This window comes from Pinus tabuliformis, chromosome J (assembly GCF_031772625.1).
Source record: "Pinus tabuliformis cultivar Carrire ecotype Pingquan chromosome J, CPIR1, whole genome shotgun sequence".
NCBI lineage: Eukaryota > Viridiplantae > Streptophyta > Pinopsida > Pinales > Pinaceae > Pinus > Pinus tabuliformis.
In genome coordinates, this window is record NC_142295.1 from 945,300,501 (window position 1) to 945,444,679 (window position 144,179).

Below are 144,179 nucleotides of genomic sequence, written 5' to 3' on the forward strand. Positions count from 1 at the left end.
GCCTTAAAAATAATAATTGTAAATTGCATACTAAGAAAATCAATAAATGGTAAAGGCATGAGAAAGGCTTCTCACACAAAAGGGTGATGTAAGCCACTTCATAAAGGCTATGAACACTTGTTGGCATCAAAGAAATGCTTGTATTCCTTGAGTGACTCTGTAGAGGCTATGTATACTCACTGGCAATGGAGAAACACTATAGACTCATATTATTCATTTAATTCCAAGAATTTTAAACTCACTTGCATAATATCTCTATTTCCCATCAAATCTTTTGGTGTTTAACTTTTGTTGAAATCAGTGTGTTATGTTCCAAGACCAATATTGTTTGCAGATAGATGAAAAATATCTAACCAAGATCAAACAAGTAAACAAATGGTACCCATACAATCAAATCAATACTTCCCAAAACGTGTTAATCTCTATCATAAATAAAGACTAAACCAAAGATGCTAAGGTTCTACCAGTGGTTCTCCAATTGTTGTAGCAACTACAACAACACTAAATTTTGGTTACAAACCCAATTCAAGGTACCCTCATTGCAAAATCTGAGACATCTATGCAACCTATAACCTAAGAACATTCTTCATACCCTTGAACTATAATAGATGGAAATTTTTTAAGTTAGGAAACTTGAAAATTTGAAGGGCACATCACAAATGCTTAGTGCATCTCATCCCCGCAGTTCAACACATCACAACTTTTCATGCAATTCCTTTTTCACAATTTTTTTTGCAATGTCACAATAAATGTGCATTCAATGCGCCTCCCATGGTGGAAATTCTGTATATATTCCTCCTCCCCATTTCATTTTTCATTGTGCTACTTATCATAGGCCTCCTTTACTTAATTGCGCTGCGTGATTTCATACTGCATCCTTGTCGTCCGAAATTGCACTCTCCCTCTTGGATTTATAATGCTCACAACATGTTGCATGTATGTATTGCACGTCCTCTACCCGCATTCATTATTTGTTACTAATTTGTGTTTGTTACCCATTTTTCGCACATCCATTTCTCTGCTTGACACTTTGCCATCACATCACATTTCACACCACTCCTATGTATTATTACATTGCATAACCAATTGTTCTTTGATAAAAATCATCACATCTCTCGTCATTGCGTCATGCTTTCATTTAGAAGCCTAAATTTAAGTATTGCGTTGCGACAACAATTCCTTTACACATCATACATTGAAAATTTGCGATGCAATATCTAATCACACCGTAACTGACCTTTGCATTGTATCACATATTGGTTTATTAGAATAAGCTTAAGTGTTGCGCTTTGACACAATTGCTTTACTCAGTATGCGATATTATTTTGTTATACACTGCATATTTGAGTTGCCACACATTTTCACTATCATGCATTACTAAATCATATCATTTCACAATCTTTCTTAGCAGCATAGCCTCTTGCCTTGTGTCACAACGCATCTCCTAGCCTTCGACTGCACTCCTCAATTGCACTGCACACCAAGTCACTTTTTCTTTCTAATCTATCTATCATAATGGATATCTTTGATCTTCGAGGTTTAGTTGATTTGCAATGCTTCAATATATACTCATTTGAAGATATGGCCACTTTAAAGAGAAGGCCTTGAAAATAACAGGTGGAGAAATAATTTGAAGAAAGTCTCGTTGCTTCAGTGCCTACATATGTTGATACAAAGTGCTATATTAATAAATCAATCTCTCTAGAATGGTCGTAGATCTATCATCTGTTCACAAGGAGAGAATAACATGATGGAGAGGAAGAAATCAAAGTGTATTAGAATGTTAGAACACCATGGATGCATAAGGTAGCCTCTCATCTAGTAGTGTTTCATGTGGGGAAGCTATAGAGTCAATAGTTAAATGCATTAATCCTAGAGACATGGCTGTCAGTGACAACCATGGTAATGAACTTGTTACACTCACTTATCCATGGATAGATGAATAGTACATGATTCCTAAACATCAGGTTTCCTTTTCAGTGGGTTGGTATATGAAGTTGAATCTAAACAACAAAGATATCCTAAGGAGTTGGTGGCAAGACTCCAACAACTTTAGAATCTAGGTAGTCAAAATACATAAAATGAAATCCATTAGAAGAGCATACCAACTGGTTTGCTGCAGGTTATATGGCAAGGTAACAATGGAGTTCTTCGAAGAAAGTTGGGTCCCACTGATGCATACATGTGCCCATGATGGAGTCATATTTAAATGGGCTAAAATAATTGCAACATCACTCATATATACACTTCTTAACTTGTTTACATGGGGTGTGCAGCCCCTTGGCCGACCCCCAAACCACATGTAATGCGCCCCCCATGAGGCTCCTTCCAAGTCGGCTTGCACATGATACAAGTCTCCTTTCGCATCGTTATATATATCCAACACTTAGTCACATTTACCCAAGTGTCGTTCCATCGTTTCATGGTATCATCGCATCTGGCTCGCACAAACGTCGCATTGTTGTTTCGTGTGCGCTCGCGTGCCCGCGCGCCCGACCGCGCCTTCGTGCACGGAAAATTTCTGTCGCCCATCGCATCAATAACTCGAAGGCCTTACATCCTCCTCCACTTGAAATCGTTGTCGTCCTCGACAAAATCCCATCCCGGTAGCCATCCACCAAGATCATCATCGTCCATGATGTCGATCTCTCCACATAAGGCAAACATCCCTGCAACATCAGTCATACCTGCTCCAACATGTCTTAAGGACTCACTGCCATGAGCAGCTAACAATGAGCCCCATATTCTCCATCCATCTAAGAAGATGTAGAGGGAGTAGAGCCAAGGTGAAAGAGGCTCAAAATCCAGCAGATGGGAAGCAACCATATTTTTAAATGGCCTCTTACCTACTTGATGGCATATGTGCTAGATGCCAGTCAAGATGATGGAATGGAGATGGAATCTCATTCCAAACATTCAACTATTGCACATTTAATGCAAGGAGTTATGGGATATCCAACATGCAACATAATATACAAGGATAGTGGAGGGCTTCATCTCACCACTATTCCATATTCTATTTGACCATGATTCAGCTTGTATATCATTGGGCTAAAGAAACATTATGAGAAGTTGTTGACTGATTCAATTCACGAGAATCAATGTACATAATTGTTTTTGGGTCATGGAAGCCACTACAACAACTCCCATTTTTCATACCAATAAGGTATTTTTGCAAGAGGTTTCATATTATGCAACCACAAGAGTTGGTGGGATACTAGCACAGTCGAAGAAGGCACCACGACCTACATACCCATTTTATGTAGGCATGTATGATATAAATAATTTCAAAGAGGTAGAGGCAGAAGCTGCAAACCTAGAGCGTTTCAAATTTGGAGAGATAGACTTCCATAGATATGACCCAAGGGATGTGATCATATCACATTGCTCCCAATGCAAGTGAAAGTATATGTACTCGTCACAAACCAAGAAAGATGAGGAAAAATAAAATTCTATAATGTTGTAGACGCCTTGTGAAACATGAATTGATCCAATACTACATTAGGAGAATATTCCAAAGAGAAGGATGCAAAAGATAATAAAGATGCATAGAAAGAGAACGAAAAGAAGATGTTAAGAAAGAAAAGGAAAATAAGTTAAAATAAGATCTAAGGTTAAAGAAAGAGAGAGAAAATAAATAAAAGGAGGAAGAAGGACAAAGGGAAAAGGCTGAGAGAGAAGTTGTAGAAAGTGGACTAAGAGAAGAAAAGACATGCAGAAGAGTGGCTTGAAAGTGAAATATTAGAGAAACAAGCCTAGGATGAGGCAAGGCTGAAAGAGAAACAAGGACAAGAAGCACAAAATGTAGGCAACGATGGTTTTCCTAGCATGGATATTGATCCATCATCATTGGTTTCCGCACCATTAACAGGAGGCCATTTTCCAATTGGGGAAATGAGAATCATTGTGAGTGATGATATTTAGGTGATGAACTTGTCCAATTTTCGTTTTGACAGGAACTCCAATCATATTGTTGAAGAAAGGAAGAAGTATTTGGCCTGAGAACTAGAAAAACCCATCTCGGTGACCACAAAGAGAAACATAGTGTATAATACTTTAGAGAATACATTACCCATAGTCTCAATAGGGACAACCTTCTCCTCAACAATGGAAAACAATATTGAATATTTAATTGAAAATGTGAAAGAAAAAGATAAGAGCGTGAAGAAAGTGCATCAGGAAATCAAGAGGCAGTAGAAGGAAAATCAAGCTTTATTGGCCTCAAGCTCTTACAACAAATATTATCAGAGCACAACATTAGAGCTGAATAAATCATTAGGAGACATTGTGAAATCAACTATACTAGGATCTTGGTAAAATCTAGAAGATGTGTGCAATACTCATATCTATTCAAAATGTGGTTAAAGGGAAAGGTGTGTAGCTCAAGGACACCTTATCAACCATCGATATAATGCATGTATGGAGTACAAAACACCTCGAATCACTAGATAATTTACCAATAAAAGATGAACTAAGTTAGGAAAGAGATAAACCTGAAATCAGAGTTTTCATTTGAGATTAAGAAAATCTCAAAAAATATGTGATGAAAACTATGGGCACCTATCAATAGCACCACATCATGATGGAGAGGCTAATAAAGGCTCATAAGTTAGTCTCCATCAGAGGCCAAGTAGAGGTGAGGCCCAAGTTAAAAATTGAATATGAAGTACAAGAAATGATGCATGCATGACAACTAGTGATCATAGAGAAAGATACAAATCCAACCAAAGATGCATTGGAACAACACTTGGTGGATCCCACTAAGCTACACACAATGCTCAATTCATTATTCCAAAAAATATAGGCTTACCTAAAGACAATGATGTCAACTACATGTGAATAAGAAGTCACTAATGAACGGTTGATCTCTAATAAAGTTTTATTTATTGAAGTAGACTATAAGGCTTAGCACACTCATATGATCTAAGGGTTACAAATCCAAGTGCAAACCTTGTCAATTTTGGAGTTGGGCTCATGATAGGTGTTTATTTCATTAAAATTATTATTTTTTGGATTTTAATGTAATTATGTAAAAAAGAGGATTTTTAAAGGGATAAGCTTGTAACCAACTTAAGGATTAAGTTTCAGATTTATGCACTCCCACTATTGGGATTCTTGAAGATACTTTGTGATTTAACATTTAATGTTCATCTCTAATACTCATAAGCCTAAAGGGTCACGACAAAGATTTTTTATCATGTGATATTGACTACTATAAGACTGTTCTTTATTTTTGTTCATTAGTATTTGGTTATTGCACATTTGTGGTAGGTTAATGAACTATTTTGTTAACTGAAAACTCTCATCTTTCTAAGAATTTATTGTTGATTTTCACATGTGTTTTTGTTGGTTGTTGATTCTAATTTGTTTCACAATTAATAACTAGTATAATTTAGCCATCATGTATCTTAATTAGAGACTGCTATCACTCTTTCCTTGAGGTGAATGTTTATTATAAGTCTACTGTGGCATTCTTTGTATAAAATCATTTAAGGTATTTTCATAAAGTTGATTTCACTTGCATTCCATCAAGGGATGTATTTTGGTTTCCCTTTCATATCTCATTCATCCAAAATCTAACTTTCACAAAAGCATAAGATGGTAGCTAATCCAGAAATTTAGATGGGACTCTCATCTCAAACACTGTGAATCCTAGTTGGGGCATCATACTGGAGAGATCCCCCTCAAACTGTAAGCGGTGCATTTAGCCCCTTCAACACTAACAAATTTGGGAGACCAAACAAGGATGGAAAGATTCAGTCAACAAATGTCAAAACAAAGAAGAATCGTAGTAGAAGATTACTGGGTAGAGGGAGATCAATGTAAGAAATGGTGCAAATGGATACCTCTAGAAAATTGGCATCCAAAAGCATATAGGAAAACATGACAAGAGTTTTGGGGAAACCTACAAAATAGACGTATTCCATATTTAAACGAAGAAGATAAAACTCTAGTGGAGATATCAATTGAAATATATTCTTTTATATCAAGGAAGCCTGCCACCTAGAGGCAGGCCATAAAAAAATGAAAGTAGAAGAGATATGGAAAAAGATACGGAGACAAAAAATTTGTCCAAAAATATCTTCTTTCCTATGGTTCTTGTTTCAGGGGAATCCTTTATCTTGGGAAAACGTTTAGAAAAACAAATTCCAAAGTCCACCCCGATGTGTTCTCTATCTCCTAAATTGAGAGAAACTGGAACATCTATTCCACAACTGAACTTTATCTATGGGATTATGGAATTGATTAGATGAGCGCTTCATGAGATTGGATACAAATCTGCTTAATATATTCATTTCAATGGCCAATTGGAGCTCTCAGTCCTTCTCCAATCCAATTCTAAATCATATCTTGACTTTGGTGTAAGGTTTTCTTCTCTGGGGATATGGAAAGAGTGAAATAGAATAATTTTCAAAGGAACCTCTATTCCCTTAGATTTTATCTAGAACTTCGTTACGTATCATATCAAAGAATATATTCTTGCCCTTCCATGGTCCTCTCACGACAAACAAGCATTAGGTAGTGAGGCAAGGCTTTCAACATATTGGTTTCCTTCCCAACCCCCATGGATGATCTCCTCACCCCCCTTAAATTTTGTTCTCTAGCCTTGTAATTCAGTCCCCTCCTCCACCCACTTTCCTTAAACTAAATTTTTATGGGACCTTGAAAGGACAGATCCAACTAGATATTGTGGAATCATTAGAGATCATAGATGCATTCCTCTCTTCATAAAATCAAGAATGATATGCATTAGCAATAATAATGTATTTGAACTTATGGTACTTTGCATTGGTTTGGAGGGTACGCATGCCCAAGGTTACACCAAGATTATGGTAGAGGGGGACTCACAAATCATTATAAATGTGCCTCGGAAGATCCAAAATGGCACTTAGGTCCACATGGTTTCCTCAATATGGTGTTTGGAATCCCTCTTAACACAGGTAGATTATCTTACCATAGACATTCCAACGCTCATTCCTCTACATGTTCACAAAATAGGAAATAAAATTGCAGACTTGACGGTGAATTATGGATGCCAAGAGTCATCTACCTCTTTGCCATCTACTTGGAGTTAGATGCTACAAGCCCCCTAATAGATGCATGCTGGTTACTAGCTCTAAATGATGGATTAGCCCTATATGGGGTGAATCTCGAGACAAATATGGGAGGGTGAGCTATTTCCATCCCATTTGGTTAAAGAACCGGGGGACGTGGCAACAGGTCAATGGGAATTTTAATGGACATTGATGGTCTTTAGGACCCTATCATTAAATGGGATGTCATATGGTTAAGGAAACTACTATAGAGTGGAGGTGGTGGACGCATCACCTCATTATCGAGTCTTAACTAATGTGAAGGAGGGTGTTAATAAGGCCTTCCTCATGGTGTGTTACATAGACATCATTCTTGCTTGGGGCTTGTCTCCTATCCTCCCGGAGAGCTTGGTGTGGGCAGAGAAGGAGAAATGAGGTGCATTTCTAGTTTGGTAGTGGTACAACTATGTTGGTTTTGGGTTTGAGTACATTAAGGCAAAGGCATACCAACTGATTTTCTAATATAGTGGGTTTGATCTTTCTATGCATAGTCTGAAAATGCACCAATCTATGGGTGATATCCTTTTGATTCTCTATTTCGATTTTGGTATATTACATTTCACTACTCGCAGGTATGTTAGCGTCTATAATGCACAAGGAAGGAAAGTTGTGCCATTGTTGTTTCAAGGCATGTGGAGGCCCTGATATTTGGTCACTCATTGTGGTTTTGATGGTGAATTTGTCATACTCTTTGAAGATTTATTGTAAGCCCCCTGTATGGTGTCTTTGGATGATTTGGAGAGAATGGTGTTTGGAATTTTTTGTCCCATCCTCCAATGTGTTAGCTTATCAAAATCCCTACCTAAGTTACCCCCCACCTAGAAGAAATTGTCTACATGTTTTTAGCGGCAAAGGGAGGAGAGCTATGTTAGGTATTATGTGGTTGCAGGGTGAGTGGTGACACAAGAGTCCTACCATCTATCCTAGTTTTTACGATGGTGTTTAAAAAACCATAGCTTAGTTGTATAATTGTGTCCTCGACTCCCCTTTTTATCCAGTTTGTTTACATCTTGATCCACGTGGAAATTTGTGTCCACCTTCCAAATCCACTTGGACCCCCACCATTGTTTCTCTCAGCATTTTCAGTTTCCTTAATTGTAGCACAACTTACTATTTTTAGCAGTTTTTCGGGTCCTGAACTTCCATAGCTGTTTTGAGGCCCTAAACAATGTTTTTTTGGAAAACTGGGAGCAACATGGTCCATGTCCATGGACCATGTTTCTCTTCCCAAAGTTGTAGTTCTTAGATAGATCTTTCTAACGAGATATTGTGCGCATCAAACGAAGATCATATGCCAAAGTTACGACCTCGGGAAGTTGATGTACCAATTTACCCAAACGGGGCCCACAATTTGGCGTTTCATCTTCTAGGGTTAGGTTTTTGGATGTTTAGGGTTTTCCATTGTTTCTCAACAATAAATAGGCCTTCGAGCCTCATTGTAATAGAGTTCAGAAGCATGTAGCCGCGACATCTCTTCTCAGAGATAAGCTACCATCGCCCTAGTTGGTTTATTTCCATTTATGTTTGTAAGCATATTTCAGTATTTTACATTAATGAAATGAAGTATTATTTTTGCTACATCTCTGTGTTTATGGTTATCTTTGTAATTTGTTGCGTTCATGTTTAAATCCGGATCAGTGATATCAGAGCATGTCCCCAACGAGGTCGGGATATAAGGAGTTAGGGCTTGAACTGGTCGAACCTTTGCAAGACCAGCCTCGCAAATCCCGACGACCTCCCATGGCGGATGAAAAGAAAGATGAGGGGGCAGGAGATCCTTTCAAAATATTTCTTGAGGAAGCCCTCGAGCGACAAAGGAACGCGATGATGGACAACTTTTCCCAAATCCTTCAGCGGCTACTTAGAGGCGACGCATCAGCTTCTAGCAGCTCCTTTAGAAACGCCATGCCCTTTAAGGTACAAGTTAATTTGGAAATTCCCATCTTCGAGGGTTAAATAGATGCAGATGCCGTAGATAAATGGTTAAATCTGCTAGAGGGTTATTTTTTTGTTCATGATTTTTCCAGTCGGGAAAAGATTATTTTCGCTCTTCTCAAAGCAGCCCCCCACGTCAAGGACTGGTGGGAAACCTACTGTGAGCTGAAGGATGAAAGTACAGGCTCACTATTTTCAGCTACACCCACTTGGGATTCATTCCTGGATGCCATCAAGGAGTAGTACTACCCTGTCGGAAGCTATGAGGATTAATACATAAAGTGGACCACACTGCAGCAAGGAAGGGACCAAGACATGCCAGCGTTTACCAATATTTTCCATACCCTTCGCACAAAGTTGGGTATCAAAGATTTGGAGCAGCATTTGGTACTTAAATACTGCGGCTACCTTCACAAGTACATCCAAGAAGAAATAGAATTCCTGAACATCCCCTCACTCGGCACGGCATACCGATATGCCATCAAGGTCGAGGAAGAGTTTAAACAGAAGAAGCGAGCCTTTGGATCTGCGAATTCGAAGCAAGGGAAAGGTGCCCCCAAACTGCAGTACAAAGGAAAAAGCCAAGGCGGGACAGCCCAAGACAACCCTCTAAAGCTACAAGCAAAGAACAACGCTATGAAGTTGAAAAAGGACACGGGAAAGTGGTGTGAGTTCCATAAGAGCTCCACTCACAACATAAGTGAGTGTTGGGCCAAGCAGTCACTGGTGGCCGAGCTAAAGGTTTCAGAATCAGATGCATGTTCTGACTCTAAGTAGGAACCTGACAAGGGGAATGACAAAGGGAAGCAGATTATCGATGTGGAGCCCAATGCCACCAGTGCCAGCACAAAGATACAGAAGGAGGAACCCGAAGATCAAAAGGAGGAGGAGCATCTCTTCCACTCCCAAATGTGGGTAAAGGGCTCCCCGCTATAGTTCATTGTCGACAGCGGGATCCAAAAGAACCTCATTTTGGCAGAGGTCGTGAAGCGGTTGGGCTTACCGACCATAGCACATCCGGAACCATACACCATCAGGTGGCTTCACCAAGGACGAGATCTTCGCGTGAGCCAGCAGTGTTCCATACAACATCAAGCCCTTCACAGATGAGGTATTGTGTGACATTGCTCCCCTTGAAGTTTGTGATATATTATTAGGAAAACCATACTTGTGGAAGTGACATGATGTGTATGAATCAAGGTCCCGTGCTGTTATTGTTACATTGGGAAATAAGTTGTACAGGATACTGGAGGTAGCACCGCCTACCGCCATCTCTTTCGTTACTGCAAAACAATGTAGTAAGCTCATTTACAAAATCGGGAAATTTGTTTTCCAGATGATACACCATCAAGGAAAGAAGAATATGGTGGCCACAACCTCCAGACAGGGCCCCTCCACATGACAACTATAGATGGACAAGGTCGTGTAGGAGTACGAGGACATCTTCACCTCCTCGGCAGGGGTTCCTCTGCACTGTCAGGTCAAGCACTCCACCGATCTGATCCCAGGTGCGCCGCTGCCCAAAGGGCTAATCTATCAGCGCTCTGTTATGGAGAACGATGAAATGAAGAGGTAGATTCAGGAGTTGTTGCGGAAAGGTCACATCCGTCCGAGTTCATCGCCCTGTGGGAGCCCGATCGTGTTGGTACAGAAGAAGGATGGGACTTGGAGACTCTGTATTGACTATTGGGCACTGAACAAGATCACTGTTCGTAATAGGTACCCGATCCCGCGGATTGATAACCTCCTGGACCAACTAAAGGGGGCAAAATATTTCAGCAAGATCGATATGAAGTCAGGATATCACTAGGTACCAATCGAACCCTCTGATGTGTGGAAGACTGCCTTTAAAGCCAAGGAGGGCCTTTTCAAATGGTTGGTTATGCCTTTTGGATTGACGAATTCTCCTGCAACCTTCATCAGGCTAATGGATGACATCTTGCGGCTATTCACCTACTCATTTGTAGTGGTATAATTGGATGACATCTTGATCTTCAGCCAGAGTTGGGAAGAGCACCTCCACCACATCCTGTTAGTGTTAGTGTCTTCACACTGCCATCAGTGATCAAAATTCACTCTTTTGCATTCATATTAGGAGTCCCATTCTCAATGAGTTTCATTCCATTAGGTCATGGATCAGCTAATGGTAGGATACATTCCAGTTTTTTCCCTCATGACACATATCTGCTGACCTCTTTGCATGAGATTCAGTCAATGGTTCAAGTCCAGGTTCATTTTTAGTTTATTTCATTAAATAGGACTTAGGTCTTAGGGTTATAGTCTCATTAGGTATTAGGGTTTCACCATGTCAAATTTTCAGTAACCATTGATTAATAATGGTCAACAGACACATGAGGAAGACAATAATCATTAGGAAACTTTTAATTTCATAATTTGTAAATTTAATAAGTTTTTCACCTCAAAACCAGTTTGAGGTGAAAATAGAGCATTGGTTTTTTTTATTTGTAATTTCATGTAATTTTATCATTTCTCATATGTAATTAATGGTCTCATGCTGCTCCTGGTCACCTGCTGATATTTCCAAATACATGCCACTGCAAAAGCAAAAGATCATCAAGCATCAGTTTACCTATTTCCAACAAAAAGTCAAGCATCCAAAAAACAGAGTATTTGAAAAAGCCAAGAGACATTATAAAGTGGGTTTTGAAAAGTGAAAAATCAAAAGTGCCCAAGCCATATAAAGGTCATTTCTCTCTCAAGTTATTTCATTGCTTGAATTGAGTTTCATGAGCAAAAACACGATTTTAAGGTGTTATTGAGCAAAGGGAGGGGAATCGCTGTGTTTTGGAGAAAATTCCGTGGCGCTACGCACAAGAGTGGCGCTAAACACCTGGGTTTTCTCCACTGTGTTATTTTGAACTGGCGCTATGCATAGGAGCTGTGCTACGCACCTGGGGAAGTTGCTACGCACCTGGCAGTTGGGCTACAAACAGTTGCAAAATTCATCAAATCGCCTCAAAACTCCCAAATTCCTTCATTGCAAGTAAGTAACATCACTACTCTTGCTAAAAAGAATTGTTGCAATGGTTTTGAGTTGTGTTGTCCCTTCAAAACATCAAACCCTAATTGTCACTAAACTATCTCATATATTATAAAAAATACAGTCATTACTGATGTCCCATATTATCTTTTACTGTTTCCCTAAAACTCATCCTCCCATACATAATTCCCTCCCTAAAAATTTTCCCTACATCCCAAACCCTATACATATACCTCAAACCCTACAATACTCCCAAACCCTACGCTATTCACTAACCCTACTCATTCCCTACATCCCTTTCCCATTCTAGTTTATCCTCACCTGTTTTCTTATTTAAATCTCTTCATACTCATCATACCTTCATTCTCCAATCCACCACTCTTAATTTACCATAAAGACAAACAACTGTACAACAATGGAGAGGGACAGTGAGTATGAAACAGAGGAAGAAACACATAGTGACAGTTCCAGGGAGAGAGACACTCAGGGCAGAAGGCCTCATAAGGGAGGAAAACATATCAGAGAGGAGCCCACCATTTGAGGGAGCTGCAAGACTTCCCATTTTCCATTTCTTGTTTCAGACATCAATCATGTTTCAGTTTTTGTGAAATGGTGGAAACTCATCATGAATTAGCAAGGTTGTTTGTGACACACTTGGACAACGATGAGGTAAACCTTGCTGGGGTTACATTCACTTTGTCACCAACTGTCATTTTAGAGGCTACAAGTATTCCAAATGTGGGTGAAAAGTGGAACAAAGGTCAGTACATTGATAGGGAGTACTATGAACCTTACATTAAGGCTAAATATCATAACAAACTCAGCAGAGTATTCCCCTTTAAATTCTTGGAGGACATGTTTGCTCCATTAATGAAGATCATCATCAGGTACTTTACTTTTGAAGGTAGGTTATCCAGACTGTATGCCTACCACATTAGATTGCTGATGCATTTCACTAGGGTGAGAATGATGAATATCCCCTACTTCATATTCAGAAACATTTAGAAGATGGCACTCGTTGTAAAGAAGAAATCATACCCCCAGCATCTACCACTTCTCTGTGATTAAAATCATTGTTTTACATCAGCTGAACATACTTAACATACCATGGGAGACCTTCATTTCTCATGAAATGTTCAAAATCCCTCAAGTATTTTCATTAGTGCCTCAAAAAGAAGGTGGACCTTTAGGACAGAAAAAGTTCCAAGAGATTGAAACTGTGGGAGTGCCAGTGTTTGTGACATATGAGAGAGGCACTAGGAAACTTTTTGTAGCTACCAGGAAGGTATTATCTCCAGAAGGTGTGGAAGGGGTCTCGCCTTCATCTTCAAACCAAAGGCAAATGTTATCTCCATAAAGAGTGGAAGGGGCTTTGCTTCTTATTAAGCTAAACAGGTACAGGTTGGGCAACAACACAAGGGAAAAGCTAAAGACAAGAAAAAGATGCATGAGAAAAATCCTAGTGATGGGCAAGAGAGAGATTTTGTCCTTGTTGATCATGAGGAGGCACAAGGAGTGGATGTCATTGACTTGGATGCTCAAAATCCAAGGATTGTCAAAGACATGATCATTAAGGAACAAGAGGCTAAGATACAAGACTTGTCAGTCAATTTATAGAGGGCTAAATGGGTCATCAATTATCTAGAGCAAAAAAACAAACAATTGACCGACAAGCAAGTCCTCATGGAGTTGCAAATGAACAAGGAGAACCGGCAAAAGGCAAAGGAGGCAAAGGTCAAGATGACCTCCATTGAGCAAGAGATTGAGAATGACCGGGAAACTTGGCTTGAAAGGGTCAACATACACCTTGAAAAGCTACTTGAGAGGGCCAATAGAGACAAGAAGATGCTTCATCACATGGCCTACCACTACATGACCCAGAACAAAATATGTAATATAAGGATGAGGAAGCTTAAGGCTAAGTTGAGGAAGGCCTTAAGGAGAAAAAATGAGCATGACAAGCTAAAAATCTTGGCTGAGGCCTCACTAGCCCATCAAAGCAATTAATGAGAGTGCCTTGTGCCAAATCTGGGCAAGTTTTGGTGAGTTTTTGTCATTTTGAAATTTTGAAATTTTCCAACATAGAAAATTGCATTAGGTGCGTAGAGCCACGGTGCTACGCTTTTTACTGGAGGATTTTTTGGAGAAATGGTTTGCATATTTGGATTCAGCATGATGAGAACATCAATCCCTAAAATTTTCAGCAATTTTGGAGCAAATATTGGTCACCTAAAGGTCAAAAAACCATCAAAAAATGACCTCTCTGCCTCTTTTTGGACTCACAGGAAGAAGCCTTGGGCGATTCCATTTTTGAGGGGGAAAATTGACCTCCAAATGAAGAAATTCAAGATGTTCCAGAAACTAGACAGGAATATCTTTTCGGTGAGCTATCTTGGGCTCAATTTGGCTAAGGGAAAGGCCTCCAAAATCAGCTGAGAAGTGGCGCTACACACCTGGCAGGTGGTGCTATGCATAGAACCAGTTTACTCAAAAATACAAAATTTGCCTAGTTTTTTTACAAGTTTTTTTCTCTCATAGTGGATGAATTTATGATTGTAAATGATGCTATGCTATGTAAATGTAATTGTAAAATGACCTTAAAGGGTAGATTCATCATTTTGAGGTGGTTTGGGGGTGAATGAACCAGTTTCCGTGGTTTTAGAGGCAAGCTGTTCCATTACCTATATTCCTGTTCCTAGTTTAGATATGGTTGAAATAGTCCCTTATCTCTTGGATTCGACCCCTGATGGCTAGCATAAGTGGTTTTCACGTCTATATTATGTATTTTTTCACTCATTAGCAAAGGTTGGACTCTCTTGGATGCTTTGAGCTATATTGTACATTCTACAATAGTTTGGCAAGGAAATAAATCAGGATTTGCAGCTATTTTTGTGGGATTCTTGTGGTAATGTGTTTTTGCATTGTTTCTCCTTCTATCATTAGTTTTTCTCATGTGTTATGTGTGCCAAAATCTAATTCATTCTTCTCAACTAAATTAAATCAAGATAGATAGGTATAATACATTGGTAACAGTGCTCTACCTTGGGAATACATTTAGTTTTTTATGTTTTTAGCTGTTTGAAGAGGACTCATGAGCTTTGCATGCCCTCTTCAGCTCCTCATCAGTATTAGACCTGCCATATCACTCAATTACAGGTGCCAAAACACTTACCTACCTCGCCCCATAGAACACCCTGCATTTTTGATTTGATTTCCCAGACCCAAAGCTGCCTGCTCCATTTGATCCAGCAACAAAATCTTCAAAATCAAACAAAAACCCTAGAGCTACTATACCTAGCCTTAAATCCATATTTAATTAAGTCATCTCAACTGAGATTGACAAGGAGAGAGCCCTCTCCCGACCTAGTAGGGCTAGCTACCAGGTTAAGCTTGGTTTGTGGTTATCCTATTATTGCCTCCCTTCAGCTTGAGGTCAATCTAGGATCTAACATAGTGGCGACCATACTGGGGAAGAAAGACAAATGATCCCAGTACAATTGAGAAGTTGTGAACTTTGGATGATTAGTTTAGAATTCAGTAGGCTGAAAAGTGGAAAGTTGTAAGGCAATATCAAACTTTTGAGAACTTTGAACACACTGGCTTCAAGAAGATACACCAAGTCCAATCCTGATCCCGATCCTCCTCCCATATTTGAAAATCCTAATCTTATCCCTCGGATACTTAGACAAGAAAGTTTATCAAGTCCTAGATCGGTGTTCAGATCTCATTCATGTCCGGTGGAGTGGCTATTCCTTGAAGATCTTCCTTTTGACGAATACTTTGGTCTCTCTCTATTTAGAACCATATCTGATAGTGAATTACTGGATATAGTAGCAGATCCAGAATTCACCAGAGAGCTTGAAATCCAACGAGCCAACTTGATAAGTAATCGAAATCTTCAAAACTCTCCTCAGTCATCCATCACCATTGATCGAATTCCTGAAGTCTCTGATTCAGCTTCAACATCTTTTGCTTCATCATCAATTCCCCATATTCCAGTGAATCATTCGACATCTCCGTTTATACCTTCCCTCCCTCATCAGCCTATCATTACTCCTCAAATACCCATTACTTCTGCTACATCAACAGCTCTTGTTGTCATAAATCCTCCTCTTTCTCCAAGACCAATTTCAAATCCGCCTCGATTCATGGTTGCCAGATATGCACCTCTCGTTCTGCCTCAGAATTTGGATGATATGCCTGCTGATTACCAAAGTAAAATACCTCTGTTCGATGCCACTCAAAGTATCACAACGCAATAGCATGTTGATAGGATGAATGACTTCTTTGATCTTCATGAGGTAGATGCCAAAAATGTGTCCATGAGGTTATTTGTGCAGAGTTTTGGAGGCGAGGTCCGAAAGTGGTTCAGAGCATTACCAGCGGGATCTATCAATACTTTGCCAATTCTTCATAGACAATTCCTGGACCGATGGGAGGTAAAGAAAAATCCTCTCCAAATTCTATCTAAGTATGAAAATATAAAAAGGAATGTAGGTGAAAGTGTCCAAGATTATTGCGTAAGGTTCAATACAATTTATAATGCTATTCCAGCTGACATTAAGCCACCGATGGGGTTAGCATTGATCAAATTTCCCGACAGCTTTGATGCTGATATGGCATATCAGTTGAGAGAAAGAGATCCTACCACACTTGAAGATATGCAGAAGAACGCAGTGAGTGTAGAGGCAAATCTGCTGGCCAAAAGAGCAAGGATGAAAATTGAAAAGAAGGTGACTATAAAGGAAGAAGCATCTTCCTTAGATGTTAAGGCAAATCATATACTCTGGAAAATTGAGAATATGTTTGATCGGTTAACAATTGCAGACAAGCCTAAAAACACAATCAGAAATCCAAACTTCAGAGGACAGTAGCAACCTCAGTTCAAGATTAAACAAAGGGAGCAGAAGGCACAAGATCAATCATCGCAGCAACAAATCAAAACTCCTTTGCAACAAAACTATGTACATGGAATGGAGAGTGAAGATGATGATGATCCGGTAGTGGAGGCAAATCATTTCTTTACTGCTGATGGTTTACCTATCTATCTCATGGAAGATGAAGAATATTCAGAGATCCCTAATGTGCAAAAGGATGAAGATTATATATTGGCAAATGAAGCAGTTTTGGAGGATGAGTCAGATGATTATCAACGTGGATATATGAATGCATTGATAGCACAGCAGAAACAATATTCATTGAGAAGCAGAGATGTACCAGTCAGCCCGGTTCAAAAGAGAAAGGAAGCGCAACCTAAGAATGACTCCTCGAACATTCAGAAGAAAGGGAAGGAGCCTACTGATCCAACTTCCAGCAAAGGATCATCTGCAAATGAGAAGACCAATCAACAAAGTGCGGCAAAGGAAAAGGTCGAAAAGAAGGACCCTCCAGTCAAAGAGGTAGATAAAGTTTCAGCTTTTAGTTTAGAAAATGAGATTGCTAAATTAAAAGTTTCAATTCCTTTGATTGAATTGATGAAGAACAACAATTATAAACACCAAGTGTCCAAAATTTTGAACATAGATCCTTTATCTGATATGGTCAATGTAGAAGATGATCACCTTGAGCTCATCTTTGGCCCTGCTTTAGAAGGTCAGTCTGAGGATAGTGAAGTTCCTATATTCTATATAAGCCTTAGATTGCACGAGTATGTCCTCCACAATTCCATGTTTGATTCTGGAGCTTCCCATAATTTGATGCTAAAAGCCATTATGGAGAAATTGGGCCTTGACATTACTCGGAAATATCATGACCTATATTCTTTTGATTTGAGTAGAGTTCGTTGTATTGGTCTTATTAAAGACTTGGTGGTGTCTTAAGACCAAATTTCGGCAAAGAATGTTCTCATAGATGTGGTTGTTGCAGACATTTTGCCACGGTTTGGTATGCTTTTGTCCAGATCATGGGGTGCAAAGCTTAAAGGGACTTTACAACTAGATTTATCCTATGCTACCATTCCTGTGTTTGGTCAATTGAGAAAATTGTATAGGGAGAAGAAAATGAAGTACATGATCACAAGCAAGGAGAAACCACTTAATCATCCAATTAATGTTGTACATACAGATTTAGAGTCATTTGTATTATATTCCGATAGTGGTTTGAATGATATTGATAGTCAGTTAGTTGAAGTAGAAGATGTGCCAGAGATTTCAGAAAATTTTAGAGCAGTCCTTGATCAAGAAAGACAAAAAATTGCAAGTACCTCTAAGCAGTCCACATTTTGTTAGCAGCAAAAAGGTAATGAACAACAACAAATTGAAGAGATCAGTCAAAGTAAGAAAGAGGATGAAACATAATTTCAGCACTTAGAAGAAGAAGCAGGCCTATGGAGCATGGATTTTGACGGAGCCATGGGTAAGGATGGTGTCGACATAGGGATTTGGATTCACAGCCCTGTTTTCCAGCCAAATAAAGTCCCTAGTAATGTTAGAATTTGTTCATATAAATTGGCCTTTGACTGTTCTAATAATGAAGCCGAATATGAAGCGTTGATTGCAGGTTTGAAAATTCTCAAAAAGCTAAATGCAAAAAGGATATCAGTCTATGGAGATTCAGAGCTGATAATCAAGCAAGTTAAGGGTGAATATCAAGCTAAACATCCTTGGATGAGGGCCTACTGTAATGCAGTTTTAGATATCTTAAGGATGTTTCCAGATTATACCTTGACAACAGTACCTCGTGCTCAAAATGTTATTGTAGATTCACTTGCTACTGCTGCAAGTAATTTGAAAATCTCGATGAATTCCAATAACAAGTTTGAAATCCATGTCAAGCACTGCCCAACTGTTCCAGACAATTTAAGGTATTGGCAAGTGTTTTGGGACGATAAGGAGATCAATAATTTCTTATAGAATGAAGGGAATTACAAGGATGCTTCCATAGATTGTGATCATGATGACGATGAACCGGAAATTGAGGTGAATCAGATGGAAATATTGCAGCTGAAGGACAATATCATTCCTAAAGGTATCATACCTTTAGAAGAAATTTTTGATCAAGATGATGTGGCTAGGAAGCCAAGCTTGGTGCCTACAGAAAAAGGTGTTGAGGATGTGAATCTTGGAACAACCGAGAAGCCCAAGTTTGTGAAATTGTTGAAAAAATTGTCTCCTAAGGTAAAGTCTAAATATTTTAGATTGTTATTTGAATTTGTTGATGTGTTTGCTTGGGATTATTCAGATCTAAAGGTGTATAACAAAGATATAATTCAGCACACTATTCCCATCAAGCCAAATCAGAAACCATTTCGACAGAAGCTGAGAAGAATCAATCCCAAGTTGTTGTCGTCCATTGAAAAAGAGGTAAACAGATTATACAAGGCTGGTATAATTGTCCCAATCAGATTTTTTGATTGGATTTCTAATCTTGTTCCTGTGAGAAAGAAGACCAAAGAGATCAGATTTTGTATCGATTTTCGAAATTTGAATAAAGTGTCATTGAAGGACAATTACCCATTGCTGAAGATGAATCATATCCTCCAGAGAGTGGTTGGAGCATCGCGCATGTCACTGCTCGATGGATATTTCGGGTATAATCAAATTTTAGTGCATGAAGATGATAGAGATAAGAATGCATTCACCACTTGGGGAACATTTCATTATGCTAAAATTCCATTTGGTTTGTGTTGGGTGTGGAGCCTGATTATCTTCTATATTCAAAGTTCTTAGCCGGATGTATACCCCAAGAAGATTGTACACCCCTCCACACGGGGGGGGGGGTGTGGGGGTTTGGGGGGGGCGATTCCCCCAGCTAGGGGGTCCGGGGGCAGCGCCCCCGAAGCTAAAAACAGATGTAAAATTTCCTTGTAAAAGTCTAGTAATTTCTATTCATTCTGGGCCGTTCATTAGGCGAATGATTTGACGGTAGAAGTTATGTTTAATTTATGGTTTTTTGCCCTAGAAGGAAACCCCTCGCTATATATGAGGGAATTGTATTGCGTCTATGTAGATCTATATTCTGAGTGAGGAAAAGAGAGGAGATTGAACGCGAAGAGGGAGTTACAGCGGATCTGCTGTAGGTTGTATCTCTTCAGTTTGCTGGATAATATAATAAAAGAAGGACTGGCTGTTTCTTCGTGGACGTAGCCCAAACTGGGTGAACCAGGTATATCTATGTCTCTCTTGTTTTATGCATTTTCTGTGTTTATATTTCTACAATATTTTATGTGTTCCATTGCTCTGTAATATATAATTTTCTAACAGTTTGAAAAATGTTGGAATCACATTTCAGCATGCAATGGACATCGCTTTTGCCAATGAAAAGGATGTATTTTTGGTTGTGTATTTAGATGATTTGACAGTGTTTTCAAATTCAGATGATGAGCATCTTCACCATTTGAGGATTGTGTTTCAGCGATGTAGGAAATTTGGGATATCGCTCAATTCGAAGAAAAGTCTCTTTGCCATGGATGAGGGGAAGCTGCTTGGCCATATTATCTCAAAGGAAGGAATTCACATTGATCCTTCAAGGGTAGAAGCAATTCAACAGATAGATTTTCCCCGGAATAAGAAGGAGATACAAGCATTCAATGGTAAGATGAATTTCCTATGAAGATTTGTACCCAATCTAGCTGAACATTTGAGAGAAATTACTAATATGTTGAAGAAGGACAACGTGGTAAAATGGATGGACGATGCTATGAAATCATTTAATTTGGTAAAATATGCTTTATCTATAGCCTCGGTTTTGATTAGTCCCGATTATACACAAGATTTCATTTTATTCTCATTTTCATCTGAGCATACCATGGCAACAGTTTTAATGCAAAAGAGAGATTAGCTAGAAAAGCCCATTGCATTCTTCAGTAGAACCATTAGAGATGCAGCTTTGAGGTACAATATAAGTGAGAAGAAGGTTCTTGCTCTTGTCAAAGCTTTGAAGGATTTTCAAGTGTATATTCTGCACTCTCACATCATAGCATACGTTCCTAACGCAGTAGTTAAGGATGTGCTGGTACAAACCAATCCAGAAGGAAGGCGGGGAAAATGGATTGTAGCAATGTTAGAATACGATCTGGAGATCAATCCTACAAATTTTATCAAAGGACAAGTCCTGGCGAGGTTGATGGTGGAATCAAATTTTCATGCATTAGATATAAATCTTATTGCAGCCATGTCCGAAGATGAAGAAGAAAGCTCCCTGATTCAAGTGTCTGAAATGTTCCTTCAGTCACCGTGGTATTCAGATATTGTGTATGTACTTCAGCACCTCTCACCACCTCTGGAAATGTCAAAAAACAAAGGTAGAACTCTCAAACTTAAAGCTGCTAAATTTTGCATTTTGAATAATGCCCTTTATTGGAAGGATCCAGGAGGTGTTTTGCTGAACTGTTTAATTGAAGATGAAGCCCAGCAGGTGATGAGTGACTTTCACAAGGGTGATTATGGTGGTCACTTGTTCTGGAAGACAACAACAAACAAAATATTGAGAGCAGGTTATTACTGGCCAACCTTATTTTCAGATGTCTATAAAACAGTCATGAGCTGTCATGAATGTTAGGTCTTTCAGGGGAAAAGAAAGTTGTTGCCTCTTCCTCTAAAACCGGTTGAAGTCAATGCACCATTTCAGCAGTGGGGACTTGATTTTATCGGGGAGATCCATCCAACATCATCAGCTCAACACAAATGGATCCTAACAGCAACCGACTATTTTACCAAGTGGATTGAAGCAATCCCGACCAGACAGGCAACAGACACGGTAATCATTCAATTTTTGGAATCAAATATTTTATCTCGTTTTGGTTGTCCTAGTAAAATCATCACAGATAACACAGCTGCATTCAAATCCAAGAAGATGATCGACTTTTGCAGCAAGTATAATATTACCTTGGGTCACTACACAACATATTACCCGCAAGGTAATGGTTTGGCTGAATCATCTAATAAGTCATTGGTGAACATCATCAAGAAACTACTGGAAACAAATAAGAAAGGCTGGCATAAAAATTTAGTCAATGCTTTGTGGGTGGACAGGGTGAGCCAAAAGAAGTCTATAGGTATGTCTCCATTCGAAATAGTATATGGCATCGACGCAGTCTTTCCGACATCTCTAACAGTCCCGGTTGTGAAACTTTTACAGGGAGCTGGTAGTGAGGAAGATGATTTTCAATGAAGAATCAATCAGATGATCCATTTACAATAGATAAGAGAGGAAGTCTTCCAAAATACTTTCAGATTGCAAGAGAAGATAAAAAAGATCTATGATCGGAAAATGAAAGTAGATAAATTCCAGCTTGAGGATGTAGTGTTACGGTGGGATGCTAGGAATGAAGATAAAGGCAAGCATGGCAAGTTTGAAAACTTATGGAAGGGACCTTATAAGATTGCTACATATAGAGGACAAAATGCATTCCTGCTCAAAGAGATGGATGGAAAAGATTGTTCAGGAGGACCAGTCAATGGTAGGCTCCTGAAGCGCTACTTCTTCTAAGGTGATTTATGAAATCATGAAGTGATCATTGTATATACCGTTTTCCTTTCATTGCAAGTGTTCAAAAGTTACAATTCATTTCAGCTTGGGGCCCGAGGTGAAGGCTATAAAGTTGAGTGATTTGTATCAGTCTTTGAGTCTTGAGTCAGTCTTTGAGTCTTGAGTTAGTTTGAGTCTTGAGTCCATTTTCATAGTGTCAGTTTCAGTCTTTGAAGTAAATTGACCGTATTGCCCAATGGATGAGGCACTAGTATACTTATTCCAGAGATCTATGGTTCTTGGCACCTCCAAGGAGCTACCATCCCCATTGGAGCCAATGTTAGTGTTAGTGTCTTCACACTGCCATTAGTGATCAAAATTCACTCTTTTGCATTCATATTAGGAGTCCCATTCTCAATGAGTTGCATTCCATTAGGTCATGGATCAGCTGATGGTAGGATACATTCCGGTTTTTTCCCTCATGACACATATCTACTGACCTCTTTACATGTGATTCAGTTGATGGTTCAAGTCCAGGTTCATTTTCAGTTTATTTCATTAAATAGGTCTTAGGTCTTAGGGTTATAGTCTCATTAGGTATTAGGGTTTCACCATGTCAAATTTTCAGTAGCCATTAATTAATAATGGTTAGCAGACACATGAGGAAGAAAATAATCATCAGGAAACTTTTAATTTCATAATTTGTAAATTTAATAAGTTTTTCACCTCAAAACCAGTTTGAGGTGAAAACAGAGCATTGGTTTTTTTATTTGTAATTTCATGTAATTTTATCATTTCTCATATGTAATTAATGGTCTCATGCTGCTCCTGGTCACTTGCTCATATTTCCAAATACATTCCACTGCAAAAGCAAAATATCATCAAGCATCAGTTTACCTATTTCCAACAAAAAGTCAAGCATCCAAAAAACAGAGTATTTGAAAAAGCCAAGAGACATTATAAAGTGGGTTTTGAAAAATGAAAAATCAAAAGTGCCCAAGCCATATAAAGGTCATTTATCTCTCAAGTTATTTCATTGTTTGAATTGAGTTTCAAGAGCAAAAACGCGATTTTAAGGTGTTATTGAGCAAAGGGAGGGGAATTGTTGTGTTTTGGAGAAAATTGCTTGGCGCTACGCACCTAAGCCTGACGCTACGCACAGGAGCGGTGCTACGCACCTGGGTTTTCTCCACTGTGTTATTTTGAACTGGCGCTATGCACAGGCGCTGCGCTACACACCTGGCAGTTGGGCTACAAACAGTTGCAAAATTCATCAAATCGCCTCAAAACTCCCAAATTCCTCCATTGCAAGTAAGTAACATCATTACTCTTGCTAAAAAGAATTGTTGCATTGGTTTTGAGTTGTGTTGTCCCTCCAAAACATCAAACCCTAATTGTCACTAAACTATCTCATATATTATAAAAATACAGTCATTACTACTGTCCCATATTATCTTTTACTGTTTCCCTAAAACTCATCCTCCCATACATAATTCCCTCCCTAAAACTTTTCCCTACATCCCAAACCCTATACCTATACATATACCTCAAACCCTACAATACTCCCAAACCCTACACTATTCACTAACCCTACTCACTCCCTACATCCCTTTCCCATTCTAGTTTACCCTCACCTGTTTTCTTATTTAAATCTCTTCATACTCATCATACCTTCATTCACCAATCCACCACTCTTCATTTACCATAAAGACAAACATCTGTACAACGATGGAGAGGGAAAATGAGTATGAAATAGAGGAAGAAACACATAGTGACAGTTCCAGGGAGAGAGACACTCAGGGCAGAAGGCCTCATAAGGGAGGAAAACATATCATAGAGGAGCCCACCAGTTTGAGGGAGCTGCAAGACTGCCCATTTGCCCTTTCTTGTTTCAGACATCAGTCATGTTTCAGTTTTTGTGAAATGGTGGAAAGGGTAAAATCTCATCATGAATTAGCAAGGTTGTTTGTGACACACTTGGACAATGATGAGGTAAACCTTGTTGGGGTTACATTCACTTTGTTACTAGCTGTCATTTCAGAGGCTACAAGTATTCCAAATGTGGGTGAAAAGTGGAACAAAGGTCAGTACATTGACAAAGAGTACTATGAGCCTTACATTAAGGCTAAATATCATAACAAACTCAACAGAGTATTCCCCTTTAAATTCTTGGAGGACAGGTTTGCTCCATTGATGAAGATCATCATCAAGTACTTTACTTGTGAAGGTAGGTTATCCAGACTGTATGCCTACCACATTAGATTGATGATGCATTTCACTAGGGCGAGAATGATGAATATCCCCTACTTCATATTCAAAAACATTGAGAAGATGGCACTCATTGTAAAGAAGAAATCATACCCCCAGTGGCTAACCATCATCTACCACTTCTCTATGATTAAAATGATTGTTTTACATCAGATGAACCTACTTAACATGCCATGGGAGACCTTCATTTCTCATGAAATGTTCAAACGCCCTCAAGTCTTTTCATTAGTGCCTCAAAAAGAAGGTGGACCTTCAGGACAACAAAAGGTCCAAGAGACTGAAACCGTGGGAGTGCCAGTGTTTGTGACATATGAGAGAGGCACTAGGAAACTTTTTGCAGCTGCCAGGCGAGTATTATCTCCATAAGGTGTGGAAGGGGTCTCACCTTCATCTTCAGGCCAAAGGCAAATGCTATCTCCACAAAGAGTGGAAGGGGCTTTGCCTTCTTCTTCAGTTAAACAGGTACAGGTTGGGCAGCAACATAAGGGCAAAGGTAAAGGCAAGAAAAAGATGCATGAGAAGGATCCTAGTGATGGGCAAGAGAGAGATTTTGTCCTTGTTGATCATGAGGAGGCACAAGGAGTGGATTCCATTGACTTGGATGCTCAAAATCCAAGGACTGTCAAAGACATGATCATTGAGGAACAAGAGGCTGAGATATGAGATTTTTTAGTCAATTTAGAGAGGGATAAATGGGTCATCAATTATCTAGAGTAAGAAAACAAACAATTGACTGACAAGCAAGTCCTCATGGAGTTGCAAATGATCAAGGAGAACTGGCAAAAGGAAAAGAAGGCAAAGGTCAAGATGACCTCCATTGAGCAAGAGATTGAGAATGACCGGGAAACTTGGCTTGAAAGGGTCAGCATACACCTTGAAAAGCTTCTTGAGAAGGCCAATAGAGACAAGAAGATGCTTCATCACATGGCCTACCACTACATGACCCTGAACAAAATATGTAACATAAGGATGAGGAAGCTTAAGGCTAAGTTGAGGAAGGCCTTAAGGAGCAAAAAGGAGCATGAAAAGCTAAAAATATTGGCTGAGGCCTCACTAGCCCATCAAAGAAATTAATGAGATTGCCTTGTGCCAAATTTTGGTGAGTTTTTGTCATTTTGAAATTTTCCAACACAGAAAATTACATTAGGTGCGTAGCACCACCGGTGCTACGCTTTTTACTGGAGGACTTTTTGGAGAAATGGTTTGCATATTTGGATTCAGCATGATGAGAACATCAATCCCTAAAATTTTTAGCAATTTTGGAGCAAATCTTGGTCACCTAAAGGTCAAAAAACCATCAAAAATGACCTCTCTGCCTCTTTTTGGACACACAGGAAGCAGCCTTGGGAGATTCCACTTTTGAGGGGGAAAATGACCTCCAAATGAAGAACTTCAAGATGTTCCAAAAATTAGACAGGAATACCTTTCCAATGATCTATCTTGGGCTCAATTTGGCTTAGGGTAAGGCCTCCGAAATCAGCTGAGAAGTGGCGCTACGCACCTGGCAGGTGGCGCTACGCATAGAACTAGTTTGCTCAAAAATCCAAATTTCGCCTAGTTTTTCTACAAGTTGACTTTTTCTCTCATCTTGGATGAATTTATGATTGTAAATGATGCTATGCTATGTAAATGTAATTTTAAAATGACCTTAAATGGTAGATTCATAATTTTGAGGTGTTTTGGGGGTGAATGAATCAATTTCCATGGTTTTAGAGGCAAGTTGTTCCACTGCCTATATTCCTGTTCCTAGTTTAGATATGGTTGAAACAGTCCCTTATCTCTTGGATTCGACCCCTGATGGCCAGCTTAGGTGATTTTCTTGTCTATATTATGTATTTTTTCACTCATTAGCAAAGGTTGGACTCTCTTGGATGCTTTGAGCTATATCGTACATCTCTACAGCAGTTTGGCAAGGAAATAAACCAGGATTTGCAGCTATTTTTGTGGGATTCTTGTGGTAATGTGTTTTTGCATTGTTTCTCCTTCTCTCATTAGTTTTTATCATGTGTTATGTGTGCCAAAATCTAATTCATTCTTCTCAACTAAATGAAATCAAGATAGATAGGTAGAATACATTGGTAACAATGCTCTGCCTTGGGAATACATTTAGTTTTTGATGTTTTCAACTGTTTGAAGAGGACTCATGAGCTTTGCATGCCCTCTTCAGCTCCTCATCAGTCTTAGACCTTCTATCTCACTCAATTACAGGTGCCAAAACAATTACCTACCTCGCCCCATAAAACACCCTGCATTTCTGACTTGATTTCCCAGACCCAAAGTTGCCTGCTCCATTTGATCCAGCAACAAAACCTTCAAAATCAACCAAAAACCCTAGAGCTACTATACCTAGCCTAAAATCCATATTTATTTCAGTCATCTCAACTGAGATTGACAAGGAGAGAGCCCTCTCCCGACCTGGTAGGGCTAGCTACCAGGTTAAGCTTGGTTTGTGGTTATCCTAGGATTGCCTCCCTTTAGCCTGAGGTCAATCTAGGCTCTAACACATCCGACAGGTTCTCCAAACACCGCGGCAACACAAGCTATGTGCCAATTTTGAGAAATGAACTTTTGGCATGACCCAGGTTTAGTATCTGGGATACATTATTGATGAACAGGGGGTGCATGGAGATCCAGCCAAGATCCAAGTCATTCGGGATTGGCCATTTCCAACCACTCTAATAGAGCTCCACAACTTTCTAGTTCTTGCCAACTTCTACCACATGTTCGTGTTGGGGTTTTCTCATCACTTGGCCGTTGAGTCAAGTCACCAAGGGAGGAGCGAAAGCAAAATTCGTTTGGTCTGAATCTCAACAGAAGGCATTCACGGAGTTGAAAAATCACCTCTGCACAACACCCGTGCTTGCATTACCAGATTTGTAACAACCATTTAAGGTCGAGACAGATGCCTCTAACTATGCTATTGGGGCAGTCCTTACTCAACACGGGCTTCCAGTGGCATATCAAAGTGAGACACTTTTAGACACAGTCCGGAAGTATCCCACTTATGACAAAGAGATGTATTCCATTGTGCAGGCCTGCCGACAATGGAAGCATTACATTTTGGGGAAGGAAACGGTCATCCACATAGACCACCGACCCTTGCAGTTCATACAAACCCAAGGGAAATTGAAGAATGATCGCCATCAGAAGTGGTCTACATACCTGCAACAGTTCCATTTGAATATCAAGTATAAGAAGGGCAACACTAATAATGTTACAGATTGTCTCGGTCGACCACCGATCATGGTGTTAACCACCGTGCTCAACTCTTGTGGGCACGAGACTTCTGATTGGCCACTTCTCTACAAAATTGACCCAAAATTCAGCCACACATACCAGACACTCTTGGAGGATCAGCATGTTCCAGATTTTCACCTCGAGGATGCCCTGTTATACCACCTGGGTCACCTTTGTGTTGCTTCAAGCGAGCATGCCAAGATGATTTGGGAAGCACACTACAGTCAGGCTGCTGGGCATTTCGGGGTCAAGAAAATTATGGCAGTACTGCAAAAGTATTTCTATTGGCCAAATATTCGATAGGATGTCGGGAAGTACATCAGATCATGCACTGACTGAGCCATTGCCAAACTGACCATCAAGAAGAAAGACCTCTATACCTCGCTGCCTACCCCTAGTCGACCTTGGGAATCCATCTCCATGGATTACATGTTAGGCCTTCCTTCCACTAAGCATGGAAATGACTGTGTTTTTGTGGTCGTCGACAGGTTCTCGAAGATGGCCATTATGGCGGCCTGCAAGAAGAATATCACAGCAGAAGCCACTGCTAAACTCTTCTTTGAACGAGTGTGGGTGCATTTTGGGTCCCACAATCTATCATCTCAGATCGGGATAGTCGGTTTCTCAGTACATTTTGGTCCAGTCTTTGGTCGATGCTGGACACCAAACTCACTAAGTCCACAACCTTCCATCCTCAAATTGATGGCCAAACACAGGTTGTCAACATGATGATTGTACATATTTTGCGCATGTATAACTCAAAGCATCCATGCACATGGGACGAGAGCCTCCCCTATGTTCAACACAGCTACAACTGAGCTCTTCACAGCTCGACTGACCACAACCCTTTTTAGGTGGGCTTGGGATTCCAACCACTATGTCCCATTGATGTGGCCATGCCATTTGCAGCTACTCAAACAGATTCGGCTCATGTCCAGTTTGAAATAGATAAGGCAACTAGCTTCATTGAGCACATCCAACATATTCGCCAGCAGGTCCATGACATTCTGGAGAAATCAAATGCCAAGTACAAGCAGCGACATGATCAACATCGGGTGCCACACAAGTTTCAGGTGGGTGACAAAGTCTGGTTGCATTTTACAGAAGGAACGCCTTGCCGGAGCCTATCGGAAACTAAGACCACTCTGATATGGTCCATACACCATTACCAAGGCTGTGGGAGACAATGCATTTGAGCTCAACATTCCCCCATTCCTTGGCCTGCACCCAGTGTTCAATGTGGACCACCTTCGGCTATACTTTCCACCTTTACTAGGCACATCTAACATTGCAGAACAACTCACACCCACAGAATCAAATCTAGATTACATGGAACAAGCTGCAATTGATCGGATCATGGACACACATATCAAGCACACTCGCCAACAGAATATCCAATTGTATCGAGTTGTCAAAGTAGGCCAACTCCTTCACCAGGGCAAGTGGCTCACTAGGGACCAAGTTCAACAGAAGTTTCCTCATCTCATGGAGGAACTCAACACAATGGGGACCATTGCTTCCTAAGGGGGGAGGAATGATCCAGGTGGATATTGGTGGCCACTTGCCAAGTCCACTTGGACCCCCACCATTGTTTCTCTTAGCTTTTTCAGTTTCCTTAATTGTAGCACAACTTACTATTTTTAGCAGTTTTTTGGGTCCTAAACTTCTAGAGCCATTTTGAGGCCCTAAACGACGTTTTTTTGGAAACCTAGGAGCAACATGGGTTCATGAAAAGATGTTGCTCTTCCCAAAGTTGTAGTTCTCGGACAGATCTTTCTAACGAGATATTTTGCGCGTCAAACGGAGATCATATGCCAAAGTTACGACCCCGGGAAGTTGATGTACCAATTTACCCAAGCGGGGCCCACAATTTGGCGTTTCATCTTCTAGGGTTAGATTTTTGGATGTTTAGGGTTTTCCATTGTTTCTCAACAATAAATAAGCCTTCGAGCCTCATTATAACAGAGTTCAGAGGCATGTAGCCGTCATATCTCTTCTCAGAGATAAGCTACCATCACCCTAGCTGGTTTATTTCCATTTCTATTTGTAAGAATATTTTAGTATTTTACATTAATGAAATGAAGTATTATTTCCGCTACATCTCTGTGTTTACGGTTGTCTCTGTAATTTGTTGCATTCTTGTTTAAATCCGGATCACATCTCTCGCTAGTTGTTTCAATAGTGTAATGCCAATTTTCTGGGGGAATTTATTTTAAGATTGGTTTATGGTGGCGTCTAATAATTTAGAGGGAGTAGCATTGGGAGTTAATTGCACCACACTTTATTGTGTAGGCTTGGATGGAAGCTTTTATGAGTCATCCCTTGTTTAGAATAGGTCATCAACCCGAGGTATACTTGGTGTGGCAGATCCCCTGTGGTTTAAATTTCATCCATTTTCTTCAATCTTTATTGCAGGCTATCAATCAACTACCTCTCACATCAATGCCATGTTAGTGAGCACTTGTTTAGAGGGGGGGAACACATTATCAAGAACGATCTTGAAGGGGGCACACTCACATGAGTCATTGCTTGGAGGACTTTGTTGGGCGATATAGGGACTTGATGCCAGGACCTGTCTAGGAAGAAATTGCTCGAGCTAAAGGAGAAGCATCCATGCACAAAAATTCTCTCTCATATATATAGGTATTGGTGCAATGGGAAGATTAGATGCCAAACACAAGGCACACCAGGGGTCAATTCAACCAATACATGCAAACTATCAACTCTATTGGCAGATGAAATTAGTATTAGGACACACACTGGTGGATCGAAAAGAGCGTCAAGAGGATGTCCTCTTTTCTTTGGAGCACCTTCATCGCCATTTGAGAAACTTGCACCATAAAATAGAAAGAATAGAGAAACACCTTGGCATTCCTCCTGTGGTAGGAAAAACTCATGAAAGCTTAAAGGAACGCGTACAAATTGCAGTCTTGGATTCAAATACCTCAACATAGATATTTCATGTAAATGTTTTGTGTGTCCTTAATATGTAAGCTATCGTGGATATTCCAATGAACAATTCATCACAATAGATATAATAAAACTATATTTAAAAATCCAAAATATACACTATTAGAGTTTTATTTCTCTTTAGATTTTTGGATTTGTAGATTACTAATAGTTGCGTATGCATGTAAATTAAAATTATGTATAAAATAGAGAACAATGAAATAAAAAATATTAAACCATGATTTGACACAAGATATGACTTGGGAAACCCTTTCGGGAGAAAACCCGGTTGGAAGCTGATTCCACTATGCTCTCTTTCTCTAAATATAAAATGGATACAATTACAAAGAAGCATGGCTTGTGGGTTACTATAGTGCACACATCCTCTTTTTGTTCTTTATCTCCTATCCCTCTTAGCTATTTTTTCTTATCTATGAAACAAATGCACTCAAAAGAATGGAACCCTTTTTCCTCCTAGTGTCTTGGTTATAACACAGTACGATAACCTACTAGTAGTTAGGTTTGACTACCTCAACTCTTAACCAAAGTTACAATATGGACTCTTCTAGAGTCTTGTTCATCCTAATCACATGGATATCGCCTTTTCCATCAATAATGAGGGCTGATGTGGCATCCTCTTGAATTATGGTGGTGAAAATAGGAAGGTTAACTTTTGAGTGACATAAATTTTGCATACATACTTTGATTAACATGATTCTTGCATCCCTGGAAATGTCTTTGTGTGTAAAATAGGAAAAGAAGGTGCTACGCTAAAGAAAACAAGTTTTACCCCCCAAAAATGTTGTTTGATGCCTCAAAATGCTCCCGAAAGGTTTCAGACCCCAATTTGACAAATTGGGTCCTACCGGTAAAAATGGTCATGTGAGTTGATTCCTCCACTTTTTTCCACTCTGAAAGCATCAAGATGGATGAAAAAAATATAATAATCCAATTCAGTCCACTCCTATGATATAAATGTTTATAGGTAGTGTATCTTAAGCAAGGACACTAGCTATATTCTGAATTTTGTAATCTCCTATTGTTTTCAGTTATCATTGTGCTCTATATACAGAGATTTTTCTGGTTGTGGCCTGGTTTCCTTAGTTAGAGATTGGAAAGACAATTCTTACTCTTGATGTAAAATCAATTTTTTTTTACAGGAAATAAAATTCACCTTACAAAAAAAATTCAATAACATTGACATTATTGTTTATTGTTATTAGTGCTAAAATGATTGATACTTACTCTTAGTGCTATCAATGCTACTCTTATCCTGTGACTTCATTTCATAATATGAATCTTCAATGGATGATAACTCTCTCTTCTAATGTTGTGATGAGCTTGATTCACATTTGATGGTATCTTAATAGTACATTGTAATTTGAATTTATGTGAACTAGGGTGTTTAGGTTCATCACAACCTCAGACACAAAGTACATGAATCTAGATTTTCCTCATGAAGATAAATGTGAGAAGAAAAGTATTCTAATAATGCAGCAAAATGTTCAAACCATTCTAATAATGTACTCACGTAGAGAATTCATGGGTGCATTAAATAAAATGTTGGTGTAACGATAACCATTATGATAATGTAATAATTTAAACCTATCATGAATTAATTATACATAATGTAGGTGTAGCAATAACTTTGTTTTAGCGTTAACATTGAAATAAGAATAACATTATTGTAGAAATAATGTCAATGCAACAACAACATCATTATAGAAATAATGCCAACGTTATTGTTGTAATTGTGGCATTTATTTGGAACCGAAATGAAAATTTGTAAGATTTGTTGATATAGCACCATTATAACAATAACACTGATGTATTCATTAAGGAGGGTACCTAGGAGCGGGCATTCCCCCCTCACCCTGATATGATGCCAACTCACATGAAAGGGGCTGTGAATCCCAATATAATTAGCGCAATGCATGTGTTACTATCACTTCATTAGTCGTCGCACAAAGCCAACACAAGGTCATTTGAATATTGCAGGCAACATAGGGAGGTACAAGAGGACTCAACAAGAGAATTCTTTTAGATTGACATAGATGGAGGAAAGAATTAACAAGTATAGACTGCAAGCTGACCATTATAGCTAGGAGATCATCCAACATCTCCTTCTTCTCAGATGAGGGTAGTGGCTAGCCTATGTGGATGCCTGGATATTATTCCCAATAGTTGTTATGACTCACTAGCTTTTTGCCTTCTCATATTGATGTGTGTTAAGTTCTGTCACATCCAACATGTTTTTATAAGTTTCTATTTATAAGATGCTCTAGTGAGATGAGGTCTTAGCAACCTCAAGACTCTAAAATTATGTTATTGGTCTGGTTTCCCTTCTGGTAGACTAGTAGTAGAACATTTTTGGCCTATATAATCCTCATTTAACATAATATAAAATGATTAAAAAAACAAAAACAAAAAAAACAAAAAAAACAAAACAAAACAAAACAAAAACGTTGATGTAACAATAAAATTAATACTATATCTTGCTACATTGTTGATATATCATCTTAACTCCAATCAATGTAACCTTTTGACATATTACTATTGAATTCTTTCTAAATAAAGATGGAAAGTATTCCATATTACCTTTACGAGTAGGAATGTTCTCCCATTGCAAGAAAACATTATCAATGATTTTAACTCATATGATTGTGATCTTCTATCAACTTATGAATACATGGTACTCATTTGATATTTTTTATAATTAAAATTAACAATTATCTACTTTTTAATCAATCATTTTTTTTCTTCATAAAAGACATCTAATCTCACAATAACTTCAACTTTAAATTGATTCAATAAGGAATTTAAAGTAATTAAAATAAAAAAATTAGGATGCCATCCATTTTGGACAAATTGATTCAATAAGGAATTTAAAGTAATTAAAAAAAAAAATTAGGATGCCATCCATTTTGGACAACTATCTTATGAATTTAGATAAAGTAGTGAAAACAAAGAAAACATCAATGAACACATAATACAATTTTATATTTTATGAAATAATAAAGTTTTCTTGATTCTTTTTCCTAGTGAGCATTCCTAATGAGAAAATCTCCTTTAAGAAAGGAAAAATTATTATACATCACAATGAATTATTGATCATGTTTTTTTTGACAGGCGGAATCAGTAACACACCAAATCTTGTACTCGTGTGACATGCGGTCGATCCCTGACGACTACCACTATAACCTCTAGATGCAACTGCGTCGCCCTTGGTTCGAACCTATGACCTGCACAATGACATGAACATCTTAGTAGTACGTTCGTTGACCAACAAGCCACACCCTTAGAAACAACTATTGATCATGTTAAAATCATGTGTTTGAGACTTTCTCTCATTATTTTATTTGCTTTCATTAATTTCTCACCCTATATTTAATGTTAATATTTTTATATAAATTACTCTATAACTTTATTATTAAGTTTTTTTTTTTTTTGGGTAGATTTTAACTTAGAAACTTTAAGGTATCATGTTCCATGTATGATTATGATTTAAAGTTGTTTGAAATAGAGATTATTTATTTTCACTCACAAATAATCCATGTGTTTTTATAGTGATTTGGATATTCAATGGGATGTGAGACTATATATACCACTCATTTTTTGAAATTTGAAAGTTTTGAAGTGGACTCTAGAGTAACATTTTTTAGGTCAGCATTTGGAACCTATTAAACATTTTTTTTTCCTTCTTCTGGATATTGTGTAGTATATATTTTTCCTTGTATTATGAAAATGAATTTAAAAAAGGTCATCGAAATCTTGGATTTAAGCCACACTGTATGACATCTAGCTTAGCAATGTGATTAGAAAATAAAAAATGAGAATGATACATATTTGTTTTGGTAAACACAATGATTTCATTCTTCATCATTTGTTTTTCCATAAAAGGTATTTAAACTTACCTTGACTTCTTCAAACTTTAAATTGATTTGGTTAGGAATTTAAAGTAGTTAAAATGAAAGAATTAGGATCCCATTGATATGGGATTACTATCTCATGAATTTATAGAAAATAGCGAATATAGAAAAAACATCAATTAACCTATAATACAGTTTCATTTATTTATAATATAATAGAGTTTTCTTAATTCCTTTTTCCAATAAGAAAATTTCCTTCAAAGAAAAAAAAAATGGAAAAATTATTACATGTTATCATATTAAATGTTTGAGATTTTCTCTGTTTAGTTTATTTGGTTTTATTGATTTCTCTCCCTTTAGTTTATATTAATATTTTATACAAATTAATATTTAATTTTATTGTGAATTTCTTTATAAATTTAATATATAAACACCAAAAAACATACTTATAAAATTGTTGATTTTCTAGTGCTAAATAGACAAACACACTTTTCTCTTATTGATAATTACTTCTAATGATATTTTTGCAAATTCCATATTATCATTACAGAATTACACATTAGAAAATTCAACTCTAAATGCAATAGAACAATAGAGATCAAAGTAGAACAACAAGATAGTAGACACCAAATTTTGTTTCACTTGGGAAACCCAATCTTGGGAGAAAACCCAATAATCTTTTCTAGGACAAATATTGTTCAATTCAACAAATGTACAATTTGATTTTTCCAATCAAACTTGGTCAATCTGACCATAAAAATCAACAGGGTCAAGCTTGGTCAAGCAACTTAGAAACATGTCTAAATTCTGCCCAGAATTCAGTCAACTTTGCTTAGTAGAATTTCGATCAACTCTACCCAAATTTGGTCAAACTACCTAGTCAAGGTCACGGTCAAACTACCTCAATAAGTTCAGTCGAATTTCCTTAAACAGACTATGGTCTACTATGTGCCTTAGAATTTCAGTAAATGCTACCAAAAAGAAGTTCGATCAATTCTCTAGAAGTTCAGTAAAAAGGTCAAGTCAAAGTTGTGGTCAAACACGATAAAAATAGAATTTGTCGATGCTAGTCAAACAAACTTCAAAACTGGTCAAACTTCGCTGGTTTTTGTCTCTCTCTCTCTCCTTTGAATGTGTGAACATGAAACAAAAGATTTGATGATTCAATTTCATGCAAAATGGGGAGGTCAAATGGTGAATTTATAGTGGTCAAATCATGTGGGTTTTGACCAAGGGTCAAACCCATTCAACTGATGGGGCCGACTTATTTGTTTGGAACTTACTTAACCTTTTAAATGATAAATTTAATTTCTTTTAAATTAGTAATTTGAATACCAACTAAAACTCCCAAAAAAAACACATTATATTTTATACCATTTTTCTATAAAAACTACTATTTAACTTCATTATTGAATTCTTTATAAACTCTATATATAAAGAACAAAAAACATAGCTACAAAATAAGACCAAATATTATCTCTCACCATTTGTATCCTTAGGTTATCACGTTCCATATCTAATTATGATCTAAAATTGCTTAAATTGAGATCATTTAATTGCATTCATGTATCCATATGTTTCTATAGTGTTTATGCGATGATTTAGATAACGTGGAATTATATACAATTCATTTTCTTTTAGTATCTTATGATATATAGTCTTTTCTTTTATTTTGAAAATAGATTTGATAATGGTTTTTCTTTTATTTTGAAAATAGATTTGATAATGGTTTTCAAAACTTTGGTTTTAAGTTATGTTGTATGGTATATAGTTTAATAATATAATTAGAAAATAAAAATAAAAATAATTTTCATTCACCAGATAAACACACAGAAAAAAAATAAAAAAAATACTTAAAAAAATACTTGATTTCACATGAAAATCAAGCATTATCAGTTTTATTCTCACGATGTTAAACATTCAAATATCCATTTTTTACTATTCTTTACTTCTAATTCATTTGTCCTTCATAATTAAAACTCTTCCCTTTGCATACTTCAAGTTTTTTGGATCACATTATACTATACAATTTTTATTTTATTTCATATAAAAGCAACCATGAGGAGTTACAGTGATATAATTCAACACGAGTAGAGTTTGGATTGAGTAGAGTTTGGATTCATAAGGATAGAGAAGAGTCTCTCTTCATATATCCTACAAATTTTTATAGAATGTAAAATAAATTCTATTACCTTGTTTTTTACAATTGTTGATTATAATTTGTGAAGGTCTGAATCTATTTAATGGGTGAATATATATAATACATATCAATAAATTGTTTTTATATTTTAAATACATTATAAAATACATGATTATATTCATAAATTGAGATATGTTATAAATGTTTCAACTTCAATTTTTTGGATAAATCTAGAGATTATAATGAAAGGCTCGTAGTAGAAACACTTTTATTAGTTGAGCATTATTCTTATTAATCACACATGTAATAACACATGAATCTAATACATAGAAATCTCTTTAACTCTAATTACCTTCCACTCCACTACACTAGAGAAGTAAAGTTTACTTAGAAAGGTCTTACTAATGCCCCAAAACATGGACTACTATTTGAATGTAGATCAATATTAATGTCTCGAAATACACACTATTTATATAATATTTGAATGTATATAAAGTTTGGAGGAAACAACAAGAATGAACAATATTGATCATTGTCACAAGTCATTGATGTAGCTTCCTTCCAATTATTGCAAGGGTGATCAATGAAAAGATGAAGTTATAACAAAAAATGCATAAAGGAATTTAACATAAAATAAAGGGTTTAAACATTCAATGTCCTTTCCCATTATATTTCCTAAGTTACTAAGCATTCATACTCCAAACTAAGCATATGGTCACATTATCTTGATAGGATTCACCAAATCCCATACATGAATGTGCTTAGAATGCAACCTAAATTAATTTTGGTTAACTAATGTACTCTAAACTACACTATCCAATGCACAATGTAGTACTTATATATGTGTCTCATGTGAATGATACACATACTAACTACTAGCCAATATTCATCCTCATCTTGGATCTATTAAGTATCTAGAGGGATCAAATCCATCTAAGATGTAAATATTTTTATTTTGATTTTCTAGGATTTCTATGACCATATTATTGCTTATGAGAGTTCCATTCGAATTTTAAACTCATTGAATGTGGCATTATGTTTGCATTTTTACCTCACTCTTGTTCATTGGAAATGTTTTGATAAATGTAGTTAGTCAATGCATTAATTCTAGGTCTCTTATTCCTCCATAGCAACACTAATATCATTGAAATTTTCAATCCATGTCGAGGCTAATAGTGTTTGCATATTGAAGTTGAGGTAAGTCTAATAACACCAACATATTCAAGTTATGACAAGGCTAATAACACCAACTTATTTGTGTTGTGGCAAGGCTAGTAATGCCAACATATTCAAGCTAAAGCAAGGCTAATAATGTTGGCATATTAAAAAATACATCGTTGTAGGCTACAACACCTTTATATGCTGGATTTTTACTAATCTAGAACTAGAACTTATCCTTTAAGCCCTTCATCCTATTTGGAATTAGGTTAGACATTCATACGAGTATGAATTTTTGTTGCTTAGATTTTAGCTCATAAATTCATTACATTGCACTTGAAAGAAAATCATATGTATCTACTTTAATCATAAATAATTGAAAATAATTACTCTCAATAAAATGACAAAACCATATAATCATATCACTTATTCATATATTTAGGCATTGTATAGCCTAAAACTATCGTGTATATGTTTATCTAAATATACCATACAAAGTTTACATAAATAAATTTGTTAACAATGGATGGAGATAAAAAGAATTAATCTATACCTCTTGTATGCTATATGCCTTAAAGTCTTCATAGAGAATCTATAACAATAAGTAAAAATACTAATTACATTTTTTTTTAAAGGAATGGTTATAATTCTATTAATCAAACTGAAATTTGGCCAGTGCCATTACATTCAAAAGCAACAAAATTTCCACAGTCCTACAAAATTGCTTCGACGAGTGTCTTTGGATATGTAGTGATGATTTTTCCAAATAAAATACATCATTCTTCTTATAATTTCTCCAAAATCCCTCATTAATACTAACATACCTACATAATATAATCTAACTATTACTATGAAATTAACTACCTGGATCCCTCCTCATTGTTCTTGTCGAATTCTTCCATGATAGTCTTGTCCACTTCCTCTTGCTGGTATGGTTTCATAGACCCTTGATGCTCTTGCTCTTGCTGCAACTCCTTCTAGTCGGGAAACACAGGAGGGAGAGCCCCTCCCTCACCAAGTGCCATATCCTGTTCACTGATGTCACTAAGACCAAACACTTCTCTTAACACAAAAATAACCACCTTGACCTCAGAGTTATCCACTTTATAATCAAGATTTTATATCTTGGATATGATTACCTCCACTGCTTCTTGCACACTTCCAACATATTTTTTCAGGCCTTCTAACTGGTCCATTACTAGGGTGAATTGAAAACAAGCCTCATAAATTATTTGCCCACCTATCCTATAGATATTATCCTTGATTTCCTGCTTAAATGCTCAGTCTATCTCATATTGGGAGCCACCAATGCCAATGAATGACAAAGAGGTCGTTTCTTCAACTCAGAGGGAATTAATGGAGAGCCACTATGCATGAATTCTGCACAACCATCCTCTTATAGCCAGACTTAAACCCAAAATGACAGCATGGGGAGTCCCTTAAAATTTAATGCTATTCTCATTCTGTTGCCCTGCACACAATTGTGAATTCATTTCTTCTTGGTATGAACCATAAACATACATGCTCGAACTGAGACATTCTTCTTCGGTCACAAAAATATCAAGTCCTTTGGTTCTAGCCTGTCTTAAACCCTTTCCAAAGACATCCCACCCGTTTTCATGCTTAGCATTGATCCTCACAATTTATCCATCTGTTGGTTGAAGGGCCCATCATTCTGTAGGAGCGATCACCAAAGTGAATTTTTACCTTGGAATGACTACAATATTTATGCAACATGTCAGTCGAATTATCCTCCTTAATGACCCTCAAGCATTTCAAGATACTTGGATTATAAAAAATCATGGTATGTGACATAAATTTATTTTTCCGTCCACCTCCATCAACTCGACTTGATCCAAATTAACACCTATGTTGGCTTGGTCATCCACCAATATGTTATTCTCTTGCTTGATATGATAGAACTCCAAATTTTAAAATTTATCCATAATCAATTGCATTCTTTGTAAGGTTGGTCTTGTATTGAGGTCCTTGCAATGTTTTAGTTTGTTACATTTTTGAATTGTAATGAGTGAGTCTCCAAAAAAACTTAATTGGAAGATTCCATAAACTATTGCTAGCTTGAGCCCTTGCCATAGTCCTAGTTCGTCCACCTAAATGTTTGAGGAAAATCCCAAACCCCATGTGAGTGTTTTTTTCAACTTTTCCATCAGGGTGAAAGATAATCCCTCTTGCTCCTACCTCCATCAGATTCCCTTTCGAAGCACCATAAAAAAAGATGATAATTTCACAACATTTTCCTCCATTTCGCAAACTGATCACTTGGCATATGAATGATGAAGGGCATCTTTCTTTGGAAATGTTAAGGATTTCTATTTAAATCTTGGGTGTTTTTGATGTTGAGCTAATCTCTCTCAGCTTCCGAAAGATTGACCATATCATTTGGATCAAAACCTTTCAAATAAAATGCTTCAAATAATAGCTGAGAGGCTTTCCAAGCTATAGATGAAATAACATGTTTTATTTCCTTAAAGATAGAATTATTCCTTGCGGGTCAAATTTCCCAACAAATATATTTGGGAATAGCTACCCAACACTTAGAGATAGTTGAAGAAGGTCCATGGTTCCACGGAGGGTGAGAGCTCCAATTGTCAAACATTTTTGTCCAATTAGTAGGAATGGAATGCATTTAACTTATTGGGTGCAACACAGATCTACACACATCAATGGAGAAAGGACAATGAAAAAAAACATGAGAGGTATCTTCTTCAACATTTCTACATATCACATACCATGACGGGCCCTAGATCTGTATTTTTTTAAATTTCTTTGATGTTAATATTTTTCCTTGAACCAATTCCCAACAGAAGGTATTCATCTTCAGAAGACCATCATTGTTCCAAATCCTACTCCAAATTCTAGAGGCTAGTGGATGTAGGATCTTCTTGATTAAAGTTTCATATCCTTCCTTCACTGAGTAATGCATACATTTGACTCCCATCCATATTCATTGGTATAATTGAGAAGAGGCAGACGATCCATATCCTATGAGGGCTTTTACCAATACTACCTAAGACTGTAACATCTAAGGGGGGGAATTGGGGCAATACTAATCCACCCATAGTTCGATTTCATCCCAAACATATATGTCGACCAAACTTCTCAAGTCTTGTTCCTCCATCCACCTGGCTAGATCCTGAACCTCTTGATTATCCCTCATTAAATCGTCAGAAATAATACGATACTTCCACAGTCTAATTCACCTTCCATTACCCATTTTCCACCCTAATTTTTCCAACACCACCGAGGTTGAGGCTTTGAAAAATTTCCAGATTTTAGTCCTAAAATCTTCCCAAAACTCATCCTCCAACCTTAGCAGACACATTTTTTGGAAATACTTCCTCACGAAAGCTCGCTTCCACCACTCGTAATCTGTCAATAGTCTCCAAACTAGTCTAGCTCCAAGAGATAAATTCATATATTTAGGATACTTTATTGCCAATCCCCCCAATTTTTTTGGAAGTCTAACTATGTTCCATTTTATCAAATAAAATCGCTTCTCATTATTTTTCCTACCCTGACAAAATAATTTCCTGATCATGCTATTGATGCTATGGATTATGCTTTTGGGGGCCAATAAATATGAGCCAATATAAATGGGGAGAGCAGATAGAACTAATTTTATGAGAAGTGTTTTCCCGACCACATTCAATCATCTGGAACGCCCAGATTGGATTCTTTTTTGGAGGATCACTTCCCAATCCTCACGTGAGGGAGGCCCCAAGGGAGACCGATGTAAGGGAATTCTCTCCAACTTTTGGCTAGAGGGAATCCCAAGATGAGAGAAATTTCTTGAAGATTGTTTTCAAAGCAGTTCCATCCAATATCAAGATTTTCTTCTTATTCACAAAACCTCTAGAAACCTTCAAATATCTATCCATGACCTCTTTGAATAGATTTGAAATGACTCTAGATGCCCTGCCAAGAAGGACAGTGTCATCAACAAATTGCGAATGGTTAATATATTTTACATTCCTGACTATTCTTAGCCTCGAAAGATAACCTTTCTCCCTATATGTTTCCAATCTTCTACTAAGGCTTCCCGCCATGATAATACAGAGGAGGGAGGATAAATGACATCCTTGTCTCAGTCCCTAAGAAGCCATGAAAAAGGGAGTCAAGCGCGCATTAATCAAAGGAGCGATCTAAGGGGAACCAATACAAGATTTTATTTATTCAATAAATTCTTGAAAAACACCTAACTTTTATAGAGAAAATATAATAAAGGAATGATTTACCCAATCAAATGCATTTTCCATATCTAACTTCTTCACCATTCCTTCATTTCCTGCCTCCTTGCTGGAGTGAATTGTTTCCTGAACCAGAATAACGTTATCCAGAATGTTCCTATGCTACATGAATCCTCCCTGATTCTCCAAGATAAAGGAGGGGAGTAAGAGCTTCAGTCTGTTGGCTATGATTTTAGCTAGAATTTTTTAAGATGCATTGCAAAGGGATATGGGGTGAAATCTAGAGAAATTCACAGGATTTGATTTCTTTGGGGTTAATGCCAAGAAAGAGGAGTTTGTGCCTTCCAAAATTTTTCTTCACTCGTGAGTGATTTAAAATTTTCAAGATATTGGATTTGATTAAAGGGAAAAAGGCACGATAAAAGCATATAGGAAATCCATCCGGACCTGGAGCCTTATCTGGAATAAGAGATTCGATAACCTCAAGTGCTTGTTCCTCAACTATGGGTTTAATCAAATTTTCATTTATAGAGGGGGAGATTACCGTTGGCATGTACCTAAGAAACTCACCTACTTGATCCAGAGAGATATGCTCTTTAGAGTAGAAGTCCCTGAAGTGAAGATACACTTCTTTCTTGATTTCATCAAATTCTAGAATTTTTGGCTTTCATTTTGGAATAATTTCTTTGACTTGATTCCTTGCCTCCCTTGCCTTTGCTTGTTTGTGAAAGAAGGTAGTATTCAGGTCCCCTTCCTTTAGTTAAAGAATCCTGGATTTGATTTTCCATAGAGCCTCCTCCCGACAATTAGCAAAGAATATATCCCTGGTCAAATCCCTTTCCTTCCATAGATGCCAATCTTCTAATGGTAAATTCTCTATCAATTTATAATGATTATTCAACTGCTCAATTAATTCTTTCTTCTTTTTCCCTCAAGGTTGGAAGGATTCCTTCAAAAATTTTATGAGAGCCTCGTTAACATTGTGGAGTTTGGTTTTCCATACAAAGGATGGAGAGCCCTGAATTGGAATTTTCCATGCTTGAAACATTAATTCATGCACTCCTTCTTCTTGAACCCATGCTATATTAAAGCAGAATGAAATCGACCCATAATTTTTCGTTTGATCTATTTTCAAGATAATTAGAAGATGATTCGAGGTGCCATTAGGTTTGATAATGGATGAACAATAAAGATGCTTGAGAATCCAACTATTATGGATCAGAAAATGATGTAGGTGCACTACAATGTGACGTTCCCCTACCCATTGATTTGTCCATGTATACTTACCTGTTTTTGGGACCACATCAATTAGATCCCAATCTGAAATCAGGTCTTCCATTTGATCCTCCAAATATTGAAGTCACCTCCAAATATACAATTTTGATACCTTTCCTGCCTCCAAATCTCCTCTATCGAATACCACAGACACATATACACTAATCACATTAATCCTTTTTCCATTTTCTTTATTATGATCCAATACAACAAAAATCTAGAACCGATGTTTTACACTGTCTACTAAGGAAAAGTGAGATGGAGACCAGAAGGTGCCAAGGCCCCTTGAGGCTCCCCGAGCATGCTGAACGAAAACTTCACTTTCTCTCTAGAAGGTTCTGGCTATTTTATGTATGGTCTCCCATTCCTCCATTTTTGTCCCTTGTAGAAAAAAATCCAAATATATTCTTACTTTATCATATCTTTTATAGCCAGGGACCTTGCAGGGCTCCCCAAACCCCTTATATTCCATGAGAGCAATCATTTTAAGATATTTGGGGAATCCCTCCATCCTTCCCATCCTTACTTTTAGTCCCTTTATTTTTTAAAATTTCTGAGATTACAGGCCGATTTCCCAATTTCTGGTTCTTCTAAGCTTCCCTTTCTCTTAGGGTTTTATGTTTCGGCCTTCCAATCTTCTGAGAACTCTCAGTCTCTTGGCTTCTTCCCTTGTCTATCTAGTCTATATTTTTTGCCATATGCCATGTGAGAACTCCCGCTATTTCCTTCGCCATACTAGAGTGGAAGCAATGTTGCTGTAGAAGGGTTCTCAGATTTTGAGATTGATCCTTAGCTTGATTGTTTGAATATTTCTTTAAGCCTTCCATTAGAGGAGCATCCTCTTTTATTTCTCCCTCCTATGAATCTTCTGATTCATCCCCATTTTGACCATTCTCATTATCTCCTCCATGTGTATTCTCAATCTCAATTGTTTCCCTTAGATTCTCCAAAGAATTGAAGGGATTGAATGAAGTTGTCATCGAGTTATTGCCTTTGGTTGCCTGAGGCATGGGATCAACAACGGAACCCTGGTTACTTTTGTTTCATTAGGTCTACCATTGTTCTTTAGGTTAGGGGGGTTGCTCAAAACCTTTAGGAGAAGGTGTCTTCGAATATTCTCAAGCTGAATGGTTGTATTCATGGCAGTGATGACACTTGAAGGGGATTTTCTCATAATCCAGAATATGCCTATGCTTGCATTCCCCCAAGGTTAAATTTACTTATGTTGGAAACCCTTTTTCCAAATCAACCTCCACATAAATCTTTGCATAAGTAAAATTTGAGCCCCTTGGCTCAACTTTGTCTATATATTTTCCCACTCCGTTTCCAATCGCCCCGAGGCAGTCGTCACTACCACATGACAAAGGAAGCTGTGAAAATTTAACCCAAATCGGGATGACAGTTAACACATCCTCATCCTGGTTGAAATTAGGTGTCCATTTATTTAGGTACATCCCCTGAGAGTCGAGAAAATAAGGGTCGTTATGAAAAACCACATCCCTATCCATTTCCTACTGCAAATATTGCTATATTACCTTTCATTTTGGACCTCCAAGTATTCTCGATCCATGTTTCTATTGTTCTCGACGAGGGCCACATGTCGACGAACTTGCCACTGAAAGCGTGTTCAGAGTATGCCAGAGTGGTTTGCTTGGCACCAAGTGATAGAGTGATGTATTTTATTTCCTCATTCCTCTTCATGAATTTCAATTGGGTCTCAACTAATTTCTGTTACTTTGGTAGGGAGGCCACAAGATCTTGAAAGGCTACAACCTCTTCTGCTGGCAAGATGAGAAGCAGGGGCGAAGGGGGAGGGGGAGGAGCCCCCTCTGTGGACACCATAAAAGTTAGGGTTTCTACAAGATGTCAAAGCAGAGCATATCGGGAAGAAATTAAAATGTTAAACCTTCATTATTTTCACACTACCACATGGGCCTTATTTACTAGAAATGGCCTCCATATCGCCAATAAAATTATTTTAGATAAGGAAAAACATTATTTTTAGATTTCTTGTCCATATTCTATGGAGGGACTTGGACTTCGATTGTTTCATCTTTATGTGAGTTTGGAAGTGATTATCAAAAATAACATCATGACATTTTTTTCATTTCTCTATTATTATGACGACTAACTAGCTACTTATATAGATGGATCTTCTTCAACAAAAATATCTCTTGATAAAAAATTAGATTTGGAGGATTTATGGTTATTACCATAAAAAACAAGAATCTTGCTTCATAATTATTGGTTGTAGAAAGCTAGAGAAAAGGGCGAGGAGGAACTACATCATTTTGTTTAGATATAAAACAAAATTTATGATGGCTACCTTAGCTCGATCATCAGGTTTTCCTTAAAATTTCAAGATAAGTAAAAATTATGGGAATGACAATTTACAGCGTGGCTAATAATTACCATGTTATTTAGACATGGAGGCATAAATATTGATGATATAAGAGGTTGTTGAGGTTTCAAAATCCCATGTTTATCATGCATTGGCCCCTTCACCCAACATCTCAAAATCAACTATCACTCGTAGATGCATTACAGAGTATTCAATATAGAAACCTTATACGAATTGGATATCTCCATCTACAAGATATTGACAAGTTTAGGGATCATATGGAAATAAATACTTATTAATAGGGTTTGTGTGGCATTGTCCAAAGCCAAGACGAGCCTCTATATTTTTTGGCAATGTAGAGCCTCTAACCTCTAAAAGTACTAGGAGTAAATAATTGTAAAATTATATAACTCCAATTCCATCAAATCTATAATTACACTTACTTACCAAAACCATCCACAAATGCCTTAAGTATTGTTTTCTTGAAATGTAAATGGAATTTTTCCTTTTAAATTCAGTTTGAACTACACAATACTCTCATCCTGCGATGCTCATTTAATAGTTGTACTCTATACTTGATGAAATCCCTATGTGGTCTCTGCACTAAAATTCAAAACCATCATCACTAGGAAACTCACAATCAATGGTGACCATGAACATATGTAGATGATGTAGCTTGAAGGGAGCCATGGGCACATTAGACATGCCCTGTGTTTCATGTCATGATGGCTCTAGTTGAGTACTACATTTATCCTCATCAATGTTTTATATGTCAATTTGGCATATGACTAGGATTTGATCGTAAATTATATTATTATTAGAAAGTGGGAAAATTCAATTATTTTTTGGCTACTTATTTTTTCTCTTGAGATCTACTTGTTCTACCTTGATTCATCCATTTTCTTGGCATAAATCCATGATACAAAATTTAAATATAAATACAAGATACAAGATTTCTAACTTTATCTTGAAATTTGTTTATATATATTTTTCCTGAAGAAAAATATTTGTATTTCCTAAGAATGAGATATACATATCCCCCCCCCCTTAGGGGGAACTAGCTAAAACGAGGTTTTATCCATTTTAGAGTTCAACCAAAAATATTTTTTCATGAATTCCATGGAGTACAGAACAATTGGTGAATGGGTGTATTGTTAAGGCTTTCCTTGCATGATGGTCATTGGTTCAAAACCTCGGGGTTAGTCCCATTGTCGATCCCTTAAAAAAAAAGTTTCGATGAATACATCTGATTATTCCTTGCCATATAATTGGCTCTTTCTCCAAATTATGATAGACAAATTCCACAAAAAAGGTCTTTCACTTTCTACCTAAAAATACCTTATACAACAAATAGTTTCCTCTATACACCATTATGTATCAAGTCTACACAATATATTTTTATAAGAATAAAGACATGTCTTGAGCGAGTTAGTCCTCAAAATATTCATGAATGAGAAAATATGTGACTTGTAGGGAAATATATTATTTGGAAACCTTGTCAACTCTATGTAGATGTGGGTAAAGGAAGAATATTCCAAACTCTAAATGTAATCCTTGGTTTGATTGAGAATGGGATGTAGCTTGACATTTTGACCTTTTACTTTGTTGTTTTCCCTCTCTATAACTAATTTAGAATCACCTAGCACCTATAACATAGTTTAACCAACCTTTAGAGCATAAAACAAGAGAGTCCACAAAGCCCAAACTTAGCCTTCGAATTAGCTTTAATAGCTTGAATTTTATGTAGAAAGCTGTGGAGATTTTCCACTCATTATCTCACTTCATAGTAAAATAGAGTCTAGGTTTCTTCTATCGTTCAGTAAGTCATCAAGCCTTCTCTAGTCCATAAGGCATTGAAGGTCATGAGTCCAAATCCACCTAGCAACCACGTAGTCATCATTCTTATTATCATTGATAGCTCGGTACTTGTATAATGTCATGGGGATGGATACCCAATCAGGTAAGAGCTGCAAATGGATTATTTGTGACTAACCATGGGACTAGGCCAAAGTACAATGGAGGTGGAACTTCCAATGGGAAAAAATATAACAAAGTGGTAAAACTATCAAAGTGAAAAGAAAAATATTAAGCAAATTTTACACTAAAGGAACCTTCTATTTGGCAACAAATCTTAAAAGAACATGACTTAATTTTGGGCATGAGCATAGTTTCACCATTATTCAAGTTCTAAGCATTGTGGGATATGAAATTGTGCTCCTAAGGGTTTTGCTTAATTATTTATTATTAATGATTTATCACAGAATTTTAAATGCTTCTTTATTTTATGGGTGACATCTTTATTTCACACAATTCTCTCATTGGATTGTATTGTATAATTCTTGTTGCAAATATGGAGATATGTCATTATTGAATAAGATAGTTTATAATATCCTATAAAAAGCATATAACAATTACAACCACTAGATTGTATTATATGATTCTTGTTGCAAACATAGATATATGTCATTATTGAGTAAGATAGTTTATAATATCTTATAAAAAACATATAACAATTACAAATTATAGTATTGTAATTATTAATAATATTAAATTTAAAATAAAAAAAATATTATCACATCAACTTAAATATTTATACTTCAAATTCAACTTTAGATATTTATAAAACCTTTAATATAAGCAATGCAATACAAATCATTAGATACAACCATTATTATATATTTAATATTATATACAATATATATTTATACTTCAAAGTCAAATTTAGATATTTATAAAACCTTTAATATAAGCAATGCAATACAAATCATAAGATACAACCATTATTATATATTTAATATTATATACAATATATTTATACCTATATGGCACTCAAAAATAATTATTTTATTTTAAATATTAAAATAAATTTAAAATATCTCACCAAACTTTGACATATATTATTATATTAAATTATATTTTAAAACAAAGTTCCAAAATGCAAGTAACATCTAATAAAGAACCTAATTATTTTGTATCAAACCTTGAAATAAAAAATTAAAAGACATCCGTTTAAATTCTATTAAAATGTCACCTTGAACTTGCGACTTTGAGAAATAGTAAATAAAATGTTATTGATTTTTTTCGTTATAATTACGTAACAATTTTAAGATAACTTGATTATGATCATTTACTGTTGTTAACGTAATGTGTTTATGATCCTTAAGCATTTTAAGATAACGTGTTTATAATCATTTATTGTTATTAAGATAATGTGTTTATGATCATTTATCATCGTCAGAGTAGAGAGAAGTAATAAAGTATAATTCAATGGTCTAATAGTTTATTACTAGTGTATTGACTTTATATTTTTTAATTTGCCTATTTGTAATTTTAATGAAAATTTAAAAAAAAATGTTGAATTTTATTATTTTTTGATAATTTCAAAAATAATTTTTTAATTTTGGTAATTTTATTTTTAATTTTTTGTTTGACTTAAATAGTTTTGATGGGACTTAATTTTCCTGGTGGAGAGCGTTTTATTCTTAGCATTTGTCAGTCTCGACAATTCATTAAAAAAAATTAATTTTCTGAGTGCTTATTTTGTGGGTGAGTGCTTGACACTGACACTATTATCCCTGACTCTGCTATACCTGACACTGCTACCCTTGCTATGCTGGACATTATTACTGCTCTGCCCAATGTTGCAGGTCCCTTAAGTGGGAGAGAGAGGGGACAATTGTGTGGAGAAAGCTTGGTATTCATCATCACTATTCCACATTCCACACAGAAAAAAAAATCTCTTGCGTTCTTAAAAGCATGTCGAAGTTTGAGGAATCACTTACCTTTTAGGTAATTTGAAGTGTCCGAGTATAGTAGGACGATTCCGTGATATTCTAATTACTCTCCCATGAACTTTGTCTCCATAATCGTCCAAGTTAATTTGAAGAGTCTGATTGTGTAAATGGTTAGCAAATGCTTAACCACATTTTCCGAAGGGATATCAGATGATTGAATTTCCACAAATAGAAAGAGCACAATATTTATATGATAGATAATCCTCTTCATCTGTGCCTAAATAGAAGATAATGCATAATGAAAGCAATAATAGAAGCTATTCAAACAAACTGGTGTAGCTAAGACTAAGTAAGGCATTAGAAGTTAATTATTAGTCCTTTATTCATTATGCACAACTATAATGAAAAACTAATTTTAATAATTAAATTAATTATAAACTAATTATTAAGGTATTCAAGTTAACGATGGACTAATTGGTTAAAAGTATTTCGTACACTAAATTACTCCACAATGCAATTTTCAATTGTACACAACATCCACTTCAAGGTTTTTTAGTGTTCAATTTCCAAGTCAAGAAAACTATGTAATCAATAGTTGAGCATACTTATATTACTAATAATTATTTACATTAATTTTCAGTCTCGTGGTGGCTCTAACCCTAACGAGTAAGTATTCATACACCATGATTGTTTTCATGCACCACAATTCAATTTAATAGTGTTTGATCATATTAGTCACACTATAATTTAATTTAATAGCTCCAAGAGATAGCTAATTTGGTTAAATTCCTGTTGCTAAGTATATCACCTATCAAAAAGTCATGAGATCAATAAAATTAACCTTGACTAATTTGATATAACATCCACTATCATTACACATTATAATGAGATATCGTTCTCTCTTTTCATCAAACATTCACATGGAATTAGAATTTGCATCTTCTTCCCATAATTGCTCAATCTCTTTTTTTTTTTTTCATAAAATATTTACATGGAATTCACATTTGCATTTTCTTTACATGGACATAAAAGATGGTTAAAGGCTCAAAATTATCTCATTTTCTTTATTATTAAGACATACTCATTTTCCCATATCCAAATCTAGATTCAACGATTTTTTCATTTTTTTTAAGTTGCTCTTTGCATTTGCATAATGACTTTATATCCAAATCTAGATTCAACGATTTTTTCATTTTTTTTTTTTTCAAAAGGTGGAAAAACCTATCAAACTCAGTTTGTCAAACCAACAGTGAGGACAGCCATCTCTGGCTGCTATCCGCAAATGTCAGTTGACACATCACTGTTATCAAGGAAAACCACGCCACCTGAAATAACCCGCTGGTGGTCCGTAAGGGAGCAGGCTTTCACTCCTGCCAGATGCCTCTGGGTCTTGGGCCGTTAACCTGTTTCCTTACGTCCGAGGAAGACGAGCTCTTAGCCAAGCAGAAGCAGTTTTAGGGCATACTCCAGGCCCATTTTTTCATTTTTTTTAAGTTGCTCTTTGCATTTGCATAATGACTTTATATTTATTTTTTCCTATTATTTATTACATGAAATATATTTTAGTATATAATGTTGTAATTTTCAATGCTTCGACCCATGTACCTCAAACATGAACACTCTAATAGGTGCCTACATTTGCAACATGTTTCAAATCTACAACATCTACGTTTGTATATATAGTTGGTATACATGCTTCCCAGGTTCACACAATATTCCACAACACCGTCCACATACAATGTCAACAAAATTCACAATCTACGAAACTTGTCAATGCTCTAAATATCTTTATATCTTAGCTTGGTCAATTTCGAAACTAGTAGACTCTCCTTTCTCGAAACGATCACCACGTTTTTAACAAATTCAACACAAAAACTTCATTAAAAACCATAAATGAATTTGAAAAAGGTAATCACTGAGCAAATCAACTTATAATGATTTAACGTTCCAAATACAATATACTATTAGTATATTTGTGCGCTAAGAGAGAAATCCCCTCAATGGCATAGTCCATAAATATTATTATTAAATAAAATTGTTCATACTTTTGCATAATAAAAATAAAAATATTATTATTAAATAAAAATGTTTACACTTCAATATAACTAAAATACAAATATTATTATTAAACAAATTGTAATGTCTTATTTAATCCTATCATGCTAATTTTTATTAGTGTTTAATTAGCTTGAAAATATTGACTTATAATTATTAAATATTGGTATATACCTACATTTGTGAAATTGTAATTTTATTTCAGTGATATGCCTTTTATTATTGTTATTATTCAATTCCCAAGTTGTCTTCTCACATTTAATTTTGGATAGGATATGATCTTCCAATTTATTTCCAAATTAAATATCTATATCTCAAAGTGTCTTCTCAAATCTACTTTTAAGAAGACATGGTCTTCTCCAATTTATTTCCAAATTAAATATCCATATCCCAAGGTGTCTTCTCAAATCTACTTTTGAGAAGATATGGTCTTCTTCAATTTAATTCTAAATTAAATATCCATATTTTATTCCCAAAGTGTCTTCTCAAATCTACTTTTAATAAGATGTGGTAAGAAAAGTCAAGGATACTAAAATGAAAGGATGATGGGGTAGTCATGACATTAATGATAGGTTGTTGAGGTGGATGGGAGGAAGAGACATAAAAGGGGAAGGAGGATGAGAGAAGAGGGGAGGATCCTTGGTCTTTGTTTTGGCATTGAAGGATTTTATTATGGGGGAGGAATGTGGAGAAAGAAAATGGAGAGAATGGGGAGAAAAATGAGAGAACTCAAACTTGGATCTATTGGAGAGTGTTGGTTTTAACTTGGACACACTACAACTAGTTGGACTTGGGCTCGGAGGGTTAGGGAACTTGTGGAGGTTCCCTGGGCTAGGAAATCATTTTTAGTTGGCTGGGAGGTAAATTCAGTCGGGTAGCCAAGAGGAGCATCCCAACCAAGCGATTGGAACATGTATTCTTTCATTTGTTTATTACTTATATAAATTGTTGCAATGAAATTTCTTACTTGTTTAATATGTTGTAAATAAATTTTACTTATAACCTATCATCAAATAAATGTTGAACTATAAATAGGTTATTTTCCTTCTTATTGTGTTTAAATTAAATGATAAATTTATTTTAATTAGAAAACCTAAACTAGGTCTTCACATATGGTATCAAAGCATGGAAGGCTCCTACCTGTTGTTCGTCATAATATGCTGGTAGGTATTTTTTCTTGAATCTCTCCTCAAATAACTCTCAGATAATTATGTCCGGAGTGAGGTGTAGTTGACGTTCTAAGTTACCCCACCAATTAAGAGCACTACCTCTGAGTTGGAATATTTCTATTTTAGCTTTTGAATTAGAAGTATAATCTCTTAGTGCGAAGCACCTTCTCATTCCTTCTAACCAAGCTTCTGCTCGTTCGCAAGAACGACCTCCAACAAACTCTGGGAACTTAATCTTTTGGAGCTCCCTAGTAATGTCCTCGATTGGAGGTCTTCTATTGGAGTCTCTAGATCCCTCGAGATTTCCCAACCCTAATGGAGGGTGCTCCACTTCCACTTCATTTGTTTAGAACCCTCTTAAAGTCTCATTAATTGCTTCTAGGGAATGCAAGATGAGAGACCGCTCCGACGATGACAATGGGTTATTTGTAAGAGGTCCTTGGGATGATCCTCCTCGACTTCAATTTCCTTGCGTCTTCACCATTTTGAAATGTTCAATTATCTATTCTAAATGAGACTTATTAATGCAACTTAAGACTTCTCCACTCCTAGTCAGCTCACACACATATATAAAATGATAGGCATAAGTTTTTTTTTTTTAATGCTCGCAAACAAGCATTACTAATATTGATCAGATCCACATGGATTTATTAAATCCTCTCATGTGTGATCTCCTACAATTTTTCTCTTAATATTAGCTAGGTTACTAGTGCAATGTACTCTAACTACCTTATTAACACCAAATTACTTTCTTTAGTTACCATAATTATTTATTTAATGAATTGGTTTAATATACTTAATTATTAGTTTTCTCTTGGTGGCTTTCAAAATACTCATCTTGAATGAAATTTGGAACCATTCTTGCATACTCACCAATAAAGCATTAATCCTATTTCAAGTAGTAGTTTAAATATAAAGAAGAGATTTTACTAAATCTCAGACACATATTTCTTTTTTAGACACCTTGGCACAAATTTAATTTTTTAATTTAAAGTTTCTGCCACAACTTGCATAAATTTTAGTAGGCACTAACCTTAACAATTCTACATACTTCCATATTTACTCATATCTATATTTATGCAAAGAGTTGCATAAATTATGGTGGGCAGTAACTCTTGGTAAACATATTTATTTATCTTAGTGTAAAAATGACCCAAGAACTCTTACATTGATGAATATAACATTCCAACTAATTAGTTCTCATAGATGAATTAGTTTAACATTATGAACATCATTAACTTTTTTGTTTTTTTGGCCATGTTATTTCTATATATGGATTTATTTGCATAGCACGATTTGTTATGTATACCAGTTGTTTTAGTTTTTATTTTTTATTTTTTTAATTTCTAGCTCAACTTTTCTTCCCCGTGGGCATATTGAATTTCATTTTTAATTTCTATTTCAGTTATTTGATCTAGCTTTGCTTCACTGTGGGCATATCAAATTTCATTTTTTATTTTTTATTTTATTTCTATCTCAGTTATTTGATCTACCTTTGCTTACCTGTGGTCACATCGGATTTCCTTTTAACCTTGGTAAAAATAAAATGACCCGTTACAGTTCGGCCCAAGAAAAACGTGATCAAGAAAAACGTGATCCTGTCTCACTCGAGTATGAGACCAATCTTATAATTTAAAATAAAAATAACTAACTCTTCCAGTATACAAGAGTCAGTTGTTAGGGACCAGTCTTATAATTTAAGATAAAAATGATTGGCTTTTGTAGTATCCAAGAGTCCAGTTGTCAATTCTTTTAACTGGAAAAATTTATAACCTAAAATGAAAGTAACGTGGTGATTTAGGATACAATAATATCTAAGAATAAACCGATATACAAGAAGACGAAGAGTCCAGTTGCCAATTCTTTTAATAGGAAAAAATTGTAACTTGAAATAACTCGATTATAATTTGAAATCAAAATAAATCGATGCTTCCAGATGACATGAAGATCTGTCCATCTTCTTGTCCAAGAATAACTTGATATACAAGAATATGTACACTGGTTGTTTTTGTTTTTTTTTTTTTTAAGGATTTTCTACATGTAGGTCCAAATGACTAAGGGTTGTTTTGGTGGGTTTAAGGTCCAGATTTTGAAACTAGCTCTCATACCATATGTGAAGACCTAGTTTATGTCTTCTAACTAAACTAAATTTATCATTTAATTTAAACAAAATAAGAAAGAAAATAACCTATTTATAGCTCAACATTCATTAGATGATAATATACAAGTAAAATTTATTTAAAACATATTAAACAAGTAATAATTTTGATTGCAACAAATTACATAAGTAATCAATAAATGAAAGAATACCTGTTCCAATTGCTTGGTTGGGATGCTCCTGACTATGTTGGGATGATCCTCTTAGCTACTTAACTGAATTTACCTCCCAGCCAACTAGGAATGCTTTTTTAGCCCAAGGAACCTCCACAGGTTCCCTAGCCCTCCGAGCCCAAGTCCAAGTTAAGACCAACACTCTCCAATAAATCCAAGTTTGGGGAAACTGCACTGTAGAGGAATATGAGATTAGATTCTTGGAATTGGTCAAGTATGTCTCCTACATGGACACTAATCAACGTCAAGCAGATCATTTCATTAATGGATTGAACCCTAATATTAGGGCAATGGTGCGGATGTGGAAACCATCCTCAGTTGCAAAAGCTATTGAACATACCTGTTATGTTGAAGAGCACTTAGACTTAAAGGGTGGAAACAAAACCATTTTTCCACAACAACCAAGGCTTATGGGGAAGGCCCCTCATACCTTATCTAGGCGAGGAATTTTGAGGCCACGACCATATGGAAACTAGGTTGTACCCAAAGCATCGACAATGGGTATTTCAATGGTTACTAGTGCAGCTTCACCCACAACTTCAAGGACTCATGCAAACCAAGGTGATACGCGAGGAGCAACAAGTAGGGGCAAGGGTCCCAGGGGAAGGAACTCTTTCCAAAGAACTCCACAACATTCTGTTCAAAGTCTACCACATATCACTTGTTGGGGATGCGAGGGACCTCATTACTAGCGCGATTGTCCTGAGTTACAAACTAGTAACAATCGTAGAGAAGGAAAAGCACAAATGGGGGGATCAAGTAGCTACCATCGAATCTATATAGCAGTTGATAAAAAAAAAGTTGAATACCAATTTGTTGTGGTATAAACTTCATGTATGATAAAAAAAGTAAAAGTTAAAATTTTGTTTGATTCTGGTGCTACAGATAGTTTCATTTCACCAGTTGCATTAGAAAAATGTGGGTTGGAAGCTTATGAGCATGGTGACTTTATGCAAGTTGAAATGGATTTTGGGATAAAACAAGCAGTAGGACATATTGTTGACCAATGTCAAGTGAACCTCGGGGTGTGTATAACTAAGTTGAAGGCATATGTCACAACACTAGGGACATATGATGTAATCATTAGAATGCACTGGCTAGCAGCTCATCAAGCTTTGGTAGACTGTTTCAAAAAGAAGGTGATTTGTTTAGATGATGAAGGTAGTCCAATTGAGATTTATGTTAACAAGAGAGGAGTGTCCCTACGATTCATCTCCATGATGAAAGTAAAATGTTATCTCTGACAAGATTGTAAACTATACGTGGTCGAGGATGTAAGTGACCAGAAAGGACCCCCCCATATCAACACCGAGTTTTGTCAGAGTTCAAGGATGTTTTTCCTAAGGAATTTCCTAGATTACATCTTGCGAGGGAGATTGATTTCACAATCGACCTAAAACCTGATGCATAATCAATATCTAAGACACCCTAGAGGATGACAACTCTATAACTTTGTGAGTTACAGATGCAGTTAAAAGAGCTTTTAGACCTGGGATTTATTAGACCTAGTATTTTACCTTGGGGTGCAGCAGTGGTTTTCTTCAAGAAGAAGGATGGTTCCTTAAGGCTATGCATAGTGTTGGAAATAATACTGAGAGGGGGGGGGGTGAATCAGTATTATTAATTTCTTTTCAATAAACCATCCAGATTTATGATTTAAATTATTCTTCCGAAATTGATAATTAACTTGTATGTCAGTACCATAAAATGATGAACAAGAACAGTTAAAAACAGATTGTCACACAACGGAACACCAGATATAAGGTGGAAATCCAATGTGAGTGAAAACCACCTGCTGCAATATGTCTCTATCTTCTTTCAAATAGAATTTCTTTTACAATGAATTTGTAGTGGTGCAGTCCTTTACCAGTACGCAGGCTGCAACCTACAGAGAGCTACAACCCTCTCTCGTTTTCCAGTCTCTCTTGGAAGGGAGCTACAACCCCCTACTTCGTTCAAGGACCTTGTTTCATTAATTTTCAGACTGGATCCAAGAAAATCAAATGGTCATCAAGTATAAACAAATCTTTAGAATTACCTAAGCATCGTATCAATATATATTTTCTTTATACAACAGATCTTTCAAAATCACCTAAGCGCCAACCCAAGCACTAGATCAAAATATAAATAAATGCTCGATCTGGTCACCCATTAAAAACAGAGGTTGTTTATGCTGAAATCATAACACAATGCAGAGGATATACGTATAATAGTGCACCCGGAGGCTAGGCACAAGACAAACCCAATATGCGCACCCAGAACCCTTTAGCGAACAGCAGAGGAGGCTATATCAGAGTTAAAGAATGACTGCTGCTTAAAAGAAACCCTGTGGTTGGCTGCTCTTATGCTACTTACTGAACTGCAATACACCCGAAGCAATGCGATTTTTCTCGAAGAAATGTCTGAACTTCAAGCCTGCGATCCTTTGCTCTGTTCTGCGCGCATTCTCCTTGATTTAGATTCAACAAATGCTCCTTAACCAATCAAAAGAATGCCAATCAACTCTCCCTTAAGATCTTCAATTCATAATCGATACTTGCCAAAGGATCTCTTTTCTTCTTATATAGTCATGCTTTTGATAAAACCATGAGTTGAAACCAGAGGATCCGAAATCCTGAGGCTCGCTTGTTTTGACCGATGATTTAAGAGATAAGAATAGCGGGAAAACAAGTCCAAACAACAAAAGGCAGACTTTAAACTTAATGCACCCATAACAATAATATATTGGGTCCGCTCCTTATCGTTGTATAACATCGTCTATTTGCCGATGGCCGATCCGATGGATCGGATGCGACATGCCCCATTAACCAGCCTATATATATATATATATATATATATATATATATATCGGGTCCGCTCCTTTTATCGCTATCGGCGATTAGATGTGGGATGCCTTTGTAGAATGGGCGATTACCGCGGATGCGATGTTAATATATGCTGCCTTTAATGCCTCCATCAGGTCCACCACCTCTTATCGCAATCGGAGGATTGGGGTGGACGACCCTATATACATTGTGACATATTGCGGATGCGATATTATTATAAACCACATTTGAAATGCCATCGGGTCCATATGTAATCGGAGGTTTCAACGGTGTTACATACCCGAACCACCGATGCACATATATGCCGAAATACATGTATTAACACATGTAAGGGTTTTAAGCAACCAAACACCTCCCGATAGTATTAATGAATGCATATATGGGATTTGATCGCCCGAACAACTCCCGATAATGATTAAGCATGTATCCAAGGGTTATATAGGCCTGATTCCTCCCGATAAGCTCTTTATATATGGAAATGCGCCTCTATTGCTCTGATAAGCTCCCAATGGCTCAATGGCTCCCGAAAACTACTTCTTTGGCATATATAAGTGAGATGTTCGTCTATGAGAGGGTTACCATCAAGTACAACACATGCATCACAATGCCAACAATCTCCCCCTTTGGACTTGATGGCAACAACACCAAAATCACTCTCCCCCTTTGACATCAAGGGAAAAGGGCGGATCAAGACATACTCTGTCCTTGATATATATATATATGGCAACCCAGACCTGCTCCTCCTGACTATATCTCCCCCTGAGAATCTGCTCCTCCTGATTATGAACCGGATCAACTTCAGATTTTTCAGGTAACCATTCCACTCCACAGCAGTTGGCGACACCATGTTCTTTATGACAGAGAGTCGAGCTATTCTGGCTACGTATAATACAGAGACCGCCCTGTTTTTTCCTTCAGCTGGTGCCGTTAATTGAACTCGGCACCTTTATTGCCATGGATATTGAGACAACCAAGAACATATTACTCCTTCTGTAATACTATAATGCCAACAATGAATTATCCTCCCCCTGAACCTTGTACGCGTATATCCCATAAGAACCTCGCGTACAAGCACCAATATGAGAATTAACAATAGGATGATGCGTCGACAACCCCCAGCTTTTGCCTGAGGTATTCAAAAGTCTCCCTGGGCAATGTTTTGGTAAATATATCAGCCACTTGTTCCTTAGAAGAAATATATTCCAACTTGACCTTTTGTTCAAGCACTTGTTCCCTGAGAAAATGATAATTGATCGATATGTGCTTGGTTTTTGAATGCATGACTGGGTTCATTGAAATGCTGATTGCACTTGTATTATCACATAAGATGGAGATAGGTGGAGTACAAGTGATTTGAAAATCTTGCAAGGTCTGCATCATCCAAAGAAGTTGAGTGCAACAAGATGCAACAGCCACATATTCTGCTTCAGCTGTAGATAACACAATTGAACTTTGTTTCTTGCTGAACCATGATACTAATCTGGAACCCATAAAGAAAGCACCACCACTTATGCTTTCCTGTCATCCACCCTTCCAGCCCAATCTGCATCTGTGTAAGCATGGAGTGTGAGATCTGTGTTTCTAGGATACCATAAGCCATAGTTTTGAGTACCTTGAAGATATTTGAAGATTCTCTTAATTGCCTGAAGATGAGTTTCCTTAGGATTGGCCTGAAATCTTCCAACTATTCCCACTGCATGCATGATGTTTGGTCGGGTACCTATCAAATAAAGTAGACTTCCAATCATAGATCTGTAGGTTGGTTGATGAACTGCTGCTGATTCATCATTCACACTAAGATTGCATCCTGTAACCATCGGGGTACATACTGGTTTTGAATCTTCCATGCCATACTTCTTCAAAATCTTCTTGAGGTACTTAGCTTGAGACAAGAAGATACCGTCTTCATTTTGTTGGATTTGCAATCCAAGAAAGCATGTCAGTTCTCCTAGCAGGGACATTTCGAATTCTTTCTGAATTACCAAGGCAAAGCTTTGACTCATAGCTTCTTCATTGCTGTCAAAGATAATATCATCTACATACACAACAAGTATTAGCAACTTGTCATTTTCAATTTTTATATAAAGATTGCTATCCGCTGATCCTTTTGAAAAACCTTGTTGATGAAGGTATTTGTCCAAACGGTAGTACCAAGCCCTTGGAGCCTGTTTAAGACCATAGAGAGCCTTTTTCAGTCTGCATACAAGATTTGGATCATTCCCAAGAATGAAACCATCTGGCTGCTCAATGTATACATCTTCTTCTAAGTCTTCATTCAGAAAAGCTGATTTCACATCCATTTGAAATACTTTGAACTTTTGAAAGCTTGAGAGAGAAAGGAACATTCAGATGGCCTCAAGTCTTGCAACAGGAGCAAAAGTTTCTTCAAAATCTATTCCTTCTTGTTGGGCATACCCTTTACACACCAGTCTTGCCTTGTTTCTAATTACCTCCCCATTTTCGTTCAACTTATTTTTGAAGATCCATTTTGTTCCTATGACATTCTTATCCTTTGGTCTAGGAACCAACTCCCAAGTGTTGTTCTTTTCGATCTGTTCAAGTTCTTCATCCATTGCCTTGATCCAACATTCATCCTTGAATGCCTCTCTTACATTTTGTGGTTCAATGGAAGAGAGTAATGCCAAATAGCTTGAAGCTTCTGCAATTGTTCTTCTTGTTTGTACGCCTACCTCCTTTTGTCCCAAAATTTGAGATTCTGGATGATTCTTTTGTACATACTTGGATGGAGTCTTCTCTTCTATCCTTATCTGTTCCTCTGGTGCCTCTTGAGGTTCTTCTTCATCATCAATCTGATTTGGAGAGTAGTTTTCATCTTCTTTGATATTTTCATAATTTACTTGCCTGGGAATGTATCCTTTTTCATCAACCACTACATCAATGCTGTCAACAATTCTTCCAAGTCTTTTATTGTAACACTTATATGCTTTGCTGTGGGGAGAATAACCAAGGAGAATCCCTTCATCTGCTCTAGGTTCAAGTTTGCCAAGCTGTTCATCAGTATTCTTAATATAGCATTTGCCCCCAAAAATTTTGAAATGCTTTACCGAAGGAGTCTCACCATACCAGAGCTCATGAGGAGTTTGAGTGCTATTTACTCGGACATTTGTTTTGTTGAGAATAACAACCACAACATATGCAGCTTCACCCCAGAAGGTTGCGGGAGTTCCAGACTCATCAAGCATAGCATGAGCCATTTGTTGGACTGTTCTGTTCATTCTTTCCACTACTCCATTTTGTTGAGGAGTCCTAGCTGTAGAGAATTCCCTTCTTATTCCATGTTCTTCACAGAAATCGAAAAATTCATTTGATGTAAACTCCCCACCTCTGTCGGACCTGAGGCACTTAATTTTGTAATCTGATTCATTTTCAGCTAAGGCTTTGAAGGATTTGAATTTTTCGAATGCTTCGTCTTTGTGCTTCATAAGTCCTAACCAAACAAACCCGGAGAAGTCGTCAATGAATAATATCAAGTATTCTTCTCCTCGAGGTGTCCTTGTCCTAAATGGACCACATACATCTGTATGGACTAGCTCAAGAGGCTTGCTAGCTGATCCTTCCTTCTCAGGAAAGTTAGTTCTGGTTTGCTTACCAAACTGACATGATTTGCATATGGTGTTGTCTGGAATTTTGATATCTGGAAGACCCTGAACTGCCTGGTATTTGCATGCTTTCCTTATTTGTGAAAAGCTTAGATGTCCCAACCTCTGGTGCCATAACCAGTGTTCATCATCCTTGCTCAAATAGCATAGTTGTTGTCCTTCTTCAAATATGTATAGATTATTTGGAGTTCTTCTGCCTTTGATCACTGTTTTTCCTGTATCAAGATCACGAATACTACATCCATTTGATCGAAATATTACCTCGGTTCCTTGATCGCACATCTGACTAACACTCAATAGATTATGCTTCAAGCCATCAACATACAAAACATTTCCAGCTTTGACCTTTTCTTTCAACTGAGCAGTGCCTTTTCCTTTTATGGCTGCAGGGGTATCGTTTCCAAAAGAAACCTTCTTTCCCTTTTCTAATGCAGTATATGATTCAAGTTTTTCTTTATCCCCTGTCATATGCTTCGAACATCCGCTGTCGATATACCATAGATTTTCTTGTCCTTCTGCATAAAAAGCTATCCCACATCTTTCTGGTTGTGGTTCCTTCATTCTCCATGTTCTGGCATTTGAGGTTTGTTCCTTCTGAGTGGTCTTCCAAAACCTACTCCTACATTCAGAATCTTCATGACCGAAGTTATTACAAATAGAACATTCAACTTCATTTTCAAGGGCCGAAAAATTGTTATAAGTCCTTTTCGTGATTCCAGTCATATTCCTTTGTTTTTGAGCTTCTCTAGTCATGATTGTCTTATAGGCAACACATTGAGCTGCTTTGTGCCCAAAGTTATGGCAAGAGAAACATTGGCCATTGAAGAAACTCCTGCGATTATCAAATCTATCATCCATCCGATTGTAGTTTCTACTGACATTCATTCTTGAGGCAAACTGGGAAGATTTTACCTGTGGCTGATTGTAGCTTCTATTTGTCCTTAAGGTAGCTTGCCCCCGATTTTCTTGATAATCTTTGTTCGTTCTTGATGTAAACTGTCCCTGATTTACCTGATGATTTCTATTAGGCCTTTGCTCGCTCCTCCTTGCTGCATCAAGATAACTTTTGGAGGTGGATGCTTGAGATGTTTCTCCATTATATCCCAGACCTGTCTTGATTAGTGGAGAACGCTGCACATTGATAATCTCATCCAGAGTTTCAGATCCTTTAACAAATTTAAGATTAATAGCTTTTGTTTTCTCAATCTCCTTTCTAAGGACAACAATTTCACATTCCAATTTTTCAAGATGTTTTTCCCTTTCAGCCAGTTGATATTGTAGAGAATCAATAATCGCATTTTTCTCTTCTAAGCAAATTTTGAGATTAGACATCTCTTCATAACAACCTTCTACATCTATAGCATCCATGTAGTCATCATCTTCAAAAGCCATTAAAATTTTATACTCATTACCTCGTTCATCTTCGTCACTATTTGAAAGTCCATCACTATCTTCATGAGTGTAATAGCTTTTCTTATTTGCATTCTGTTTCTTGTTCCATCTAACAGGTTCCTTCCCTTTGTCAATCTTATCCTTGTGAGGACATTTGGCAGCATAGTGACCCACTCTTCCACATGCAAAGCATTTGAAAGGTAACTTACCTTGGAATCGTTCAGCACCCCGTTGGAGATTTTTGACAAAATTTGATTCTTCTTCTTCTTTGACACATGTCCTGATTCATAGTATTCTCCTTTGCCTGAAGCCTTGAAGGCAACTTCTCTCCTGTCTGATGGACCTCCTTTCCTCATTTCATAAGCAGTAAGAATTCCGTGCAGCTGTGACTTTTTAAGACTTTGTAGATTCTCCTTTTCTTCTATTGCAGAAACTTTAGATTCAAACCTAGGTGACAAAGATCTTAGAACTTTTTCAACCACAACAGCCTCTTTTATTTCTTCTCCCAAGTTTTTCATACAATTAACAATCTCATCTACACGAAGAAAATAGTTAGCCACACTTTCATCATTATACATCTTGAGATTTTCATACTGAATCCTGAGGGTTTGAAGTTTTTCTCGTTTTACCTGATCATCTCCTTAATAGCTTAGGACAATCTTGTCCCATATTTCTTTTGCTGGTTTTAACTGCATAACTTTCACGAATTCTGATTGAGATAGACATCCTAGAAGAGTATTGACCGCCTTTGCATTTGTTTCATATTTCTTCTTCTCAGCTGGATCTGTAGGAGTAGCTGATGGAAAGTATACCCCGTTTCTATGATGTCCCAGACTTCTGTACCCAGAGATTGAAGATAGGCAGTAACTCTTACCTTCCAATATACGAAGTTTGTCCCATCAAAAATTGGTGGCCTGATTGATGCTTCCCTCTCGTAGTTGCTCATGATGAACGATCTCCTTCAAGCAATCAAGCTTCTTCAGAAGGACCTGCTCTGATACCAATTGTTGGAAATAATACTGAGAGGGGGGGGGGTGAATCAGTATTATTAATTTCTTTTCAATAAACCATCCAGATTTATGCTTTAAATTATTCTTCCGAAATTGATAATTAACTTGTATGTCAGTACCATAAAATGATGAACAAGAACAGTTAAAAACAGATTGTCACACAACGGAACACCAGATATAAGGTGGAAACCAAATGTGGGTGAAAACCACCTGTTGCAATATGTCTCTATCTCATTTCAAATAGAATTTCTTTTACAATGAATTTGTAGTGGTGCAGTCCTTTACCAGTACGCAGGCTGCAACCTACAGAGAGCTACAACCCTCTCTCATTTTCCAGTCTCTCCTGGAAGGGAGCTACAACCCCCTACTTCGTTCAAGGACCTTGTTTCATTAATTTTTAGACTGGATCCAAGAAGATCAAATGGTCATCAAGTATAAACAAATCTTCAGAATTACCCAAGCATCAGATCAATATATATTTTCTTTATACAATAGATCTTTCAAAATCACCCAAGCGCCAACCCAAGCACTAGATCAAAATATAAATAAATGCTCGATCTGGTCACCCATTAAAAACAAAGGTTGTTTATGCCGAAATCAGAACACAATGCAGAGGATATACATATAATAGTGCACCCGGAGGCTAGGCACAAGACAAACCCAATATGCGCACCCAGAACCCTTTAGCGAACAACAGAGGAGGCTATATCAGAGTTAAAGAATGACTGCTGCTTAAAAGAAACCCTGCAGTTGGCTGCGCTTATGCTACTTACTGAACTGCAATACACCCGAAGCAATGCGATTTCTCTCGAAGAAATGTATGAACTTCAGGCCTGCGATCCTTTGCTCTGTTCTGCGTGCATTCTCCTTGATTTAGATTCAGCAAATGCTCCTTAACCAATCACAAGAATGCCAATCAACTCTCCCTTAAGATCTTCAATTCATAATCGATACTTGCCAAAGGATCTCTTTTCTTCTTATATAGTCATGCTTTTGATAAAACCATGAGTCGAAACCAGAGGATCCGAAATCCTGAGGCTCGCTTGTTTTGACCGATGATTTAAGAGATAAGAATAGCGGGCAAACAAGTCCAAACAACAAAAGGCGAACTTTAAACTTAATGCACCCATAACAATAATATATCGGGTCCGCTCCTTATCGCTGTATAACATCGTCTATTTTCCGATGGCCAATCCGATAGATCAGATGCGACATGCCCCATTAACCAACCTATATATATATATATATATATATATATATATATATATATATATATATCGGGTCTGCTCCTTTTATCGCTATCGGCGATTAGATGTGGGATGCCTTTGTAAAATGGGCGATTACCGCGGATGCGATGTTAATATATGCTGCCTTTAATGCCTCCATCGGGTCCGCCACCTCTTAGCGCAATCGGAGGATTGGGGTGGACGACCTTATATACATTGTGACATATTGCGGATGCGATATTATTATAAACCAAATTTGAAATGCCATCGGTTCCATATGTAATCGGAGGTTTCAACGGTGTTACATACCCGAACCACCGATGCGCATATATGCCGAAATACATGTATTAACACATGTAAGGGTTTTAAGCGCCCAAACACCTCCCGATAGTATTAATGAATGCATATATGGGATTTGATCACCCGAACAACTCCCGATAATGATTAAGCATGTATCCAAGGGTTATATAGTCCCGATTCCTCCCGATAAGCGCTTTATATATGGAAATGCGCCTCTATTGCTCCGATAAGCTCCCAATGGCTCAATGGCTCCTGATAATTACTTCTTTGGAATATATAAGTGAGATGTTCGTCTATGAGAGGGTTGCCATCAAGTATAACGCATGCATCACAATGCCAACACATAGATTATCGGGGTTTGAAACAAGCCACAATAAAGAATAGGTAGCTGATACCTAGAATAGATGACCTATTTGATCAAATGAAGGGAACATCGATTTTCTCAAAGATCAAAATACAATATGGATACCACTAATTGGGGATTAAGGAAGTTGACATCTCAAAAATCACGTTTTGAACTCGGTTTGGGCACTACGAGTTCGTAGTTGTTCCATTTGGTTTGACCAATGCATGAGCCTCATGAAGGGTGTGTTCAGGAAGTATTTGGACCAATTTTTGAAAGTCTTCTGGATGATATTCTTGTGTATTCCAAGAATGAAAAGGAGCATGAAGAGCACCTAAGGGTTGCATTGACTTACTTAAGGGAAAATCAATTGTATAGAAAATTGTCAAAATGTTCCTTCTTTCAGAATAAAATTCATTATCTTGGACACATCATTTCAGGAGAAGGGATTTCAGTTGACTCGGAAAAGGTAAAGGCCATAATGGATTGGCCGGTACCAAAAAATGCTCATGAGGTTCGTAGTTTTATGGGGCTAGCAGGTTATTATCACAGGTTTGTGGAAGGGTTTTTGAGGAATGCAAAACCCATCACCACATTACAATGAAAAGGGGCCAGGTATGAATGTAAAGGGGAATGTGACATTGCATTCACTGAACTGAAGAGGCTACTAACTAGTGCACTGATCCTTCGAGTATTGGACATGGAAAAATACTTCGTTGTCTGCACCGATGCTTTGAAGCAAGGATTGGGAGCAATATTGCTATTAGAAGGCAGAGTAATAGCTTGTGCATCTAGAAAATTGAAGAAACATGAAGATTTGTATGCTACCCATGACTTAGAGTTAGCAATAGTGATGCTAACTTTGAAACTGTGGAGACACTACCTCGCTGGGAGTGTTATAGCCTAAATCTACCTTAGGCTAAGAAAGGCAGGTCTAGGGTAACATCAAACCACGCTTAACCTGGTAGCTAGCCCTACTAGGTCGAGAGAGGGCTCTCTCCTTGTCAATATCGGGAAATATGGAAAATAATGCAAGAGATGACTGATGTAAATACTAATTTTAGGCTAGGTATATGCTCAGAGAAGTTTGATTGATTTTAATGATTTTTTGTTGGATCAGATGAGGAAGGCAGTTTTGGGTCCAGGGAATGAACTCAGATTTGCAGAGGTTTCTGTGGGGCGAGGTAGGCAAGTGTTTTAGTAATTTAAATTAGGTGTAATGGTGAGTCTAAAGACTAGTGAGGAGTTGGATAGGGCATGCAAGTGTCATGAGTCCTCTTCAAATAGTAGAAAACATGTAAAACTAAATAAACCCTAAGGCAGAGCACTGAAACATCAATGAATTCCACCTTTACACTTGATTCATTTAGTTATGCAGAAAAAGAGAGAGATAATGGCACACATAAACATATGATAAACTGAATCATAGAGGAGAAAACAATACTAATTCACCTTGCCACAAGAATCCCACAAAATGCTGCAAAACCCTGGTCTATTTCCTTGCCAAACTGCAAAAGTGATGTACAATAGTGCTCAAAGCATCCACAAGAGTCCAACCTTGACAAATGACTAAGAAAGTACAAGATATAGGCATCAAACCACCTATGCTAGCCATCAGGGGTTGAATCCATGAGAAAAGGGGTGGTTTCAACCATATCTAAACTAGGAACACAAAAGTAGGCAGTGGAACAACTTGCCTCTAAAACTTAGGAAACCAATTCATTACAGCTCAAAACCACCTACAACTGATGTATCTACCTCCTTAAGTCAATTTTCATCATTTTTACATCATAGTACATCAATTTACATCATATTACATCATGAATTTGACCATGAGAGAGAAAAAGTCAAACTGGTAGAAAACTAGGCGAAATTCTGAGCAAACAAGCAAAATTGGCAAATTTTCATCCTATGCGTAACGCCATTTTTTCTGTGCGTAGTGATTTTTCCAAGCCACTTTTGGATGGCTTCCCAAAGTACAAATCAGTTGCAGAGTAGCTCATTGGAAATTTTGGTGAGTCTACTTTCTGGGACAACTTGAATTTTTTGATTTGGAGTCCATTTGCCCCTCCAAAAATGCAATCTCCCAAGACTGCTTCTTGTGTGGCCAAAAAGTAGTAGAGAGGGCATTTTTTGGGTGTTTTTGGCCCTTTTGGAGGCCCAGAACTTGTCAAAATTTCTCAGCCATTTCTTTTTCATGCTGATTCCAAATATGTAATCCATTTTGCAAATGGAGGCCCCCATCAAAAGCATAGCGTTGGTGGCACTACGCACCTGCCGTGAAAACCTGTTTTTTGCATGAAAATTCAAAAATGTCAAAAACTTCACCAAATTTCTTGAAATTTGGCATGAGTGATCTTTGTTAGGTGCTATGCTGGGCAAATGATGCTTCAGCCAAGATCTTGAGCTTATCTTGCTCTTTTTGCTCCTCAAATCTCTCTTTAACTTGGCTTTTAGGCTTCTTATCCTTGTCTTACAAATTTTGTTCCGGGCCAAATAGTGATAAGCCATGTGGTGCAACATTTTCTTCTCCTTGTTAGCCTTCTCAAGTAGTTTCTCCAAGTGAATGTTTTCCCTCTCTAACCATGATTCCCGGTCAGCCTCACTTTCTTGTTCAAGGGGTGTCAATTTGATTTTCCTTCTTTTTGTTGCTTGCCTATTTTCCCTAATGTTTTGCAGCTCCATGATTGTCTGTTTTTCCATCAATTGATTATTCTCTTATTCAAGGAAGTTAATAATCCACTTATCCCTCTCAAGGTCAAGTGATAAGGCATGGATGTCAGCTTCTTTCTCTTTGATGACCTCCTTGAGTCTTGAGCTTTGGGAGTCCAAATCAGTGTCCTCTTCCTAAATCAAAACAAAATCTCTATCTTGACCTTCAAAAGGCCCTTCATCATGCAAAGGTTGCTTCCTTTATCCTGTACCTGTACTGTTGAAGAAGAAGGCAAAGCCCCTTTCAACCTAGGTGAATATAGCATTTTCCTGTGGTCTGGTAAAGGAAACGAGACCCCTTCCACTCCTGGTGGAGATAATACTTGTTTGGTAGCTGCAAATAGTCTCCTTGTGCCTTTTTCATAAGTGACAAACACTGGTACACCTGTTGTTTCAGTCTCATGAACCTTTGGCTGGTTTGAAGGCCCTCCTTCCTCTTGAAGCACTGATGGAGTCATTTGAGGGCTTTTGAAAACCTCATGTGCAATGAAGGAATCCCATGAAATATTTAGCAAGTTTAGCTGATGCAAAACAACAATCTTAATCAATGAAAAATGGTAAATGCTACTGAACTGCTGAGGAAGAGGTTTCCTTTGCACATATGTAGCCATCTTCTCAATATTTCTGCATATAAAATAGGGGAGGTTCATCATCCTCACTCTTGTGAAATGCATCAAAAATCTAACATGGTAAGTATACAAACGAGAAAACCTCCCTTCACAGGTGAAATACTTGATTATGAGTTTCATGAGTGGAGCATAAGTATCTTGTAAGTATCTGAAAGGAAAGACCCTACTGATTTGCCTTTGATAACTAGCCTTGATGTAAGACTCATAATGCTCTCTGCCCACATGCTACCCTTTATTCCACTATTCTCCCACATTAGGAATAACTATTGCTGCTGCAATGGTTTCAGGCGTCAAAGTGAAAGAGACACTAGCTAGGTTCACCTAACCATTGTGAAGATGAAGAACAAATAACCTAGCAAGTTCATGGTGATATTTCACCCTCTCCACCATTTCACAAAACTAGTAACATGACTGATGTTTAAAACATGTTACTGCAAGAGGGCAAGCTAGTAACTTTGTGAGAGTGGTGGGATCCTCCTAGATGTGTTTTCCTCTTTTATGTGGTTTTCTTGGTGCATGAGCCTCTTGGGAAGAATCACTGACAGTTTCATCATCCCTCTCATATGCTGAATCTGTTTCCATACTTGCAAATGTGGAGTGAAGAATGATGAGTATGAAGAGATTTTTTAAAGTATAGGGTGACTGTTGTTTTTCTTTTGGGGATAAAAGGATTGACTGATAGTAGAACTGTGAATGAGGGTTTTGATGATGGAAGTAGGGTTTTAGGGAATGTATAGGGTTTAGGAAATGAGAATTAGGGTTTAGAGAATGGTAGGAATTATGTATAGGGCTTAGGGTTTGGTAATATGGGGTAAGGTGAGTGCCAATGGGAGAGGGAAAGAGGAGGGGATTTAGGGAAATTTAGTGCAGGGGCATGGGATGTAGGAAGATAATCACAAGGGATTTAAAATAGCAAAAACAACAAATCCCTAGACAATTTTGGAGGTAGATAGGGTTTCATTTTTAGACACTCAAATCACCACCATAGAGGAAGCAATTCATTGCTAGACCAGATGAGGGGATGTACTTACTTGTTGAGAGGTTATTTGCAAAATTGGAGGCTTGTGAAATCGATGAAATGTGATTTAGAGTTCATCTGGTAGATGCATAGCGTTGCCTCCCAGGTGTGTAGCGCACGACCAAACTGTAGTTCAAAACCTACGCCCGATGCGTAGCGCCAGGCAAGTGCGTCGCGTTAGTGCCCAGGTGCGTAGTGCCAGTGAAAACTTGAAGTTTTGCTACAAATTTCACTTCTTTCTCCTCAAACCCGATTTTCTCCCTCTTGCTCTCTCTTTTGCACAAAATGAAGTTTTCAAACACAAGGAGAACTTTATATCCATCTTGACTTTAATTTTTCCTTTACAAACCAACTTTCCTAAAGTTTTTTTCACTTTGCTTTTAAAAAACCCTGTTTTTCATTTTGCAATTGACTCTTTTGATCATTTGTTGAACTGATGCTTGGATGTTTTTGTTTCTTTGCAGTCGCTGGAGTTGGCAAGGTGACCAAGGGAAGTAGCCAAAGCTTTATTACATATGAAAACATTGAAATTACATAAAATTTGTACATGAAATAGAAAAAAGTTTTGAGGTAAAAACCCTTTATGAAACATATCATCAGTGAATTTTGTAATTTTATGAACTTATTAGACATCCTCATGTGCCTGCTGACCTCTTATTGAGTTTTGAAGACCATGGTGGCAAACCCTAGACCTAATGAGACCTAAAAACCCTAAAATGACTTTTGCAAATGGAATGAAATAAAATGACAACAAATGACCTGTACATGTGAAAATAGGCCAGCAGATAAATGGCATGAGGGAAATTGACAAAGAACCACTACCATCAGTTTGATCCATGACCTAATGGAATGTAGCTGATCGGATGAGACACCTAATATGCATGCAAAAAGAGAAATTTGATCACTGATGGAGGGATGAAGATACCGAAACTAATAGGGAGAAGATTTGAGTTGAGAATAGATCATCAAATCTTGAAGCACCTCTTCACCCAAGGGATTTGAATGCTAGGCAGAGGTGGTGGAGAGAAATCATGAGTGAGTATGATTTTGGGATCCCATACATTAAAGGAAAGGAGAATGTGGTGGCTGATGCACTAATAAGGAGGCCACAAATCTTCTCCCTAGTACCCTTGAGGGTCAATTTGAGGGAACATGTGTTGGAGAAACTCTTTGAAGATAGTTGGTATCTAAATGTTATATCAGCACTACAGAGTGGGAACCAGATAGAACCAAAGTTTAAGGGATATGTCCTTGAACCAGATGGACTATTGAGATTTCAAGGGAGAATGTACATACCTAAGGAAGGGGGTATAAGAAGAACCATCCTCAAAGAATCACATAAAGCACTCTATTGTGCACATCCTGGAGTGAAGAAGATGTATGAAGACATGAAGAAACTCTTCTTTTGGGTAGGCATGAAGCATGACATAGTCCAGTTTAACACCAAATGTCTTGAATGTCAACGAGTGAAGGTTGATCATCGCCATCCAGCAGGACTCCTACAACCACAATGACATCCATGTGTCTAAATGGGAGGTAATTTCTATGGATTTTTTTTTGGGCTTGCCACTCACTTCCTAGAGGCACAATGCTATATTGGTTGTAGTTGATAAATTCACCAAAAGTGCCCATTTCATCCCATTAAGAGACACTTACGATGTTATTAATGTGGAAAAAGTTTTTATAAGTGAAGTTATTTGACTACATGGGTTACCCATAAAGAGAATTTTTGATAGAGACTCTCGATTTACATCTAGGTTTTGGACAAGTTTGCAGTCAACACTAGGGACTTAGTTGAACCTAAGAACTGCATATGATTCAAAAACAGATGGGAAGAATGAAAGAGTAAATTAGGTTATGGAAGACATTCTTATAATGTACGTCATGGATAATTAGACTCAGTGGGAAAGGTACCTACCATTGGTAGAGTTTGCCTATACTAATAGTTACCACAGTTCAATCGGGATGTCTCCTTATCAATCACTATATGGGAGGCCATGTAGGATTCCATTGAGTTGGGAAATTTGGAGGACAGAGTAATAGTTGGGCCGGAATTAGTTCAAGAAATGGAGGAACAGGTAAGACATGTTCGAAAAAGGTTAAAGGAAACACAATATAGACATAAGAGTTATGCCTACTAATTGAAGTTATGAAGTAGGAGACCAAGTTTTTATTTGTATCTGACCCAACAAAAGCACCATTTGGTTTGGGAAAGGGACGAAGTTATCACCTCGGTTTATAGGACCTTTTAGGATCAAGGAGAAGATTGTACCAATTGCCTATCATCTTGCACTGCCACCCCATTTGCATAAAACTCATGATGGTTTTCATGTATTTATTTTATGACATTATGTTTATGATAAATCTCACAAATTGGATTGGAGGGAATTGCAGGTCTCGGACCTGGGAACCATAATGGTTGAACCATTACGCATATTGGACCGTAGTGTTCGACAGCTCAGACGTCGCATGGTGGACTAGGTTAAGGTCTAGTGGGACAAGTATAACCCAAGATCTACTACCTAGGAGGATGCATAGACTATACATCGTGACTACCCTTCACTTTTTGAGCATCTATGATGCCCATTTGACTTAGATAGCTACCTATGATAAGGCTTTATTTGTAGTTCCATGTTATTTATTTATGAACGCTATGTAATATTGATTCATTTAGTTGGACAGGTGAAACTACTTATATAAATCATTAGATGGATTAGGTATTGTTGATTGAAATATTTGATGTATGACCTAATGTACGACTTACTTGGTTACGATTTATCTAGTGTATGACTTATCAAAGTTATTTTTGTTTCATGTATGGCTTAAATGGATACAATTTATCTAATGAATGACTTATCAAAATTATGATTTATCTAATGTAAGATTTATTTCCAGTATGAAGTACAAAATTGACACGTGGATACTAGATTTAATAACATTATGTTTAAGATCACTTATCTATATATATTTTGCTGTTATGTATATGCATGAATGAGAACTAACCTGCAAATATATATTTTGTTGTTATGTATATGCATGAATGAGAGATAACCTGCAGATTGGAAAGAATTATATGATAACCAAGATCTACTCTTCCGATGGGGAATGTCGAGACATCCAATGAGGAATGGTATTATGTACATCGTTTTATTACATTTTGCATCTATTTGATATGCACTCTTATGACATGGGTAAAATGTAAATGGTAGGTGACAAGATTACGTGCCTAGATTATTCGATGACAAGTATCCAACTAGCACTATAGTGTGGTCCATATTAGGGCGTTGACCCTAGTTGTGAGGAGGGGTGGAGGCATTTCCCACCATGTAACTCCAAACCTAGAATTGTGGGAGGGCAGTGATGGACACACTCCCCTAGATGTGTGATGATGATTGCCAGTGGCTTTCTGGGGAAGTTACGTTGATATAGTCGACGCTTCTGCCATATTGGTTTTATCAGTGGTTAGATCGGTATAGCCGATGCCATAGTATATAACAACAGAGGATGGATAGGGTGGGAGCAGAAGTAGGTTAGGAAGGATATGAGGATATAGATTAGTTGGAGACTCTTGATGGGAAGTAGTATCATTTCCTTACTTACTTAATTTGACTACTATAACTCTCTCTTTATTTTGTTATGCATTATTGTCAAACTTCTTTCGAACTCCTTGTGTCCTTTTCACTCTAACTTCGGGATGAAGTTTTTTCAATGAGGGGTGTATGTAATGCTCTACTTGATCCTATCATGCTAATTTTTATTAGTGTTTAATTAACCTGAAAATATTGACTTATATCTACATTTGTGAAACTGTAATTTTATTTTACTGACATGACTTTTATTATTGCTATTATTCAATTCCCAAGTTGTCTTCTCAAATTTAATTTTGGATAGGATATGGTCTCCTCCAATTTATTTCTAAATTAAATATCCATATCCCAAGGTTCTTATCAAATCTACATTTGAGAAGATATGGTCTTCTCCAATTTATTTCTAAATTAAATATCCATATCCCAAGGTGTCTTCTCAAATCTACTTTTGATAAAATATGTTCTTCTCCAATTTAATTCTAACTTAAATATCCATATTTTATTCCCAATGTGTCTTCTCAAATCTACTTTTAATAACATGTGGTAATAAAAGTCAAGGATGCTAAAATGAAAGGATGAGGGGTAGTCATGACATTAATGATAGGTGGTTGAGGTGGATGGGAGGAAGAGACGTAAAAGGGGAAGGAGGATGAGAGAAGAGGGGGGGATCCTTGGTCTTTGTTTCGGCATTGGAGGATTTTATTATGGGGGAGGAATGTGGAAAAAGGGAAGGGAGGGAATGGAGAGAAAAATGAGAGAACTCAAACTTAGATCTATTGGAGAGTGTTGGTTTTAACTTGGACACACTATAGCTAGTTAGACTTGGGCTCGGAGGGCTAGGGAACCTGTGGAGGTTCCTTGGGCTAGGAAATCATTCCTAGTTGGCTAGGAGGTAAATTCAGTCGGTTAGCCAAGAGGAGCATCCCAATAGAGTCATGAGCATCCAAACCAAGCGATTGGAACATGTATTTTACCATTTGTTGACTTATGTAAATTATTGCAATGAAATTTCTTACTTGTTTAATATGTTGTAAATAAATTTTACTTGTATACTATCATCAAATAAATGTTGAGCTATAAATATATTATTTTCCTTCTTATTGTGTTTAAATTAAATGATAAAGTTAGTTTAGTTAGAAGACCTAAACTAGGTCTTCACAAAAATTTCACACAACTAAAACACAAATATTATTAAGAAGAGTGTTTTTGGTGCCATGCCATGATATGTTTCTTCATATGGTCTTGATGATGAACCACACTAGCTGGTTCAAAAAGTGTCAGCAAAATTTTTCTCCTATGTGATGTCTACCGAAAAGAATCTTCTTAATGTAATATGGATCACAGAAGCCCAGATTCAGAAATTTCTACAAATATTATTATTAAACAAATTTCTCATAACAAAAACAAAAATATTATTACTAGCAATTGAACCTGATGTTGCAAAGGAAACACCATAAGGGAGTAGCAAATTTAAGAGTAGCAGAGATCTAAGTTAATTTTGATCAGGAAGGGAATTCTTTATGGTGAAAATAATAAACTCCACATTGCATACAGAATGAAAATAATCCCATTATGTTGCTTAAAATATTATATTAAGATATGTGAAGTTTGGACCTAATCCTCACTAATAAAATTGACTACAACTAATAAAAACCTCAATAAAAACCTCACTGACTTTGTTCATGTTTTTGTTGCACACAAGATTAACACGTTCATACATAATTTTAAATTAAAGAACATATTGACTTCTAAAATCAAACTTCATGTTAAAGTAACTGGAGGGGAACACAACACTTGCATCCAAAGCAAGAGCTCATGCCTCGATATCATCTTTCACATCTTTCTCCGAATCTTTTCCACTTGCTCATGCATGACTCATGCCTCTACCAAATCCCCAATTTGAAATCAAAATAAAAGTGACACAACACTTGATATGGAGCCAAGTATGATTTTAAAAATATAAAGAAACAAATTTCTATGCAAAGTTCTTGCATGAGATATGGATTAGTCCCATCAAACAAATTTTTATTGTTATTTGGTGAATGATATAGGCTTATACTTGGAGATTCTTCTCGACGTGATGTTTTAGATTTAGGCATTGTGTAGTTAGGTAATGGCTACATTAATAATGTTTTCCTTACTCTTAAAATTTCTACCAATCTACTCTCTATTCATTAGATTTGTCACTTTGGTGATGGGAAGACAATATAGTTTTAACTTTTCTCTTCATGATGTGGTCATTAAAGAAATACAAATTTGAATTTTTTTTTTTTTTGGAAGAGTTGATCATAGTTCTTGGTTATACAATTCATTGGTTTTGAGCCTTCTTTAGGTTCCTCCTTTATTGCACATGTTGATTTCTTGAGTAGATTTTTGCATAAAATATTTGGAGAATACAAACTAAAAACAACCCAAAACAAAAGTGTCTCACCAAACTGCCCACTGAAAATCCAACAAAGAGAAGATATAACTACTTAGTCTTAAGCTACATTTTTTTCTTCTAGGCCTACTAACATCGACAAGATAGTATTTATGAAAGAGTCGAACAATATTTGAGCCTTTGGGTGCTTCTTTCGTCCTTTGGAACTGATAGGTTTATCAACACCTGTAGCTTTCCAATATCCAGTGACAACAACTATATTTGGCCTAGACACATTTGGGTACCTTTCTATCTCGGAGGTGAAGAAGTACCATTCCTTACCTCTCGGAAAATGGATTATGTGTTGAAATAGCAACAAGAAATGCTAAAAATAGCATTCCTATAGATAGAATTTTGGGATACATTCCAATTTTAATTAGTCCCTAAATTAAAATTTGAATTTGAGATCAATAACTGTTTGTAAAATAATTAATTAATTCATCTTCAGTTAATTAGTTAGAGAAAATCAAACATGAAGTCTATGTGAAGACATGCAACAATGATCCCTTTGATTGAGGAATTTATCTCTTAATTAAGGAGATCAGGATGAGTTGTACTTTGAGTTGTAATTAGTTAGCTCAGTTAACTGAGTTAAGTCCAGTTAAATTAGTTCCAACAGTTTGTGGAATTGATTGTGAGTTTAGTTAGTCAATTCATGCATGCATGCAACTAGTGTACTTTAGATAACTAAGTATTCTCTCATAAATAACTCATGCATGTCAGTTCAGATAGACACCCAGTTGAGATCAAAGGATGGGGCAGTGTACTATCAGTTGAAGGAATATTCCCTTGAGGATATCTCTTGCATGCAGAAGGAATTCTTTCCTTGAGGATTGTAGTTATTTCTGAGTTTGGTGAGCAATGTGTGAGGTAATTACGCACATGTGGTAGCTTGAGGACCCAGGAGAAACTGCGCAAGGAAATAGGAGGCTTGGAGGGTAGAGGAAAGGCATATGTTTTTTCTATTCTGTCTATGAGCATCATTAAGGGATTGTACTGAGAGCTGGATAGCTTGTGAGCTAAAGCTTTGTGTAATCCGGAGATATTTCTACTTGTATGATAATATAAAGATCGAGGTTTTTAGCCGAGGCTTTCCCTAGAGTATTCTTTTGTGTTCGTGTGTGATTGATTTCTTCTTCATCTGTTATATGTGTTCTATTTTATCTTACTCAAAATCAATTAAGCTTTTGCAAGTTTGTTTGTAGAAGTAGATCAAGTATTTTGCTTTAGTATATTACATTATCAGGTGATCTACGGTGAGAATTTCTACATGGTATCAGAGCGAAGGTGATAAAAGTAGAGATCAATATACAAATAAGGGAGAAGTTCGAAGTTTAAAGTTTTTGATTATAGAAATTGAATTCTTATCACATCTCAAATTTCACCAATGGTGTTCAATGGTTTGAGACTCGAGTATGCCCTGGATGGCAACTCGAATTATATAGCCTGGAAGGATCGTATGGAAGCAGTATTATAGGACAATGGTTTGAAGGACTTCATTGATCAAAAAGTCCCCAAGCTAGTAGCAGCGAATGCCCAAGAATTGGCAGAATGGAAGAAATGTGTGGCTAGAACAAGGAGGATTATTTTGGAGGGAGTTTGAGACCACATTGTCTCGAGTCTCCATGGGAAGGAGACACCGTTTTCAATGTGGAAAACATTGAAGGATCTATATCAGAACAGCAACGATCAGAGGAAGTTGGCGTTGAAAGACAATCTTTGGAAAATCAAGTGTGAAAAGGGCGACACAATCTCTACATATCTGAACAAGCTCACCACCTGCAGGGATGAGCTTGGAAGTGTAGGAAGCATGATAGCTGATGATGACATGGTGAGTCTTGCTCTCCTTGGTCTTCCTAAGAGCTGGCATAGCTACCAATACTCAGTAAATGGAAGAAATAAACTGCCAGATTGGGAATGACTATGGTCGGATATGATGGAGGAGGAGATCAGGAGAAGCACCAGAGATGGATCTTCATCAAAGCATGATGGTGAAGAAAATCTAGCCTTAGTGAGTAAGGCGAGGAAAGGAAAAGGGAAGGTTTCCCATTCCAAATCAAGTTCTTCCCATGGTGGGAAGCAGATTGACAAATCTAAAGTGCGATGCTTTAATTGTCATGAGGTGGGCCATTATGCAACAAATTGTCCACAGAAGAAATCCAAGAAGGGATCCTCAAAAGGATCAGATGGTGAGGCACTGGCCTCACAGTTAGAATTGGATTTTATCCTCATCGCATGCGTGGTTTCATCGATGGTGGGTTGTGTTTAGTACCTAGACAGTGGAGCCTCATTCCACATGACCGGCGACAAGAGTCTATTCAGTACCATGGAGGAGAAGGACCTCTAGATGTGCATAGAGATGGCGATGATGGAAAGTATCGTGTTTCAGGTGAAGGTACAGTTGTGTTTCAGAGGGAACATGGAGATGCTCTCACCCTGATTGATGTAAAGTATGTGCCTGGACTGAAGAAGAACCTGGTGTCCGTCACAATGTTGGAAGACAAATGCTATGATGTAGTATTCAGTAAAGGAAAGGCATTCCTGAGACACATTGGCATGGGACAAACCAAGAGGATTGGGATTCGAGTGAAGAATGTCTACAAGATGGAGGTAGATGATTGTGCTGCATTGAGTTCCAAAGTAGAGTTGGTGCAAAGCCAAGATATTGGTGAGCTATGGCATAGAAGATTGGGCCACTTGCACCATGGAGCCTTGAATATCATGCAGCAGATTTCTACTGGACTTCCCAAGGGTAAAATTGAGCAAGTGGATACATGCAAAGGTTGTACCTTGGGTAAGTATGCAAAATATTCCTTTCAGGATCGAGACAGTCGAGCTAGATCAATCCTGGAGTGAGTTCATATAGATGTGTCTGGACCATTCTCGACAGCCTCCACTGCTAAACAAAGGTACTATGTTATTTTCATTGATGATTTTTCTCATAGATGTTGGATCTATTTCATGTAGAAGAAGGATCAAACCTTCTCAAGGTTTTGTGAGTTCATAGCCTTAGTTGAGAAAGAAAATAAGGGCCTTGCGAAGTGACAATGGTGGAGAGTATGTCTCTCAATAGTTTAAGGACTTCTGTGCAGTAGAAGGAATTAAACAGGAGTTGACGGCACCCCATAACCCACAGTAGAATGGGGTGGCCAAAAGGAAGAACATAACGTTTGTGGGAGCAGCTCGGACGATGCTGCATGACCAAGGCCTACCACTTCATTTGTGGGCTGAGGCATGCAATATGACGGTATACTTGTAGAATAGAAGCCCGCATCGTATACTGGGGATGAAGACACCAGAGGAGGCTTTCTCCGGGAAGAGACCAGATGTGAGTCACTTCAGGATCTTTGGCTTATTGATATTTTTCCATGTGACCAAAGATGCCCGGAAGAAGCTAGTGCCAACAACTGAGTTGGGGATACTTGTGGGATACAATGATACACCCCACAACTATTGGGTGTTCTTGCCTACCAGTCAAAGGATAGTGGTACACAGAGATCTAAAGTTCGACGAGAAAAAGGCCATGCGAGTTTCCCTCAAGAGGGAGCTCAAGTTGCATGTAGAGGAGGAACTTTTGGTTCCTAAGGAGGAGGAGCCTGAGACTGATGCAGAGTATCCGCATGCAGAGGATCCAGGAGTGGAGACATCCACTCAAGCAGAGTCTTCTAGGGATGGGAAGAAACGCTCAAGGTAAGCTGACAGATTGTTGATGGATGCGAGAGAGAATGTGGGACAACCATATTCTCAGCGCAGACAGAGGAGGTCACCTAAGCGATACATTGGTTACAGGGCCCTAGTTGGGGAATGTATAGAGACCAAACCATCTTCCTTTGAGGAAGAAATGTAGCATCCAGTCTGGGTTGATGCTATGGTGGAGGATTATGACTCCATAATTCGGAACAATGTTTGGGATGTTGTTCCAAGACCAGAGAACAAGTTAGTAGTGAGTTCCCGATGGCTATACAAGGTAAAGCAAGCAGCTGATGGTAGTGTGGAGAAACATAAGGAAAGGTTTGTTTCCCGTGGTTTCTCATAGGTTGAGGGGATCGACTATGATGAGACTTTTTCTCCTGTGGCAAGGTACTCATCTATCAGATCGATGTTGGCACTATCAACACATATGGGTTGGAAGATCCATGAGATGGATGTGAAGACTGTGTTCCTCAATGGCAAGATTGAGGAAGAGGTGTACATAGAGCAGCTGGAAGGATTTGAGACCTTTGATCATGAGTCGCATGTGTGCTGACTCAAGAGAGCTTTGTATAGGCTAAAGCAAGCACCTTGTGCTTGGTACACTAGGATCGACAACTATTTCACCGGGTTGGGTTTCACAAAGAGTGAGACGGATGCAAACCTATACCACATCATGGTAGGAGGTAGGCCATTGATCATTGTTCTTTATGTTGATGATCTAATATTAACAAGTGATGATCAATTGATCAAGTCTTGCTAGGAGGACCTTGCATGAGAGTTCGAGATGAAAGACATGGGTCTCATGCACTACTTTATAGGCATAGAAGTGTGGCAGAAGGATGGGGAAGTATTTGTGTCTCAAGGCAAGTATGCCAATGAGATACTCAGGAGATTCCACATGGAGAAGTGCATGCCCATGAAGACTCCTATAACAGGTAACAGGAGGAAGGAAGATGCTACTTCAGGTGAGGTAGTAGCTCCTATTGTGTATCGGCAACTTGTGGGTTCATTGATGTATTTAGTGAACACATGACCTGATTTGTGCTTTGCGGTGAACCAACTGAGTCAAGATATGTTTCAGCCTACCAAGCTGTTTTGGAAGGCAGCGAAGCATGTGCTGAGATACCTCAGAGGCACATCTTAGTATGGATTATGGTACAAATGGATAGAGGGAGTGAAGCTTCAGGGCTTCACAGATGCAGATTGGGTAGGGAGTCCATCAGATCAGAAGAGCACTTCAGGAGGAATCTTAAACCTTGGTTTAGCTGCAGTTTCTTGGTACAACAGGAAATAGAGGGCAGTTGCACTTAGCTCAGCAGAGGCTGAATACATGGCTACCAGTCAGGCAGCATGTGAGGCCATTTGGATGCGGAAAATTCTAGTTGGATTGTTTGATCAGAGGATGGATCCAACTGTGATATATTGCAATAATCAGAGTTGTATCAAACTCTCTGAGAATCTAGTATTTCATGACAGGTCCAAGTACATCGATATCCAATATCATCATCTTCGAGACTGTGTGGTGAAGAGGATCGTGTTGTTGAAGTATGTTTCGACCAAGGAGCAGGATGCAGATATTTTGACTAAGGCATTGTCAAAATGCAAATTCGAGTTCCACAGAGACAGGATCGGGGTGACAGATAATCCCTTTCTTGTTGAGAGGGAGTGTTGAAAATAGCAACAAGAAATGCTAAAAATAACATTCCTATAGATAGAATTTCGAGATACATTCCAATTTTAATTAGTCCCTAAATTAAAATTATGAACTAAAATTCAAATTTGAGCTCAGCAGCTATTTGTAAAATAATTAATTAATTCATCTTGAGTTAATTAGTTAGAGAAAATCAAACATGAAGTCTATGTGAAGACATGCAACAATTATCCCTTTGATTGAAGAAGTTATCCCTTAATTAAGGAGATCAGGATGAGTTGTCCTTTAAGTTGTAATTAGTTAGCTTAGTTAACTAAGTTAAGTCCACTTAAATTAGTTCCAACAGTTTGTGGAATTGATTGTGAGTTCAGTTAGTCAATGCATGCATGCATGCAACTAATGTACTTCAGATAACTGAATATTCTCTCATAAATAACTCATGCATGTCAGTTCAAATAGAGACCTAGTTGAGATCAAAGGATGGGATAGTGTACTATCCGTTGTAGGAATATTCCCTTGAGGACATTTCTTGCATGCAGAAGGAATTCTTTCCTTGAGGATTGTGCAGTTATTTCTTAGTTTGGTGAGCAGTGTGTGAGGTAATTACACACAGGTGGCAGCTTGAGGACCCAGGAGAAACTACACAAGGAAATATGAGGCTTGAAGGGCGGAGGAAAGGCATATGTGTTGTCTATTCTATCTCTGAGTAGCATTGAGGGATTGTACTAAGAGCTGGATAGCTTGTGAGCTAAAGCTTTGTGTAATCCGGAGATATTTCCACTTGTATGATAATACAGAGATCGGGGTTTTTAGCTGAGGCTTTCCCTAGAGTATTCTTCTGTGTTCATGTGTGATTGATTTCTTCTTCATCTGTTATATGTGTTCTATTTGATCTTGCTCAAAATCAATTAAGCTTCTGCAAGTTTGTTTGTAGAAGTAGATCAAGTATTTTTCTTTATTATATTGCACTATCAGGTGATCTACAGTGAGAATTTCTACATTATGTACATGAGGTTGTCCTCCTTACCTGGTGTCCCATAAAATGCATGGCTAGATTCATTGTGACTCTATCTACGACCCCTCATATAGGTAGGTTCCCAGAACATGGATTTTTTCTGTACATGATGTACATGAGGTTTCCCTCCTTACCTGGTGTCTCATAAAATGCATGGCTAGATTCATTGTGACTCTATATATGGTCCCTCATATAGGTAGGTTGTGACGGGCTTGTCACCATTGGAAAGAGTAACAGTGGTAAGATGCATTTTGACTAGGAATTATGTTTTAAAAATAGTAAAGGTAGGTCATACTTAGTACATTTTGATGATCACCTTGAGAACATAGAACATGTGTATGATCTTCTTATAGAACCTACTATGTAGGTGAACATAGCATACCAAATTGGTAGATGAACAATATGTTGGAGAAGACGTGGTTAACTCTTTTCCTTTAATGGAGAGTGAGTTTTTTGTTTTGTTTAATTAATATTTTATTAATTTTATATAATTTTGCCTTAAATTAAATCTTATTAAATATAATCATATATATTATTTTTATGTAATAGTATGTCATAGGTATTGTTTATTTTAGAATAGATTGTGAGGAATTTGCATTTTTTAAAACATGATTAATTACTGATGGCTAAGATTTAATATTTCAAGAATATCTTTTGTCATATACACAATCTAATGGATGATATTAAAGAATTCTCAATAATTTTTTAGTTTCAAAACATTGAGATAATATATGTTGAATTCCAAAATATTATTAAAACCACTCCACTCTCACTCTCTATAAGTTTCATTAATCTATATGTCTGTTTCACCATTACATTATATTTTGTCTATTCCTTTGCTTCAATCGTATGTAAAGGTGAAAATATTCCACTCCATTCTCTCCCGCCACTTCCATTCTCCCCTCTCAGTAGTCCTCAGAAAATGTAGTCTTCAACTGAGCTTGCATGGTGATACTCTATGCCTTAGTAGCTCGTGGCTCAATAACTTTAGCAAAATTTGATGTGACTCGTTAATAATTTGAAAGAGAGGTATAGAGAAAGAATAACTAACAAATAATTTGAGCCTTCGTGGGTTCAAATTAATCAATGAAGCAAAGTAGAGATTGGAAGCTAAATATCTGAATGTCATCCCATGTGCAGACATATGTTGCTTTCGCTCCAATAGATAGTGCCTACCGGGTGGGTGATTAATACTCAATATTGTTACGGTTAATATTGTTACTCTATACATAAATTAATCATATTTTATATTGATGTAGGTTGGAGAATTAATTTGGGAGGATGAAGAGACAAAATATCTATCAAGCATTTCAAATCCCAGGGAATTTACCCCACCACAATTCAATGTACACCAACTCACACAAAATTTTGTTGCAAAACATATGTCTCAGTAAGACATGCTCACTCTATCAGGTAGCTACTAATTAATCATCACAAGAATCCATGTAGTTGTGTGATTCATATGAATGCATGGTATGCCCTCATCATATTCATCCTTTAATATTCTATTAATTTGCAAGGGTCCACTCTATTGGGTTTCACATTTTTCTTTATTCAGTGTAGATATGATTTTCAATTTTAGTGGAATAGGACATCAGGATCGAAGTATGGAACTTCGATTCACTGCATTACTCAAAATCAAATTCCCAATGCAACATTCTAATTCAAACTCTGATCCCTCAGTTCCTTCGGATTCATTAATGCCTAGATGTTTAGCTGAGAAATATTATGTGGATCTTCAATTAAAGTTTGGAGTGTTAACCTCTGATCAGACATTGAAGTTGAATCCATCGACAACTGGAATGGCGAAGAGAAAGTCCAAGTATATGTCCATTTGGAGAAAGAAGTTTGGGAGAGTAATGGTGAAAATGGGAGCAATAGATGTCTTGACTGGGCCATGGAGGTAGATAAATGAAGTACGCCACATTGTCAAATAATGAATGACTTAATTATTCAATATTATAATCCAACATACACGGTGCAATTTCACCCATGTTTGCAAGTATGATTTGTTTTTTAAAACATTTTTTTGCTGGTTGACTCTTGGAAGTGAATTGTATTGCATTTTGAAATCTCATAGTCACAACATGTAAAGAGCCATATGGAAATTCAAGATCTAAAATAATGATTCTCCTCATATTATTCTAACTTTTCTTCTTGCAACAATCTTTCCTAAACATGGATCTCTGTTACTAGTGAAGTATCTACCCTATAATTATTACCTGGCTACTTTCATCACATGACATGTACCAAGAAATTCGTTGACAAAACAATGGGAATGTGTTCTTAATAAGCCAACCAATGTTAGGTCTCAAGAGTAAGCTAATATCAAACTTGATCTCCACTGCTTTTATGACAATTATAATTTTCAAACATATATATGATATTAAGGCTTTCGATTAGAGCCCATGAGAAATAAACCAGTGAAAACAACAAACATGACAAGAATGTAGGCATAGTTCAGTGTACATGTATATAACACCAAATCAATATAGACACTTAAACTCTAGAAATCCCATCGTTCTCTTAGATATGGAAATGATAGATATGCACATCACCGTAGGAATTATGCCAAGTTCTAATCAAGTCAGCCCAAAAAATGAGAACATATTAAAATTCATGGCAATTAAAATAATATTTCATTTGTTCTGATGCAAATTATTCGAGATCTTAAAGTGATATGGAAAATTAGATTTTTGTATCTTAGATAACGGGCATTGAAATTCCAAATTCACTCATAGAATCATGTATGTCCCATGAAGGCATGTGCATGGAAATAGCGCCAAAGTAAAACTTGACTTGCAAGACACTGAAAATACCATTAAAACTTGTTTATTTACATGATTTAACCATATTCTAGGAACTCAAAATGTATCTATGTTGAAGCATCTTCCTACCAAAAGGAAAATCTATGACATTTATCATTTGAATCACATCAATTTAAGCTATTTGAACAAGAACACACAATTTGCAGGTAATACAATGGCTTTTGTATCATTCAACATTAAATTTTGAATATATTCTACTCAATAATTTTGTCAAATGCAGATATGCTTACTCAGAGATCCAAAACATAGATTACACAGCTTACAACATTAAAAATATAGAAATTTGATGTTATGGATAAAAAACGATTGTATATTGCAGTTTTAACCCATTAGTCTTCCTTCAATGTTGTATTCTTTTCGTACTCCAGAAATGACATGATCAAATTCATTTAATGAAATAGATAGAATTATTTTCAACATCTTCTACGGGTTTTCTTTTCTACTCCAAAAATACGAACAAATTCCTTTATTGAAAAAGTTGGGATTATTTCCAACCATCTTCTAAAGCTCTAAATCTTGAACATTCGATGAAGTTATTTGAATAAATTCTACCAAAAAAATAAGCAGAAATCTACCTAGCAGAAATTATTTTCAATGGCTATTCAAAGAGACAGGTTCACTTTTTTTTTTTTCAAATATACTTCTGAAAAAACTGAATAGAAATGTAATAATGCAAGTTCAAATTCATGATGGAGTTGTTATTAATTAAAACTAGGAAGGGAGCCATGAGCAAAAGTTAATGTCAGACTTCTTTACCTGCAGGAATAACCAAACATAGCAATGTTGTAGCATAGCCCGACCACTTTAAGGAGACACTAAAATAAATTTCATCAGAAGTCATTGAAGCTAGTTACCTGGACAGGAGAACTCCAACAAGAAACCCTACAAATAGAGTCACCATTATAAGAATAACTTATGTGGAAAAGATCATGCACTATACCATACTAGGGGTAGTGAATCAACCCCATCAGAACTTTGTACATAAACCATAAACTGTTAATAAAACTTATAAATTGTTCAATGTAAACCATTGGTACCCATCGGAGAAGAAAGAAACATCTGGGTTTACCTTGAAGAACGGAGTCAAGAATCTGGTAGCTTGTCCCATGGAAATTCCACAGACTAAGCAATTACTGGAGAACCTTGCATTTAATTACCTCGTTGCTCATTTTTAGAGCCGTTTGTGACCGGGCTCTACAGGGGAGGATTTCATAATTGACTAATAATTGTCCAATCAATCAAATGTCCCAAGCTATTTCTATCATCTAATTCAAATCAATTATACATGAAGACAAAGATACATATCCTCAATTGACCAAACGGCTACATATCCTTATTTACATGATTTAACCATATTTTAGGAACTCAAAATGTATATATGTTGAAGCATCTTCCTCCCAAAAGGAAAATCTGCGACATTTATCATTTGAATCACATCAATTTAAGCTATTTGAACAAGAAAACACAATTTTCAGGTAATACAATGACTTTTGTATCATCCAACATTAAATTTTGAATATATTCTACTCAAAAATTTTGTCAAATGCAGATATGCTTACTCAGAGATCCAAAACATAGATTACATAGCTTACAACATTACAAATATAGAAATTTGATGTTATGGATGAAAAAAGATTGTATATTGCAATTTTAACCCATTAGTCTTGCTTCAATGTTGTATTCTTTTCATACCCCAGAAATGATGCGATCAAATTCATTTAATGAAATAGATAGAATTATTTTCGACATCTTCTATGGGTTTTCTTTTCTACTCCAAAAATGACAAGAAAATTCATTTAATGAAACAGTTGGGATTATTTCCAACCATCTTCCAAAGCTCTAAATCTTGAACATTCGATGAAGTTATTTGAAAAAATTCTATCAAAAAAATAAGCAGAAATCTACCTAGCAGAAATTATTTTCAGTGGCTATTTAAAGAGACAGGTTCACATTTTTTTTTAAATATACTTCTAAAAAAACTGAAGAGAAATGTAATACTGCAAGTTCAAATTCATGATGGAATTGTTATTAATGAAAACTAGGAAGGGAGCCATGAGAAAAAGTTAATGTCAAACTGCTTTACCTGCAGGAATAACCAAACATATCAATGTTGTAGCATAGCCCGACCATTTTAAGGAGACACTAAAATAAATTTCATCAGAAGTCATTGAAGCTAGTTAGCTGGATAGGAGAACTCCAACAAGAAACCCTACAAATAGAGTCACCATTATAAGAATAACTTATGTGGAAAAGATCATGCACTATACCATACTAGGGGTAGTGAATCAACCCCATCGGAACTCTGTACATAAACCATAAATTGTTAATAAAACTTATAAATAGTTCAATGTAAACTGTTGGTACCCATCAGAGAAGAAAGAAACATTTGGGTTTACCTTGAAGAATGGAGTCAAGACTCTGGCAGCTTGTCCTCTGGAAATTCCACAGACTAAGCAACTACTGGAGAACCTTGCGTTTAATTACCTCGTTGCTCATTTTTAGATCCGTTTGCGACTAGGCTCTACAGGGGAGGATTTCATAACTGACTAATAATTGTCCAATCAATCAAATGTCCCAAGCTATTTCTTTCATCTAACATTCAAATCAATTATACATGAAGGCACATGTGGCATGGGAGGGGAGTTCTTCCCATAGGGAACGCCTTACGACGTAATAATTTACATTTTTTTATATATGTTTTAGTTGCTTTATCTTAAACTTGAGTGCTACTTAGATTTGAAGCTCTAGTGTAGAGATGGGATCCTTTCGAAAAACAGAGTCAAGCATGGAGTTTAAAGGTTGAAGCTTGAAGAAATTGTAGTGATGGGTTCCTTTGGAGAAAAGGAGTCATTCATGGAGTTTAGTGTAGAGATTTGAGGTGCAAAAAAGAAGTCGAGGAAGAGATTTGGTGTCATTCATGGAGTTTAAAGGTTGTAGAAAAAAATTGATTTATGGGGTAAATAGGTTTTCTTCTAAGATGTTTCAAAGGTTGTAACATAATATGAGAGAGGGTTTAGAAGGGAGCAGAGAAGCTCTAGTATATTCCCACATATCAATTAGTAGTTAATATTCTTACCAAGCACTTGGAAAGAGGGAAGTTTGATGAATTCAAAGGTATACTTGGATTAGTATATAATTCCTTCATTACTAAGAAGAAGCATTTAGAATTATTGCTTGAATAAGAATCTCTACATAGGTGTAGTGTGAACATATAAAATGTCATTTCAAATATTTTCAAAAAAGTAAATTTAAAATAGTAATTTTATTTGGGAATTGGTTTTATTAAAAGAAATGAATCTTATATTTAAATATTAAGTCTATAAAGCTACATCTCATGCATGCATGACATGGAAGAGTAAACTAAAAAGTAGATCAGGGTTTTGTTCTTGGCTGAAAGTATAAAGATAAGTCAAGATAGTGGTTTTAACACAAAATTGAGAAATTGAGCAAGTTGAGAGATAAAAAGAGATAGAGATAGAGAGAAAACCAAGCAACAATGCATTTTTTTATAATGCATGCTTCATATAGACGTCGTATAATTTTGTACAATCATATAGAACAATTTCATACAGTCATATGAACATGCCATACAAACTATTAAGTAAGTCGAGCAATAATTTTGTATTTATTTTAGTATTTATAGTAGATTGTGTCTCTAAAGCAAGTTATTCAAGCTCAATTTAGAGTAAGTTTTGACATTCATACAATGTTGTTTTTTAATGGACAACTTGTGAAAAATTATTTGTAATTTTTTTCAAGAATGAAAAAATAATTTAAAATAATTACGTGTATGTAAGAAATTGGTTTACATATTAATAAATAGTCCATTTAATAATTTTAAAAACTTTTTAAAATTCAAAAATATATTTTTAATTTACATGATCCCAATATTAAATAAAAATCCAATATAACTATGAAATTTTGTATGTCATATAAAATGAATAGAGACAAATAAAAATATAAAACGTTATAAAACGTTTAAAGTACATTAATGAATAAACGTTATAAAACGTTTAAAGTACATTAATGAATTTTTTTGCTAAACCAATGAGTAACCAATGTTCTCATCCCACATCAAAATATTTTATTTTAATTCTAATCAATTGTATACAAAGATATAGTGATATAGTGGTTAAATTCTAATCAATGGTATACAAAGATATAGTGGTTAGTGAAGTTTCTTGAAAATCAATAATCAAACTAGAAACTAGAAACTATGATGTAATTACACATTTTACAATTTATTTATATATAAAAAATATAAAACATTTGCATGAAAAAAATTAATCAAAAATTGTTTTTAATATAATATTGATATTGGAAGGTATGTGACAGGTAGTTTGAGGTTTTAGAACTTATGATGATAATGGCACACACTTTGGTTCAAATGTTTGTTATCCTTTCTAATATGATGTGTGGGTTAAGCCAAGGTAACTTTTAATAGCTATAATGGTGTGTGATCTTTGATGGAAACAATAATTATAAGTTTTTGATACAAGTTCTTCTTTATACTCAAAAAAACAATTTTGTAAAATATTTTATGTCATCAGGCATTGCTATTTTGGACTAAAGCTTTCATGATTACACCGTAAGGAATTCCCCTTTGAAATCGACTTCCCTCTAAAGGTATGTGTACATTCATGGGCCCTTGATTTAAGTGTTAGACAATTAAAATAGTTTCAATCATCTGATTGATTCTACCAGTATTAAATTAGTTACAATTATAAGTCTCGTGACCTCGCTATGCAGTAGGTCGATCGCCCTTGCTCACACTACTTCTTGCTTGGCACTACTTCCAGGTGCTACCTCCCCCTAGCTCATTACCCAAACCCTCATTCTTGTCCTTTGCCACTGCGAAATGTTGCTCTACAACTTCTCCAGGGTTTTGTGGTTTCTCTTCATGGTTTTTCCTCATATCACTCCAGTTTACTTCTATGGTTTGAAACTTTGGAGAAAAATACAATTGTGCTCATAGAACTCACAACAATTGGTGAGCTCCTTTTTTCCTTTGTTCTTCATGCACAGTTCGATACAATCGCTATCTCTGACGTAACATCATGGGCTTTGTTGAAAAGCAGGGAGAAAGTTGGGTGTTCCCTTGGTGGCAAGCTCTTGTGCCTTCACCCGACTCATATTTTTCCCACGATGATTTGTACAGGTAAGATGTGGCTTAAGCATTGTTGTAATTCCTTCATTATACGTTCAGGATCTATGTTTTTATTGTTTGATACTAATTTGCTACTCCTCCGTGCAGGTGGAACTATCTTATCGGTACCCATATGCCGGAATAGGCACGAATTGATCACCACTACCCCAGCACTGCGCTTATCTCCATGCAGACTCCCAGGTGTGGTCATTCTTGAGACTGTCTGACGAGGGTTTTTAAATCAAGGTTTTTGTTTGTATTTTTGTAAACCCCTAAAGGGTTATATGACTTCTTAGAAACAACTGGTGTATGTAGAAAGATACTCCATTTTATGGAAAGATGATAAGCTTGATTTCTAGTATTCTGGGTTACTAAACAGTCGTATACTTTCATTCTATAGAAATTTTAATCTTGTTTCTTAAATCTCGAACTATGTCGAGGAAACTTATTTCAATCTTTCGCCGAATGTTTTCATCTTTTATATGAAACTGTGTTAGCGCTGGCTGTGAACTCTTTTAAATCGTTAATTCTTAATTTTGCTATTATGGTTCTCCCGTTAATTAGATAGTTTTCACTCAGTAATGTGAATTTTCTTAGAAGAATTCTGTGTATTTTCATGTGCTTAAATTACAGTTCCTTGCTTTGTCTATGCACTTACAGTTTTGTTCTTACAATGGCACTTAAGCCCCTTGATTTTTGACTATATGCCTCTTAGAATAGGGATTGTTCCCTAGATGTTGTTTAGACAACAGGTTTTAGACCTTTGGAGGGAGGATCCCTCACAGACCTGCTAAGGATGTCGCGTTCGCAGTGGTCTGATTTTTTCAGAGAGGAGGAACATTCCAGAACTATTACATGGTGGATTTTTATCTTCTTTCATCGTCTGCTTGAGCCAATACACATTTATAATTGTGTTATTAATTTCTTTGTATGTTGCAGTACCATGGAGGCACAAACTTTGGGTGGACAAGTGGTGGTCCATTCATTACCACCAGTTATGACTACGATGCCCCTATTGACGAATATGGTATGCCAGAGTTTCCCTTGCCAAATTTTATTCGGCACTGAAAGAGTGTGGGGGAGGTTTTTCTAAAGGATGCACCTAGGTTGTATAGCACTGAAAATGAGTCTGGTTCAATTATCCTTCTACAATCATAAATCATAAAGTTAGGAACCGTTGTAAGTTTGTCTTTGGATTTTTTCTATTTATTTGAAACAATATGTATTCCATGTTTATGTTTATGGGATTTTGGTAAAATTGTAAGTAGTGAGGCGACTGAATTTGTATAAATTCTAAAACTCCATTCACAATTTCATGAGAATAGACCTAACTGGCTTTCTTTGTAAATATGCCCTGCTTAGTTAAAAAAAATTCGATGAAAAGTCAGTCTCTATCTCTGTGTAATCGCAGTCCTCTGTGATCCTTACAGGGAATATAAGGCAGTTGAAGTGGGGGCATATGAAAGAGTTGCACAAAGCGATAAAACTATGTGAACCTGCTCTAATCTATGGAGACATGAATATCATTTCACTGGGCAAAGGCTTTAAGGTTTTTCATTCAATTGAATAATTTATACATAATTCCATTGTATATAATCGTTTAACCCTTGCAAGGGAGTGTTTTTCTAAAAGTTGTTGAGTTGGAAACTAATGACACTTTTAGGCATCAAACATACCCTGAATATGCAGGAAACAATATATATTCTACCATGAATTTTGGTGTCTGTGTTTCCTTCCTGAACTACGCCCACAGTAAGTAGGATGCAATCGTACGATTCAATAGGGTATCTTATAATCTATCTGCTTGGTCTGTCAATGTCTTGCTCGATTACAAAAATGTGGTCTATAACACTGCAAGGGTTAGTGATATTTTCTGCTCATTGTCATCAAATTAGTTGAGGTGATGCTGAAAACTGTGGGATCATGTAAGACCTCTAATCAGAAGTGTATCGAATGTTACAAATTAGTATACAGACTTCCTTAATGGTAATGGAGCAGGTCAACATGGATTCCCTTCATCCTGTTGGAACATCAAGTGGAGATAGAGGAAAAATATCTATAAACTGGTCATGGCACAAAGAATATGTTGGAATATGGGGAGAAAACAAATTCTTTGCCCACAACTTGTTAGAGAAACTTAGCACAGTTTTAGATAAAAGTGATTATCTATGGTATACAATAAGGTATTCTGAACTTGTAATTAACTCTGCATTTGAGACAAGGGGAGATTATGACGCCTTACCCCAAATATTTTTCCAATTAGGAAGTTGGTTTTTATGGAAGTTCACGAATTGTTGTTATAGGATCCTTTCTCAGAAAAAATTCCCAGTAATATCAATTTCATGTCTTCTTGCTTTCTCTAGTTTGTGGTTTTTATCCAGATATATCTTTATAAAGAAATTCCATTCCATATTAATAAGTACTCAAATCTAAGTACTCTGAAGATATGTTAGGACTATTACTTCACAAATTTGTTAGGGTTTTGATTATGTATTTTATCAATACAATATTTATATCCATGAAGATGAACCATTTTTAAAGAGTGGAAGCCAAACAATCTTGCATGTGGATAGTCGAGGACATACACTTCATGTGTTTGTCAATGGAAATTTTGCAGGTGAGTAAAATGTTTAACTTTTCTATGTAATTTCTAGAGAAATTCCCTATTGTTGGTTGATTTGGCACACCAAGAAAGTTAATTTCTTAAATTTCTGTTATATGTGAAACTGAATAATTCGATATAGGATTGGATTGATGGATGGGTTGTTTAAATTCAGAAAAAGGTTATGAACACGATGATGATATTTTATAGGATCTCAGACTAGAGATTATTCAAAATGGGGGTTTACGTTTGAGAAGCCGATTGCACTGCAGGCAGGAGAGAATCATATTTCCCTCATAAGCATGACAGTTGGATTGCAGGTTCAATTCCATACCTAAATGGTTAGAGGATATAAATATTTAAAGAAAAGTTTATTGCTTTTAAATGAGCAGGGACTTAAAATTTTATCTATTGTTGAGGCTATCTCAATCAACTACTTTCGGTATGAACTAACGGGAATTTATTTTTTTGGTGAATAGAACATCATAGCTTTCTTTGATACATGGCCGACGGGAATAAATGGCCCTATGAAATTGATGGGACTTAGAAACGGTCCAATGGATTTGAGCTCCCAAATGTGGTATTACCAGGTATTTACTGCCAAACTAGGTCATGCTATCCATTTGTTTTCTACCCATTTCTAACCTGATTTTCACGAGTAATAATCCCAGCAAGTTAGTATAGATAGGAATGATTACTCTCTGGTCAATATTCTGATCAAGTTTTTCCATGTGTGCATACTTGATCAAAATTCCCCTTCTAACATTGAAGGCTATCAATTTTCCTTTTAATCACAGATAGGTCTGAAGGGTGAATACTTACAACTATATTCAGACACTGGCCCAAAGCAATTCAAATGGATTTCAGGAGTAAACCCTCCTAAACAAATTGCTCTCATCTAGTACAAGGTAATCAATGTCTCTGATTCATCTGCAATATGAAACTATTCTTCTATTTGGAATTTGTAGAATAGATAGGGGATATCAAATACCTTCGGTCACACACAAAGGCTTTAAATCAGTTAAAAGTTTGGACTTGGGCTATTTGCATGGCAAGGTCATTCCAAACACTATGCCCATACTAACATAGATTGATCTATCCTAGTTATAGTGATGGCTAGAGCTTTGCTGATATTTTTCTTGATGGGATCATGTAGACTGAGTTTAACGCACTTGAAGGCACCAATTCAGTGGATTTGGACCTAAGTACCATGAGAAAACGACAAGCATGGTTAAATGGAAATCATATTGGGTGCTATTTTGTTTCATTGAAGGCTCCCATCTAAGTAATCATCTAAATGTGACACGAATTGTGGAAAACCCACTCAAAAATGGTAACCATTAATTAGAAAAATCATTAGAAATATTCATTCCTAGATAAAGCTTCTTTGTATATTTCGTAGTACTATACGTCTTAGAGTATGAGGTAAAATTGCTTTTGGTTGTGTACAACTCTGTAAAATTAACATGATAGGTCAACAATTACCTATGGGGGAACCTTGGGCCTGGCAGACATAAACTAGGGGATGTCTGTCAGTGGACTAGCCTTATTAGTCATTGGCCAGGATTCTGTAACTATGTTGCATGCAAGAGGGTTTACTTAAGGGAAAATGCTCCTTACATTGCCTTAGTTGTGCTATCCTAAGAAAGCTACTCATTGTCCTTTGATTGTTTCAGAGAATTTTTACCTGCTCCAGAAAAAAACAATCATATTGATACTAAACAGAATAACTACTTCAATCAGGTACCATGTTCCTTGCTCATGGCTGCACCCAACAGAGAATGTATTAGTTCTACTTGAGGAAGTACCCGACAATCTATCTGGAATCTCATCCGGGACAAGATACGTTGACACTGTCTATGCCCATGTGTCTCCAATGTTCTTCAGGGCAACAAATATCATCCATAAGCTTCGGAAATCCAATTGGGTCCTGCAGAAATTTCATCAAGGGCTCTTACCATGTAGTGAATTCAAATTCCATTGTAGAAAAGGTATGTAATTCTTTAATACACTATTTTGATTGAGGGAGATAACGGAAGGTCTGCTAACATAATTATTTTTTGTGCAGGCATGCCTTGGGAAGGAGACATGTTCCATCTCTATTTCTGAAGATTTGTTTGGAATCTCCTGTGCTGACAATCTCAAGTCTTTGGTAGTTGAGGGAGTTTGCAAATATTGATCAACACATCTGCTAGGCATATTTCCAAATAAATATGTAAAAATATAGCACTTGCTTTAGATAATTTTATATATGGAAGCCTGCAAAAATGATCAATGACACAATTGAAGACATAAAAGTGTATACACAAAGCTTAACATCTCCACAAAGTCCCAAGTTAAAAAACCAACATAAAAGGAACATATTGGAGGGAAAAAATTCCTGAAGTTTCAGATTGCACTATACCTCAAATCCTTCCTTGTTCAGAACGATTATGACACAGTTGAAGGTGGTTAGGTGCATCATGACGTTTGTATTTAATCAAATTAGCTTTGATAAGTCAAATGTTATATGATTCTAATAATACCTTCCATTCATGAAAACCGATTTATATTCCTTTTAACAACAATCTAACCAGGTATATAGCATATTCTTGGGTTTCTATGTCATCCTCATCAAATGTCAAACCTTCTTGATATGAATATAGACTTCCCAAAAATGGGATTAATGCGCAAATGGTCATCTATCAGATCTGAGTCGCTTTTGGCTTGCTATGGGTGCTATTATGTGGATCCCTTTCATTATCTAAATGACTTTTCCTATTAGATTAGATTATATTTTTTAGAAACTCCAATTTCTTTCTGTATCATTTTTTGCCTACTAATTTCGTCCATTTGAACTTCATAGTGCACCATTTAAATGTGCGCCACATTATTATTTCCTTCCAACAAGTCAAAGAAATCCACCATTCTTCGGGCTGATCTAAAAAGGAAACTTGTCACTGGATTTCTGTACATTTTACATTTTTAACTTAGCAGAAAGTATAAAGGTATATATATATATATATATATATATATATATATATATATAAGTGATACTATATTTAGTAAAAATGAATTCAACATTCTGAAGAAAAAAAATAAAAATAAATAAATAAATAAATAAATAAAAATATTAGTTTGGGTTGATCTCAAAAGGAAACTTGTCATTGGATTTCTTTACATTTTACATTTTTGACTTAGCAATTGTAAAGGTTATATATATATATATATATATATATATATATATATATATATATATATATATATATATGTATAAGTGATACTATGTTTAGTAAAAATGAATTCAACATTCAAAAAAAAAAAAAAAAAAAAAAACAAACAAACAAACAAACAAACAAACAAACATTAGTTTTATTATAGCTTCATCATTGAGGAGGAAAGTCTAATATTCATGTCTTCTCCTATATCTACAATGGACACTTCCATATAAATAATGCTCTACTTCTTTGGAAAATGGCATTGTTGATTCACATTGTTCTTATCTACTTCATCCTCTGGATGCAACTACTCAGATATTTTCTAGCTTTTTGGTTAGGACCGATGACTTTTTTTCCTCTTTGAATAATCATGTGAATGAGGAAAATAATCTAGAAGATATGGGGGTGTTAGTATAACTAACACCAAAAAGTGGTCTTCTTGTAACCAAGAACTTGAACCCATCTAAAATTTCCCATTTGTATGGACATCTTGTTCTGTAGATCCCAACTAATCAATATCAATCATGGCACATATCATAGCATATGTGAAAAGACCTAACTTAATCCTCTTTAAATAGGATTTGGTGTAACTACCCAAAGTGTTGCCAATATCTTTAACCACTAATAAGTTCCAAATATGAAGGGGTGGATATGGGAGTTGAACCCAACTGGGATTTTGTTATGGGAAAAATAGAAGGATATATTGAAAGTGAAAACCAAGGAGTAACAAAAAGACCTACTTAATACCAAAATTAGGGACCCTCCTCTAAGGCACTTCGAAAATCAATAAGGTTTTCAAAGTAAGTATAAACAAACATTGGAGTAGAGATCACTCTCAAAATGTTGTGTCTATGTTGAAATTTCATTGATAATATTAAGTAGAAGGCTATAAACCATTGAATATATAGATTAGCAAAGAGGTTTGAATATCTCCATAATAGAATCATTAGGCATAAAGGGTTTGAAGTGATTGAATTAGATTGATAACGCTGAACCACATCCTTAAAGGAAAGAGGGTTTGAGGATGATCCACAATTACCCATGGCACCGCTAAGGGGTTGAATCTTTTACAATTTCATAGTCAAACAATAAATAATTATCATCAAGTTGTTTACCTTCAAAAATAAGTTGATACTCGACCATTGAGATCCCCTACTTGAGTGCCAATTTAGTTTAATAAAAAAAACCAAACCCACAAAATTGAAAATTTCCCTATTAACATGATAATGATTTGAACACTATCAATGTGATCATAACATTCTCTATTTAATTTCATCCCAATAACCACTTCATAAGAAAGCATTAATACTTTGCATGCAAGTATTTTGTCAATCAATTCACATTCACATTCAAAATTTTTATCAAACACTTAGCCAACGCTCTCTAACTCTTTAAGAGCTGATTCCAAGCACTTGTGAAGAGATTTGGTAGTCCCACCATTGTCTTTACTATACTTTTGAATACAATGGTAGACTATGTTATGGCCCGCTTAGAACACTTGTTCCAGGGGCACTACCATAGATATATAGTTATTTCACTACAATTTAGAGTTCCATCTATCATCCTCCTCCTCTAGTTTAGATAAAGAGGTCCAGAGGGTAAGATACTTAGGGAGATAAGCTTGATTTCTTAGAATGCTTGTTTTAAAACATTACTATAGATATATAGTTACTTCAGTACAACACATAATTGAAACCAAATAGCTGAACATGAAGATAGTTCTTCCATCCATCCTCCTCCTCTGGTTTACATAAGGAGGTACAGAGGGAAAGGTAGTTCAAGACATGGTAGAATAGACCAAATAAGCAAGGGAGCCTACTAAAGGTGCATTGATTTTCCCATTCCCATGGCGCTATTGTTCCTCAGTTTATGCCTTATGGAGTCTCCTTTGCAACATCTAGTGCAAATGCTAGTTTTAATTTAATTATCAATAATTATTTGGTGAATGGTGTTGATTTCACCTCCATGAAATATTTTATAGTTATGTATTTTTTTCCTTTAAATTAAATTGATTGATATTGGAAATAATGCTTCCATGGCTTCCATGTTGTCATGACGTGTAATTGTGTGAGCTCCTAGGTTATTAGTTGTATCAACTATTTTTAGTAATCTAAATCCACTATTCTCAGATCTAGAAGTATCATGTATTCTTATATATGTGATTTTTGTGATATCAATAAAAGAGTGTGATTTGTGTTGTGTGTGCAATATCTATGCTCTCTTTAAATTTCTAACATGGTATCAGAGACCTTCATGGAAAAGCCAGAAAAATGTGTAAAAGCTTTGAATTTTATTCTTTTATAAATAAATAAGGTAGGAGATTGTGTTATGTGAATAAATTATTTTTGTGTTAATAAATTTAATATTTTATGTAGATATCTTTGCTCTGTGTTTGAGCGAGATTAGATTTGCTGGGTTTTATAGCGCTGAGTGGTGGCAGCAAATGAAACGAGAGCCTTTTGAAGTGAGCTACGTGAGATGTTACTTACGACACAGTGGTGATAGAAAATCTTGAGAACGCTTTCGTGTGGAGATGAACTGGGCAATGGAGGTTTCAAGGTATCTGGCAAAATGTCTCCAATGTGACCATATTACGTGAGGTAAAACTTCCTACGTCAAAATGATTCCAAATGGTAAAGGTAATTGGAGTATATTTTCAGATTTTGATCTTATATTCACTCCAAGACATGAATTTGATTTCACTATTTTATAAGCCAAGTGGTAGTTGTTAATGGTTCTGGTAGTTGAGTTTGTTGAAAAATTAATGTTTTTGGTGATTTTATTGGTGTTTTAATTTTACTAAATGCAGATGGTGTAAAGTGGATTGTAAAATTATTCTGTAGTGAAAAAAAAATGTTTGTAGTAAAAAAATTTAAAAAACTAATAATAATGTATTGGGGAAATGAGTTTAAAAGAAATATTTTATTGGTGAATGGAGTAAAAAAAAAAATAAAAATTATTTGGTATAATTTTTAATGGTGAAAAGGAGTTGTTGGTAAACATCTGATTCAAAACCATAAATAATAGGTTAATGTGGCCTGCGGGAGAATTAGTCACAAGTAGTTTTTAATAACGACACGCTGGTGTGACCTGTCATGCTAAAAGAGCGTCAGCACATGTTATTTTTTACAAGGTCAAGTTGTATAATTTTCCACCGAAGGCATTCTGTACCCAGAATGCTATCTTAGATAATTGATGAAGGTTGTGAAGGGCATGGATTCACAGATGGTGGCCGTTCCATATGATGGTTCAGTATTGAGACTGACTCGTTGGACTCTGGGACGTTGAGAAGCATAACTTCTGCAAAGCACACCAAAGATGGTATGAAGTTGTTATGTCTTAAATGGATAAGTGACACAATGGTAATTTTAACGACATGAGATGGAGAATTTCCTATGTTGCCATCTCTATCAACGAAACCCCCTTCCATGAGGAATCTCTTAATAGGTGTGCTACATTTCCTCCCATACATTTCCTTGGCTAATGTCTTCCAACGCTCTATTGGTAATGAACAAACCAAGTGAACAAGAATGTTATTGCCATTAATATTATTGAAATTAAGTAATACTCAAATGTAATTTTTTTTTAATCATAAATAAAATATTTCAATGCTCATGTAAACTAAATTATAATTAAACTAAATTATAATTATTTCAATATGAGCAATCTACTTTAAAATAATAAAATAATAATAATAACAACAATAAAATATCATCTTTTTGTAATTGAGTATGAAAATGTTTTCCATGTCAATGTAGGTAGGAGGTAGGATATTTGAATTAGTAATACTACTTATGGAAAGACTTTATTTTGTTTAGACGGGGCTGGCGATAGCTAGATTTTGCATCACTAGATCGATAGTTTCTAGTTTCTTGATTGCACAGCCACGATATCTGGTCAAGTTTGTCTTTAGTTAGCACTCCTTGCAAACACATGTTTCGATGCCTGCTATGTTGTAATGCAGCAACATAAATAACATGATCTATGTCAGCTGTGGGGCGGGGCTTCTCATGGTAATAACGAAGAAATTGATGAGAACCAAGTATCTTGTTTGACTCTAATGTTGCTCCATCTTCAGACTTTCTCTTGATGACTAGTTTAGTACCTCCTAACCCCAACTCGAATTCAACTTCTTTTTGTGCAGCCACTATTTGCGTTTCATAAAATTGATCTAAATGCCTATTTTCTTCTTCATCTCCATCTCCATAGTGTAATTTGCAGTTTCTTTTAGAGATCATATGATTCCTAGCAGCTTCTAGGCTTGAAAATGGTTGTCGTTCCTCATTTAAATACAAACAAATGAAACTGTTGGCAACCTGCGATGGCATAAAAAATGAAAAAGGGAAAAGAGAATAAGACTTCAATTCCAATTCTGAGCTTGAAATTAGTTGAAAGAGGAGAAATAATATGATTTAAGAGGAAAAAATTGCTTTAAAGACAACCTACTAAAAACAACATTAAATTTGTGCTTGATTTATTTAATAGTTTGTATGTATGGCATGTTCATATGACAATGAAATTGTTCCATATGATTGTACAATTTATATGGAAGCATGCATTGTCAAAAATGCATCTTTCCTTGGTTCTCCATTTATATCTCTCTATCTCACAACTTGCTCAATTTCTCAAGTTTGTGTGAAAACCACTATCTCAACCTATCTTTATACTTTCTGCCAAGACCAAAGCCCTAATATATTTTTTAGTTTACTCCTATTCCATGTCATGCATGCATGAAATATAGCTTTATAGACTTATTTCAGCTAAATATGAGATTCACTTTTTTTAATAAAGTCAATTCTCAAATAAAATTACTATTTTAAATTTGCCTTTTCAAAATATTTGAAATGATATCTTCTTTGTTCACACTAAACCTATGTAGAGATTCTTATTCAAGCAATAATTCTAAAAGCTTCTTCTTGGTGGGGAAGAAATTATGTATCAATCCAAGTCTACTTTCCAATTCATCAAACTTCCCTCTTGCCAAGTGCTTTGTAAGAATATTTAACTATTAGTTGATATCTGGGAATATACTAAAGCTTCTTTGCTCCCTTCTAAACACTATCTCATATTAAGTTCCAAAACCTCTTAGAAGAAAATTTATAGTGAAAATGTCAAGTGACCTATTTACCCCATAAATCACATTTTGGCTTCAGCCTTAAAACTCTGTGAATGACCCCAAATCTCTTCCTCCACTTCTCTTTTGCACCTTAAATATCTACACTAAACTCCATGAATGACTCCTTTTATCGAAAAGAGCCCGTTCAAATCTAAGTAACACTCAAGTTTAAGATAAAGCAATTCTAAATATAATAAAAATGTAAATGATTTTAACTCTATACATGTATATTAATATTAATATGTAATGTGTTAATATAAATATAACTAATTGTGCACAACGTGTAATTAATACTTGTTGCATGAAAAATTATTCACCATCAACACACACAAGGGTAAGTAAAAAATTTCACTTATAAGTGCCAATGAAGCCCAAAAAATGACCAGTTCTAAAAAGAAGTATGCTTTATTGTTTTTAAGAGAAAATCAATCAATAGAAGAGTCAGTGAGAGAATAGTCATCCATGGAGGGGTGTACTAAAAACCAAAACAACAACTAGAAGAGTTGCTACAATAATACGAGGATGTTTTCTAGGAACCTAAAGGGTTACCACCCAAGAGAGAAGTGGAACATGAGATGCATCTATTGCCATAATCCCCATTACCAAACATTGGGGTGTATAGGTAGTCTACTATAAAAGCAAGTGAGGTGAAGAAGAAATTGCAACAACTACTAGAACATTGCACCCATCCTAATGGATATGGGCTTGTATGATCATGAAATTCGAATCCCAATTTGTTGACTATCTTTGCCACAATGATATTTTCCTGTGATCCCAAGTCAGATAAAGCATTAATCTTTGTCTTCCTGACTTGTATCTTTGTGTGGAACAGTTTGGTAATTTCCTTCTCTTCCTATTGTTGAAGGCTACTTAGGTTCACCTCCTTCTGCATTGATGTATAGATGATATTCTCATCCACGTTCGAGCTATTTTCAACCCGGTTACTTGAATCAGTGGCCATGAGATTCTTCTTCTTTATATCTTTCTTTTTTATCTTCAAGTTAAGCTTTGGATGCAACTTGCAACACTTTGCCTCTGTACAACCATCAATCTTACAATTATTGTAGTGGCTATTGGGATCTTTGCACTGGTGAGTTGTGGCTTCCTTCCTTTTATATGTTCACCCTTTCCACTTTTCCTTCCCCTCCTTAGAAGCACCTTGGTGCTCCTTCTGCTTCAAACCACTCAATTTCCTTTTCTTCTTGCTTATGTTCTCTAGGTATTATTCCTATATGTAAGCTTTGTCCATCGATCTAGATTTAAACAACATCAATTACTTTTGTAGGTGATTGTGTAGACCCATCAAATACTTGAGGAGTACATCTAGGTTGTTTGGGGGGATACCCAACATTATGGTCATTTTTTTGAAATCTATGGACTACTTCTATACAATCTACCCTTTAATCTGCCTAAAATAGTGACACCAGATCCACTGGTCCTCTATGTACCCGACAGGGTAAAATTGTGAATTTATGAGGCTTTTGAAACCCTCCCACTTAGTCTCTAGAGGATATTCCTCCAACCTCAAGGTTTTTGTGTTTCTTACCCACAAAGTTAAGGCATGGCCCTCTAATTTCAACCAAGTAAATGATATCTTCCATTCTTCCTCTATATGATGAACACTTAAATATAATTCTAATTGCTACAACCAATGATTTAGCTTTAGAGTGTCAATCTCACTTTGATACAAATTTATTACTACCTTTTCCTCTATTTTGAATAGGGTGTTGTAGCATCTTTGTTTTTGATAAGTTATCCATTAGTTGGAAAAATAAAAAATACCATTGTAAAATGATAAGCTAGGGTATGGAACAAAAGGAAAATTGAAAATAAAAATGTTAGGAATTATCATTATTTTAGGTCCATATTATATAAAATTTTAGGGTAGTTTCTCTAAAAAAGGAAGGCAAATGATAAAATGTTAGATAAGCAATAAACAAAATATATTTGCTTTAGAAAATAAAAATTAAGGTTTCTAGTTCAAATGCGCCTTTGAAATTTGTTATTTAGTTTAAATAATGCTTAAATTCCTTAGTTGAGGTTTAATTATGTTGATAAACTTTATTATCTTGCAAATAATCAACAACGCATGATTTTATTATAAAGTCCAAAGTGACAAAACGTCACATCAAGCGCCATTTAAGCACCCTCTAACTTCCGACGGTCAAGATCAACCCCACCGAGATCAACGATGGAGGATCCATTTCGGCCCCCCTTCACTGTTTTTGGTTAATGCGGGAAAGACCCCCCGAAAAGGTGGTTTTAATGGCCACCCTTTTTCTCTTATGTGGTAGCATGACATGATTTCGGGCCCCCTTAGCCAAAAATCATGACCCACTCACCATACCCCCTGAAATCCACCAGCTGTTTTGACCTGCTAACTTATTCATCCCCATGCCTTCCACGTCTGATTTACCTCATTCATTTCCATGCCGCCACTTCATCCACCACCTCACTTATTCCTTGTCCTCCGTCCACTTAGTTACTGCCGTGTAGTGATCCATTACACCACCCCCGTCCCATTGGCCATTAACTCCTATAAACCCGTTGTAAAATTACCATTCCTGTAATAAATCTCCTATGGTAACATTTAAATGGTAAATTGTAAATTACCTACAAATAACCTATTTAAGTGTTGATAATCATTTTTTTTCCTCTGATCCTATTTCCTGCTAATCCCCTTCCTCTGTAAATCACCCCTATTCAAAAAGCAGCTGCAACCTTTTGTCATCCATCTCAATACACTTTAATCTCATCTTCCATCGCAATGGATCCCAAAGCCAAAACCCAGAAAACTATTGAAGAAGCAAGCCCCTCCATTGCCCTCGCTGATCTAGAGTGGATTCCCCTAGCTGATGCCCTATTTAAAGTTTCAGACTGTGAGTGTGAATTCAATTTTATCGAATTGCACCCATGGTTAAAACAAAAATACATTGATCAGTGGGATCAAATCAGGTTTTAGGAGACTCATTTGCCCCTTTTTACATTCCCAAAAACTCATAGCTTCCCAGATCTGATAACCTGGTGCCAAGCCCATTATGACCCTGTACAGAGAGCAGTAATGGCTCAAAATGGAGACATGCTGATTACCATTAATGCTCAGAACATCAACCAAATGTTAAAGGTTCCCTCTTCTGATTCCCTAAGCTTTTTCTCACCAACAAACCTCCTTGATCTTTACAACAAACTCACCTTTCCATAGAGAACTGCCATTTTTGAGATTTTCTTATCTGAAGATGCCAAAATGCCTAAAAGAAACCCACCCTAACCATCTTCTAATTTTCCTTAAGCCACCAGACATGTTACCTCTTTATTATCCTACCTCCTAGGGCATGAGAATGATTACAGTGTAGAAGAATCCATTTTTGGATTCCTATCCATCTTCAGTGTAGAATTTCAGCCAGCATTCATGTTTAATTATAGCGAGTTCTTGGATGATAATATTCATGAACAACGAATCCATTTCACTACTCAAGGAGTATTCAAATACTCATTTGTGATTATTCATATGTTTCTATTTCAGAGAGGTGATTTATTTCCTATTCAACTTCAGAAGCAGGGTGATCGAGGGATGGATCAATTAGTGATCCATTGGACAGAGTTAGTCATTGTAAAAGTATAATTGTACACAGTCATTGTAAAAGCATTATTGTAAAAGTTGTACAAGTGTCTATCTACCAAGATTTGAAGAGGCAGTGTTGGGAGGTCTAGGATCATCATTAGGTGGTTGTGTCATAGTTGGAGTTACGGTCTAGTGTGTCTTCTTATTCTACATCATTCTATATCATTTTAAAGTTGACCATTTTCCCTAGTACATGAGTCCATTCTTCTTTTATTCTTCTATAGGGTGGTAGGGTGGTGCTAGGTTGGTGCATGAAGTCACCAACAGGGTCAAGCCTATGAAAACTTTAGGGTGGTAGTGTGGTGCTAGGGTGAGTTGTAGCTCATTGGGTGTTGGAGCATCTGTTTAGTTGACTACTGAAGAATCTCGGGCACTGGAGCATCCACCGAGTGGGAGCTGGAGAAGAATGTTTCTCTAGAATTCTAGGAATTTGTTGCTTTCATTTCAGTTGGGGATGAAGATTAAAGAATTTATTAGAAAAGTGTTTGGTGGTTTTTGACCCAGAGGGGGTTTCCCACCTAAAATATTTGTGCCTCATGGGTTCTTTTATTTATTGTTATTACTGCATAAATGTTAATAATAATTGAAGATTAATTAAAGCTCTGAAAAGATTTAAAAGTGCTAATTTCTAAGGAATACTGATTCCCCCCCCCCCCCCCCCCCCCCCAGTATTTTCCAACAATTGGTATCGGAGCTTGGTTCCTTCAGTAACAACTTAACTGCTAGAAGTCAGTTTCAGATCATAGAGATGGGAAAGTCAAAGAAGCGGGTTACAATGATTTCAAAGGAAGGTACAGGTACAACACAATCTCAAGAAAGTGAGTATTGTGTACCAACCCTTGATTTTGATGCAGATAATTACTGGATATGGAAATCCATGATGGAAGTATCTTCGCAGGCACATGGAGTATGGGAATCAATTATTTCTGGAGACACACCTATCGACGAAGCTAAAATGTATAATTCAAAGGCCATGAATGTAATTTTGAATGTTTTGCCAAATTCTGTGAAAACAAAAGTTGGTCAATGTTTAACAGCTAAAGCGCTTTGGGAAAAGCTTCATAATCTTTATTCAACAAATAAATTAGGTCAAGGTGTTATTGAAAACTCGGATCCTTCTGAGTATGATGAAGAAGGGTTGACCATAGAAGAATTTTCTAAGGAGGAAATCAAGCTTATAAGAGAGCTCAAGGTTGAGAAGATCCGTTCCAATACTCTTGGAGAACAAGTTCAAGGTCTCAAAAATGAAGTTGAAAAACACAAATGTATTGAAGAGCCACTTCAAAAGAAGTTGGAAGAAATCAATAATACAATGACACAAGACCTTAAGAGAGAAGTCCAATAGAAGAAACAAGAACTCGACACAACATTTGCAGAGATTAGCAGGATCACGCAACAGATGCAAGAAGCAGAAATTGAAAGGAAGGAATCTGATTAAAGATACATATCCTTCGTTGACCAAAAGCAAAAGGAATTAGAAACATATTCAATAGAAATAAGCATACTTAGGATTGAAAATGAGAATCAGAAGGAACATATACAAGTTCTCAACAAAGAAGTAGAGAAGACCACTCTTCTCAAGCTACAGGTTGAGGAGGCAGAAAATGGAAGGAAGATATTGAAAAGATGGTTTCAAGAAGATCTTGCTCAAAATCAAGAAGAACTTGATGCAACTCATGATGAGATCAACAAACTCAAGGGATTGAGAAAAAAATACTTACAAGATAAGACAGATGAAGAAGAAAAAATGAAGGCAATTAAAGATGGTAAAGCTCCAGTTGATGAAGGTACAAGCTCCACAACGTCACAGGATGATTTTAAGAAGGAAGTTGATCCAAGTGAAAATCAAAAGAAGAATGTTGCAACTCCAAAGAACAAGACCAAAGCAATCAAGAACAAAAGAACCACAAGAAGCTACAACACTGCCTCCAAAGAAGGATGAAAAATCTTCCAGGTATGTTCGTTTATTTAATGGTTATTGATTTTTATATGCTAACTATGGACATATGGCTAGGGATTGTGAAGTTTTTGATAGGTACAATCATTATCTTTAAAACCCTAGAAGCAAGTTTGCAGGATCACGAGACAGGTTCCACGATGATTTTGTCAGAAGAGAATATGTGCTAAATGGGCCAAATATTGAATGTTTCAAATGCCATAACTATGGCCATAACACTCATGGTTGCATATATCAAATGGAATTGCCTATGGACAACATTGAATTCTTCAAATGTCATAACTATGGGCACATGGCTCGAGATTGCAGGAATAAGAATGTCTGGAAAAGGAAACAGGTACAAGAAGACAAAGCAGATAATAAGGTTTAAGCAGTTATGCTTTCAGGATTTGTAAAAGCAAAAGGTCATGAGGAATTAGTAGTTGCTTCAGATAATGACTCAAGTCAAGATGGCCCATTAGGTGACTCACTATTTTGAACAATATGGCTTGTTGACTCCTTAATGTTTGTACAAGAGGAGTCTATGCAGCATTATATGGTACGGGTCTATGATTGACAGGAAGGTAGTTTGAACAAGATGGTAGTTTCATTAAAGGTTCAGGGGGAGCAAAACAATTGAAGGATTACAGGTTACCAGGAACAAGACAAGATTAGTGTGCAAAGGATATGCACAAGTGGAAGGAATTGATTTCGACGAAACATTTGCACCAATTGCCAGAATGGAAGCCATCCGGATTTTTCTCGCCTATGCATGCTCAAGAAAAATAAAAGTCTACCAAATGGATGTTAAGTCAGCATTTTTGAATGGAGAATTAGAAGAATAAGTTTACATCGAACAACCTGAAGGTTTTCTACTATCAGAAAAATAAGACTATGTTTGCAGGTTAAAGAAGGCTTTGTATGGTCTCAAGCAGGCTCCCAGAGCATGGTATGCTCATCTTGACAGATATCTACATCAACAAGGGTTGAAGAAAGGTACTGCTGATAGCAATATTTATGTATAAATAGAAAAGGATAATCTAACAATCGTTGATGTATATGTGGATGATATAATATTTGGTAGCAATGATGATCAACTAAGTAAGAACTTTGCTACAAAGATGCAAAGTGAGTTCGAGATGTCTTTACTTGGTGAGTTGACATACTTCTTAGGGCTTCAAATATCTTAGCAAGAGAAAGGAATATTTATATGTCAAGCCAAGTACATCAAAGAAATGCTCAAGAAATTCAAAATGGAAGATTGAAAACCCGTCCTTACTCCGATGGTAATAGGTTGCAAATTGAGCATAGACAACTCATTTAAGGATGTGGATCAGAGGTTGTACAAATCTATGATTAGTAGTCTTCTATATGTAACAGCCTCCTGACTAGATGTTATGCAAGCGGTTGGACAAGTAGCAAGATTCCAAGCAACACCAGAAGAATCACATATTATTGTCGTCAAAAGAATTCTTCGATATCTAAAGGGCACAACAGAATATGGTTTGTGGTATCCCAAGAAAAATAATCTCATTATTCAAGCCTTTACATATGCAAACTGGGCAGGAAGCATTGATGATCTTAAGAGTACTAGTGGAGCAATATTCTATCTAGGTGGTTGTATCGTATCATGTTTGAGCAAAAAGAAAACCTCAATCTCGCTATCTATAGCGGAAGCAGAATACATTGTAGCGGAAACTTGTTGTACTCAAGTTCTTTGGATGAAACAAACTTTGCAAGATCTTCAAGTACAATTCAGTGAGCCTATTCCCATATTCTGTGATAACACCAGTGCCATCAACATCTCCAAGAATCCTGTCATGCATTCAAAAACAAAACACATTCCGATAAAATATCATTTTGTTAGAGAACAAGTCGCTGAAAAGAATATCAAACTTGAATATGTTGGTACAAAAGAACAAATCGTTGATATCTTCACTAAACCTTTACCTCGTGAAGCATTTGAATATCTTTGCTAGAAGCTTGGGATTCTCCCAAGTTCTCATTAGATTTTCCTTATTCAGAAAATAAAGGGGGAGTGGAAGTGTGTACAGGTCCGCAGGATGGTTGTGTGTCAGGGGGAGTTACCCTTTTCCATTAATGTCAAAGGGGGAGAGGAGGCAATAGGAAGAGGTGCGTAGATCACAGGGGGGTACTTGTGTTGCCATCAATGCCAAAGGGGGAGATTGTTGATCTAAAGGTCATCTAAGGTTGTCATTGATGACAACCCAAGCAACACCAGGGGCTACCCTGATCTTGCAAGGGAATTTTGACCTAAAAACTTACTCTATTTTAAGTCAAGTATCTTCTAGATAGATTCTACTCATCGAGATGTTTCCGTTGATATATGGCATGCCAAGTAATTCTTCACGGTTTGAGAGATATTCATGTTTGACGTTAGTAACCCCAGTTAGTGGGCTAAAAACCTATGGGGTTGTGGAATGGCACTCATAATTAGTTTTGGTCATTGAATAGTCAATAATCAATAATATTTTAAGCTCCGAAAATCCCTCCAACATTCTCTATAGAAGCCCCTCTCAACTCTATAAAAAGAAATCTCATATACCCTCCAAAAGAAGGGATCGTGGAATTTTCACTATAACTTCATTTCTGCGAAGTCTTAGATTCTGAAATTAAAACCCATTTGATTTGCAATACTGATGACCATTGTGACCAAATTTCAAATCTTAGTTCGCTATATTATCGGAGATATAATATGTGGAAGTTAGGGTTTTTGCAGGCTGCCGAATTTCATCTCAAAGAAGTGACCTTGGGAAAATTGTCATAACTCTCTCTCTCAGAAGAGGATTGGAATTCTGTAAAAGGTGGCAGATAGTGTTATTGGGAAAACTAGTGTCCATTTAGAGCTACTAGTCCCACTAAGATGGGTAGCTATCTTAGAAACAAACAAACTAAAGTCACTTGTGTTTTCCTTTATGAGAGATAGATGAGAGAGAAGTAGAGATTACCAACCTCAGTCTTCCGCTAGTCTCCTTGCTCGTTTCCTCTCTCCCTTGATAGAGATTTCGCCACTCCTTTCTCACTTGTCCTACTTCAAAGAACACCTATAGAGTCAAAGCATCAAAATCCCATCAAAGCATAGAGATCTATAACCATAAACAATGTAGGATCAGATGTACATTAACCATATAAATGCATATACAAATACAAGATTCAGAGATATACAAGCATATGGAGGAAAACTCAAATAGCTGTATTGATAGAAGTCATAGAAGAGAGGATTGCAACCAATCTGTTTGATACATCATCATCCTCCCAGCATGAAAGCCGTCTTCACCTCATACAAAGAAAGATCACCCAACAATGTCTTCAAAGAGAAACCAACAACACTTCCTTGCAAATTACAAAATTCTAGCCTCTGGATCTCTAGGATGAGGGATCCATATATAGATGTTTACAGGAGAGTCAGATTCTGGGATTTTGATTAGTGTCATTTCACTGATAGTTCTTGGTTCCACTTGGAGATTTCAGATCTCTTACTCATCCCTGGGCAAATTCAGGGAGGCAAGTGTCAAATGAGCAGTTTCTAGAAGATTCTTTGAGTTTCCACCTAGCAAACTGCTTATGCCATTTGTCTTCTCTCGCTCATTGCACCCTATAGAAGGGATTTTCAGTATGCATACTACCCCCCGTGTGTAATAGGTGAGATGCATCACACCCTATGCATGGAGCAGTTGTATGGTCCAGTTTTGACCAATTCTGAGTAGTTTTTCATGGAGAACTTCTGGGAGATGATGTAATCAGTTGACCTTGTTCCTTTAGGGTGTGAAACAAAAATTTTAGGGGTTTAGAAGCCCTTGGTTTATGGACATATGTGATTGGCGTTGCAGTGCCCAAATATGTCTATAACAGTTGCCCCCCTAAAGCATGAGGTCATAAATCTTTTGATGTTGGGTGAAATGCTTTATAATGACAATCCGAGGTTTTTCGAACTGGAAGGTGACCTGTAATAAGATACAATACCATACATTATATTCATAATATTTTCATGATCTAGATGAGGCGGGCATTCCCATGCTCAGCTTTATAAATTCATATTCATGTACATAAGACAACCAATCTTCTGTGTGGCAGACTGATCATTTTGGTAGAGCCATCATCCTTTAGTTTGGATGATTATCTGTGTAGCTGTGATGTACATTTGATGTCTTTATTTTCCTGAATATATTGCAGCCGGGATGGATGAAACTAGATCCGGGGTCTTCAAACTCGTTCAATCTTCGCCTGAAGTACAAGTCGATCCATGTGAAAAGATGTTCTGATGTCGAACATGGAAAGACATCACTTGATTACTAGCCAATGATGTAAGCTGTTAACAGGCGCGAGAGGAATCACCGATAATGATAATGACTCTCAAGGAACTGCAATACAATTCACATGGTGTGAATACATTAGTTGATGTCGAACACCACACAAAATCTTTCGGTCGAAGGCCATTGATGTAAACCTGTCGCCCGAAGTGAGAAACTTTCCATTGAGGCCTGCAAGCTTCAAAGTACTGGAAGGTGTTCCTAAGTCAACTTCTTGGATAATGAGCCGATGTCGACAAGAAGTGACCTATCGTAGGAGGGCCTTAATGAATCCCACATCTATGACACGGAACAGAGCAAATGATTTTGTGGAGGTGAAAAGGATCTAATGATATAATGTTCAGGGTGGTGGTCATGAAAAATGGAGAGTGAAGGTATTGCAACGGATGAGGCGTTAGCTAGGTTGGTGAATTCTCTGAGCGACTTCTCTTGAACATACCAGTGACACTGAAATGGATTGGTAGAGTTAACCCCAAAAATGGATGGTGTGGTGGACCAATGGTGATATGACTGGTGAACGGAATAACCCAACCCGACTCAATCATGGTGACAGAGTGAAAGTGTCATGTTCAAGAGTGACCTGCTACCAATAAAGTTATTCAAGATTTCTTCCCTTTTCCCCTAGTCATTGCTGACCAGTACCTCTTTGTTTTTGTCAATATTGAGGAGGATAACATATGCTTGTTCTATAATTTGCCCTTCGGGCAAACCTGTTGCTATGTTTTAACGAGCCTAGTGACAGTGAAACTCACTCTTGTCTGCGTGGACAAGTTTGTCGTTATTGTTTTAATGAGTTTAATGATAATGATAACTCGGTCCTTTTCAATTTTATAGAGTATAAAAAGGACATAAAGGCAACTTCGGCAGTCCTTTTTCGTAATGTTATCCCTTAAGTCCGAAAAAGTATAAAATAATACGAAAGGGATGAATTTTCGATAGTTTTAACGAGCCGAACAAGACAAATGCTCGATCTTTTTGTGCAATGATCCCTCAGGTCCAAAAAGATTAAAATATAGAGCAGGGATGGCACTTCCGGTTGCTTTAACGAGCTGGAGAGGTCAATTTCTCGGCAATATTTTCATATTTTACGAGTCGGATGAAAAGAGCTTAAAGGAGACTTGTTTTTTGAGGAACGAGTGATGTTTTTGGATTGCAACTGGTTCTAGGTAAGGTTTGGAACTTTTCCATCATGGCAGTGTAAAGAAGGTGGCTAATAGAATCACTCGTTGTAGCTGTTCCTCAAAAGGGTAAACAATCAAATGGAGGTGTATGATCTGCTAAAAAAGAGTGGAGGTGATGGTGAGAACACGACCAAGGTTCAAAAGCTGATAATTATGCGATCGCAATGGTTATTTACCGAAGGTGGGTTCATTTTTTAATGATCTTAAACTTTGGGGGAACATTTGCTCATTGCTAGGTTTATTTTTTAACAAGCTTGAACTTCGCGTAAAACTTCCCATGGCAAGGTTTATTTTTTAACGAGCTTGAACTTCATGTAAAACTGCTCGTGGCTAGTTTTATTTTTTAACAAGCTCGAAATTCGCGTAAAACTGCTGGTGCCAGTCATATAATAAGGATGTCTTATTCATAGGTTCATTTTTTAGGGAGCTTGCCCCATGCACAACTTTGCTCCTGAGCCTTTTGTTATGCAAGCTAGGAATGACCAACCTATGAGTTTAAAGGGTTAAGAGCCTACAAACTAAGAAAATAAATGGTCATTTTTCACTTGCATGCAAAAAGGTTTGCATGCCCCCAGGTATAAAGTAGAGTTTCTAGCTCACCATATGGAAGTTCTTGCATTAGCAAGATTGTTCCATCCATGTTGCAGACAAAACACTTTCTTGGCGATGTCCATCGAAATGGACAAAGGTGACTGTTGTCAGTGCCAATCACATAACCTTTGACGAGGGAATATTTTTGCAGCCTGATCCATTTTCCTAAATGGATAGGTTTGTCAAAATAGTCATATTCCCACACGGAAACCTACTTTATATCCGGGGATTTTCTGCCGAAGCAGACCAGGGCGCATGCCTCTTGGGTTTCAGTCACAATCATCGAATCACTTGCGATCATCATGTGGACGAACTGGAGATTGATGAGACATTCCTTATGTAAAAAGACCAGTTAGGGATGGCATTTGACTAATAGCTGTGTTTGAATCGGGGATTGAAAGCTGGTCAACTAGGTGGACCACTCTGCCTTCATGTGGAAAACACATCACTCGGAAGAGTGAGGAAACAATAGCTCCCATGCTATAAATGTAGTCATGCCCAAGGAGTAGACTGTAATCTAGAGGTCCTTGGACTACCATCATGTTTAGATGAATGGTTTTCCTTCTCAAAGTTATAGGAAAATTTGGAAGGATCCCTAATGGTCAACTGGTTCCTTTGTTGAAGCCTGTCAGATTTCGAATCTCAGGCAGAAGCAATGGCGAACCAAGCGCTTTCCAAGCAGTTGAGGAAAGGATGCTCACAGAAGCCCATTCATCTATAATAGTAACAACCATGATCATTCTGTAAGCTTGTACTATGATTCAGAATGGTATATTAGATGGTAGGTGGGGTTTGCCTAGTAGATTCCAATCGAAGGAAATGACTAGATTGCTTGGAGGTGGGACCGAATAAATGGTTGGATAAACCTCTGACGAACTCCCTTCCTGTAGTAAAGGAATGGGTAGATGGCCCCCATGTTCATCAGAGTCTATGCTTACAAGGAGAATTTGAACGGTGTCATTCTCATTCTCTTTGGTGACAATATCATCTGAAGGTGTGCCCTCTGAAGACAAGATTGGGTCGACTGCCGTCTTGACCTGTTGACTTTAGTCCGGTGTGGACTTAGAGGGTCTATCTTCAATGATAGATGCTTCAACCAACAACAATGGTGTGTTAGTCAGATTTTCAACTAGCGATGGACTCAACAAGAGTTTCTTGTATCCAGGAGGAAGCTGTTGCGGTGATGCAGGACGGTTATCCAAGACTCTATTAGCTTCGTCTAGGAAAGGACAACGTTAGAGGACATGATCACCTTCACATAGTGTTATAGACATTTTTGGGCACTGCAACCCCAAGCATGAAATGTCCATAAACCAAGGGCTCCTAAGTCCCTAAAAGTGTTGTTCTAACCCCTAAAGGAACAAAGTCAACTGATTACAACTTCTCCCAGAATTTCTCCATGAAAAACCACTCAGAACTGGTCAAAACAGGATCATTTCACCTGCTCCATAGGCAAAGTGCATTGCATCTCACCTAAGTACACTCTGTGGGTGCGTTGCATTTCAAAAATCCATTCTATGGGGTGCGATGGGCGAGAAGTGACAAATGGCAATGTCATTCCGCAAGGTGGAGAGGCATGGAATCTTCCAGAAACTTCTCCTGTGACACTTGCCTCTCTGAATTCGACCAAGGATGAGTAAGAGATCATCAATCTCCAAGTGGAAGCAAGAACTATCAGAGGGAAGACACTAATCAAATCACAAGCTGACTCATCTCCCTTACAGATATCTATATATGGAACCCTCATCCCAGAGATCCAGAGGCTGGAATTTCGCATCTTGTAAGGAATTGCTGTTGGTTTCTTGAGACAACATCATAGTGTTGGGTGATCTAAGCTTTGTGTGAGGTGAAGAAGGGCTTACTTGCTGAGAGGATGATGCTGGGTCAGAACAACTGGTTGTAACTCTCTTGGCTCTTTCTTAATTATCAATAAAAGCTATTCAAGTTTTCCTCCATACTCTTGTGTCATTTATGTTTTATGCATTTGTATGGTCAATTTACATCTGATCCTAAATTGTTTATGGTTATAGATCCATGTTCTTGTATAGTGTTATGCTACTCTGATTCTACAGGTACTATGTGAAGCTGGGCGTACAAGGGAGCAAGTAGCAAAGGACTATCAGAAGAGAGAGGAATCTAACTAGGAGCTAAGCGCAAGACAGAGGTTGGTCTCCTTTGTTCTTCTCTCATCTATATTTCATAAAGGAAAAATGAAAGTAGATTTACTTTGTTTGTTTCTAAGGTAGCTACCACAACTTAGTGGGATAAGCAGTTCTGTATAGAAACTTTTCCCTGTAACAAAATGGCGACTCCGCTGGGGAGAGACTAGGTTGTTTGTTTATCTACCTTGTTGTTTATTTTATAAACTTACAGACGGAGCCTGAAGTCGAGCCAGGTAGCTTTCGAACTGCATTTGCTATGCAAATGCAAAGTAGATAAATGCCGCTTCAGTCAATCTCCGGGTTTTGTTTATGAATTAAACAATTGATTTACAAACTCTCTAATTGCCCTTGTGGTGGCTCTAGTAACCTCCTTAGATCTACCCCTGATTGTTGATTTACTGATTACCATTTGCTCGGCCAAAACCCCTGAACTGAACTGCAAACTGTGACCCGGAACCCAAGCAAAGTCTCGTCTTTGGCCCAGCACAGGCTCTGTTCTGTGAATCTGAAATTCAGCGCACTTCCCGAGTGTAGTAGGTGCGCTGCATTTCAAGTTCACTGTGTTACAGGTGCGCTGATCAGACTAGGCATTGTTCCTCAGTTTTGGTTTTTGTGATTCATTCTTTTCAGTTCTATTCATGAGTTTTGCTGCCTGTAATCAGTATACCTCTGTTTGAAACCCCTTTTCCTTGTTGTTATTCCGCCTCCATTGTGCAAAGAACTGTAAATGTTTTTGTGTATTTGTTGAGTCATTTTCAGTTCTCCTTTGCAAAAAAAGTAACGTAGCTGTACTGTCGTTTCTCGATTTTAAAGTGTCGCAAGTGTCGTTTTCAGTCGTAGAAGAGAGTCTGATTGCTCTTGATAATCGATTACCCTGTTACTGTTGTATTTGATCTGGATTTGTAGTTTTTTCTAGTGTCGAAAGCAAGTATTCACGCAAAGTGTTGTCATTATCTTCATTTTTGATTTTGAAAAGAAACTTGTTAGTAATTGTCGCTTGAAAAGTAATTCAGATTTGTGCATTAGATTTCTTTTTATCATTCACATATTAAGAAAGCCGAAAAAAAATACATGCATGTGCATTTGCATTTAGACTATTTGATTGGTTTGATTTAGGACTGTGCATATAGGGTGTGCTCTTTGCTCTTTGAGAAAGAATACTGTCTCTCTTTCCTTAGTAGCTAGGATTTTCATTGCACAAAGAAGATAAAAGATTGTTTATCATCTTAGATTTCATTTTAGGAATTGTACATCTACATCTCGCGGTGAACCTGAAAGGCAACTTTCTTAAGCAAGATCAACTATAAAATAAATTTAATGAATCTAACAACGCTTTGGAACCTAACGCACAACATCTAGAAGTCTAGGCTAGAGACGTATTCTGACGTCGTAAAGCCTGGTAAATGTTGTTCTCACTGATGGTTGGGTGATTCCTCCACTTTGAGACGAGAATTGCCAGTACGGACTTGTGCTCCCATGTACCGTCGAGTATATTTTGGGAGACCACAATAGGCTTAATCCTTTATCCATAGGAAGCCGTGTTTGCCGCCCTATCGATCGCAATGCACTGAACACAGCATTCGGGAAGATTGACTGCCGTACCGTAAAAAGTATTTTGCAGTTTTGCGATTGGTTTGGTAATCCCTCTACCTAGATTTCCAGAGCAGTCCCTTTCGTTCCTTTTCAGACTCCTTAACGGAAAAGGTCCATCTGAGCACTTGTCACTTCAGGCTCATTAAAAATCGAAGGCGACTAGAGTCATCTTTTGTTTTTGCTCGACTCTTAAAAATTGAAAAAACAAGTTGTGTCAAAGCGTCTAAAATTTATTTTAAGCGAAATAATCATCATCCTTTCCTACGTTTATATTAGGTTGAGAAAATGGAATCCACCAACCAAGGAATTCCCCTTGGAGGAAATCCTAGTCCCTTCTCCTCTTGGGGAGATGTTGGTGCACCCCATATGGCCACATTGTCGCTTCCAGGACTAACAATCGGCTTGCCCGTATGGCTCTTCTCAACCTCTGTCGTTCAGAACACCGCAATTCCTGAACAATCAAGTCAACAACTAGACGATTCCAGAGTTACCCACCAACCTTCTACTTCCTCCAATTCTTCCTCTCCTCCTTCCTCTTCGCTTGATGGGGCTGGTAAAGCCAAAAATCAAGTACCGAGAAGAAGAAAGAAAAGAAGAAGAAAGAGAAGAAGAAGGAGCCAAAAGCGAAAGGGGGCAACCAAACATCGCCTAGTGAAAATCCACACACTGCACTGACCAGGCCTAAATCGCCATGTGTCATTTGCAAAGGAGACCACTATCATAGAGATTGTCCCTGCATCCCTCAGATCTTAAGGGATTGGTCTCCTCGTTTGCACAACCCGGTGTCATCAACCTCTGATGATCATGTTGAAAACACACCGTCGACTAGTGAAAGTGAAGCCCCAAGACAAAAAGGAAAATATAGATTTCCTTGTAAACTGTGCGAAGGTGATCATGCCGTCCACCATTGTCCCTTCTTAGACAAGGCTAAAAGAGTTTTGGACGATCGTCCGGTTTCACCGTTACGACTTCCTCCTGGATATAAAAAACTCTTGCCGAGTCCGTCACTAGTTGAAAATCCGGCTGACCCGCCCAGGTGGTCGGCCGAAGCATCTACCATTGAAGACAAACCATCTGAACCCATACCAGACGAAAGTCAAAAGGTCGAGGCGGCAGTTGACCCGGTCTTGCCTTCAGAGGTTCCATCTTCATATGATACAGTCACAGAAGAGAATAAGGATGACACCGTCCAAATTCTTTTCGTAAGCACAGAATCCGATGAACATGGGGGCAATTTACCCATTCCTTTACCGTAGGAAGGAAGTTCGTCAGAGTCGTACCCGGCCGTCTATTCGGTCCCACCTCCAAGCAACCTAGTTTTTTCCTTCGACTGGAATCAACTAGGCAGACCCCGTTTACCGGCTAGTGTACCATTCCGAATTATTGCCCAAATATATAGAATGGTTATGGCTGGTACCATCATAGATGAAGGGGCTTCTGTGAGTATCCTTTCCTCGACTGCTTGGAAAGCGCTTGGTTCGCCATCGCTTTTGCTTGAGATGAGAAATCTAACAGGCTTTGACAAAGGAACCAGTCGACCTTTAGGGATCCTTCCCAATGTGCCCATAACATTGAGAGGGAAAACTATTCACATGAATGTAATGGTGGTCCAAGGACCCTTGGATTATAATCTACTCCTTGGACGAGACTATATTTATTGCATGGGAGCCATTGTCTCATCATTCTTTAGAGTAATGTGTTTTCCGCATGAAGGAAGAGTGGTCAAGCTTGTAGACCAGCTTTCATTTCCTGGATCATGCATAGCAAATAGTCATATACCATCCATGAATGGTCTTTTCACACAAGGAATATCTCATCAATCCCCAATCCGTCCACCTGATGAGCGCGAGTGATTCGGGGGACATGACTGAAACCCAGGGGGCATGCACCCTGGTCTGCTTCGGCAGGAAAACTTCGGGTATAGGGTAGGTTTCCGCGAGAGATATATGACTGGTCTGTACTCCCATCCATGATTGGAAGAGGGGGTTAGACTAGAATAAGATTCCCTCATCATAGATATGTGAGTGGATTGTCTCACCTTTGTCTATTTTGATAGACATCGCTGAAGAAGTGTTTTGTTTGCGCTGTGAATAGAACAATCTTTGGTAACCTGAAAGAGGTAGACCTTTCCTGATAAAACAAATGTTTTGTTGGAGATTTGAAAGGTGACCTTGCAACTCTGTTTTATACCTGGGGGCATGCAAACCTTTTGGCGTGCAAGTGAAGAACAATCATTTATCTGTTTTTTGGATTGGTCATTTCCTAACTTGCATAAAGAAAGGATGTGGGGCAAAACTCTAAAAATTGCCGTTTTTAAATGAGACATTATGATTATATGACTGGATTAATCGAGCAGTTTTAGCACATAGTTCAAGCTCGTTAAAAAATAAACATAAGTCATGAGAAAATGTTTCTCCCCGCATTTAAGCTCATTAAAAAATGAACTATTTCCTGGTAAATAACCATCGTGAATGTAGTACTTCAGCCTTTAAAGCCTTGGTCATGTTCTCATCATCACCTCCACTCTGTATTGGCCGATCATTCACCTCCATTTGATTGTTTACCCCTTTGGAGGAATAGCTACGAAGAGTGATCTCACTAGCCATCCTTGTAACACTGCCGTGATTGGAAAATTCCAAACATTACCTGGAATCAGCTGCTACCCAATTTTATCACTCGTTCCTCAAAAGACGAGTCTCCTTTAAGCTCTTTTCAACTGACTCGTAAAATATGAAAAGATTGCCGATCCATTGGCCTCTCCAGCTTGTTAAAGAGACCAGAAGTGATATCCCTCCTTTAGATTTTAATCTTTTTGGACCTGAGGGATTATTACACAAAAAGATCGAGCGCTTGTTTTGTTCGGCTCGTTAAAAGTATCGAAAATTCATCCCTTCTGTATTTTTTTATACTTTTTCGGACTTAAGGGATTAGATGACGAAAAAGGAATTTTGGAGTTTCCTTTACGTCCCTTTTCAGACTCTCTAAAATTGAAAAGGACCGAGTTATCTTTGTCGTTAAACTCGTTAAAACCTAATAGCGACAAACTTGTCCATAGCAGACAAGAACGAGTTTCACTATCGCTAGGCTCGTTAAAAAATAGTGATGGGTTTGCCCGAAGGGAAAATTATAGAACAAGCATATGTTATCCTCCTCAAGCTTGACAAAAATAAAGAGGTACTGGTCAGCAATGACTGGGGAAAAATTGGGAAGAAACTTGAAGAAACTTTGTTGGTAGCAAGTCACTCTTGAACATGACACTTTCACTCCGCATCCAAGTCGGGTTGGGTTGTTTCATTCACCGGTCACATCACCATGGTCCCATCACACCATCCACATTTGGGGTTAATGCTACCAATCCATCACGTTAGTGTCACCGATATGTTCAAGAGAAGTCATTCAGAGAATTCACCTGTGTCTCACCCGCTATAATACATTTACACTCCATTCTTTCATGACTGCCACCCTGAACCTTATATCACCAGATCGTTTTCACCTCCATTAAAATCATTTGCTTCGTTCCGTGTCATTGATGTGGGATTCATTAAGGCCCTCCTATGACGGATCACTTCTTGTCGACATCAGCTCATTATCCAAGAAGTCGATCTAGGAACACCTCGTTCAGTACTTTGAAGCTTGCATGCCTCAATGGCAAGTTTCTCACTTCCGGCGACAGCTTTACATCAATGGCCTTCGACCGAAAGATTTTGCGTGGTGTTCGACGCCAAGTCCTTTATTCACACCACGTGAATTGTACTGCAGTACCTTGAGGGTCATTATCATTATCGGTGATTCCTCTCGCGTCTGTTAATAACTTACGTCATTGGCTGGTAATCAGGCGATGTCTTTCCATGTTCGACTCCAGAACATCTCTCACATGGATAGACTTGTACTTCGAGTGAAGATCGAACGAGATTGAAGACCCTAGATCTAGTTTCATCCATCCAGGCTGCGATATATATTCAGGGAAATAAAGACATCAAATGTACATCGTTGCTGCACAGATAATCATCCAATCAAAGGGATGATGGCTCTACTTGAATCATCAGTCTACACTCAGACGATTATCTGTCCTATGTACATGAAAATGAATTTATAAAGCTGAGCATGGGAATGCCCGCCTCAGCTAGATCATGAAAAATTATGAAGATAATGTATTGTATTGTATCTTATTACAGGTCTCCTCCCAGCTTGAAAGAACTTCGGATCCTCATAATAAAGCATTTCACCCGACATCAAAAAAGATTAACGACCTCATGCTTTAGTGGGAAACTGTTATAGACATTTTTAGGCACTGCAACCCCAAGCATGAAATGTCCATAAACCAAGGGCTCCTAAGTCCCTAAAAGTGTTGTTCTAACCCCTAAAGGAACAAAGTCAACTGATTACAGCTTCTCCCAGAAGTTCTCCATGAAAAACCACTCAAAACTGGTCAAAACAGGATCATTTCACCTACTCCATAGGCAAAGTGCGTTGCATCTCACCTAAGTACACTCTGTGGGTGCATTGCATTTCAAAAAGCCCTTCTATGGGGTGCGATGGGCGAGAAGTGACAAATGGCAGTGTCATTCCTCAAGGTGGAGAGGCATGGAATCTTCCAGAAACTTCTCCTGTGACACTTGCCTCTCTGAATTCGACCAAGGATGAGTAAGAGATCATCAATCTCCAAGTGGAAGCAAGAACTATCAGAGGGAAGACACTAATCAAATCAAAAGCTGACTCATCTCCCTTACAGATATCTATATATGGATCCCTCATCCCAGAGATCCATAGGCTGGAATTTTGCATCTTGTAAGGAATTGTTGTTGGTTTCTTGAGACAACATCATAGTGTTGGGTGATCTAAGCTTTGTGTGAGGTGAAGAAGGGCTTACTTGCTGAGAGGATGATGCTGGGTCAGAACAACTGGTTGTAACTCCCTTGGCTCTTTCTTGATTATCAATAAAAGCTATTCAAGTTTTCCTCCATACTCTTGTGTCATTTATGTTTTATGCATTTGTATGGTCAATTTACATCTGATCCTAAATTGTTTATGATTATAGATCCATGTTCTTGTATAGTGTTATGCTGCTCTGATTCTACAGGTACTCTGTGAAGCTAGGCGTACAAGGGAGCAAGTAGCAAAGGAGTATCAGAAGAGAGAGGAATCGAACTAGGAGCTAAGCGCAAGACAGAGGTTGGTCTCCTTTGTTCTTCTCTCATCTATATTTCATAAAGGAAAAATGAAAGTAGCTTTACTTTGTTTGTTTCTAAGGTAGCTACCACACCTTAGTGGGATAAGCAGTTTTGTATAGACACTTTTCCCTGTAACACATAGTCTACAAGGAAATTTAGATCTTCCTTTCTTTCTGTTGGCTGTGTTTTCGCTAGTTGATGGTGTGCTCTCAACATGATCGTCAGAGGTTGATGACACCGGATTGTGCAAGTGGGGAGACTAGTCCCTCAAGATTCGTGGGATGTAGGGAAAATCTCGATGATAGTGGTCTCCCTTGCAAATGACACATGGAGATTTAGGTTTGGAACGTGTAGTGTGTGAATTTTCGCCAGATGATGCATGATTTCCCACTTTTTCTATTGGATTCTTCTTCTTCTTCTCCTTCCCTTTCTTCTTCTTCTTAGTTACTTGGTTTTTAGCGTTACTAGCTTCACCAAGGGAAGAGGAAGAAGGAGAGGGAGAAACAAACGAAGTAGAAGGTAGGGGAGCAACTTCAGTATCATTTGGTTGCTGGATTGTTGAGGAATTGCAGTGTTTTGAATGACAGAGGTCGAGAAAATCCATACTGGCAAGCCAATTGTGAGTCCTGGAAGGGACAATGTAGCCATGTGTGGAGCACCAACATCCCCCCAAGAGGAGAAGGGACTAGGATTCCACTCAAGGGGAAATCCTTGATTGGTGGACTCCATTTTCTCAACCTAAGACCAATGAGGGAACAGTGACATTATTCCGATTAAAATAAATTTTATGACGCTTTGACACAACTTGCTTTTTCAATTTTTAAGAGTCGAAAAAAAGCTAAAGATGACTCTAGTCACCTTCGATTTTAATGAGCCTGAAGTGACAAGTGCTCAGATGGACCTTTTCTTTTAAGGAGTCTGAAAAGGAACAAAAGTGACTACTCTGGAAATCTAGACAGAGGGATTACCAAACCAATCGCAAAACTGCAGAATACTTTTTACGGTATGGCAGTCAATCTTCCCGAATGCTGTGTTCAGTGCATTGCAATTGATAGGGCGGCAAACATGGCTTCCTAAGGATAAAGGATGTAGCCTATTGTGGTTTCCCAATATATACTCGATGGTACATGGGAGCACAAGTCCGTACTGGAACTTTTCGTCTCAAAGAGAAGGAATCACCCAACCTACGATGAAAGCGATAGTTACTAGGCTTTACGATGCCGAAATATGTCTCTAACCTAGACTTCTAGATGTTGTGCGTTAGGTTCCAAAGCATTTTTATGTTCATTGAAGTTTATTTTACAGTTGATCTTTCTTAAGAAGTTTTCTTTAAGGTTCACCGCATGATGTAGATATACAATTCCTAAATATGCAATCTAAGATGATAAAAAGTCGTTTACTTTCTTCTTGCAATGAAAATCCTAGCTACTAAGGAGAGAGAAATGAAATTCTTTCAACATAGAGTAGAGAGCACACACTAGATTCACTTTTCCTAAATCAACTTCAGCATGCAGTCTTAATGCAAATGCACATGCATGTATTGTTTTTCAGTTTCCTTAATGTGAGAATGACAAAAAGAAAACTAAGTATAGATCTGAACTATCTTCTTTCAAAGCAATAGTACTAACAATTTTCTTTTCAAAAAACGAAAGTAAGGTCAAGTCGACACTTTGCGATTTTGAATTTAAAATTGATTTCGACACTTTAATAACTAATGATTCAAATCAAATACAATGGCAATAGTGTAATCGACTATCTAAAAGAGGAATGCTTTGCGAAACTCTTTTTCTTGACTGAAAATGACACTTGCGACACTTTCAAATCAAAAGATGACGGTTCGATTAAGCTACTATTTGAAAAGGAGACTGTAAATGATGAAAAATGCATAAAAAAAAATTCACAATTCCTTCTGGTGGAGGCTGAATAATGCAAAGGAAGATGGTTTCAACAGAGATATACTGATCATAGATAGCAAAAATATTGAATAAAGCTGAAGACAATGAAGAAAAAACCAAAATCTGGAGGCAGAAACAATCTCATTCAATCATCGCACCTGTAACACAGGGAAACAGGGATGCATCTCACCTGCAACACACGGGAGGCGCGATGCATCCAGATTTCCAAGAAGAGACAATGCGATGGTCCAGGGACGAGACTGAAATTGGTTTTCACTCACAGTTTGTAGCTAAGTTCAGGGGTTTAGGCTGAGCTAATGATTGTCAGTAAACACAAAGTATAGGGGCTGATCTAATGATGTTTTTTGAGCTACCACCAGGGCACTTAGGATGTTTGCAAGCCAGATGTTCAGTTCATAAACCAACCCGGAGATTGAATGAAGCGGCATTGATCTACTTTGCAGTTGCATAGCAAAAGCAGTTCGAAGGCTAGTTGGCTTGACTTTAGGCTCCGTCTGTGGTTTAAAAAGCAAACAACAATAACAAAACAAACAAACTATTCGCTCCCCAGTGGAGTCGCCATTTTGTTATCGGGAAAACTAGTGTCCATTCAGAGATACTAGTCCCACTAAGACGGGTAGCTATCTTAGAAACAAACAAACTAAAGTCACTTGTGTTTTCCTTTATGAGAGATAGATGAGAGAGAAGCAGAGAGTACCAACCTCAGTCTTCCGCTAGTCTCCTTGCTCGTTTCCTCTCTCCCTTGATAGAGCTTTCGCCACTCCTTTCTCACTTGTCCTGATTCAAAGAACACCTGTAGAGTCAAAGCAGCAAAATACCATCAAAGCGTAGAGATATATAACCATAAACAATGTAGGATCAGATGTACATTAACCATATAAATGCATATACAAATACAAGATTAAGAGATATACAAGCATATGGAGGAAAACTCAAATAGCTTTATTGATAGAAGTAGTAGAAGATAGGATTACAACCAAGCTGTCTGATCCAGCATCATCCTCCCAGCATGAAATCCCTCTTCAGCTCATACAAAGCAAGATCACCCAACAATGTTTTCAAAGAGAAACCAACAGTACTTCCTTGCAAATTACAAAATTCCAGCCTCTGGATCTCTAGGATGAGGGATCCATATATAGATGTTTACAGGAGAGTGAGTCAGCTTCTGGGATTTTGATTAGTGTCATTTCATTGATAGTTCTTGGTTCCACTTGGAGATTTCAGATCTCTTACTCATCCCTCGGCGAATTCAGAGAGGCAAGTGTCAAATGAGAAGTTTCCAGAAGATTCTTTGAGTTTCCACTTAGCAAACTGCTTCTGCTATTTGTCTTCGCTCGCTTATCGCACCCTACAGAAGGGATTTTCAGTATGCATCGCAACCCCCGTGTGTAATAGGTGAGATGCAATGCACCCTATGCATGGAGCAGTTTGTATGGTCCAGCTTTGACCAGTTCTGAGTAGTTTTTCATGGAGAACTTCTAGGAGATGATATAATCACCTGACCTTGTTCCTTTAGGGTGTGAAACAACACTTTTAGGGGTTCAGAATCCCTTGGTTTATGGACATATGTGATTGGGGTTGCAGTGCCAAATATGTCTATAATAGATAGTACATGGACTTTAGTTTTCTGTGTATCAATTGTAGAGCTGAAGGAGGAAACAGTGACATGTGGCATGCCATACAAGTTCGCTCTACTGAACTAGTCCATAATTAGGTCATTGCGAGAGATTGAGCATAACTTTGCCTTGAAAAGTCCAAATCGGGTCACACCTGTGGAATTGGAAAGAAGACTCAGAGGGATAATACAGGACCGAAGATCACATATTGGGGATCTGAAATCACAGAGATAAACTAGATTAAATATCGTGCTCCTAGAAGGCAAGAAAAACTAGATCAAGTGTTGTCAAGGGGTGCAAAGGACTAGACTTTCTAGGGTAGCAAAGAGTAAGGTGCAACAAAATGATGTAGTAGAGGTAAGCCACAGGTATCTTCTATATATGCATGTTCATTTCTTAATTTCATTAGGTTCTTTGTATTCTAATTTGTTGCTTTTGTTTAGCACTGGCATATGCTCTGCAAGATGAGGTAAGTTTTGCTATTATCATGTCATGGGTATTTCCTTGAAGAATTTTTGTAGGTATTATATATTCATCAAGGGAATACTCAATGAATAATATAATGTTCTGAAGAGTGAGAAAGGGTAGCATGACAAGAGCAGTAATCAAGGTGTAGAACAACAACAAGAAGTTCACCATATGAAGTCTTCAAGTGGGAAGCATTGCATACAATCATTGTAAAAGTATCATTGTACAAAGTCATTGTAAAAGCATCATTGTAAAAGTTTTACAAGTGTCTATCTGCCAAGAGTTGAAGAGGCAGTGTTGGGAGGTCTAGGATCATCATTAGGTGGTTGTGTCATAGTTGCAGTTATGGCCTAGTGTGTCTTCTTTTTCTACATCATTCTATATCATTGTAAAGTGGACAATTTTCCCTGGTACGAGAGTCCAATCTTATTTTATTCTTCTATAGGGTGGTAGGGTGGTGCTAGGCTGGTGCATGAAGTCACCAACAGGTTCAAGCCTGTGAAAACTTCAGCGTGGTAGGGTGGTGCTAGGGTGAGTTGTAGACCATTGGGTTTTGGGGCATCCGTTCAGTTGACTACTGAAGAATCTTGAGCATTGAAGCGTCCATCTAGTGGGAGATGGAGAAGAATCCTTTTCTAGAATTCTAGGAATTTGTTGCTTTCATTTCAATTGGGGCTGAAGATTAAAGAATTTTTTAGAAAAGCGTTAGGTGTTTTTTGATGCGAAGGGGGTTTTCCACCTAAAATATTTGTGCCTCCTAGGTTCTTTTATTTACTGTTATTACTCATAAACGTTAATAATAATTGAAGATTAACTAATGCTATGAAAATATTTAAAAGTGTTAATTTCTAAGGAATACTGATTCACCCCCCACCAAAAGTATTTTCCAACAGACATCTACATCACAACACAAAATTCTCTCTGTCTTTGACAGTGAGAAAGGGAGGATGCAGTTGGCCTTCCTACAGGTGCAGGCTCCATTTCCTAAGTCAGATGATGACTACAAAAGACAATTTTATCCTTTGATGCAAATCAGATTCACCCTATCGATGAAATGGACATGCACATGCAATCAGGAGAAATTCTATTCTCAACAATGACCACCACTACCATGACACTTTCTAAACTAATTCCCATCACTAGAGAAGAACCTAGTTCATCTTCTACAAGTAATTAAACTTCCCTAGCAGTAGAAAATGTAAAGCTATCATTGGAGCTGCAAGAAAAAAAGCAGCAATATGACAAGTTGCTTCAAAAGTTTCAGGCTTTGGAAACAAACAAGATAAAAAAAGATACAATGTATGTTGAAGAGATGTAGAGGACATATAGGCTCGAGCAGAAAGTTAAACATTTAGAAGATCAAACATTCATGGCAAATACATTGACCCAAGCCAAAGAAGACATTTGGTTTAATATTGCTAACTCTATTTCAGAAATATGGCCTTCTATTAAAAATATTTTTGAACAACAAGAACTAATTGAGAAATGCAGGACTGAGATAGAAAGTCAAAAGGAAGCCTTGTATAAAAAGCCTAAAGAACCCACATCTATGATCAAGGTATTGAATTCTTAAAGAAAGGAAGAGCTACAAGAAATAAATATCACTGATAGGACAGGTACCATTTTAGAGATAAAGAAAGTCCCGCAGAAGAAGAACCTATTGACTCAGCTGGAAACCAAATGTAAAGCTTTGGACATTATTTTCCAAAGGTTTCATTCAAAGTTCAGTAGGTTAAGTAAGAAATGGTTTCCATAGTTAACATCTGTTAATGATCAGTTAATAAAACTAGAAAGTTATAGTGAAAAGTTGTATACTTTTGCTCCTAATAAATCACAGTTTTCACAAATCAAGGGATAAATTACAGGGAATGAATTTTTGGAAGCATTGGATCCAAATTTAACCATTAGTCACGACGTCAAAATCCTCTTTCTAGTAAAACCCACCTTTGAAAAGTGCACTGAGGTCGATGAGGTTTATATAAGGATGGTAAATCTAGAAATTCCATCTGATAATAAATGGAATCAATTGTGTGAAAGAATTAATTAACCTTTTATCCAAATAGGAAAAGGATGACTCATACAACACATCATCACATCCAAGAACAATTGTCAACAGTTACCAACAGTCTACAACAAAATAGGGACAGATCGTGCAACAATTCATATTTCCTATTTTATATCAGGCTATTTTTGTAAATTAGTTTAAGATATTTTAAGATATTTTGTCTAGTCCTAAGATAGTATAAATAACTATGTTTCCAAGTTATCAAGGGTCATACCCTTCCATAAGCAATTTTGTAAGTAGTGATGTACAAGATTTTTCTAGATCACTGATAATAAAGCAAAGGATTTTGAATTTGATCTCATACAGTCTCGTTTTCTTCTGTAACTCTTTCATGTGTTTCATTCACTTTGTTCATTCTGCATATGTTTAAGTTTTACAGAGATATTAGGTAAGAATAAATGTGTCACAATTATTCTTAAAATTCCTTCTGAAGTTATTATTATAAAGAGATTGAGATATTGGACTGTTTTTCTGAAAGGCTCCCTATAAATCATAAAATTGTTAGTATCATATTTTGTTTAACTTTTGAACATTGGTCAAAGGTTTTCCCACTTATGATGATTTATCTTTCTATCTGAAATTTAAAGTAATCATATCTCCTTATTGTTCTTCCCGTACATCTTATCAATTTAAATAACTATGTAGAGTTAAATAACAACCCTTCGATTATATATTAGTACTATATAAAGGGTTAAATACATCATTCTTATCATTTGTTTTATGCATTGGTCCTCCGTTAAAACCCAAAACCCAAAAAAAAAATATCGTAGATGCTCTGGCATGATCAATTGACCATTATCATCTCAGAGGTACAACATAGGGATTATGAATGGTTCACATCACTTAAACTAGGTTAATTTCTTTTTGGGTTCCTTCTTCGACTCCTTTATTTCTTCTCGATATCTTTATCCCCCTTCTAATTTGGGAACCCCATTCTTCTCCGAATATTGATCTTATTGGTTAGGGATTCCATGAGGAGGCTCACAATATGTTTTATATCTACAACTTGTGCTTCTTTTCATGAAAACCTCTCCTTGGAGGGATTAGGAGGGTTATTCACAAATTTCTTGGCCATGACTAATGTTTTGTTACTTTTGGCTTAATTGATATGGATCCCATGCAACTCCCCACAGTATACCTAGAGAAACCTATGTTGATACAATATGAACCATAAACTACCATGGATATTCCACATGACAATTCTTCGTAATAGATCTATTAAAATATATTATAAAATCTGAAATCTACATTATGAGGGTTTATTTTCCTTAGATTTTTGGATCTATTAATTATTGTTTATTCTGTATGGACACAAATTATAATTATGCAAAAAATATACAACAAGAAAATAAAAATTTGCAAACCAAAATTGACACAAGTTATATATCGAGAAACCATTTTGAGAGAAAGACTAGCTAGAAGGTGAGGCTACTTTGCTCTCTTTCTTTGAATTGAAAATGTATGCAAGTACAAAGAAGTGAAGCATGTGGCTCGTGGGTTTCTACAATGCTCAATTTTTCTCTATTTTCTTTGTCTATCCTTCTCTTATACTCTCTTTTTCTATGGAAAAAAACGCATTAGAATAGAATTTAACCCCTTTCCTCCTAGTGGCTCGGTTATAACACAATTCACTAGCCTACTAGTGGTTAGTTTTGACTACTTTAGCTCTTAACTAGAGTTATAACATTGAATATTATATAGTATTCTTCATCATGATAATGTGACTAGCCCCTTTTTCATGAATAATGGGAGTTGAAGTGGCATCCTCTCATAATTATTGTGATCAAAACAAGAAAGTCAAATTTTCAGTGGCATAAATTTTGCATATAGACTCTGATTTATTTACATGATTTGACCATATTCTAGGAACACAAAATGTATATATGTTGAAGTATTTTCCTCCCAAAAGGAAAATCTACGACATTTATCATTTGAATCACATCAATTTAAGCTATTTGAACAAGAAAACATAATTTGCAGGTAATACAATGACTTTTGTATCATCCAACATTAAATTTTGAATATATTCTACTCAACAATTTTGTCAAATGCAGATATGCTTACTCAGAGATCCAAAACATAGATTACATAGCTTACAACATTGAAAATATAGAAATTTGATGTTATGGATAAAAAATGATTGTATATTACAATTTTAACCCATTAGTCTTGCTTCAATGTTGTATTCTTTTCGTACTCCAGAAATGACGCGATCAAATTGATTTAATGAAATAGATAGAATTATTTTCGACATCTTCTATGGGTTTTCTTTTCTACTCCAAAAATGATAAACAAATTCATTTAATGAAAAAGTTGGGATTATTTCCAACCATCTTCCAAAGCTCTAAATCTTGAACATTCGATGAAGTTATTTGAATAAATTCTATCAAAAAAATCAGCAGAAATCTACCTAGCAGAAATTATTTTCAGTGGCTATTCAAAGAGACAGGTTCACATTTTTTTTAAATATACTTATGAAAAACTGAATAGAAATGTAATACTACAAGTGCAAATTCATGATGGAGTTGTTATTAATGAAAACTTGGAAAGGAGCCATGAGCAAAAGTTAATGTTAGACTGCTTTACCTGCAGGAATAACCAAACATATCCATGTTGTAGCATAGCCCGACCACTTTAAGGAGACAATAAAATAAATTTCATTAGAAGTCATTGAAGCTAGTTAGCTGGACAGGAGAACTCCAACAAGAAACCCTACAAATAGAGTCACCATTATAAGAATAACTTATGTGGAAAAGATCATGCACTATACCATACTAGGGGTAGTGAATCAACCCCATCAGAACTTTGTACATAAACCATAAACTGTTAATAAAACTTATAAATTGTTCAATGTAAACCGTTGGTACCCATCAGAGAAGAAAGAAACATCTAGGTTTACCTTAAAGAACGGAGTCAAGAATCTGGCAGCTTGTCCCCTGGAAATTCCACAGACTAAGCAATTACTGGAACCTTGTGTTTAATTACCTTGTTGCTCATTTTTAGAGTCGTTTGCGACCGAGCTCTATAGGGGAGGATTTCATAACTGACTAATAATTGTCCAATCAATCAAATGTCCCAAGCTATTTCTATCATCTAACATTCAAATCAATTATACATGAAGGCACATGTGGCATGGGAGGGGAGTTCTTCCCAGAGGGAACGCCTTACGACGTAATAATTTACATTTTTTTATATATGTTTTAGTTGCTTTATCTTAAACTTGAGTGCTACTTAGATTTGAAGCTCTAGTGTAGAGATGGGCTCCTTTCGAAAAAAGAGAGTCATGCATGGAGTTTAAAGGTTGAAGCTTGAAGAAGTTGTAGTTATGGGTTCCTTTGGAGAAAAGAAGTCATTCATGGAGTTTAGTGTAGAGATTTGAGGTGCAAAAAAGAAGTCGAGGAAGAGATTTGATGTCATTCATGGAGTTTAAAGGTTGTAGAAAAAAATTGATTTATGGGGTAAATAGGTTTTCTTCTAAGATGTTTCAAAGGTTGTAACATAATATGAGAGAGGGTTTAGAAGGGAGCAGAGAAGCTCTAGTATAATCCCACATATCAATTAGTAGTTAATATTCTTACCAAGCACTTGGAAAGAGGGAAGTTTGATGAATTCAAAGGTATACTTGGATTGGTATATAATTGCTTCATCACTAAGAAGAAGCATTTAGAATTATTGCTTGAATAAGAATGTCTACATAGGTTTAGTGTGAACATATAAAATGCCATTTCAAATATTTTCAAAAAATTAAATTTAAAATAGTAATTTTATTTGGGAATTGGTTTTATTAAAAGAAATGAATCTTATATTTAACTATTAATTCTATAAAGATCAGGGTTTTGTTCTTGGCTGAAGGTCTAAAGATAAGTCAAGATAGTGGTTTTAACACAAAATTGAGCAAATGAGCAAGTTGAGAGATAGAGATAAAGAGAAAACCAAGCAACAATGCATTTTTTTATAATACATGCTTCATATAGACATCGTATAATTTTGTACAATCATATAGAACAATTTCATACAATCATATGAACGTGCCATACAAACTATTATGTAAGTCGAGCAATAATTTTGTATTTATTTTAGTATTTATAGTAGATTGTGTCTCTAAATCAAGTTATTCAAGCTCAATTTAGATTAAGTTTTGACATTCATACAATGTTGTTTTTTAATGGACAACTTGTGAAAAATTATTTGTAATTTTTTTCAAGAATAAAAAAATAATTTAAAATAATTACGTGTATGTAGGAAATTGGTTTACATATTAATAAATAGTCCATTCAATAACTTTAAAAAACTTTTTAAAATTAAAAAATATATTTTAAATTTACATGATCCCAATTATAAATAAAAATCCAATATAACTATGAAATTTTGTATGTCATACAAAATGAATAGAAACAAATAAAAATATAAAACGTTTAAAGTACATTAATGATTTTTTTTGCTAAACCAATGAGTAACCAATGTTCTCATCCCACATCAAAATATTTTATTTTAATTATAATCAATTGTATACAAAGATATAGTGGTTAGTGAAGTTTCTTGAAAATCAATAATCAAATTAGAAACTAGAAACTATGATGTAATTACACATTTTACAATTATTTATATATAAAAAATATAAAACATTTGTATGAAAAAAATTAATCAAAAATTGTTTTTAATATAATATTGATATTGGAAGGTATGTGACAAATAGCTTGAGGTTTTAGAACTTATGATGATAATGGCATACACTTTGGTTCAAATGTTTGTTATCCTTGCTAATATGATGTGTGGGTTAAGCCAAGGTGACTTTTACTAGCTATAATGGTATGTGATCTTAAATGGAAACAATAATTATAAGTTTTTGCTACAAGTTCTTCTTTATACTAAAAAAAAAAACAATTTTGTAAAATATTTTATGTTATCAGGGATTTCTATTTTGGATTAAAGCTGTCATGATTACATCGTAAGGCATTCCCCTTTGAAATCAACTCCCCTCTAAAGGTATGTGTACATTCATGGGCCCTTGATTTAAGTGTTAGACAATTAAAATAGTTTCAACCATCTGATTGATTCTACCGGTATTAAATTAGTTACAATTATAAGTCTCGTGACCTCGCTATGTAGCAGGTCGATCGCCCTTGCTCACACTACTTCTTGCTCGACACTACGCCACAGGTCGACCGCCCTTGCTCACACTAATTCTTTCTTGGCACTACTTCCAGGTGCTGCCTCCCCCTAGCTGATCACCCAAACCCTCATTCTCGTCCTCTGCCACCGCGAAATGTTGCTCTGAAACTTCTCCAGGGTTTTGTGGTTTCTCTTCATGGTTTTTCCTCATATCACTCCAGTTTACTTCTATGGTTTGAAACTTTGGAGAGAAATACAATGGTGCTCATAGAACTCACAACAATCGGTGAGCTCCATTTTTCCTTTGTTCTTCATGCACAGTTCGATATAGTCGCTATCTCTGACGTAAGATCATGGGCTTTGTAGGCATGCCTTGGGAAGGAGACATGTTCCATCTATGTTTCCGAAGATTTGTTTGAAATCTCCTGTGCTGAAAATCTCAAGTCTTTGGCAGTTGAGGGAGTTTGCAAATATTGATCAACACAACTGGTAGGCATATTTTCAAATAAATATGTAAAAATATAGCACTCACTTCAAATAATTTTATATATGGAAGCCTGCAAAAATGATCAATGAAATAGTTGAAGACATAAAAGTGTATACACAAAGCTTAACATCTCCACAAAGTCCCAAGTTAAAAAACCAACATAAAAGGAACATATTGGAGGGAAAAAACCCTGAAGTTTCAGATTGCACTATACCTCAAATCCTTCCTTGTTCAGAAAAATTATGACACAGTTGAAGGTGGTTAGGTGCATCATGACGTTTGTATTTAATCAAATTAGCTTTGATAAGTCAAATGTTATATGATTCTGATAATACCTTCCATTCATGAAAACCGATTTATATTCCTTTTAACAACAATCTAACCAGGTATATAGCATATTCTTAGGTTTCTATGTCATCCTCATCAAATGTCAAACCTTCTTGATATGAATTCAGACTTCCCAAAAATGGGATTAATGCGCAAATGGTCATCTATCAGATTTGAGTCGCTTTTGGCTTGCTATGGGTGCTATTATGTGGATCCCTTTCATTATCTAAATGAATTTTCCTGTTAGATTATATTATATTTTTTAGAATGTCCAATTTCTTTCTGTATCATTTTTTGCCTACTAATTTCGTCCATCTGAACTTCATAGTGCACCATTTAAATGTGCGCCACATTATTATTTCCTTCCAACAAGTCAAAGAAATCCACCATTCTTATCTGAAAAGGAAACTTGTCACTGGATTTCTATACATTTTACATTTTTGACTTAACAGAAAGTATAAAGGTATTATATATATATTTTATATATAAGTGATACTATCTTTAGTAAAAATGAATTCAACATTCAGAAAAAAAGCATTAGCTTGGGTTGATCTCAAAAGGAAACTTGTCATTGGATTTCTTTACATTTTACATTTTTGACTTAGCAAGTCTAAAGGTTTTATATATATATTTATGTATAAGTGATACTATGTTTAGTAAAAATGAATTCAACATTCAAAAAAAAAAAAAACAAACATTAGTTTTATTATAGCTTCATTATTGATGAGGAAAGTCTGATATTCATGTCTTCTCCTATATCTTCAATGGACACTTACAGATAAATAATGCTCTACTTCTTTGGAAAATGGCATTGTTGATTCACATCATTCTTATTTACTTCATCCTCTGGATGAAACTGCTCATATATTTTCCAGCATTTTGGTTAGGATTGATGACTTTTTTTCCTCTTTGAATAATCATGTGAATGAGGAAAATAATCTAGAAGATATGGGGGTGTTAGTATTGCTAACACTAAAAAGTGGTCTTCTTATAACCAAGAACTTGAACCCATCTAAAGTTTTCCTTTTGTATGGACATCTTGTTTTGTAGATCCCAACTAATCAATATTAATCATGACACATATCGTAGCATATGTGAAAAGACCTAACTTAATCCTCTTTAAATAGGATTTGGTGTAACTACCCAAAGTGTTGCCAATATCTTTAACCACTAATAAGTTCCAAATATGAAGGGGTGGATATGGGAGTTGAACCCAACTGGGATTTTTTTATGGGAAAAATAGAAGGATATATTGAAAGTGAAAACAAAGGAGTAACAAAAAGACCTACTTAATACCAAAATTAGGGACCCTCCTCTAAGGCACTTTGAAAATCAATAAGGTTTTCAAAGTAAGTATAAACAAACATTGGAGTAGAGATCACTCTCAAAATGTTGTGTCTATGTTGAAATTTCATTGATAATATTAAGTAGAAGGCTATAAACCATTGAATATATAGATTAGCAAAGAGGGTTGGTAAAATGAAAGCAAATGTGTAACCTCCCACTTGAGAACCTCTTTGAATCTCTCCATAATAGAATCATTAGGCATAAAGGGTTTGAAGTGATTGAATTAGATTGATAACACTGAACCACATCCTTAAAGGAAAGAGGGTTTGAGGATGATCCACAATTACCCATGGCACCGCTAAGGGGTTGAATCTTTTACAATTTCATAGTCAAACAATAAATAATTATCATCAAGTTGTTTACCTTCAAAAATAAGTTGATACTTGACCATTGAGATCCCCTACTTGAGTTCCAATTTATGTTTAATCAAAAAAACCAAACCCATAAAATTGAAATTTTCCCTATTAACATGATAATGATTTGAACACTATCAATGTGATCATAACATTCTCTATTTAATTTCATCCCAATAACCACTTCATAAGAAAGCATTAATACTTGGCATGCAAGTATTTTGTCAATCACTTCACATTCACATTCAAACTTTTTATCAAACACTTAGCCAACGCTCTCTAACTCTTTAAGAGCTGATTCCAAGCACTTGTGAAGAGATTTGGTAGTCCCACCATTGTCTTTACTATACTTTTGAATACAATGGTAGACTATGTTATGGCCAGCTCAGAACACTTGTTCCAAGGGCACTACCATAGATATATAGTTATTTCACTACAATTCAAAGTTCCATCTATCATCCTCCTCCTTTGGTTTAGATAAGTTCCATCTATCATCCTCCTCCTCTAGTTTAGATAAAGAGGTCCGAAGGGTAAGATACTTAGGGAGATAAGCTTGATTTCTTAGAATACTTCTTTTAAAACATTACTATAGATATATAGTTACTTCACTACAACACATAATTGAAACCAAATAGGTGGACATGAAGATAGTTCTTCCATCCATCCTCCTCCTCTGGTTTACATAAGGAGGTACAGAGGGAAAGGTAGTTCAAGACATGGTAGAATGGACCAAATAAGCGAGGGAGCCTACTAAAGGTGCATTGATTTTCCCATTCCCATGTCGCTATTGTTCCTTAGTTTATGCCTTAGGGAGTTTCCTTTGCAACATCTAGTGTAAATGCTAGTTTTAATTTAATTATCAATAATTATTTGGTGAATGGTGTTGATTTCACCTCCATGAAATATTTTATAATATTTTTTGTAGCATACAAAAATCAAAGGTTGAGATTTATCTACAAAATAGTTATGTATTTTTTCCTTTAAATTAAATTGATTAATATTGGAAATAATGCTTCCATGGCTTCCATGTTGTCATGACGTGTAATTGTGTGAGCTCCTAGGTTATTAGTTGTATCAACTATTTTTAGTAATCTAGATCCACTATTCTCAGATCTAGAAGTATTATGTATTCTTATATATGTGGTTTTTATAAGATGAACTCGGCAATGGAGGTTTCTTTTTTGGGGGCAGAAAGTTATGTAGCAATGACGATCAACTCATGGGAGATGAGTGTTGAATCATGGTACAGTTTGGGCTGCAGACAATTGTGAAGAAAAAGGAAGCCCATCCCATTCAGGTATCTGGCAAAAATGTCTCCAATGTGACCATATTCTACGTGAGGTAAAACTTCCTACGTCAAAATGATTCCAAATGGTAAAGGTCATTGGAGTATATTTTCAGATTTTGATCTTATATTCACACCAGGACATGGGTTTGATTTAACTATTTCATAAGTCATGTGGTAGTTGTTAATGGTTCTGGTAGTTGAGTTTGTTGAGAAATTAATGTTTTTGGTGATTTTATTGGTGTTTTAATTTTACTAAATGCAGATGGTGTAAAGTGGATTGTAAAATTATTTTGTAGTGAAAAAAAAATGTTTGTCATAAATAAAATATTTCAATGCTCATCTGAACTAAATTATAATTATTTCAATATGAGCCATCTACTTTAAAATAATAAAATAATAATAATAACACCAGTAAAATATCATTTTTTGTAATTGAGTATAAAAATGTTTGCCATGTCAATGTAGGTAGGAGGTAGGATATTTGAATTAGTAATACTACTTATGGAAAGATTTTATTTTGTTTGGACGGGGTTGGCGATAGCTAGATTTTGCATCACGAGATCGGTAGTTTCTAGTTTCTTGATTGCGCAGCCGCGATATCTGGTCAAGTTTGTCTTTAGTTAGCACTCCTTGCAAACACATGTTTCGATGCCTGCTATGTTGTAATGCAGCAGCAGGAATAACATGATCTCTGTCAGCTGTGGGGCGTGGCTTCTGATGGTAATAACGAAGAAATTGACGAAAACCAAGTATCTTGTTTGACTCTGATGTTGTTCCATCTTCAGACTTTCTCTTGATGACTAGTTCAGTACCTCCTAACCCCAACTCGAATTCAACTTCTTTTTGTGCAGCCACTATTTGCGTTTCATAAAACTGATCTAAATGCCTATCTTCTTCTTCATCTCCATCTCCATAGTGTAATTTGCAGTGGCTTTTAGAGAACATATGATTCCTAACAGCTTCTAGGCTTGAAAATGGTTGTCGTTCCTCATTGCAATACAAACAAATGAAACCGTTGGCAACCTGCGATGGCATAAAAAAGGAAAAAGGGAAAAGAGAATAAGACTTCAATTCCAATTCTGAGCTTGAAATTAGTTGAAAGAGGAGAAATAATATGACATAATTTACATACATATGATGTTGAGAAACAGCATATTCTCATGAAATATAAATAAACATACCTTAACCCCAAGGTAACTGAGTAATCCTCGGGGATCTTTCAAAGATTCGGCATGAGGAATAAAAAGGCCATGCTGCTTGTGCATATGCTCTATACACCTCTCAACGGTCCCTGCATCTGCCCCGAAATCACATATGAAGCAGCGGGTGGCATCCCACTGTGGTGATTCGGAGGAGCTGCTTAACAGGCCACTGCCATACATCTGCTTCCTCTTCGACCGTTCATCACGAAAAGCCTAAGAAATTGAGAATGCATTAATAATTTCCGTTAAGATGAAATACATTTCACAAGTTAAAGTAAAAGACAGATAAATCTTAAAATACTATACTGTCCATTGCATTCTATTCAGAGGCGTGATGAATAACAAATTAATTAATTAATGCATATACCTCTCTCTTGAGATTGTAGCGGTGCCATTGAGACTTGCGATGAAATACCCGCTCTTCCTCCTCGTCGAATTGGGCATTGCAGGTGCTCTATGAACGTTATATACTTCCTTCACTCTCACTCTATGCTTTTGAAAATAGAAAACTGCCCTTTGATTTATACCACATTGGCCTTTCATGTCCGGAAACGTCAGGTCATCACGTCTGACCTTTCACGTCGGCCGGAACGCATCCTCATTACTAGTAAAAATGTACAACAATCCCACTCGGTGATTAAAGTGCTCATCGACTATAATTATTCCTTCATAAGATTATGATCCTCACCCAATAAGCAAGATATCCAGTCTTCCTAAGGATCAAGGAGGGATCTTCAACCATATTTTGGCCTCATACCAACTACGTTTAGAAGTGCAAATCATGGCCTCATACCAACTACGTTTTACAAGTGCAAATCATATGACCAAATGAAATTGTTCCATATGATTGTACAAAATTGTACGATATCTATATGGAAGCATGCATTGTCAAAAATGCATCTTTCCTTGGTTCTCCATCTATCTCTCTCTGTCTCACAACTTGCTCAATTTCTCAAGTTTGTGTGAAAACCACTATCTCCACCTATCTTTATACTTTCTGCCAAGACCAAAGCCCTAATATATTTTTTAGTTTACTCCTATTCCATGTCATGCATGCATGAAACATAGCTTTATAGACTTATTTAAGCTAAATATGAGATTCACATTTTTAATAAAGTCAATTCTCAAATAAAATTACTATTTTAAATTTGCTTTTTCCAAAATATTTGAAATGACATCTTCTTTGTTCACACTAAACCTATGTAGAGATTCATATTCAAGCAATAATTCTAAAAGCTTCTTCTTAGTGAGGAAGGAATTATGTATCAATCCAAGTCTACTTTCGAATTCATCAAACTTCCCTCTGGCCAAGTGCATGGTAAGAATATTTAACTATTAGTTGATATGTATATACTAAAGCTTCTTTGCTCCCTTCTAAACACTCTCTCATATTAAGTTCCAAAACCTCTTAGAAGAAAATTTATAGTGAAAATGTCAAGTGACCTATTTACCGCTTCAACCTTAAAACTCCGTGAATGACCCCCAATCTCTTCCTCCGCTTCTCTTTTGCACCTCAAATCTCTACACTAAACTCCATGAATGACTCCTTTTATCCAAAAGAGCCCATTCAAATCTAAGTAACACTCAAGTTTAAGATAAAGCAATTATAAATATAATAAAAATGTAAATTATTTCAACACTATACATGTATATTAATATTAATATGTAATGTGTTAATATAAATATAACTAATTGTGCACAATGTGTAATTAATACTTGTTCCATGAAAAATCCTTCACCATCAACACACACAAGGGTAAGTAAAAAATTTCACTTATAAGTGCCAATGAAGCCCACAAAATGACCAGTTCTAGAAAGAAGTATGCTTTATTGTTTTTAAGAGAAAATCAATCAATAGAAGAGTCAGTGAGAGAATAGTCATCCATGGAGGGGTGTACTCAAAACCAAAACAACAACTAGAAGAGTTGCTACAAGAATACGAGGATGTTTTCTAGGAACCTAAAGGGTTACCACCCAAGAGAGAAGTGGAACATGAGATGCATCTATTGCCAGAATCCCCATTACCAAATATTGGGGTGTATAGGTAGTCTACTATAAAAGCAAGTGAGGTGAAGAAGAAATTGTGACAACTACTAGAACATTGCACCCATCCTAATGGATATGGGCTTGTATGATCATGAACTTCCAATCCCAATTTGTTGACTATCTTTGCCACAATGATATTTTCCTGTGATCCCAAGTTAGATAAAGCATTAATCTTTGTCTTCTTGACTTGTATCTTTATGTGGAATAGTTTGGTAATTTCCTTCTCTTCCTGTTGTTGAAGGCTACTTAGGTTCACCTCCTTCTACATTGATGTATATATGATATTCTCATCCACGTTTGAGCTATTTTCAACCCAGTTACTTGAATCAGTGGCCATGAGATTCTTCTTCTTTATATCTTTCTTTTTTATCTTCAAGTTAAGCTTTGGATGCAACTTGGAACACTTTGCCTCTGTACAACCATCAATCTTACAATTATTTTAGTGGTTGTTGGGATCTTTGCACTGGTGAGTTGTGGCTTCCATCCTTTTATATGTTCACCCTTTCCACTTCTTCTTCCCCTCCTTAGAAGCACCTTGGTACTCCTTCTGCTTCGAACCACTCGATTTCCTTTTCTTCTCGCTTATGTTCTCTAGGTATTGTTCTTGTGTAAGCTTTGTCCATCGATCTAGATTTAAACAACATCAATTACTTTTGTAGGTGGTTGTGTAGACCCATCAAATACTTCAGGAGTACATCTAGGTTGTTTGGGGAGATACCCAACATTATGGCCATTTTTTGAAATATATGGACTACTCCTGTACAATCTACCCTTTCTTCTGCCTAAAATAGTGACACCAGATCCACTGGTCCTCTATGTACCCGATAGGGTAAAATTGTGAATTTATGAGGCTTTTGAAACCCTCCCACTTAGTCTCTAGAGGATATTCCTCCAACCTCAGGGTTTTCGTGTTTCTTACCCACAAAGTTAAGGCATGGCCCTCTAATTTCAACCAAGTAAATGAAATCTTCTATTCTTCCTCTATATGATGAACACTTAGATATAATTCTAAATGCTACAACCAATGATTTAGCTTTAGTGTGTCAATCTCACCTTGATACAAATTTATTTCTACCTTTTCCTCTATTTCCAATAGGGTGTTGTAGCATCTTTGTTTTTGATAAGTTAGCCATTAGTTGAAAAAAAATAAAAAATACCATTGTAAAATGATAAGCTAGGGTATGGACTAAAAGGAAAATTGAAAATAAAAAATGTTAGGAATCATTTTTATTTTAGGTCCATATCATATAAAATTTTAGGGTAGTTTCTCTAAAAAAGGAAGGCAAATGATAAAATGTTAGATAAGCAATAAACAAAAAAAAATTCTTTAGAAAATAAAAATTAAGGTTGCTAGTTGAAATGCGCCTTTGAAATTTGTTATTTAGTTTAAATAATGCTTAAATTCCTTAGTCGAGGTTTAATTATGTTGATAAACTTTATTATCTTGCAAATAATCAACAACGCATGATTTTATTATAAAGTCAGAAGCAACAAAACATCACATCAAGCACAATTTAAGCACCCTCTAATTTCCGACGGTCAAGATCAACCCCACTGAGATGAATGATGGAGGATCCATTTTGAGCCCCCTTCACTGTTTTTAGTTAATGCAGGCAAGACCCCTCGAAAAGGTGGTTTTAATGGCCACTATTTTTTTCTCACGTGGTAGCACGACATGATTTCGGGTCCCCTTAGCCCAAAATCATGACCCACTCACCATACCCCCTGAAATCCACCAATGGTTTTGACCTGTCAACTCATTCATCCCCGCGCCTTCCACATATACTTTACCTCATTGATTTCCATGCCACCACCTCATCCACCACCTCACTTATTCCTTGTCCTCCGTCCACTCAGTTACTGCTGCGTAGTGATCCATTACACTACTCCCATCCCGTTGGCTATTAAATCCTATAAACCCATTGTAAAATTACCATTCTTGTAATAAATCTCCTACGGTAAAATTTAAACGGTAAATTGTAAATTACTTACAAATAACCCGTTTAAGTGATGATGATCATTTTCTTTCCTTTGATCCTATTTCCTGCTAATTCCCTTCCTCTGTAAATCACCCCTATTCAAAAAGCAGCTGCAACATTTCGTCATCCATCTCAATACACTTTAAGCTCATCTTCCAGTGCAATGGCTCCCAAAGCCAAAATCCAGAAAACCGTTGAAGATGCAAGCCCCTCCATCACCCCCGCTGATCTAGAGCGGATTCCCCTGACTGATGCCCTGTTTAAAGTTTTAGACTGTGAGTGTGAATTCAATTTTATCGAATTGCACCCATGGTTAAAACAAAAATACATTGATCAGGGGGATCAAATCAGGTTTTAGGAGACTCATTTGCCCCTTTTTCATTCCTAAAAACTCATAGCTTCCCAGATCTGATAACCTGGTGGCAAGCCCATTATGAGTTTGTACAGAGAGAAATAATGGCTCAAAATGGAGACATGCTGATTACCATTAATGCTCAGAACATCAACCAAATGTTAAAGGTTCCCTCTTCCGATTGCCTGAGCTTTTTCTCACCAACAACCCTCCTTGATCTTTACAACAAACTCACCTTTCCACAAAGAACTGCCATTTTTGAGATTTTCTTATCTGAAGATGCCAAAATGCCTAAACGAAATCCACCCTAACCATCTTCTGATTTTCCTGAAGCCACCAAACATGTTACCTCTTTACTGTCCTACGTCCTAGGGCATGAGAATGATTACATAGTAGAAGAATCCATTTTTGGATTCCTATCCATCTATAGTGTAGAATTTCAGCCAGCATTCATGTTTAATTACAACCAGTTCTTGGATGATAATATTCATGAATAGCTAGTCCATTTCACTACTCAAGGAGTATTCAGATACCCATTTGTGATTATTCATATGTTTTTATTTCAAAGAGGTGATTTATTGCCTATTCAACTTCAGAAGCAGGATGATCGAGGGATGGATCAATTAGTGATCCATTGGACAGATTTAGTCAGAGCCAATTCAACAAAGTGTACCTATTCAGACTTCATTGACTTGTTCATTCATCTAGTTCTTCAACTTATCAACAGTCAGAAAGAACCCAAGATTAATGAAGAAATAAAAAAGACTCTGCACTTATCTGATCAGAAAAAGATAGGTGACTGGTATTTATACCAGAATTATACTGAGATCAGAGTCTATGGTAGTGAGTTAGCTCCCTACAAACTTCCTAAGTATGTGCTAATGAGAATTTTCTCATTGGAATACATAAGGTAGATGATTGACATGGATGAGCTGCATTTTGTTTCAGCCAAGAAGAAGTCATAAATCAAGCTCAAGGCCTAGATAGGATCCTTTATTTGCAATACCAGGTCTGCAGGTATGGAAGCTGATCAATTGTTAAAAGAGATGAACTTCAAGCTTAGTTTTACTTGGTCTTATGATCCTTTTGGGACCATTTCAGCATTAAGAATTCAACTGAAGTCTATACCATACAACCACACTCCTATACCTGAATTAGAGAAATACATGAACCAGGAGGAGTGGTCTAAAGGGACTTTATAGGAAGCAGATGAAAAGAGTATTTCAACACCACAGGTGAACACTCCAGTGACAAAGAAAAATCCACTAAAGAGGACCAGGGAGGAGACTACAACTGATACAACCCTGGTTAAATATTTCATTATTCAGCCGAAGAAGATGAATACAAGATTGATTATGTCATAAGGTAGCAGGCAACTAGACTTTATTGATCTTGGAGATCAAGAAGAAGCCTCATAAACAGGGATAACAGATCCCAATTCTTCTTTTTCGAAACCTATGGAAATAATCCAATCTACAGAGGCTAGCATTGCTGCAAATGTAAATATCTTTTCTAAATAGAGGGAGATTAAGCA

General features: G+C 36.7%; 2 pseudogenes; one reads left to right on the forward strand and one right to left on the reverse strand.

Annotated features, from left to right (window-relative positions):
- The first annotated feature begins 18,380 nt into the window (after window positions 1–18,380).
- On the forward strand, window positions 18,381–95,366 carry LOC149229907 (beta-galactosidase-like; annotated as a pseudogene).
- A 42,195-nt stretch (window positions 95,367–137,561) lies between these two features.
- On the reverse strand, window positions 137,562–142,901 carry LOC149229908 (cytoplasmic 60S subunit biogenesis factor REI1 homolog 1 pseudogene; annotated as a pseudogene).
- Between the last annotated feature and the right edge of the window lie 1,278 nt (window positions 142,902–144,179).